This window comes from Pimephales promelas, chromosome 1 (assembly GCF_988280905.1).
Source record: "Pimephales promelas chromosome 1, fPimPro1.hap1.1, whole genome shotgun sequence".
Classification (NCBI taxonomy): Eukaryota; Metazoa; Chordata; class Actinopteri; order Cypriniformes; family Leuciscidae; genus Pimephales; species Pimephales promelas.
Genome location: NC_142769.1, coordinates 51,129,522 through 51,261,545, shown reverse-complemented (window position 1 = coordinate 51,261,545; position 132,024 = coordinate 51,129,522). Strand labels below are relative to the sequence as shown.

The 132,024-nt window shown below is 38.8% G+C and overlaps 8 protein-coding genes and 3 long non-coding RNA genes across 19 annotated transcripts; 2 read left to right on the top strand and 9 right to left on the bottom strand.

Moving 5' to 3' along the window:
• The first annotated feature begins 9,461 nt into the window (after positions 1-9,461).
• Positions 9,462-15,049, top strand: LOC120461252 (macrophage mannose receptor 1-like). 3 transcript variants are annotated; one of them, XM_039649417.2, is made up of 5 exons: positions 9,462-9,534; positions 9,700-9,738; positions 9,819-10,169; positions 14,050-14,394; positions 14,573-15,049. In XM_039649417.2, exons 2-5 carry the CDS (start codon positions 9,702-9,704, stop codon positions 14,932-14,934), a joined length of 1,095 nt encoding a protein of 364 aa, XP_039505351.2. In that variant the 5' UTR covers positions 9,462-9,534; positions 9,700-9,701; the 3' UTR covers positions 14,935-15,049. The 3 variants fall into 3 exon arrangements, with proteins under 3 accessions (XP_039505351.2, XP_088987827.1, XP_088987836.1); XM_089131701.1 differs by lacking the exon at positions 9,462-9,534 and having other exon boundaries at positions 9,684-9,738; XM_089131710.1 differs by lacking the exon at positions 9,462-9,534 and having other exon boundaries at positions 9,684-9,738; positions 14,050-14,398; positions 14,544-15,049.
• A 4,619-nt stretch (positions 15,050-19,668) lies between these two features.
• LOC120461279 (GTPase IMAP family member 7) lies at positions 19,669-26,064 on the bottom strand. Its single transcript, XM_089131652.1, has 3 exons — positions 26,017-26,064; positions 25,578-25,612; positions 19,669-24,207 (listed from the first exon to the last, which is right to left on the bottom strand). The coding sequence occupies exons 2-3, from the start codon at positions 25,582-25,584 to the stop codon at positions 22,946-22,948; spliced, it is 1,269 nt and encodes a 422-aa protein (XP_088987778.1). The 5' UTR covers positions 25,585-25,612; positions 26,017-26,064; the 3' UTR covers positions 19,669-22,945.
• A 7,347-nt stretch (positions 26,065-33,411) lies between these two features.
• LOC148998544 (uncharacterized) lies at positions 33,412-40,457 on the bottom strand. 6 transcript variants are annotated; one of them, XM_089131721.1, is made up of 3 exons: positions 40,416-40,457; positions 36,807-36,890; positions 33,412-34,428 (listed from the first exon to the last, which is right to left on the bottom strand). In XM_089131721.1, exon 3 carries the CDS (start codon positions 34,397-34,399, stop codon positions 33,830-33,832), a length of 570 nt encoding a protein of 189 aa, XP_088987847.1. In that variant the 5' UTR covers positions 34,400-34,428; positions 36,807-36,890; positions 40,416-40,457; the 3' UTR covers positions 33,412-33,829. The 6 variants fall into 6 exon arrangements, with proteins under 6 accessions (XP_088987847.1, XP_088987851.1, XP_088987842.1 ...); XM_089131725.1 differs by having other exon boundaries at positions 33,412-34,439; positions 36,816-36,890; XM_089131716.1 differs by having other exon boundaries at positions 36,816-36,890.
• A 14,331-nt stretch (positions 40,458-54,788) lies between these two features.
• LOC148998543 (uncharacterized) lies at positions 54,789-56,391 on the bottom strand. Its single transcript, XR_016168731.1, has 2 exons — positions 56,281-56,391; positions 54,789-55,855 (listed from the first exon to the last, which is right to left on the bottom strand). It is a non-coding gene; the product is annotated as an uncharacterized LOC148998543 (long non-coding RNA).
• Positions 56,392-64,039: 7,648 nt separating this feature from the next.
• LOC120461250 (C-type mannose receptor 2) lies at positions 64,040-67,732 on the top strand. Its single transcript, XM_089131714.1, has 5 exons — positions 64,040-64,090; positions 64,228-64,266; positions 64,347-64,703; positions 65,386-65,733; positions 67,146-67,732. The coding sequence occupies exons 2-5, from the start codon at positions 64,230-64,232 to the stop codon at positions 67,505-67,507; spliced, it is 1,104 nt and encodes a 367-aa protein (XP_088987840.1). The 5' UTR covers positions 64,040-64,090; positions 64,228-64,229; the 3' UTR covers positions 67,508-67,732.
• A 9,166-nt stretch (positions 67,733-76,898) lies between these two features.
• LOC120461220 (GTPase IMAP family member 7) lies at positions 76,899-80,810 on the bottom strand. Its single transcript, XM_039649378.2, has 2 exons — positions 80,606-80,810; positions 76,899-78,288 (listed from the first exon to the last, which is right to left on the bottom strand). The coding sequence occupies exons 1-2, from the start codon at positions 80,610-80,612 to the stop codon at positions 77,096-77,098; spliced, it is 1,200 nt and encodes a 399-aa protein (XP_039505312.2). The 5' UTR covers positions 80,613-80,810; the 3' UTR covers positions 76,899-77,095.
• Positions 80,811-86,595: 5,785 nt separating this feature from the next.
• Positions 86,596-94,876, bottom strand: LOC120461251 (C-type mannose receptor 2). 2 transcript variants are annotated; one of them, XM_089131683.1, is made up of 5 exons: positions 94,763-94,875; positions 94,591-94,629; positions 94,154-94,510; positions 87,156-87,497; positions 86,596-86,983 (listed from the first exon to the last, which is right to left on the bottom strand). In XM_089131683.1, exons 2-5 carry the CDS (start codon positions 94,625-94,627, stop codon positions 86,619-86,621), a joined length of 1,101 nt encoding a protein of 366 aa, XP_088987809.1. In that variant the 5' UTR covers positions 94,628-94,629; positions 94,763-94,875; the 3' UTR covers positions 86,596-86,618. The 2 variants fall into 2 exon arrangements, with proteins under 2 accessions (XP_088987809.1, XP_088987806.1); XM_089131680.1 differs by having other exon boundaries at positions 94,591-94,876.
• Positions 89,663-92,102, bottom strand: LOC120472149 (uncharacterized). Its single transcript, XR_016168720.1, has 6 exons — positions 91,897-92,102; positions 91,380-91,434; positions 91,226-91,277; positions 91,072-91,115; positions 90,884-90,944; positions 89,663-90,781 (listed from the first exon to the last, which is right to left on the bottom strand). It is a non-coding gene; the product is annotated as an uncharacterized LOC120472149 (long non-coding RNA).
• Positions 94,877-107,616: 12,740 nt separating the features above from the next.
• Positions 107,617-111,824, bottom strand: LOC120461254 (C-type mannose receptor 2-like). The gene is made up of 5 exons (XM_089131740.1): positions 111,739-111,824; positions 111,566-111,604; positions 111,120-111,485; positions 108,932-109,288; positions 107,617-108,088 (listed from the first exon to the last, which is right to left on the bottom strand). Exons 2-5 carry the CDS (start codon positions 111,600-111,602, stop codon positions 107,724-107,726), a joined length of 1,125 nt encoding a protein of 374 aa, XP_088987866.1. The 5' UTR covers positions 111,603-111,604; positions 111,739-111,824; the 3' UTR covers positions 107,617-107,723.
• An 8,467-nt stretch (positions 111,825-120,291) lies between these two features.
• LOC120461234 (C-type mannose receptor 2-like) lies at positions 120,292-124,197 on the bottom strand. The gene is made up of 5 exons (XM_089131738.1): positions 124,113-124,197; positions 123,953-123,991; positions 123,516-123,872; positions 121,253-121,600; positions 120,292-121,030 (listed from the first exon to the last, which is right to left on the bottom strand). The coding sequence occupies exons 2-5, from the start codon at positions 123,987-123,989 to the stop codon at positions 120,666-120,668; spliced, it is 1,107 nt and encodes a 368-aa protein (XP_088987864.1). The 5' UTR covers positions 123,990-123,991; positions 124,113-124,197; the 3' UTR covers positions 120,292-120,665.
• A 3,901-nt stretch (positions 124,198-128,098) lies between these two features.
• On the bottom strand, positions 128,099-130,036 carry LOC120485767 (uncharacterized). The gene is made up of 4 exons (XR_016168602.1): positions 129,858-130,036; positions 129,278-129,450; positions 128,629-128,682; positions 128,099-128,498 (listed from the first exon to the last, which is right to left on the bottom strand). It is a non-coding gene; the product is annotated as an uncharacterized LOC120485767 (long non-coding RNA).
• Positions 130,037-132,024: the final 1,988 nt, after the last annotated feature.

Sequence of the window (132,024 nt, the reverse complement as noted above, 5' to 3'; positions counted from 1 at the left end):
GCACACTTGAATAGGTTTTATTTAAAAAATAAAATGGTTTCAGCTGAAATGACCCGTTGTTCTTGTTTTATAATTGGCCCATTTGGAACTGAATTACTCGAACTCTCATCATTTTAAAATAATTACACTTTTTTACATTTAAAATGCATTTATTTATACTTAAGAGGCCCACGCTAATTCATAAATATATCATTAGATCTCATACGTAGCTTATATGCCACATAGCAACATTGTCGGCTCACATCTGGCACTTGTGGAATGTGGATCTGGCCAGATCAGTGTAGAATGACGGCCCTTGAGCGGGCCGCTCCTGTTTGCCAGATCTGGGCCATGTGAGAGATCTGAGAGACACAAAGTGTGTGTATATTAAATATCGAGTCATCTCAGCCTTAATAAGCCTGTTAACAAGCAGAATCACTGAAAGAGACGAGCAGAAACACGAGAACTAGGCTACTGCTGACTTCAGACACAGCCTTAGATTAAATCAACTGAAGAGAAAGGAAGAGATTACATCTCTAAAGATTAGGATTCAACAACTCAAACAGCATTATCAGCTTCACTTATTACTAACCAGACTGATTTTATTTCTGTCAGACATCCACAGAAGATTTTATTGAGAATTAACAGAGATTGATGTCACCATTACAGTGATCAGTATTTCCATTAGTTGCGTTCTCAACTCTTTTCCCCGCTGTGGCAGTGTGTTTGTCACACACATTTGCTGCAGTGAAGAAAGCTAAAGTGAAATGAGATGAGATGATGATGTTGGGGGTTTAATAATCATCATGACATTGACTGATTGTCATAAATAAACATCTCAGGAAAATGTAATGGGGTTTCTAATCAAGATATGACTTTGTTGCAAAAGAGGACATCAGGACTTACAGCATGTTTATCAGGGATTGTGGGAGACACGAGTGATTGGGGAAAGAAATGTTACACCAATTTCCTATGAAATGTTAGATATTATTATAAAAATGTTGCCATTTTTTAACTTATATGATTTTTTTTTATTTTTCAATGTGTTGACCCCAGAAAACATTAATATGCTAATTAGATCAAGTCTATACATTGTATTAAAAGAGTATAAAAAGTTGGGTATCAATTAATTCATCTTTCATAACAGAGTTGAGAATCCTATTGTACAAAGATTGTAAAAAAAAAAACCCTGAAACCTAAAAATTGATTTATGAATGAAAACATTTGTCACTGTTCTTGTCTGAACATGTCATTTCATTTGTATTCATTGTGTAAAATACTGAGCTGTTGTCCTCTACAGAGGACATAGCATTACATATGAATGAAATATTCCCCCCTTCCTGCTTCTCAGGGGAATATTGTGTTTGAATTGTAAGATTTTTTTTATATATATATTTAATGGGATCAATCTGATTTCAGTTGGTCTTTCTTTATCATGAATCCTTTCCAGTCAACGGTAGTGTGATGATCAGGTTTCCTGTCAGGTTTGTTTGTATCGGGGTAAAGTCGGTTTATGAGGGTGAGATGATGAGAGTTGTGGTGGTATATGAGTGGGTCTGAGTGCAGTTTTAATGGATATTATTTTTAAAACAAAATTATTTACACTAAAAAGGATCGATATGTGAAAGTTGACTCAGTGTGGCCTGTCTAAAGCATGCCTACTTGGGAAATGATATTTGTAAGGAAATCTATCCTGCAGTACATCCTTACTGGAAATTGTGATTCTTTTCTCGCTCTTGGTAAATTGCAAAACACGAATGTTTCATGTCATGACAGATGTTAAAAACCACAAAAAGAAATCAACATGCATCATGTCCATCCTGGAGATCAATGACACTGTTTCCCAGGGAATGTAATGGAAGACTGGAAGAAGAAGAAAAAAAAAAAGTTGATTCCTTAAAACATTCAAGTTGATTGTACTTAAAAATTTAAGTAATTAAATTACAACCGATGTGTAGAAAAACACACGTTGTCATAACTTATTGATCATAATTGTTTTTACAGTGTAAATACCCATAATATGTTGCAGTTATATCCTGTATTTAAAGATGCGCCCTGTTTTTGTTCTTTGTGCTGGATTAAACTAAAACCAAAGGATCCCTTTTGCTTTGGCTTGTTCCTCTCTTGCTTTTGTCCACTCATAAATGATCAGTGACTGACTAATAACTATAGTAACTAATGTGTATTTATACAGCACCTTTCACAGACAAGGAAGTGCCCCACAAAGTGTTTTACAGTGAAAAATTTAAATAATTATAATGATATTAAAACAAATCAAACTCGATCAAACACCATAGAAATGCAATAAATGCCTAACCATATTGTTCATTAAAAGATTGCTCAAAAAAGATGTGTTCAGGTTTTTTTTTTTTTTAAATATTCCACAGAAGCCATAGTTCGCAATTCTGAAGGAATATATTAACTATAAATAAATAACACTTTGATTTCACAGCAAAGGTACACTTTAATTATTTGGCTGCAGTCGCTGTTTGGATCAAAAAGTGTCAATGATTGGATCATTATTGCAGTGATTGTTCTGTTTCTGTCCCTTTGTGAGTGTGTCACTGTAACAGTACCAGATTCAATCAGCAGCCAGTCACACACTGATCACACACTCCTGATGCCAGTGTGTGTATATGTATATGGGCGCCATCTCCTGGACAGAGTTCACATAACATATCAGTACATCTCAATACTACATGTCCACAGCATCACAGTCTACAGTCAGATCATAGACTGATCCAACCCGATCTTACGGGAATTTGTACGAATTTTACGAGGTGGCTAATTCGTAACAATTTATACGACCTCACTCGTACGATTTGTGCAAAATCGTACATATTTTACGAATTGGCCAATTCAAATGAATTCGTACGAATTACCTGCCCCTAAACCCAACCATCACGTGGGTTTAGACAAATCGTATGAATTCGTACGAGTGAGGATATGAATTAGTAGGAATTAGTCATTTTTTAATCATTCGTACGAATTGGTCGTGAGATAGTGTAGCAGGACTGATCTTAGACAAACCAGACACAAAATTTCAAGAGAAAAATATTAATAGCCTAATAAATATTTAAAACGCACGCATAACGTGTCATGGATGGAGAGAAAGCACTGACACCTGCAGGATTTCATCTGATGGTAGCCTACTTTTTATTTACGTAACACTAAAAAGTTAAATAAGCATATATAGTCTCTGGTCCGTGACAGCAATGGTACCGAACGAGTGTTGCCTATATACAGACGTTTTTAAATCTGAAAACTTCAAAAAGCAACACAATTGTCAGATATCCATTAGTCCATGTTCACAGAGGAACACAACTGAAAAATAGCGCTGGTTGTTCTCTCGATACTCGACAATGACGGAATCGAAAGGCGTGGGCGAAGGTATGATGCGTGTATTAAATTGTATGAAATAATAACAAAAAATGCCCAATCACGACAAAGATGGCAAGTTCAGCAGCTGGAGTTAGCTGAGGTGACGTGACGCTAACAGACAGCGGCAATCCACCTGTCACTCAAGTGGCCACGCCCTTAATTATGCAACTTTAACGCTTGATTAAATTTAAGTTCTAAAAATAAAGTTGTCATGAAGGGCAAAATTTTATAGAAGACTTTTCGCACCAGGCAGTAAACATTTTTTTTTCTGCTGTAAAGTTAAGCATTTTAACATAGGGGAGATGTAGATTTGACTCACTTTTGTGAGTCAAAGTGTCCAGTCAACGAATTGCAGTTTACTTCCGTGTTGGTTTCAAGAGAGAGACAAGGGTGGTTGCCACTTACAACACGAAGTACTTGTGGTCATTCAATTCCTTGAGCACAGAGAAGGTCCTTATTGAAAGACCTTAGCACATCTTGGAACTGGAACCTTGAACCAGAACCAGGACAACTATGGGTTACCAGGTGCAATGCAGCGCCACAGTTATCAATTTCATGTCCTGCGCCACGTTCTTTAAATAGCAAATACATTTGCACCCATTTGTCCGCCCATAGGCTTCTGGTCTGAAAACGGGGTGTGTTCAGGCACACTGTTGGAGCATTGCTATTTTGAGGAACAGAAATAGACTGAGGCGTAGACCAACTGAAACCTGGTCTAAAGTCAATTTTTTTTTTTATGTAATGTGTGCCTTTAGGCGGGTGCACAATGCGTGACACACAAGGAAATGTCAAATATTAAAAACAACATACAAATAAAAATTACAGTGTAAAAGATTATTATTGTGTACATAAAATGGTGGAATTTTTAATTCACCTCTTAAAACCAATTCCAGATTAACCTAGACATTGTGCTGAAAACATAAAGACCAAACATCATTGGGTAAGATTGAACTTTTACCCATGCATTCAGGTATACCTTAGATAAGTTTGTATATTTTGCATGTGCACAAACAACACGTATATACAATAATTTAAATATTTATGAAGATTTCTTGCTCCATTGTCAAGTCAAGTCACATTTATTTATATAGCGCTTTTCACAATACAGATTGTATCAAAGCAGCTTCACAGTGATAACATGAAAGTAGCACAACACAGATCAACAACATTGCTAAACACTAAATAACCCCAACTGAGCAAGCTCAAAGCAAGCCAAAAGCAAGGCGACAGTGGCAAGGAACCAAAACTCCATCAGATTGGATGGAGAAAAAACCTTGGGAGAACCCAGGCTCAGTCGGGGGCCAGTTCTCCTCTGGCTTACATTCATATTGTTTAAATATAAATAATAAATATAAATATTGTTTATTAATCAAACGGCGCCATAACATATCGCAGGCGTTGAGTCGTCTCATCACAGGCGTTGGGGCATCCGAAATCCCCGTGAGAGGCTGGACACAAAACTGGACCTGACGAACGCCATTTTTCTCGGGACAAGCGTCCCGAGATAACAGCAGAAAGGCAGATGGGAAATAATTAGCATAGCTGATGTTCATAATGATTTCCGTTATAACTCACAAACTCTCCGTAACCCGAACTCTCCGCAACCCAACCATACGCGCCGACCCGTTTGTCTAAAAGGCTGTCGAGCCCCACTGGTGCGTTAAGCAGTTTCAGTGGCAAACGGTTCCGTATGGCATAACAGAGGACTAGAAGGTAAGCATTATGTGAATGATTGACTAAAGAGATGCGTCTTTAATCTAGTTTTAAACTGTGTCAGCGAGTCAGAGGCTCGGACCGTATCGGGAAGGCCATTCCAGAGTTTTGGAGCTAAATGCGAGAACGCCCTCCCTCCTTTACTGGACTTCGATATCCTAGGAATGACTTGTGTCCATTTGCGTCAATGACATTGTGTCCATTTGCATTGAAAATCCATCCTTTCTGGCTACAAGCCAAATAGCAAAACCGGTTTGGTGAGTCTGAGAGTCTGTGGTCATTCACACCTTGGACAAAGGCCTGAAGGACTGGAGTGAACAACGGGCAAATGGGATCAGTCTGTAATCACTAACATGCTAATTTCATCATTCTTCCCTTCCACAAATGATACCTGGCAATGGTTGTTTGTTTGTAGAAGCTTTTGGAGGTGTGAGTTTTAAAGTCCTGTCATTTTCATCATAGCATTAAAGGGGATTTGTGTTGTGATGAGGGGAGTCTGGCCTCACGTTTGCCAGCTGCTACACATCTGCTCTCATCCCTCATTTTGCACATCACATCATTTGTTTATTTCTTCAAAAACTAATTTTCATATTTAACTTCCTCTGTACTTGTGTATTTTCCCACTTCTAAATGATAACACACTTTGTTTGCAGAGAATTAGGAAATATGCACATACTTGTTTCTCTGAAGAAAAAAATGCTACAACCACTTATTCTACTTTGGAAACCAATGGAATGGAATGGAAACCAGCAAACTGGGTTGGAAATCCCAAACTCTATCCAACCTACAAAGCAAATGTATTCATTGATCAATGTATAGTGTAGGCATTGTCTCTTATATTGTCAATTCACCTTTCGCTTGGAGTTTGATTGACAGCCTGCCAATGATAGGCGATCTGACTAATCACAATCCACAATACGCAGAATACACAATTTTTGTCAGTAGAGATTAGATTAGCGTTCTGCATTTGACCTTGAAAAAAATGGTGAGTACTAACATCTTTCTAAGGTTGAAACTATATTCCTTCTGATGAAAGAGATGATCATTTGAGGCTTTCGTCCATCTGTCACATATCAGTGACACACAAGAGCCACTAAAACGGTATTTATTATTTACATTTCTTTAAAAAAAAAATTGTGTTTCATATTAAAAGTAACCTGGTCTGTCTGTGTCCTCTCTGCTCTGTGATGTATTTTTCACTGCGTAAGAACATGGTGATGTGTGAGAGCGGCATGGCTTATCGTACATAGCAACAGTAACTAAAGGGGGCGGGTCCTCTGCGAATGGTCAATTGCTCTCACTCCTGCTGCGTGTCCTCAATCTTGCAACCCATGTGACCATTGAGTCTGAGGGAAAAAAAAAACCCTCTCCAATATTTTTATAATTTTAACTGAAATACTTTGCTTTTTATTGGCGAGAGCCGGTGTTTCACTTGTCACCTATTCAGCCAATCAGCATACACTTACATCATTGGTAGTTCCTATTGTGCTGGATTAGACCCTAAAGTAGGAGCTAGTTTAGTTCCTCCAAAAGGTGTTCCTATTACTAAAATCATTACTAGTCCCTGTGGTGCAAACCCGCCTAAAAGAGGCTACTTCCGCTAAAAGTTACAGGAATTTTGAGTTCCTTGGGTGTGTAACAAAGTTACTTACGATATTTAATATGTTATGAATTTAAGCTGTTTCTTATATTCTTAAACATACTTTGCAATGGGGAATTATAAAAACGTATTTGTGACTGATTGTGACTATTGAAGATCATGTTAGCATTACTTATTTACTTATTTATTTAAAGGCTGTGATTAACAGCAAGAGGGTTGAAGCTTCTTCATTCAGGCCCTCAACACAACGCAGAGTGGATTCCCATCACAGTATACAGTTGACTGATGATCGACCCTTTCGCTTACCTTATAGGTGAGTGCCTCGTGCCCACTATGAGAAGTTAAGACAAGTTCTCACTGACATGGAAGAAAGAGGTATCATCAGGAAGTCTTCAACTGAGTATGCGTCACCATTGGTGATGGTGTGGAAGAAGGATGGTGGGTTGGTGGCGTATTTGACCAGATTTTAGGTGGCTAAATGCTAGAACCGTAAAGGACACACATCCCCTTCCACACGAGGCTGACTGCCTTGCTGTGCTTGGGGGAAATTGCTTCATTAGCCCAAAGGACCTCACATCAAGGTTTTATATTATCCTGATGAATGAGGAGGACAAGAAGTATATGGTGATATCTTCAGTGATATGAATTTCTCAAAGCTCTTGTGATATCTTGATGACCTTCTTGTCTTTGCACCATCAGAAAGTGAGACTCTTTCCAGCTTGCACAGTGTTTCAGAGAATAAGGGAGAACAATCTAAAATTGATTCTTCAAAGGCGGGTCAAATTTCTAGGCCACATCATTGACAGTAAAGGAGTGTCTGTTGATCCAGCCAAAGTGAAGGTATCACAAGGATGAAAGCTCAACACTCGGTCACTCACATATATTCAAACGTGCATCCCTATAGAATGGACTCTTAATATGCATGTGCACCAGCACCAGCATCGGAGTTCTCACAGGTTCGCGTTTTTAAAGTTTGCGTAGAGTGAACTTTAGAGTTTTCCGTTAAAACGGCGTGGTGTTAGCGGCAACTAAGTTAGTTGTGACGGAAGTGAATCAATTAAAACTAACTTTAGCTGGAAAATAACTTAATTCTAGAGCTGTCATGAAGCCAAAACAATCTTTGTTACTTCAATTTGCTATTATCACTGTAAAGCAGCTTTGGAACAATAGCCGTTTCCACTGCCAGGCCAGGGCCAGTCGCGTTTCCACTGTCACTTCCGGGGCTTGATCAGGGCTTACTCAGGGCCGTTGGCTAGGATTTCTGGCCCGTCGAATACCTTGGGCCAAAGCGGGACAGCTCGGGCTAGAGGTGTGCTCAAAGACGTAGTTTATTGGTGTTATGGAACGTTATGATCTGAAGCAAGATGCACATTTCACTTTGTGAAATAATCGCGCAAAATAATCACTGCTGGAAATGGAGAATCGCCTGTACTGGTCTGTCGAAAATACCAAAACTCCTCTGAACATTTGGGCAGAAGAAAGGGTACGACATCACTTTGACGGCGTGTGAAGAAACGAGGACGTTATAAAATACATCGATGCTGAACTTTGTAAGCTAAACATTCAGCAAGCAACACTTCAAGTTCAGGAAAAAATAAGAAGAGTTGCGGGCGCAGTATTGTACAAGGCGATTAAAATGCACAATGGACAAAGCGGAGCTCAGAGAAGGAACTTTCCATGGATCGACTTGATGGACGGTGTACTGGGTCCCCGTCCCTCTGTTAGAAAGGCGTGTTAGAGGCGGGGTTTAGGGCAGCGCTGCGGGGCTACTGGCCCGACAGTGGAAACGCAAGCCCGTGCTTGAGGCCCGAGGCCACTGGCTCGGCTCGGCTCGCGTTAGCCCTGGCCCTGCCCTAGCCCAGTAGTGGAAACGCGGCTATTCTACATAGTTAAAAGCGCTATATAAATGAAGATGACTTGATGGAAAATGATGGCTGTACGCCCTCTGTCAAAAGAATAAAGTCCTTTCTTGGCACGGTATTTTCCTACCCGCATTTTATTCCCAGCTGTTCTTCCATTTGCAAACCCTCTGTTTGCACTCACTGCAGGACAGAAACGCGAGGGAAGTTTTCAAAGGATAAAAAATTCCACGGCACTTACCGTAAACTTACCACATCTGGTAAGGAAGGAGGAGAGGGGTCCTCCTTCATGCTTAACCTTCGCCAGCTTTGAAGATCAGTTTAAAACTTTCAGTGCTCACAAATAAGAAGTTTGGAACACTCAAAAGGGCAAGATTAACATGACAGACAAAACACTTAACACAACTAAATCAAGCAAAAAGAAACACATCACAAAAAAGGTCAAAACAAAAATTGTCTCTCCCTCATTGGCAGTGGCATGTTCCTTGAGTAGGGCTTCTCCAGGTGTCAAGCATCAGGAGGACGAGGATCCCGCCTCACAAGACACACCCACTCAACCATATACAGTATTTTATTATAAATGACTGACAGGCAAAACAGCCAATCAGCGATGGCCTGTGAAAGTGACAGTAGAAGAAACAAAAGAGACCAAAAAGAGAACACAAAACACACCCAAAAACACTATAAACGTCCCCAAGGACGTAACACAGATGAAGAAACACTATTGAAGAATTAATGTAATCATATTTAATACAAAGAGGAACTTACACTGACACAGGTGTAAAAAATACAAATAAGGGGAGAAATATTCTACACTTGTTTTCCTGGATTGAATAGATGTGGAAAAATACACAGAGGAAGTAAAATATGAAAATAAATTCTAGTGACATACACAAATGATGTTTTGACCTGAATGAGGGGTGAGAGCAGATATAATAATCACGTAGTGTAAATCTGCAGACAGAAACATCAGACTCAGGACAGAAACACACGACCTCTAAAGTAAGAACATGTTCATTCTTCAAATAAATTACAATAAGACTTTGAGAATACTGTCTGATTGATAGTACATCTTGTTATGCTGCTAAAATGTTTTTAGTACATGATCATGTTTTAGTCTGAAGATGAATATGTGAGTTTTTGAGTTTTCAATGTGTTTTTCCTCAGAAATGGAGCAAACTCTATATTTGATTTTTCTTCTCATTGGTGAGTGTGTTTGTGGTTTATAGTTTGATCAGGTTTGACCCTGTTATGAAAAGCATTTAATCAAACGCTCTCTTTCACAGCTCTCTGCTCCGTATCTGAATGTGTTCAGCGTCAGTATCACTTTATAAACGAGTTGAAGACCTGGACTGAAGCTCAGAGATTCTGCAGAGAGATTTACACAGATCTGGCCACCGTTGACAACATGAACGACATGAACGAGCTGAAGAAGAGTGTGAATGTTGAACGTGTCTGGATTGGGCTGAAGAGGACGGGTGTTGATAAATGGCAGTGGTCTTCAGGTGAACCTGCGCTTTATCTGAACTGGGCACCTACACAACCTGATGATAGAGAAGAGATGTGTGCTATGATAAAAAATGGAGAATGGCATGATTTGGGATGTAGTTATGCTCGGCATTTCATTTGCAACAACAGTAAGTACAAATACCCAATGTAAAAAATACTTATTTAACAAAAGATGCTTTTTATAATGCATCAGTAGTAAACACTATAATTAATGTAAATGAAAATCGTCAAAATGTAGGATTTTCCAAGTCAAATCTACTTGTATAACATTGTGGCAAATATTTCACCTGAATTGTTAACAGACAAGATAACATAAAGATCTGATTATAATCTACAAACCCTTAAGCTGGGTGCACACAGTCTGAGACAAATTTAGCAAAACCTAAAAGATTCCTCTGATCCTGTGCTAAAATCTGAAGTATTTGATCGTTAGTTTGACATGTTCACGATAGCCAATTAATGACATTCGCGATCCAATTTTACCTCAGACGAAATTCTGGCAGGGTCAGAAGATTTGACTCTCAGTCCTGCAGTGTGATTTCTCCTACAACGTTTTTCAAGAAGAGCCATGACCAAAATAAACGTTAGAGATTTCTTTGTCACCATTTTAATCATGATCGTTTAACAAGCAACAACCGTAAAGGAATAAAACGCACAGTGTGCATCCGGGGTCACATGCCTGTCCTGTCTTGTGCAGCACATGGATATTTTGTTATTTTGGACCATGTGCTCTTGTCGTTGTCCCTCCCCCTCGTTACCTGATTATTGTTTGAGTTCTTCCACCTGTCCCCTCTTGATTAGTCCCCTTCTTAAGTCTCCTCTTGTTTGCTGTATTTGTCGGATTGTTGTCTAATGTCATGTTAAGGTTCAGTTGTTGTTTCATTTTTATTCATTGTGTCTTTTCACCTTCATAAGTTTTCGCTGTGTGTTTGTTTATTTTTGTAATAAATTACCATTCTCCTGCATTTGAGTCCTCACACCTTCTTTGCCTTGCACGTTACGTGACAGAACGATCCGACCATTTGAGGCCTCAGCGGAGAAGAGGGGCACAACCAGTCTCTTGTCCCAGTCTCTTGTCTGCAAGGCCGACTCCATCACAAATGTATAGATCCAGAAGTTCGGGATTCTGTAACCCTCCTCCTATGAATGGGGGAGTGAGGGGACCACGGAGAGGAGGTTCACAGACCGGGGAGGAAGTGCTCGGTTAAACATCGTTCAATGTTTTGATTTATGGGCTCAAAAGACTGAGGAAGCTGCGGCAGCAAGATCTTCAGTGACTACTTCCGTCAGAGATAGTGAGTCGTTCGAGGCGACTCGTTTGGCCAAGTTCTCCGGAATTCGGGGAGGTTGCAGGGGAGGAGGTGGTCGACAAATTCTACTGTTATGTTCCTGATCCGGAGTCGCTCGTCGCGGGTTCCACCCAGCGAGTTCATCACCGCTGGTCCTGTCCATCATTAAGCCCTCGTCGCTAGTCCCGCCCAGCACAGGGCCATCATTGCGGGTTCTGTCCTGTACAAAGCCCCCACCGCTGGTTTCTTCCAGCCCAAGGTCCTCACCGCTGGTCCGCCCAGTCCAAAGTCCTCGGCGGGGGTCCTGTCCAGCACTGAGTCTGCACCTCGCCATCAAAGACAGAGGAGGAGGAGAAGGACTTCTTACCTCCCCAATGCTCCAGTGGTCATTCCAGAACAGCCTGCGGTCGTTTTGGAGGCTGTCCCTGTGCAGCCTGCGGTAGTTTCGGAGCCCGTGCCTGAGCAGCCCGCTGCCATTCCGGAGGCCATGCTAGAGACTGCTCAGGTCACGTCTGCCCAGCCAGAGACTGTTCACATCCCGTCTACCCAGCCAGAGACTGTTCACGTCCCGCCTGCTCAGCCAGAGACTGTTCACGTCCCGCCTGCCCAGCCAGAGACTGTTCACGTCCCGCCTGCTCAGCCAGAGACTGTTCACGTCCCGCCTGCCCAGCCAGAGACTGTTCAGGTCCCGTCTGCCCAGCCAGAGACTGTTCACGTCCCGCCTGCTCAGCCAGAGACTGTTCACGTCCCGCCTGCCCAGCCAGAGAGTGTTCACGTCCCGCCTGCCCAGCCAGAGACTGTTCACGTCCCGCCTGCTCAGCCAGAGACTGTTCACGTCCCGCCTGCCCAGCCAGAGAGTGTTCACGTCCCGCCTGCCCAGCCAGAGACTGTTCACGTCCCGCCTGCCCAGCCAGAGACTGTTCACGTCCCGCCTGCTCAGCCAGAGACTGTTCACGTCCCGCCTGCCCAGCCAGAGACTGTTCACATCTCGCCTGCCCAGACAGAGACTGTTCAGGTCCCGTCTGCCCAGCCAGAGACTGTTCACGTCCCGCCTGCTCAGCCAGAGACTGTTCACGTCCCGCCTGCCCAGCCAGAGAGTGTTCACGTCCTGCCTGCCCAGCCAGAGACTGTTCACGTCCCGCCTGCCCAGCCAGAGACTGTTCACATCTCGCCTGCCCAGCCAGAGAGTGTTTGCGTCCTGCCTGCCCAGCCACAGAGTGTTCACATCTCGCCTGCCCAGCCAGAGACTGTTCAGGTCCCGTCTGCCCAGCCAGAGACTGTTCATGTCCCGCCTGCCCAGCCAGAGACTGTTCACGTCCCGCCTGCCCAGCCAGAGACTGTTCATGTCCCGTCTGCCCAGCCAGAGACTGTTCACGTCCCGCCTGCCCAGCCAGAGACTGTTCAGGTCCCGCCTGCCCAGCCAGAGAGTGTTCACGTCCCGCCTGCCCAGCCAGAAAGTGTTCACGTCCCGCCTGCCCAGCCAGAGAGTGTTCACGTCCTGCCTGCCCAGCCAGAGAGTGTTCACGTCCCGCCTGCCCAGCCAGAGAGTGTTCACGTCCTGCCTGTCCAACCAGAGACTGTTCATGTCCCGCCTGCCCAGTCAGAGACTGTTCACATCCCGTCTGCCCAGCCAGAGAGTGTTCACGTCACATCTGCCCAGTCAGAAACTGTGCATATCCCGTTTGCCCAGTCTGAGACAGATCTGGAGATGCCCATCAGACCTTTAGGACCTGCTGTTCCAGAGCCGAAGCCAGTGTCTGTTCCTGAGCCTGTTCCAGAGCCGGAGCCAGTGCCTGTTTCAGAGCCGAAGCCAGTGTCTGTTCCTGAATCGGAGTTAGCGTCTGTTTCTGTGTTTGCTTCTGTCCTAGTGGCCGTTGCTATTCTGGTGTCTGTTCCTGAGTTGGTGTCTGTTCCTGAGCCGGTGTCTGTGTCTGTTCCTGAGTCGGTGTCTGTTCCTAAGCCGGTGTCTGTTCCTGAGCCGGTGTCTGTTCCTGAGCCGGCGTCTGTTCCTGAGCCGCCGTCTGTTCCTGAGCCGTCGTCTGTTCCTGAGCGCCGGCGTCTGTTCCTGAGCCGGGGTCTGTTCCTGAGCCTGCATCTCCTGCCTGGTCGCCTGCTTCACCCTGGCCGCCCAAGACTAAACTTTTTGTCCCTCCTGCCCCGCCCTGCCCCAGTCTGTCCCTCCCGCCCCGCCCCGGTGTTTTCTTCCCGCCCCGGTCTTATGGAGCGTCTGGTAGCCGCTCCGTAGGGAGGGGGTAATGCCGTATGCCTGTCCTGTCTTGTGCTGAACATGGGTGTTTTGTTATTTTGGGCCATGTGCTCTTGTCGTTGTCTGATCCCTCCCCCTCGTTACCTGATTATTGTTTGAGTTCTTCCACCTCTCCCCTATTGATTAGTCTCCTCTTGTTTGCAGTCTTTATTGGATCATTGTCTAATGTCTCCCGTTCCCCGTGTTCCTCTTCATGTTAAGGTTCAGTTGTTGTTTCATTTTTATTCATTGTTTTTCCTCCTCGTGGGTTTTTGCTTTGTGTTTGTTTATTTTTGTAAAAAATCACCATTCTCATTCATTTGAGTCCTCACACCTTTTTTGCCTCGCACGTTCCGTGACACCCGACTTTAGTTTAAAGAGCTCATTTAATCATTCGATCATGCTCAAGCATGTCTAATGCTTCCACCTCTGTGTAAATAGTAAAGCATGTCTTTCCATGTCTTTTTCTTAAAGTGAACACAGGACTCGTCTTTGTCAATCAGGCGAAGAGCTGGAGAGATGCTCAGAGTTTCTGCAGACAGAATCACACTGATCTGGTCAGTGTGAAGAATCAGGATGCGAGTCAACAGATTCAGAAGTTCATCAATGATAGTCACATATCGACTGATGTCTGGATCGGTATGTTCAGAGACTCATGGCAGTGGTCAGATCAGAGTGACTCCTCTTTCAGAAACTGGGGTCCTGGTGAACCTGATAATGCTGGAGGAAATGAAAACTGTGCTGTGATCATTCAGAGCGGTCAGGCACAATGGGATGACATCTCTTGCAGCAACCGATTTCCTTTTGTGTGTCATGAAGGTGAGCAGATCCACACACACACACACACACACACACACACACTCCACCCATCACCTCCAGATATCTTAAAGTTCACGCTACATGTGTGACATGACAGATTCCTCCACAGTGTGTGTTCTGCATGTTGTTTTTGATCAGTCTCTCTCTAGTGTTTGCTTGTGGTGTGTTTTGTGTCCAGATAAACTGATTCTGATCACTGAGACTCTGACGTGGACTGAAGCTATGAGATACTGCAGACAGAATTATACGGATCTGGTCTCGGTTCATTCAGTCCAGATGCAGGAGGAGGTGATGAATGTGGTTAAACGTGCGTCTACTGAGGCGGTGTGGTTGGGTTTACACAACTACTGCAGCATGAACATGTGGCTCTGGTTGAGCGGAGAGATCGTGTGCTATCAGAACTGGGCTCCAGGGAACGGCACGAGACCGGAAAACTGCAGACTTGAGAAGAGAAAAGGAGCAGTTCAGTCTGGAGGAGATCAGCGCTGGATCAGCCTTCCTGAAACTCGCAAACTCAACTTCATCTGCAGCAGATATTAGCACTGAGAAGATGACAATGTTTGTGTTCTTTATTTTTCTTATTTACTCTGATTTGTTTGATTTGTTCTTTAGTAATTTCTGAGTGAATCTACTAATTGTGATTTTATTGTGGTTTTATTTCTCTGTTAATTGTCATGACATAATGTGATTTTATCAAAGTTTTCTAACACCATTGGTTACTATTCTTTAGATGTCTAAAATATTAACAAATTATATGTATTTTAAGAATCTCTTTGCACATCTGGTGTTTGTGTCTTTATGTTTTTCTCTAATCTATAGATATTAGCACTGTATTGTATATAATTTATGGATATGAAAATAAACCAATGTTGCTTGAAAAACAACTTATAGGTCATAATTGTATGAGTCCGTTTTGTACTTTCTGGGATAGAGATTACACTCCGGCTTTGATTTTGAATGAAACATACCTTTCATTTGATTAAATGTTCATTCTGAATTTTCAAAAAGTCTATATTATTTTGTTCTGAAAATGGTGAATCCTTTAATTAGAGAAGACCCTTATTTGCCAGCTGGGTGTTTGAAGCCCTAAAAATGGATTTTGTTGGGCGCCAGATCATATACATATTAGACGGCTTTGGTGTGAGTAAATAATCAGGAATTTTTCATTTTTGGATGAAAAAGGAAAGGGTGTCCTGCATCTAAACAAAGAATGAGCAAGTGGGTGGTCAAGGCAATCTCACTTGCTTATGAGTCGGCTGGTCAGCCTTGACCTTTGGCTGAAGGAGCCCACTCTACTAGGAGTATGGCCACTACTAAAACTTTATTGTCAGGAGTATCCCTGAGTGATGTCTGTGATGCGGCTGGGTGGTCCTCACCGCATACGTTTATTAAGTTCTATGATCTAGACTTAAGCTCTACCCCTGGGGCACAGAGGTGCTCTCATCCTCTGTGCACTAGTTCTCACATGACGGTCACTTGGTCCTATGGCGATGTTGGTATTCGCGTTCCCATGGCGTTTGATGCAGCTCAAAGTTTCCTTGAAAGGGAACGTCTCGGTTACGTATGTAACCCTAGTTCCCTGATAGGGAACGAGACGCTGCGTCGTTCCGCCACACTTCCCGCACTTCCGTTAGCGCTCCTTCAGGCCTATCAGAAGCTGATGCGCTTGTGTTTTGGGGATGCTTTATAGTTTCCTGGTCGATGACGTCTCCCGCCTTGAAGTTCCATCTCTCCATTGGGCGGATTCCATACGTGCTTCATGACGCACAACGCAGGGGCGTTCCCACAGCGTTTGACGCAGTGTCTCATTCCCTATCAGGGAACTAGGGTTACATACGTAACCGAGACGTTTTCCTGGCATGGATTATTTTCTAAAAGTCTTCTTCCTTTTGAGGTATTGCTGTGCGTTCATAGGCTAAGTTACAATATTTAATGCCATTGTAGATGTTTTTCAGAGAGTGTCAGAGCGTGGTTCAGTGTATTTTACCTCAGAAATATTCTTGTGTCAGTATCGGCACAATGCTCACCTATTCGACGAATCATCCTGTCAGATTTATCAACAGTGTTTATTGATTTGGGAAAGGGAGTTGATTGTCATATGTTGATTAAAATATGTATCCAATGTCTTATCAGCATATTTGTAATGTTACAAAGTTCACGCGGGAGTTCTAGAGCAGCGCACACATTTTGTCAGCAACGGCAGCTCGGTCTGTTCATGTAGCTTCATTTAGAGCCCATATATTTCTATAAGCTCTGGTTTGCTGTTACTTCATACAACTTTTTAACTTCTCCGTATATATTTATACAGGGATCATCTGTGTATATTCTGTCATGTCATATTACATTTAATCGTAAGGTGGCTCTTAGCCAAGGTCGGTTTAGTTGGCGCCATGACTGCGATGTTTGGCTTTAGCATTGGAAGGCAACACTTTTTTGTATGTTTGGATATATGTTTAAATGCACATGTTTTAATGAGATCATTCAGTGATTAATTAGTAAAATCCTCTGCACACAAAATACATGAAATCTCAGCAGAGAATGATTGAACTCCAAAACACATCATTACCAGCTTTACTCTTTACTGACCAATGTGACTTTATTTCTGTCAGAAATCTGCAGAGAGGAAACAATTAGATGTCTTATATGAGTAAAACTTGTATTGTAATAACAGGGTGAACACTATGAGGCGCTATTGCTTTACCATCTTTATTAAAGGCAGTTCAACCACATGTCCTGTCATCAATACGTTACAAAACTCATGAACTTGCCATTACCAGCACCATACTTTTATCAATTCACAGATTCATTCGTATGGATATATTGTATGTATTATTGTGTCTGCTGTGTAATGAGCAATCTGTTAGGTTACACTTTATTTTGATACTAGCACTTTGAATTAGATTAAAATGTAGCAACTGACGAAATGTTGTGTGTAAATAAGTTTTATTTACACTGGTGCACTCTTATAAAATGATGTTGAAAATAACACAACCTGTAAAACAACCCGGTCTCATCCCAAGACGTCTTATTTGGGACAAGTTTTGGGACGTGTTTTGACCATACGTCAATATTCGCCTTTTTAGGGTACCCTTAAACGTCGGTAGATGAGGTTATGGGATCCTAACTCTACCCCAGACCTAAACCTAACCCGTCACCTAACTGACGTTAAAGGTAAAGCGTTAGTTGTATGACGGCCCGGGATCGCCATCTACCGACGTTTAAGGGGGCCCTAAAAAGGCGGATATTGATGTATGGTCAAAATACGCCCCAAGACGTCAGTTATATGACTTTTTGGGATGAGACTGTGTTATGTAAAAAGAGATGTTAAAAATGACACATGTTGTGTAGATTTTAACACATATTATGTATATTTTAACACATGTAGTGTGTTTGCTCAAGGACAACACATGTGTCAAATTTAACACACAACCTGTGTCGTTTCTTTACACATCTCTGTGTTACGTTTAACACAACTAATGTGTTACACAGCAGTGTGTTGTTGAAACCTTTTACACACTAAATGTGTTATAGTAGTAACTTGTGTCAGAAATGCATCACATGTGACTGTAGTCGGAGTGTATTTGCCATGTGCTTACAATAGTGTTTGGATGAACACTGACACGTATTGGTAACTTGTGTTTATGTAGTCCAGTGATGTTTAATAGAGTTTGTTTGAACATTTGGATGTTTTAGACATTATTAATCTACATAAACAAGCTCTTATTAAGAATGAACAGAGGTTTGATGTTTCATTTCAGTTTTATTTTAAGTCACCAGAATCGTGATTAATGGCTCCTTTATTTGGGTTCTTGACCCTTTACTCTTGTTTTAGTGTTTCTCTGGCTGCTGTAACTGTGTTTTAATCAAATACATCTGTTATGGTGAGAGAAAATATGATCAGGTGGTTCTTGATAATATCATAATCAGCAAAATTTTGATCAAGCTATTAAGTATATGGACATTGTTCGCGATGTCTGCCCTGCCCTCATATACCCGTCTCGTCAACACCATGTAAGTTACATTGCTGTGTAGAACAGCCGGTGGTGGTTTGGGACGAAGACATAGCGGGTTTGCAACGCTACCAGGTGTCAGTGTGGCTGTTGTAGCGTTACTGCGATGCCCACCGTGTCAGAGTCCATCTGCTGTCAAGAGGTTGATCTTGAGCTTGTATTGCGTGGTCAATTATGCATCACCGGCGCACACGTTTAGCATGCTGTGCCGGGAGGTAAGTTAGACGTGTTGGATGCATAGGTTGGAAGCGGCAACAATGCTTTCCCTGAAGAATGTCAGAGTGGAGACACTTTTCCCTAATATATGTAGCTATTAGCACTACCAGTGCGAAAACATGGATGTTTCATTTCCCCTTTAACAAATACATGCAAACTTTTGACCAGTCTGGTGTTGACGAGACGGGAATATGACGGCAGACATCGTGAACAATGTTTCTGTGTGCAGTTTGTTAACATATAACATTAGACGTCGTCTTTTTATCTAATGACTGTACCTAACATTGATCGTTCGCGGTCAAAACACTTGTGTAAAGAGAGTTTGATGTCGCGATTTTCAATGCCCAGAGCCTGTTAAAGGTTCTATATCAGTGATGTTTTCGTCAGTGATGACGATAACGAAATGATTTCGTTAACGCACCGTTTTTTTATGACGATAACGCAACGATGACTAGCTAAAAATAGCTCTGAGGTGACTAAAACATGACGAGACGTTTTCGAGTTTTCGTTGACGAGACGAGACGGAATGAAAATGATTATAAGTCTGACGTTCACAATGCATGCAATTTATGCCTGTTTTGCGTGAAATCGGTCTGTATGGAGCTAAAAATAAGTATCAGCAATGCTGCCGTTTCCTATCGCGTGCGCCCAGCACCGGCCGCCGCGCGCGCACCAGATTCCACACAACAACAACAACAACACAGGATTTAATGGTAGTTTTTGTACCAAGTCAAGTCAATAGAGTCAGCCAAAAACTAGGATAAAACCTGTTGGAAAGCATATTTTGCAGCGATGTTTGTGTGAGCATATCAGTGAACATCTCTGACCACTCGGTGAGTTTGACGTCTTTGTAAATGAATGTTTAATGCGTTTTATGAATGATTGTGTGGGTGCTAACACACAAACCTAAAATTCTCGGGACAACAGCATTTGTCCAATATTCCAACATGACATCATGACTTTTGCGTAAACATATACGCCACTTTCGAGTCAGTTTGAGCTATCCGCGTGTATGCGTATATGTCTACGCCATTAACGTCCGCGTCATTCCGCGTGTCTGAACACGCAGTCAAATCTCCAGTCATAAATACCATTAACCCCAGTGACGGTTAAGTTTAGGGATGGGGTTGAGGTAAGTCATATCTTTTTCTTTCTTATGATGGTAAGGGAACAGTCATAAATGCCATTAACCCCAGTGACGGTTAGGTTTAGGGACGGGGTTGAGGTAAGTCATATCTTTATATAACGTTAAGTCAATGGCGTTCATAAACACGCTGAAAGGCGATTATGCGTCTTGATAGCACGCCAAAAATGGAAATACGAATTGGCGTGTCATACACACGCTACTTCATGAGATCAGTCTGAAATTTCAATCTTAACCGTTCTATTTAATCAGAAACGATCTTAAAACAGGGCTTTAAGTGTAAAATACCGAACTAACCAAGACCAAATACAGTGTTTATTCAGGGATTGTGGACCATTTTTACCAACAAAATGTTTCAATTCAGTCTGATGAAAATGGTGCATTACGAATGGAAAGAATTGGAAAGTAGAGTTCAAAAGGTGTAGCACGCACATCCAAAACAATAAAATAATAAAACTGGGTGCTGGACAGTAAAGTAGCAACAAAAGTAAACAATAAGTCCGCACACCAGAAGATGCTCCTACGAAAATTGAATGGTTGCTCACCACGTGTACATAAGAATACAATAAGAATTGGAAAGTAGCCAGAGATTAATGAATGTGCAACAAATACAAATGCATTATATGTGTTATCCCATGGTACCCAAGACAGTCCTTCGGTTGGATGCTCAAATTATGTTTATATGCAATAGTTTTAGCCTTCAGGCAAACAGCCTAATTACATTTATTACAAGTTGTCAAACAGTCATTATGACCATAAAGCAAGACCGTTGAACTCCAGTCCAGAAGGTTTACAATGTATTCGATATCTTAGAAGAAGAAGATTCGTTAACCATGCAGATTGCAGCTAAATGGCTTCACTTTAACACAGAGTTCAGTAATTTGGGTATTAGGAGTGACTCCTGTTTTCTATACACATTTGAGGGCTTTACTCCCATGCCAATGCAATGAAGGACAGTTAAATAGACGTGAACCTAGATCTCATGCAACATCCCTCAAATGCAATAATGCTTTACATAACTTAAACTATATAGTAAATGTACAGACTGCCATTTTAAAGGAATTTTTTTTTATTCTCAGTTATCATGTGTATTGTTTAAGATCTAGAAATTCAGCTCATCTGCATAAATGTACACCAGGAAACTGTATTCATATTCAAACGTGCATTACAAAAAGTATTTCAAATTTCGTTTTTAAAGAAATAATAATACAGCTCATATAATGTGAGGTGAAACTGTATGAAAAGAAAATTTCTTTCTTAGGAAAATTAATAAGCTTAGAATAAAGAATCAAACATTGCATTTTTTCAAATAGACGTTTAAATGAATCAGAATAGTCTTTTTAGATTTGGTTCTAATCATAGACTGTAAAAAAAGATGGACGACGCCCCTTCGCTCTTTTCCATCGGAGAGAACTGTAGCCGCCAGTGTCTCTATATGACGCTGACATCTTGGGACCTGAGTCTGCGCACTTGCGTGTTTCGGGACCAGTCATGCCCAGTCGTGAGCAGGAAGTAAAGCCGCGAAATCAAGGCCGCGCCCTCCTTCGCGCTGAATCAAACGCAAGCACATGCCCCACACTTTCATTAAGTGTCCTCTGTCTGCTTCGTTCTTCTCCAATGGTGTCTGCTGATTGCAGAACCTCGTTAAAATAAGGTAAATACAACTACTGACCACATAATCAACATTATGGAAAAAGTCCGCTGGTGCTTCAGTGACTACCTCGCACAGAGAACCTGTCAATCACAGCTGTCAATCATGATGTCACAGCACCGTTTTCATCATCACATAACTAACTAAAAACAAACTTATTTTAAAAACGAACACTTGAAATTACATCAACGTGATAGAAACTACAGTAAATGACAGAAACTATCTTTGGAAAAAGGATGTGTGAAGTGTCATTTAATTGTTTAGTTGGTCTCGCGTCCCATTGAATAACATGGGGAGGCGGGATTTATGAGCTATAGACGAATCCGGCGAAACTACCGGAAGTAAGTGGGCGCCATTACTGAGCTGTTGCTGGGTAGCTTTGCGCCATTGCCTCCTATTGTTTTAGTTGCAACTTGCGTCCACTGGAATAAACAGCTCGCGATTTACGACTGTCACTAACGTTACAACATTACCCCTTGTATAATGTCGAGTGGGTAAACAGTTTCCGTTATAAATTGTTTCTATGGTGGCAGTAAAATTTCAATTTTGAAGAGAAAACATTGTGAATACCCCGGGTCGACTGCCTCTGTCTGGAGCCGTACGGTTTACAAAGATTTCCTGGGCGAGTACAAGACGCGGACATTCACGTATAATAACAATTATTTAATGACATAAATAAAAAATATAATAAATATGTGATATAGTGATCAGCAAAATCTCCTCTCTTGATATTTTTTCTATTCAATTAACATGCTATGATCATTAAATGGCTTTCCTGAGCTAAATATAACGTTATGTGACATAATTGTTCTCCCGCTGTTATATTGACCTCTTTCCATGGTTTAAAAACACTAATTGGTCGATATGATGTATACTTTCTAGCTGTAACGTTACCTTACCCTTGCCCGTTGCAATGTGAAAATGAGATAAATAATGGACACAAATGAAAAACATGAATTTGTTTATTTGATTTCATTTATTTATTTATTGTTGCCAAATGGACAGATCTTTTTATAGTTTCCTCGTTAGCAAACATTAGCCTAGCTAGCTTGCCAAGCTATTTTCATAAATAATCTGTAAGATCGTTTGTACCTTCATCTGTGACTGGAGGCCACTGTCTAACATCATCAACCCAACAAGTCATTCTGCCTGTCTGTAGCTGTCATCGAGGGTGCGTTCGCGCTATCACCGAGGTTTGTTTACATACCGGTGCATATGTCTATGCCGGTGTAACAGCTCAGTAATGGCGTCGCCACAAGATGGCAGCCAACACAGAACGCTCGTCAGATTCGTCTATACAAGGGGTGCTTCTCATTTCTTATTTGTGCATCCTCGTTTCCTTCCCTTGCTTCCTCGATCGGTTTCCGGGTCATAGGAGGGAGGACGGAGGAGCGAGGAGACGAGGAGGGATATTGAGAAGCACCCTAGGACCGGTCACAGGGGGGCGATCGAGACGTTTTGGCTTCACTTTTGAGGGCTTGTGCGGCACGCTTGGTTCTAATCAGGTCATCGAATATGCACAAGTTCAATTTATTCTTTATTTTCTTCTGTTTTACTGAAAGCATTAGCTAAAAAACTGTGCATGTTCTCAAACACAACTGTTGCATTCTCGCAGTTCAGCTTTGCAGCTTTGGTCATTGCGTCATACACTGAATCAGCTTCTTCTGCAGCTTTCCATCCAGTGACTCCTCCAACGACTCCTCCACCAACGGCTCCTACAACAGCTGCAATTTTGACAGCTGATGTGGCTATTCCCTCTGGCACTAATGCTCTTGCCACTGCTCCAACTGTGGCTCCTCTTGCTTTTTCTCCTGTTTCTGCTTGCGCTTCTCTTGCTTTATCTCCTGAATCCTCAGCTTTTCCTCCGGGATCTGTTGCTTCATCTGCCGCGGTTTCTTCTGTCGCTGCTCCTCTTGCTCCTCCTCCTGCAGCCGAGACAACAGCTGATGCTACATTTAGCACTGCTCTTAAGGGGACGTTTGTTTGCAAGAAAGTCAGGATGCAAGTGACTGCAAGACCGCCAAGAATAGCACCAATCAGCGCCCCTATCGTTGCTCCCGCAAGCTGCAGCAGCATTTTATTCTGGACAACTTTCTTAGCTTTTTCCCGTTTTTCTTCTGGAGGTTCCTCATCCACATTTCCAATCTCCTCTTGGATTTCTTTCTCCACCTTTTGAAGCAGCTCATTGGTGTAGCAGCCGCTCGTATTCCTCATCTTGTCGATGGTCTCCAGCAGATTCTTCACCTGAACTCTGTTGCTCTTGTTCCCTTGTTTACGTCTTTTCCAGTATTTGCTGTCGATGACATGACAGCGTCCTCCACATTTATCAACCAGCTCCTGTAGTTGTGGATAATCCTTCAGAAACTTTTCAATGGTCTTGCCTTCTAGTTGTTCACCATGAGTGAATAATATCACTGTATGTTCAAAGACAACCTCGTCCAGTGTGTTCAGTAGTCGCTGTAGGACCTCCAATTCTTGTGTTGTGTACTTCTCAACCTTTAGAACAATCACAAAGGCGTCAACACCTGGAGCGCATTCAATCATAAAATTAACAATCTCAGGTTTCATCTTCTCATCATTACAATCTGTGTCAAAGAATGCAGGTGTTTCGAAGACTGTGATCTTTCTTCCATATCTCCTTGTCTTTTTTCTTTGACATTGCGCTTTTACAGAATTATCTGAAGCTCTAGGGGTGAATACTTTTTCTCCAAGAATCGTGTTCCCAGCACAGCTTCTGCCATCTCCTGTTCTTCCCAAAAGTACAATTCTTCTCTCTGGCATTGACACACAAGCTGTGGAGAACAAAACAAAAAAAAAACAAGCAACAAACATAACAAGTATTAGTCTTTGAGCAGTTAATGAAAGATGGTCTATGTGAACTTACACTCTTCAAAAAATAAAGGTTCTTTATGGCATTGATGGTTCCATGAATACCGTTTAAACCTATATAAACAAATATCTGGCAAAATAAAAAGTAAAAAGTCCAAACAGCTGATAAAGACACCACCCTAATCCACAAGTTCCCACATGACTCCAGTCGATCAATTCAGGTCTTGTGAGGTGAAAAGATAAGGAACACATCCATCATTAAGGCGTTTTAACAAACTCGTCGACATGTTGGGTGGCAATTTTTTAAATTTTGGGTGAACTACTTCTTTATTAACCTTCCGCTTAGCTCCGCCTAGCTTCACTCACATCCATCTGGAACCTCTTCCATTGAGAGTGATTTCTCCAACCAACTTTATGGCTTAGCCAATCAGGACGCAGGGCGGGAGTTTCATAGATGTGACATAGTGGAGAAGCGACCGTGAGACTGTTTTGATTCAGGCAACAATGGCGGCTCGCATCGAGGAAGCAAGCGTTAACATTGATGCCGCTATTTCATCCGTGTTGTCCAATCTACCTAATATTGTTTCATTTAATATTTCCTAATATTTCAGTTGCGTCACTCTCATCAGCGGCACGGGTTGGCTTCGGTGTGAGTGGTTGAAATAGCACGTCGATAAAGATGACCAGACTAATCTCATGAAATAGCGTGTGTATGAAACGCCAATTCGTATTTCCATTTTTGGCGTGCTATCAAGACGCATAATCGCCTTTCAGCGTGTTTATGAACGCCGTTGACTTAACGTTATATAAATATATGACTTACCTCAACCCCGTCCCTAAACCTAACCGTCACTGGGGTTAATGGCATTTATGACTGTTCCCTTACCATCCTAGGAAAGAAAAAGATATGACTTACCTCAACCCCATCCCTAAACTTAACCGTCACTGGGGTTAATGGCATTTATGACGGGAGATTTGACTGTGTGTACAGACACGCGGAATGACGCGGGCGTTAATGGCGTAGACATATACGCATATACACGCGGATAGCTCAAAATGCGTAGAGATAACACGCCACCTGCCGCGAAAGTGGCGTATATGTTTACGCAAAAGTCATGATGTCATGTTGAGATGACAGACAAGTGGCTAATCCAATCATATGCAAGGATTTTTGATAAGGCCCAGCCTTCTGAAACGCCATTTCAATGGATCGGTTCCAGATGGATGAGTGGAGCTAGGCGGAGCGAATTGGCTAGGGCCAGGTTACTTCTTCATAGGTTATTCATGGAATCAATGCCAATAAAGAACAGTGTATGATAATGATATGACTTACATCCCATTATCCTTGTCTGTTTATGACGCCAGTGTCTGTAAGTGAAATATAAAGGTTATTCTTGACTTTGAGCCCTTCATTTTTTTTTCCCATTCCCAACTGCATTCATCGTACACCACACACATGCGGACTAAATCGAGCAGAGCTACATTTGTCAGCTACTTAGATGTCAAAAAATGTAATAAATCTTTTTTTTGATGTATGCTGTGCTTTTTATCCCGTAAACTTTTGTTTTAAAAAAAAAAAGTCTATTAGTGCTGTCAAGGTGCTCAGAAATCCCTTTCCAACACATAAAATCAAAATTTAATCAAATCAATTTGAGATTTCACAGATTACATAATGATTACATGTCTGGATGCTATAATATTCCCTGATGAAACTTGACACAACACTATATGTTCATGTTGTAAAATGTAAAGTACTTAAATTACTGTTTTACCGTCTTTTCTTTGTGGAGAGGTTGTTGACGGCTGGAAACCAAGATCTGACTTTCACTTTCATTTATTATCAAGTTAAGGTTTTTCTTAGCAATAAACACACCCAAAAACTGTTACATAAAACATCGTAAAACTACTCAGGTGTAATGTTTTGAGTTTTGTGAGTAAACTTTATGTCATCTCATAGAAATAAATTAAATCTATTTCCATATTATTTTTGTGACTCTGTGCAGATATTGCAGTTCATACTTTTTGAAGAGTCGGGGAAAACTGTTCATATCTGTTTTAAAATTATATTTTGAGTTTTATGTTTGAGTGATGTCATTTCCATTTACTGACTTGCCCAATCGCGTCTCGTTCTCGAAGAACAGCAGCTTTGAACTGAGCGACACAGGTAGATGAGCTCTGTAATAAAGTGTTAAAATATAATAGATGAAGTCAAGATTCTGCTCAATATCGATGGACGACATGTTTTAATGATGGACTGAGTCACTTAATGTGTTTGAATGTCGTTATTTCTGTGCATATTCTGAGTTTTGTGTTTACGAGCTGTTTATGGGTTGGTTTTAAGTTGCCGCCCGCGCCAATTTTAAACGGCGGCTTGACTTAACGTAGACTAACCATGTTCCGTACACTTTTCGCCTATCACCGCACGTCAGCGACCACTCCTCTGTTTCTGAGAGCAAGACTAGCAGGTTTGTGTGATCATTCTCCGGGGGAATATCCATTGATTGGTCCACACATTGATTGATGTCTTTTGGACCAATCGTTTTTGAGAAAAGTGGGGAAAACTACCTCCACCACCTGTGTACGGAAGATGATAAGCATTAACCCTTATGCTGCATTAGGGACATTTTTGGTCTTTTGCAGTTTAATTTCTTTGACCATTTTGCCTGTTTTAATGCAAATGGTATGAAATTTGGCAAAATTGTGACTTTTTGGATACATGTAAAAAATGTGATCCCATTTTGCAAAATATGTATAACACACACTGTGTAGATCAAATAGTAACACTCAGCACCATAAAGACCAAAAATGGCCCATTGAAACCCATTAAAACGTTGTTTAAATCTGAGGCTGTCAGTAATACATGAAACATGATTTTTGCACAAACATCCTTTCATTTTGAAGCAAAAGCATTATATTTGCATTATATAGTGTATTCCACCAGATGACGTCACTACATATTTATTCCCTATGGGTGGAAATGCACCTTATTTTAGGCAATGGGCAATGTTTAATAGGTGGCCATTTTTGGTCTCTAACGCGCTAAGTGGGATTTTTTGCAAAGTGGAACTGTGATAATCCAAATCTAAAGTTTTCTCTTTGCATTTAGTTTATTGAAAATAATTGAATTTTTGTGTTTTTTCCTCTTATACAAATCGATGGTTTCGCAAACAAAACTGGTAATTAAAGGGTTAAAATCCTGAAATTGAATACATTTTTGGTAGTTATGATGAGGACTGATGCTGGTTAAAAGATTTAACTTGGTAAAAGTGGAAAATAATAATAATATATAATATTTTAGGCAATGTTAAATATGTGGCCATTTTTGGTCCTTAATGCACTCAACGGTGTTAAAAATCTAATGCAGCACATACAGGCTTATAATGGTGTTCCGTACAGAGCGCAACTTGATTTCAACAGCGAAAATGGAAAATTAACTGATCAGCTGATCAATTTTAATGTTAAAATATTCAATTCCTGTAACAATTTATGTTAATATTAACTTAATATAAACATCATAACTGCACTGCTGACAGACGCGCTGCCTTTTTTGCTGCCTGAGAGTGGCGCTAAACGGTCATCGGCCGCAATCTTTTAAAAATTCCCATTTCACAGCATTTAGTCAACAAAAGGGTAATATATTTAACGATTTGAGATGACATAATATTAATTTAATAAAGACTGCTATACTGGGAAAAGCATAAATGAAATTGAAATGTACATTTTCACTGCTCTGTTCTTTGTCTCCCCACTCAAGCCGTTGTCTGACGTATAGCTTGCCCACGGATTATTTTCAAGCGAAGTGGGTGTACCTGGCAAACTTACTGAAATATCACTGGAACAAACAGCTGGAGTGTCTCTGTTTTGATCGGGGATAATGAAGATGACACAGATATGCATTTTGTGTATGACCTAGCAGCGCAGTCTCATCCCAAGACGTCGTATAACTGACGTTTTGGGACGTCTTTTGACCATACGTCAATATCCGCCTTTTTAGGGCCCCCTTAAATATCGGTAGATGAGGTTATCGGATCCCAGACCTAAACCTAACCCTAAACCTACCCCGTCACCTAACTGACGTTAAAGGTAAACCGTCAGTTGCATGATGGCCCGGGATCGCCATCTACCGACGTTTAAGGGGGCCCTAAAAAGGCAGATATTGACGTATGGTCAAAAGATGTCCCAAGCATAGGCGGAGTTTGACATTCGAACCAGGGGGGGCAAAAAAATAAACATGCTAAATAAACATATTTATTTTTAACCCAAGAAAAAACAGTAAAACAGTACAATCATATTTGATTGCCTTTATTTCGTTGTAAACAGCTTGAACTTCGCATAAACAGCCACTTCGCGTCACATCTTCGTTATAGGATCATGAAATGTGGACCACTTTTGCACTGTTAAAATATTATCTTCAACGGTCCGTGTACTTTACTGCCAACGGATTTTCGTTTTGAAAGGAAAAAAACAAAAACGGCCTGTTTCTCTATTACCATTAGTAAATAGGAAAACAAAAAACGGAAAACAACCGATTATTCGTTTTTCGTTCTGATATAAAAAAAAACGGAAAACGAAAAACAATCTCATTATCCGATTGTCCTTGATCTGTTTATAGATGAAAATCGCAAATCAAAATACGACCCATACGTAGCCTAATCCTTTCCTGCGTCTCATTTCCCCTATACAACCCCCTAAAAGTATAGCCTACCTACTCTTTTTGGAAGAAAAAGTACGTACTTTTGAGTAAAAGAGTAGGCAAGCTTCGATGCATATAGTACTTCGACATCTTTAATGGACAGGGCTGGGTTTCCCGATAACGCTGTATCGTAGCTCTTAAGAGCGCTCTCTACGTGCAAGGTTACGAACGATCGGAGCAATTCCACGTGCGTTTCCCAAAAAAGCACTTAACATGAACGCGCGAGAACGCGTTCTACGTGCTACTTAAGCGTCGCTATCCATTCGCGAAGACCTGAAATATAACCTTAGCCTATATGAAGTCGTATTCTGAACGTTTAGCCTAATAATCGTCATTTGTTGTGGATTAGAAATCAAGACAAGTCTATATGGATATAAAACACCTATATAGGCTGACAAAATGGCTGAGAAAAAAACAAAAAATCAAGAGAAGATAGGCTACCTTTCAAAAAAAATTCATGTCTTTTCAGAGGAGCTAGAGCGAAACAAATATTTTATTTTTAACAGATTTAAAGGACACCATACAAATAAGGAAAAACAAAACACCTGGAAGGACATGTTGCAAACTAACTGCAACCGTGTTCAAAGATCAGGGAAGGAGGTCCGCGAGAAATGCCCAATCCATGGCTGGTTTTCGTGCACGTCAGTTTCCCAGTTTACTTATTTTATGATTTTTTGTTTTTGTTCATTCGTTTAGTGTAGGCTATTTCTGTATTTTCTTAACTTTTTAATTATTTAATTTATTCATTTAAACAAAACACGAGTACAACAAAGTGTACAATCAAAACCTATAAATTATAGGCTACTTACGTTGCAGTGTAATCTATTGAATCTGGATAAAAGTGTAATCTGACGGTTTTCCTGCAGGTGACCTCATAACTCTGTCTTCTTTCAATGCACTTGGGGATGTACGATTACTCCAGAACACTCGTAGTTCTACGAAGATTTTCAAGTGGTACTTAAGTTACGATGCTTTTGGGAAACAGAACATAATATTAAGATCATTCGTAGGCTACGATCGTTTTTACGATCAACTTAGGCTTACGATGCTTTTGGGAAACGCAGCCCAGATCTGTCGCGTGCATCCTGTAATCATCTCGTCACAGTTAAAATATTCAATCTAATTAAATTTCTTACCATTTTGGAGAGAAATGTTGTCGCACGTTCACCTGCCAGTAGGCTAGTCGGTGTTTCATGCGAAGACTTTCCAAATGTGTTTGCCATTTGAATGTAATGATGTAGGCTATTTAAAAGTTAAAGGTAGGGCTGGGCGATATATACCTGAAAGGACTCTTTGGCTATAATTAGGCGAGCTGGGACGCAGGAAAGGATTACAATTTATGGATCGTATTTTGATTTCCATCTATAAACAGATCAAGGAAAATCGGATAACGAGATTATTTTTTGTTTTCCGTTTTTGAATATCAGAACGAAAAACGAATAATGGGTTGTTTTCCGTTTTTTTGTTTTCCTATTTAAATGGTAATAGAGAAACGGGCTGTTTTTCGTTTTTTTTTTTTTCTTTCAAAACGAAAATCCGTTGTCAGCAAAGTACACAGACCTTCAACCTTAAAGTTTTCTTTCCTTTTTTCAAAACACATTCTGGCAATGAGAATGATTAAAAAACTAGTTAAATTTTGCATTTATACTAAAATTTAAGACACGGGAAAAATGAACAGTCACACAATACGCTCCACTTTTGAAACATGTATATGACAGCACATTGAAAGCAGTATTGAGTCTCTCCAGCTCAAGCAGTTATTTGCCAGAGAAAAAAAACTTACAGACCTACGTAGACTAGTGCAACAGTATGCTAATTTTAGTTTTTTTGCGTAGCCGACTGCATGCGTTGATAATGGTCTCAGGTGAGAGCTTGGCCGTAATGTCGCTTTCGATGTGAAGGATCGCAAGAGACGAGCCAGTTCCTTATATTATCCTCCTCATCGCAGAGAAGCTTCTCTGGTAGATGACACAATCGACCGAGTGAGCGATACCTGTTTATAGAGATTTACAACTTTTTTAAGAAAATGCTATTACCCGTTTCAGCCACCGGGGGGGCAACAAATGAATAAATATGACTTACCTCAACCCCGTCCCTAAACCTACCCGTCACTGGGGTTAATAGCATTTATGAGTGTTCCCTTACCATCCTAATAAAAAATATCGCTTCCCAGATGTAGATGTACATTTTGCTTCATTTCGCTCGGACATTTAAAGGCGTGTACATACACGCGGAATCACACGGACGTTAATGGCGTAGACATACACGCATACACGCGGATAGCTGAAAATGCGTATATATAACATGCTTGACTTGAAAGTGGCGTGTATGTTTATGCAAAAGTCATGATGTCATGTTGCATCTGTAGATGTTTCAAAGAATGTATATTTAATAATAATAATAATATTAATATCTCTATAGGCCTAATAACAGTCTTTAGTTCACAACTCTGCTGTCTGTGAAAATCAAAAGCAGCTTCAAACACTTGTTTAACAAGAAATATTCTTGTAAGTTTTTACTGTCATTAATGTAGGTCCACAAGAGAAATATTAAGTAAATTAAGATAGTCGTTGTACCTTTATATTCATCCATCGTCTTGCGGTGGAATTGCAGCGACAGATGGTGAAATCTCAGTCGGTTTCTCCTTTCACTTTCAGAGAATGAGCGCGTTTACATGCACTTTCTTAACCCGATTATGCTGAATAAACTGACAATGCATGTGGTCATGTCAACGCCATTAACCCGTTTACCTTTAGTCACAAGATTAAGTTTAAACCGAGCAACTCAGCTAAATTTTTGCCCCTTAGGCTACTCTGATTTCCCCCAGCATTTAAAACACACAAACTCAGGTTCTTTGGGCTTATTGAAGTGCGCATTATGTGCACGCATCCAGACAGAGAGAGCACTGGTTGGAGGATATCGCAAACTCTTTTTATATATAAAGATAATTAAGCCAATATTGATATAAAGACTCTTTCTTGACCCAATAAATTATTAAAGCGTATCTTCATCTATTTAGTGCAGAAGTACAGTCGAAATGCTCCATCTGTAACAAGAGGATAATGTGGGAATACATTTTTGATTTTTCTGATATCAGGTCCTGCACATCTGGGCCCCATTTATATAGCCCACGTCAAGCACATCTGGGCCCCATGGCTGTGCTGGTTGGGTAAAGAAGAGGTTCTTCTGCAGGAAAGCTGCCAATGTTAGTTTGGGTGACACTTAATTTTACAGTGCTATTATATTGCATGCACTTAGTAAAAACCATAATTGCATGCATCTAAACCTAAACCAAACATTAAAACCTAATCCTAACTCTTTAATAAGTACATGTAGTTACTTAACATTAATCAATACCTATAATTGCAGTGTTTCAGGTTTTTTTTTTCACTTTGGTACCGTTTTCCCAAGCACTGTAATGCCGAGTTCAGACTGCACGATTTGCAAAGTAGTCAGGTCGCTGTTCTTTTCACACTGCATGATTTTACAATAGTAAGAATTGCCGACAACTCTGTCTAGCACGCTGCGCGCAAACTATGTTTCACAACAAACACATGTGAGATGTGACAAGGAAACAACGCAACATCACACGTGCAAGACCGGAGTTCTCACGTGAGACTTTTTTTCTTTTTCAACCCGGTTGTGGTACAGCCAACCCGATCTCACGAGAATTCGTACGAATTTTACGAGGTGGCTAATTCGTAACAATTCGTACGATCTCACTCGTACGAATTAGTACGATTTTGCTAAATTGTACATATTTTACGAATTAGCCAATTCGTATGAATACGTACGAATGACCTACCCCTGACCCCGCCCCTAAACATAACCGTCACGTGGGTTTAGACAAATCGTATAAATTAGTACGAATTAGCCACTTTTGAATCACTCGTACGAATTCGTACGAATTGGTCGTGAGATAGCGTAGGTACAGCTCAGGTGAAACGTCAAACAGACACAAGTGCTCCTGCCAAATTTCTCCTACTTTTTCTTCCATTTATTGGGTCCAAATAGAGTGAGAAGAAGCTTTTTTTTCTCCTTGTTTTAATGTTTATCTTTTATGTTGACTCAACGAGCTTCGCTACAAAAATTCCTATGTACCTGTATAGCTGTACCGATAGCCTACAAATGGCAAAAAGGTGTAGTTTTCTAGTTGTAGCCGATGTAGTTTTCAGTTAGCACACTTTTCACACAGCAGGATTTTGAATCGCCGACAGGTCCAGATATTTAGCATGCCAAGTATCTCACGGGCGTCTGCGACTCGTCGGCGATTCTCTCAGATCACGTCTTTGCTCATTCACACTGCGTGATTGTCACTCGCGTGAACGAGCCTGTGATTTCGGGCATTTGTCGGCGATTTCTCGAAACCTGTCGGCGAGCCAAAATCGTGCAGTCTGAACTTGGCATAAGGTGTACATCTGTATATAAGCATTTCCATATAACCTACTGTATATGAAATATTGAAGCACACATGTCAAGGATGTAATTTTTATTCTCATTAATTATGTCCTTTGCAATAATAAAATGTGCTCAATCACACACACTGTATATAGACATAATTATAACAGGTTATCAATTGTATTATGGACATTTGTCTCTGATGAAATAAGAAAGAAAAGATAAAAAGCAGGACAAGTTTATCAGTAATGATAAAAAAAAAAATAGCCCATAGTTGTATGATAAATGTACAGGGGAGTTAACGTGTGATTGCACCACAATTTAATATTTGAAAATATTGAAAGGTCTAAACGAATCTCATTAGCATTTTTAGTTTTCCAAGCTTTTAATGAGGACAGAAGTACATACTAGAAATTGTTATTACTGAATATATCTGAATTACAAATTGTATTCAATTATTTTTTATTTTTTCCTCAAGTTTATCATTAAAAGCATTAGAGCATTAAAAATAGAGCAACTAATTCTCTTATCTTCTCAACCACAACTGTTGCATTCTCGCAGTTCAGCTTTGCAGCTTTGGTCATTGCGTCATACACTGAATCAGCTTCTTCTGCAGCTTTCCATCCAGTGACTCCTCCAACGACTCCTACAACACCTAAAGCAAGAGATGAACCTGCTCCCCCTGACACTAAAGCTCCTGCAATGACTCCTACAAGAGCAGCAACTCCGACAACACCTGCAGTGACGGCTTTAACTGCATCAGCCCCTGCACCTCCAGCTGCTGCTCCTCTTCCTGCTTTTATATTTTTACATGCTGAGCAAAATGGTATCAACAAAGCTGTAACTACAGATAATGCAACAACTACACCCAGTAAAGCACCAATCAGCGCCCCTGTTGTTGCTCCTGCAACTTGCAAACAAACATTTTTCTGGACACTTTTCTTTGCTTTTTCTCGCTTCTCTTCTGGAGGCAAATAGTCCCCATTTTTCTTCATCTCCTTTTGTTTCTTTTTCTCCAGATTCTGAAGCAGCTCATTGGTGAAGTAGCCATCTTCTTTCTCCATCGTGTTGATGGTCTCAGTTGATTTTCCACCTGGAATGACACTTTTATAACTTTAGTCAGTGTGTAATGTTGATGTTTGAGCCTGAACAACATCTGCAGAGTAACAGCGCTCAAATTTCAAAGCAAAAGGAGATATTTTAAAGAAATTGCATTTTAAGGCCTACAACAAAAGGCTGGTAGGGATTACACAACATTCGTTCCAGGTAAGTGACATCACTAGAATTTACATAAACCCCGCCCCCGGAACACGATTTATAGATTATCAAGGCTATGCTAATCAATGACTAGAAGATAATGACACTTACTGTAAAAAAAAAAAAAAAAAAAAAGTTACTGGCATTTTTTGGTTGCCAGTAAGCCTGTACATTTACAAGATTACCATAAATCAAATAAACTTTAAAAATACAGCACTCCCATAAAACCAGCAAAACAGGAGCAGCTGTGAATTTACAGTTCTTTACTTTAATCTTTACAGTATGAATTAAAACCTTTGTAAACTTATTTCATTTGAGCAATATTGTCACAAATCTGGTTCTGAATCTGAATCTTGGCTGCCTATTAACTAAAATAAAGAGCTTTTCTGCTCAATACTTAATCTTACAAGAGATTTTTCTAAGCTGTTGGCATTTTGCCCATTATAACTTCAGGTTGAAGGCAAGTTAAATGAACCCAAGTACATGTTTTTTTTTTTGTTTGTTTTGTTTTTTTCTCAAAGCGAACTAAACCATGACTTAAACATGAAAACAACAAACAGTACATGTATGATCATGAATATGAAACAAAACAACTTTGGATCTTTTCGGCAATCAATTCAATTCAATTCAAGCACTTTATTTGTCCCCAGGGGAAAACTTGAAAATCAACAAAGATAATGTGTAAGTGTAACCTGTTATTTCTGTGTTTTTGTGCTGCAGGCCTTCGTTCCTTCACCCTTCAATACCACAGATCAGGAAAGTCTCAATCTGTCCTGTCCATTTCGGGCATTGGATGCCTACGTTCACAGAGCTGCCCTTTGGCGTAAGTCAGAGCAATTATTCGTCTGCTTGGGTTTGACTAAGAAAGGTTGCCCGGCATCGAGACAAGTAATGAGCAAATGGATAGTTGAGGCTATCTCTATTGCTTATAATGCGGTCGGACATCCCTCACCTGTGGAGGTCCGCGCCCATTCTACTAGGAGTATGGCTGCCTCTAAGGCTTGAATTTCGGGTGTTTCCCTTCATGACATTTGTAATGCGGCAGGGTGGTCCTCACCGCATACATTTGTCAGGTTCTATGACCTAGACCTTTCCACTCCCGGGGCTAGGTTGCTCGCTTCTTAGTGTGCGCATTGGACTTCACACAGAACGGGCATTTCTCAGCATGGCATAGTGGGTATGGGGTTCCCATCGCGTTTGACAACGCAGCTCTCGCTCTCGTAACCTGAGACGTTTTGGTATTGGCTTAATTATTAAAAATAAAATGACTTTGGTTTAAAACTTTTTTACACAAGCAACATACACATCTCTGCTACAAATGAACACTAGTTTTTTTTTTTTTTTTTTTTTTACAAGGACCTACCATTTTTGTACAGTTGCACCGAAAGTGACAGAAGTTGAAATGTTACAATTTACCCCATTTAATGCGGGGTTAATTGTAACAGACAGAGGGGTTAGTTGCAACACACATAATTCAGTACTATTTTATTTATACAGTTTGTACATAGAAATAGATATCCCTCATCCAAACATCCTTCTATTATGGATCAATATCATGGATAGAGATATATAAGGGCTGCATATTTTAGCCAAACATAAATAAAATCATCAAATATTGTTAATGCTACTGAATTGAAGAATTATATTTGTGTGTGGTAGCTGAATGCAAAAGTATTATTATTATCAAAGGGTTTATTGCATGAAATACAATAAAAGGCTTAAAAAAAACATGATCAATGCATAGATAACAAATCTGAATATATATATATATATATATATATATATACTTTGACATTTAAATTGCAACATTGTTTGTGAAAGGCCAACAAAGTGAAATGTGGCAAAATTAATAAATAAATAAATACTCAGACCTGAAAAGTTGTGTGGCTCCCTGTTTTCCTTGTATAATCATTTTACACTTGGCTGTATAAAAAAATACTCTAAGCTTAGCTAACAGTTGCTAGAAGTTTCTGTCTGATATGTTTCAAAATGTACTTGTGTCAAAACACTCTTTTTCCAAATCTTCACAAAATCTTATCAAAACTTTCCACAAATCCACGGGAGACCGTCTTCTGGCAGCGAGAGAAAAAGAGCGGAAACACAACCTGCTTAATCCTGACTAAAAAGGTCTGTGACCAGACCAAAGCCTGGGAACTCTTCCCTCAGTGACTGTTTCACTGTCTGTAAATGGTGTGTGTAGTGTAAAGTACTCACTTTTATTACCTTTTCAAGACTTAAATTGAAGAGGCCGTTGGACGGTCGCACCAAGATCTAGCTTTCACTTCCTTCTCACACGGCCTATATGGAAGAGTGGCATGCTTAACCCTTAAAGACCTATACAGCCGCCGGCGGCTAAAAATAACTGTTGTTCTTAAATGTTAAATAACCTTTGAACCGCTGCTCCAATCCGTATGCTTTAAAAAGTCCCATAAAGAGGAGATTCGCGGCTTTTCTGTGATATCGGGTTAATCGCGTTTGGACATTCAGAAGCTCCGTAGTGAATGTGATTGCGTCATCAAGTTTTGATCAGCATTGATTCGTCAAAGAAACCCGTGCGTTTTTTTCCTCTGAGCCAATCATAAATGACTGTTAATGCTTAGTCCCACCCCATCCCCAGATTGGTTAAAACTATCATCTACTCAACCAATAAATATAGTTCTTGGTCTTTTGCACGACCAATTAGCATCTTTCTTTAGAAATTTGAACAGAGGTAAAGTCAAAGTAGTTCATAGGCTATGTATGTATGTATGTGTGTGTGTGTGTGTTTATATATATATAAGTTTTATTTATATATAAGTTTTTTTTTTTTTTTTTGCTTCATTGTTCTACTACAATGTTTCTATTTATGTTACTTCCTTAACTTTTTTGGACACATCTAAATTGTCAGTATGAAAAACACTGTTTTCACTGAAACAATGCTTTTCACTGAAAATCGCCTATAATAATGTTGTAATAAATACCTATAACTTGCTTAGGGATTGTTGCATGTAGTCAAAATTACATCTGGAAATGTAAAATATCCAAGTACAGCTTTCTAAAGGAAAAAATCCAAACTTCATGAGGATTTGTTTGAGTTGAGTAAAAAAAAATCACTACAAATATGCTGCCGTTTTTCTTAAATCTGGTAAATTCATCCATTCTAAGACAAATTAAATGTAAAATTGGATTATTTAAATGAGATAGATTGAAACTTCAAGTTCTCCTGATAAAAATGATATATGGCACTTGATGCTGACTGCTATAATGGGTTAGAAAAACAAAGAAAAGAACAAGTGGTGCAGGTGCTCCAAAAATGGTCTAGGTCTTTAAGGGTTAATGGGTTAGTTCACCCAAAAATGAACATTATGTCATTAATGACACTCAGACCTCCTCCATCTTCAGAACACAGTTTAAGATATTTTAGATTTAGTCCCTTTCTGTCCCTCAATTGTAAATGCATGTACAGTATACTGTCCTTGTCCAGAAAGGAAATAAAGACATAATCAAAGTAGTCATGTGACATCATGGGTTAGTTACAATGTTTTGAACAGAACCGGAAGACAATATAATGCTGAATTAAGTCGTAGTTTTTGTTATTTTTGGACCAAAATGTATTTTCGATGCTTCAAAACATTGTAACTAACCCTGTGATATATATATATATGTTTTGAAAAGTTAGGAAGAACGGGTCTTGGACTTGTTCACAATCAAATCAACTGTACTATCTGTGCAAAGTTTTGTGTTGATAGCTCAAAGCAATCTAATGCCGCGTTTCCACCGCAATTACCAGGAACTATTTGTCCCAGGAACTTTTTTCACAGTAACTTTTTTTTTTCCCCGGACCGCTACTTTGGTACGCGGTGTAAACGCAGTAAGCAGGGCGGGAAGATTATAGTGACGTTGAACTGCGTGCGACTGCTCTTCCTAGCCAGCGCGTTTGTTTTGAGTTTTGTATGGAGCAAATTCAAGCTTTGCTGCTTTTTTGTGCGATTGGTTTACTAACGAGGTAATTAACAAAACGGCAGAAAAGACGAGCACCCAAAGCGTATTCAGAAAGCTCGTAATGCTAGATATAAAAGTAGACGTTTGTTTATGTTATCAGCGGACATTGACCGTGAGATGGATGGGACGAACGCGCCAGCGGGCAGAAAGAATAGCGTGGTAAGAACCAATCAGCACGTTCAGTGCACAAGTCCCACGCTAGGGGTGGGCTAAGGGGGCTGGAGCCCCGAATGTTTTCAGTAAAGCCCCGAATGTTTTTTATTACCATGCATTGTACTAAGAAATTGCAATAAGAAAAGATAATATAAACGTAAAGAAAATATTTTGCTAACGAAAATGGTTTCAAACAAAGCATCAGAGAGTTTATTGATTGAATTTGCTTGTAAACGATTCACTGACCGCCATTCAAAAAAACATTTCCTACTTTTTTTTCTAAATGAATCATCCGTTTTGAACGAATTGATTGAATAAACCGACTAATTCATTAAGGCAGTGGCTTGCCGCCATCTAGTGGCAAAGTACCATTTTCATTTTTTCAATATTTAATATTTCTGTTTTCCAAATTTGATATTTGATACATTAGACTCATAAGATTATTTATGCAAATTGTAAGTGCTGTGTAAAATGCATCTACAAGTGCTCCTTCAAAAATATAAGTTTATAGAGCCATGTGTTTTAATTATAGGCCAGTTTGGCTTTTAGTGTTTGTATTATGTATAAAGTAAAAAATAAGGTAGCCTATAAAATGTAATATGTGCATGAAGAATGGGTCAAGATTTTCTTTGTTATTATAGAGATTCTTAGTTTAGTCACCTCTTTTTATCTATTCTCACAAAAACATGTTAGGTGAAAGCTATTTATTAAAACAATAATAGAGCTGAGCTTGCTATTTTGTCTCAGATGAGTCAGCAAGGAAAGAAGAGTCTGTGTGACATTGTGATTTTTAATTTAATATTCACCTTGATAAAAAAAACATAAAAATAAATATAAAAATTTTATTTTAAGTTTATTCCTTGTATCGAAACACATACATGGATTTCTCTGGGCTAAGCCCCGGATATCCACTCACCCTAGAACCTCCCCTGGTAACTATGATAGCATTTTCATCAGAATAGTAGAAATCACAGAGTCCAAAAAGTTCCCAAACAAGTGATTTGTGTGTTCTACTGAAAACAAGAACTACTTACATGTAATGACACCGAGGAATACGAGGCGAAACGTCCAACAAATTCCTGTATAGGTTTTTTTTTTTTTTTTTCCTTTCAGGAAGTCACGTGATCAGTAAAACAGCTTTATTATTCATTCCATAGTTTAAGGTTCGCTTTGCACGTACTTTACCGCAGTGCTCTGCTTGGTTGGATTTAGGGAGTGTATTGTACTTTGACCGTTTATGGGTCATTCCTGGGATTCGGTATCTCAACACGGTCAGTTTTTTTTTTTAGTTTTTTTTTACTTTCACTTTCTGAAGTGATCAACTGCTGAGTTTGAGACTTCTTCACTGCAACATAACTCGTCGGCACATTATTGATTGTGTGATCAGTCTTGATCCATGCCTTAACGGTTTAAAACTGAAATATTTCCAATATACGACGTGACATTTTTCTTTATGATCAAAATATGAAAAAATTATGGACTCAAATACATTCCCAGGTGTGTTAATTTAACACTGTGTTCTTGCTGTGTACGAAGAGCCGTAGTTAACTGACCAGCTGAGCCATATCGCATTAAATATCGCTGGCGATACGTGCGATATATTGCCCAAATCAAATTAGTAAATAAACCAAATTAAAACTCATTAAACTATACACATATGAATTAAAAGTTTGGTACTACAGTACTTACCATATCCTGTATCACCTGTTAAAGAGACCTGAATGATGTCACATATGGGTGGAGTCTAAATTACTGACAGTGTTGAGTTCAGACTGAGGAATATCATTGATTTTATAAAATAACTTAACACAAGTAAATAGCCAACTTTCAATTAGAATAAATTCAATTTATAGACACTGTGCACATTTTGTTAAATATTTCAAAGTACAAATTTATTTGAAGGGAGAAAATATTGTACAGTTGAAATAATACATTATTTTATGATAAAATATTTTTTTTAATATTATTTGTATTCATTAGGCAATAATTGACACACCAAAGTAAAATAAATAAATAAATAAAAGCTTTTAACATTCCATTTTGGTGATCCATCACATTTAAAGGAACACTCCGACTTTTTGGGACTTTAGCCTATTCACCTTACCCCCCAGAGTTAGATAAGTCCATACATACCTTTTTCATCTCCGTGCGTGCTATAAGTCTGTTTGACGCACCCACCGCTAGCCTAGCTTAGCACAAAGACTCGATGTGACTGGTTGCAGCTTTCATACTGATCCAAATGAGTGGCAAAATAACGCAAACGTTTTTCTATTTACATGTTGTGATTTGTATAGTCACATAATGTACAAATAACAAAGTCAAATGAGACACAGACATCTTTTAACCGTATAAAACCTGGGAACTATTCTCTGAAGGCGAAGCACTGCTACTTTGACGGCGTAATAACCGCATCACCGGAGACACGCCGTGGTGAGGAGCGGAGAGTTCGCTCGGTGTTTGGGTAATAGAGTCAGCAATTTATAAATAGTAAAAGCGTAGTTTAGAGTCATGGGTTTTCGCTCTATTGTAAATAGCTGCGACTGTAAACAGGGGAGGTAATACCATGTTTCACAGAATTCCAACTAAAAACGCTGACTGGATGAAGAAATGGCTAACTTACTCTGGATATTTATCCAAACACACCTAAGATTATCAAGGGACATTATGTTTGCTCGGTACATTTCAATGAGGACGACTATTTTGAAAAAATGGAATTTGCCACACGGACCATAATGTGCTGAAGGATACGGCCATCCCATCGATAGCGCAGACAGGACAATTGGATCACCTGCGGCTGAGGTAATGTTCCGTTATGTTTTTAGATGACCTACTGTAACAGTGCCTTTAGCCAGAGCTAATGTAATGTTAGTGACACTATTATATGATTAGGGTATGAATATGTTTTTATCTTGATGCGGTGCGGACGCGCTTGGGGAAAAAAAACGAGCGCGTTTACCGCGTTGAACTTGCACCCTGCGCGCGGCGCCCTAGTAGCCTAAATTTGAAATAACCATGGAAATAACGAACTTGAGCGTGCAAAAGGGTACGATAGGCTGTGAGTTCATTGTGCAAAAACAATTTGTGCTATTACTTTCCCCTTATTCTATCCTATAGTAATGCAATACTGTATATTATATAGGCAACAGGTATACTGTTAAATACATTTGGTTAATTTGGTTAAATTGCATTTAAAATATATTGATTCCTGTAATAATAATTATTTATTCATGTGATATTTATAAATCTGGGTGCGTTTTTGGTTGGAAATCAATGAAAAATGGTACTGTATTACCTGGTCTCCCCTGTTTATTGTAACAGCTCATACAATAAAGCAAACACCCATGATAAACTATGCTTTTCTATCTAACGTTAGTAATTGCTGACTCTTTATTCCAACGCTGAGCGAAGCGAACTCTCTGCTCCTCGTCACGGTGCGTCTCAGGTGATTGTTATCACTCTGCCCAAGTAGCAGTGCTTTGCCTTCAGAAAATATAGTATTTATACGGTTAAAAGATGTCTGTGTCTCATATGGCCTTGATATTTGCACACTCTGTGACTATACAAACCACAACATGTAAATAGGAAAACGTTTGCGTTATTTTGTCACTCATTTGGATTAGTATGAAAGCTGCAACCATTCACATCCAGTCTTTGTGCTAAGCTAGGCTAGCGGTGGGTGCGTCAAACAGACTTATAGCACGCACGGAGATGAAAAAGGTATGTATGGACTTATCTAACTCTGGGGGGTAAGGTGAATAGGCTAAAGTCCCAAAAAGTCGGAGTGTTCCTTTAAAAGTTATTACATATTAAAAAAATATTACAGAATCCCAGGAATGACCCATAATGATTTGGTGTTGGAGTTTAGTGAGTGTTGGTGTTGATTTTTAACAAAATAAGAAATTACGTTGAGTTTGGGGATATTTTCAGCTGATAAAACATACAGGTTTATTAATTGTAGAGCAGCAGCAGGTGGCGCTGTTCAAGGTTCAAACAGGATGCCTGTCAATCTGAGCTATCGTCAGTACAGTCCAATTTTCATTCACACATTCAGTTTACATGTGGATATGTTAATGATTTACACAGAAATGTGTGTATGCTTGTGTTTTACATAAGGCAATGCATAAACTTTATAGGTTTATTGGCCATTGAGGTTATTGACAAACAGAAGATTTTTATTTATTTTTTTAGATTTTTATTTTAAAATTAAAATATAATAAATGTCTGAACACATATCCAAAGTTTGAAGCAAATCTTGAAGCAAACCTGAATGCTTTATGAGAGTGAAAATAAATTGCTGTGTCAAATAAATTTAGTTTAATTTAGTTTAATTAAAAACGTGAATGAGAATGTTCTGGAGAGTGATTTTGTGGCTCTTTGTGATGGTACCACGTGCTGTCGCTCATTGATCGATCGTAGGCTTCTGGTAGGGATGTAGACTCGTAGGAGCGAGTATAAAGTTGGAGGAGCTGAGCCAGTGGTCAATCTGTAAGCAAAAGTCAACGCCTTGAACTTGATGCGAGTGGCAGCCAGTGCAGAGAGATGAACAGAGTGACGTGGGCCCTTTTGGGCTTGTTGAAGACCAGACGAGCCGCAGCATTCTGGATCATTTGTAGAGGTTTAGTTGCACATGATGGAAGTCCAGTCATAATCTGGAAATGACCATGGCCTGGACAAGAATTTGTGTTGCATGCTTAGTTAGCAAAGGATCTTCTTTATGTTGTGCAGTGCAAACCTGCATGATTGAGTTGTTTTTGTAATGTGGTCTGTGATGGTCAGTGTTACGTGCCCACCAAATGAATTGAAAAAAGGGAACATCATAACATATAAAGATTACAGAGATTCAGTGACGACGATGCATAAATTATTTATTATAAATGATTTAAATCGTAAACAATTTATCAAAATCGGAGCATGGTGGTAAAAGAAAATAACAAAACACACAGAAAGAAAACCCTGCCCACACATCTCTTCCAGAGGAATTTATAAAACTTGCCTGCCTCCCGTCGGAAAAAAAACAAAATCCCAAGGCGTCATATACTGACGCTTTTGACAATGCGTATACATCCAGCGCACATGGCACCCTTTAGCGTCAATGTGAGACACAGACTTTCAGCTATCAAACGTTCACCTCTTTCTGTGTGTTTGTTCAGGATCAGAGTGTAAGACACACACAGACCAACTATAGCATACTGACCGTTGATCCATGATGTGGAAATGAACAGTAAGACACTCGCACTGACAGACAGTAAGATGGTTTATATTTAGCAGGAGTCACACTTTGGTTTTGCAAAACCATAACACCACATGCATTTGTTAAAAAAAATACACAAAAAGGCCCAGAAATTGCAATAATCTGATACGCAAACAATAATAACTGCAATAATTCTCCAATCAAACATAAAGACTTGTATGGACTAAAAGCAGACGTAGAAGTGATGTTAGATGATAGAACATGTTTACATTAGTCTTAGATAATGATGCTTATGTGAAACATCCTAGAGACTAAGTAGAATTTACTTAGTAATGTTTTCTATAGGACAGCTGCCATCCTTAATCCCGGAATCTGTACCTACGCCTCAACGGCCGGCAGATCCGACCATTTTGATCTGGTGGTGTGCCAGTTTGTGTCTCATAGTGAACAGGCAAACACTGGTTGACAACGACATCACAAGCTACAACCACATAGCGCTCAATCGCTTCTAGATTGTACACTTTACACTGATTACCAAATTCATAGCTTCGAAGAGTGTACACAGTGAACTTGTCCTTGCTGGTGCACAGGTTGTCTCTGTCTCTGATGCCTTGTCCATTGCAGATATTTCTAATGCTTTCCACGTTGTTTCTACGGAGGAAGGACTGGAGAGGACGTCTGCCACAAAGTCCCTCCCGTTTAAGATAGTTTTCCCAAGAAATTCGACTGTTTGTATCAAAATCATATGAGAGAATGTGTTTGTGTTCAAACTGATTATAAGCGTTGTTATTCGAACGGCTCTGGCAGGGAAAACTGGCATCAGTGAACATCAGAGAGACGAGGAGAACGAGGAGAACCGCAGATCTCATCCTGAGAACAGGAGATATCACATAATGAACAACTTCTGACACGGCTGCATGCTTTTCTGAATATATCTCTATTTCTTTAATACTCAAAATATTGCCACATTTACATTTTATATTTTGTTATTAATAATAGAATTTTACGTTATACTACATTTTTATTAAACTAGGAAGCCGTCAAAGCTGCTCTTTTTATGACAACAGATTAATATCTTGATTCAAATTAAAATAAGGATATTAAAGACAGTACACTGTAAAAAAAATATATTGTTGCCTTAAAATATTAAGTTGGTTAAGTTGGTTGAACTGGAAAAAGTGAGTTAATGCAATGAAGGAGATTGATTTAATCATCGGAAACTCAAAATAATAAGTTGTCTCAACTAAATAAATTATTTAAGTTGATTTGACTGCTGAAGCAGTGGTAGTCTCTTTGTTAGTACCATTAGCACAAAAAAATATATATTTTCAAGATTTGTTATCACAACATATTTTCTTTTGTCAAATCAACTTAAATAATTCATTTAGTTGAGATAACTTATCATTTTGAACTTCTGATGATTAAATCATTCTCCTTCATTGTATTAACTCACTTTTTCCAGTTCAATCAACTTAAAATTTTAAGGCAACCCAGGTTACTTACTTTTTTTAAGTTAAACCAACAATATTTTTTATACAGTGTAGATGCATTATTAAGATGATCTTCAGTTTATTAACTGTATATTATTAACATTTGTACAGTGTATAGATTTACCTGTGTGCCGTCGTTGAGCTCGTGGAAATGAAAGAGTGTTGTTGAGTCTGGGCTGGAGTTCAGAAAATGTGTGAGATCCTCATTTGACTGAGTTTTTGTTGAGTGTAAAAGAGGGAGGAGTGAAAAAGCACCGTTTCTTGGAAATTCACCACAAACCAATTAACTGCAAGTAAGTAAAACTTTGAGGATGTATTTTTTTAGGAAATTCAGTAACACTTTTGGTATCACTTTATTTCGATGGTCCACTTTCTAACTATAACTTTGCAGCAACATTAGTAGACTCTCTGCTTAATATCTGCTAACTCTTTAAGTTGTTGGTCCCTCAACAGACATTACACTGACTATAAGTAAGCCAACTTATTCTCCTAACACTTAACCATAACCTACCAGTCTACTATTACTCTTATGAGAGTTAGTTGGCATGTAGTTGAAAAGTTACTTAGTCAATTAGTCGAAATAAAGTGTAGCTGCTTTACAATTAGGTTGCAGTTGTTGACATTAGTTTACATAAACTAACTATAATAGATACTTCTAAATTAATTTTATGAATCTTAATTTCAGTATTTACTAAAATATAAAACTCAAAAGTTGGGGTGTAAGTATTGAAGGGTCAATGAACAGTTGCATTTGCATTAACTAAAGAATTTTTTTTGCACATGCTCAAATCAATATGAATTTATCCAATGAAATTTAAGCAAACTTAAAATACAATTGTGCATCATTTCATAAAGTTCATATACGTTTATGAAATGAAATGCACAGTTGTATTTTCAGTTCACACTGGAACTATATTTTCCTTTTTTAAATAATCCATTAAACCTGCTGAGAAATGATCGCGTGAACTAAAATGAGCAGTATACGCAAGACATATACAAGAAATAATCTTCAAAGTTGCAGCTCTCATTGGATAAATTCACATATTGATTTGCAGATTAGCAAAAAATGTCTCTATGACTTCACATTTCTTGATGCGGGTGTGTAAATGCGTTTCGCACCATATTACTGCAGCAACTGCATCAAAAATGTGAGCGTATGTGATTCTTGATTTGTGATTTCTAGAATAGGATTTGTGAATCTGCAATGAGGAATTTGAGAAGGTGTAACTTTTATGTTCGGTTTGTGGGAGAGAAAACAATGTTTACAAGTTTGCAAATCTTAAAATATTTCTCTCTTTGACTTCAAATTTACGGATGCACATGCATGGCTTTTCTCTGCAGCTACAAATCACAGGTGTTCATTTGATTTGAATCAGATAAGGAATGACGAAAACTAACAGTATTTATATTGTTTTCTTGCCACGTCCAAGTGATCTGCATGAGGGCGAGGGCGCGGGCGCTTTGTGGCTGTGGTAACAAGGTAAAAACTGTAAAAACAAGGTAAAAACAGATATAAATACTGTTCGTTTTCTCACACAAACCGCTCGTTTCGTGTCTTAGGCCATCAATGTGTACTTACATTTACTAGTCATTAAATCATGTTTAATCTCAACGTGATCTCATGAGAATATGTATGTATTTGTACGTAAAGTGTCGTTCTATCATACATATATATAATTACGTTTTATATGCGCAGAAATGTGTAATACTGACGTATTTACAGTACTAAAACGTAAAATATTTACGTATTGACAGCACAAAAACGTAATTTATTTACGTATGAACAAATCCACCGACGTACACATTTGTACGTTTCACTTTATGCATATTAATATCGTAGCATTATGTTTTGACTCAATTGCATTCCACTGTCTTTTTAATGAAGTTTTCAGTCGCATTTATTGATATAATACTCATAAATATGAACATTTTGCTCGTTTCGCCAGCATGGTGTTAAACAATACACTATAAAACCTTAAAAATACATTCTTTAATGTTACTCGTTCAACCATTTTGTAATAGTTTATTTACCTTGAGACACATAATTCTCCTATAAAACACAACAAAAATTCACAAAAGACATCAATTTTATTAGTTTGATGTAATCCAAATCTTTAGAATCCATAGTTGTTTGCAAGAAACAACTCTAATTCAGCCTTTTATCCAGTCGTGATCTCTCCATTCTCAGCAGCGACCGTACATGTCAAACCCCGCGCTGGTGATGAATTCAAATTCAAAAATTGCGCCCTTGAGAAGCGATACGTCATGTTTTTACGGCAGTGATATCAAAAGTTCATTGGCTCTTCCCTGCTTCGTCACAGTTCGTCATGCGACATGAAGGACTGTGACGGTTGGTTAGTTTACTAAGTTTAGTTCATTTGAAATGGAGAAGCGCGAACCGAAGCCGGATTAACATTTTCATTGATTAGTAATTTAATTTCTGCTCTGTACTTCATACAAAACTATTACAATACTGCCAGAGAAGACTGCGACTGCAACGCTTCATCATGTGAACGGCTTTTGGTATCGGTTTTGACATTTTCGCAATAAATAAATTATTGTGATTATACTTGTCTGTTAGTTATGTGTTTCTTCATAATTGTAGTTTGTTACGTAGTTTTAAGGAATTGTTAGGGGTAGGTTAAGGGGTAGGAGTAGGTTTGGTGGCTCAAAATATATTTTAATGCTATATTGTTAATAAAACTGTCCTTTCCCAACACATCTGTCCGTTATATCCTTTTTTATATTAAGTATAAAATGGGTATGTTTAGGTTTGGGATTAGGGTTACGGGATCTTACATTTATCTAAAATGGTAAAAAGGGAAATTATACAGATATCTTTATGAAAATATACGTAAATAGTTTACGTTTTGTAGCTGTAAAAACGTAATAATGTTACGTTTAAATGTTGCAGATACGTCTATATTATACGTTTCAGCATCTATCCAAACGTACTAAAAAGTAAGTTTTCTATCTTTGCAAAAAATAAATGCATTGTGGACTCTGTTTTCTCATCAGTTTTAAGAGAGAGAAAATATATATATATATATATATATATATACACATATATATTAATGTTTTGTTTTTATTTTCAGAAGTCTGAAAGAGGACATTTATCCAAGTTACAACATTTAATTGTAATGTTTACAATATTCTGTCCTGTGAAATTACAGGAAATCCCTAAAATTACAGGAAATTCCTGACTACTATGAGTTGCCGTAAATATAACATTTTGCTGTAATATTTGCAGTATTCTATTCTGTGACATTACAGGAAAATCTATAAAGTACAGTACCTTGTTGTAGTTATTTTACAATAGCAGTCCTGTATACCGTTTACAGTAAATTTACGGCAACTATTAGGAATTTCCTGTAAAATTACAAGACATTTTTATAACAGTGTATTGCCCTCTCAAAGCTCATAATTAAACATCATTAAACTCAATTATGGACAACATTAAGTCCTGTGATACCAATGACTTCCCCCGAGTTCACAAACAACATAAACAGCTTCTGGAGACTGAGCCTCATGAGGCGCCATTATTCTGAACAGTGTTCGCTTCACAAACTAACCCATGTGGTGTGTAAATGTTGATTACTAGGAACAAAATAAGTGCTGTGCAAAAAAATAAATTCAGCCTAACTATTTTTTTAATGCCTATGTGCTACGAATGTAGTGTCATGCAAAATATTTAGTAACGTATAGTGGTATGAACGAGGACCTGTCTTTAAGCTGTTTTCTTTAAAACATACTACGAGAATTGTATTACATATTGTAGCCTATCTAATTATGTGTCTTTGTCTGTCATTAATGGATTCATTGGTAACATGTGCATCATTCTAAATTATTGGTTGATGTGATTATGGGTGTGTCAACTGGTGTGGGCATTTAAGACTGGATAAGGTATTGTTCTTTTGCACACTGAAGAAGGCACGCGCCGAAACGCGTCTGTGTATAATAAAACTGTATATGCAAAGTGCGGCCTCTCTCTTCCATACATTATTTGAAACAGGGACAATGCACAATAAACATTAAACTTGTTAAAACAAGAGAATATGTCTTGGGCCAGGTTGTAGCAACATTTGCTAATTTCCACCTGTAGTCCAACTATAGAACTGTGTGAATTGACAGTTCGGTTTTATTCCCACAAAGCGTCTGAAAAATTATACACTGGTTAAAAATCTAGTAATTCACAGACTAACAGCACAACAAATGTACATGAACTATCCTCAACATGCACCCTTCTTGCCTCTTGCTTCTTGCCAAAATAACCTCTAAACCAGTTATTTTTGGTGGCCATTAGGTTTATGAAAGCACTATATAAATGCAGTCCATTTACCATTTTTTCGTTATAAATTGTTGGACTTTCGCAAAAACCTTGGCACAATCGTGTGAATGTATATGGTTTAGTGAACCAAAACTGAGAGTCTTTATCAACTGGTACACTGAAGAAGGCATTTGAAATATCTACCAGTGTAACAGACTGTCTTTGGCGGAATTTGAGACAGTATCGTATGTGAATTTGGCAGGATCGGAGCTCTGGCCTTCTGATTTTCTTTACAGGAAAAATAGGTGTTCTGACAGGTGAATCTGGACATGGCACAATCACGCCCCTTTCCAGTAATGAATGAAATACTCGGGTGATACCATCAATAGCCTCTTGTTTGAGAGTATGTTGCTTTCTCTTAGGTCTGTAATCACTTTTTGGAGTGATCTTAACAGGCTCGCACCCTTTAATCAGACCTACGTCGTGTTTGTCACATGCCCAGAGTCCCTGTGGAACTGCTTCTAAACCCTCAGGAATAGACATTTCTTCATTCTTTATCATTGCAAAGTCACACAACACTTGAACTGTCCTAAATCCCTTAATGTGTTTACTTAATGACTGTTTGTAAAACCCTGTACTCCTGGACTGCCACACATTTCTATCAGTGGTCAGAAACCAATCTGTTAATGAGTCACAGTGTTTCACAAACAGCCCCAAATCTTCCCACTCTGCAGTGTGTGGCTTTGCAAGGTAGATGTGTGGGACGGCCCCCACCACATCATACAGCGTTTGCTGGCTATCAGTATGACTGATATGACATGTGCAATGCAAATTACTTTCTTCCATGAAATCATGGTCAGGAGGCATTCTATTTGTGGCTTTTGTTTTTTAAACCACTTTGAGAAGTGCTCCATTCAAACACATACAATATTTCAGCAGGCATTCGTACCATAGTCATATCAGCAGTGAGGCCATTGTCATCACAATACAAGTTCAGCTTCAATTTACACATTAAATCTCTACCCAGCAGATTACATGGGCAAGTTTTTGTCACAAGAAAAGCATGCGCAAATGAGTGATCACCAATTTGACAAGACAAATCTACAGTATATGGTTCCCTCACCAGATGCCTTGTGGCACTCCTGGAGGTTGCCCACTTACCAGATAATACAGTTAAATCAGGCAATTCAGTATGTTTAACTACAGAGTTTGTTGCTCCAGAATCTAAAAAAACTTAGTCTCAGCCTCAGACGTCACGCCCACGGAACGTTGGCTAAACGTCTGATGCATATGGTACACTTAACTGGAAACACTTCAGGAATGTCGAAGTCGTCACCTGATTGGTTGAATTTTATCGGATTTCCGGGGGCGTCAGTGTCGCGTTTATTTTCGGTCCGCCGGGAAACAAAGCGCAGATGTGTGATTGCGGAAGAAAAACTGTTGTGTTTATGAGTGACAATCATAGACAGTAAAAGTTGACAATGAGCATTTATCAAGATCAGCTAGGCTAAACGTAGTTGTATGTCCCCTCCTATCTATTATGGAAGATCAAGTGAAGTACCAAACTGTGAAGGGGATATCAGCCGTGTTTGTGGCCAAACAGGTCTACGCTGACATCGCAGCTGGCCGATTCAGTATTCATATATAAGGCGCACACTGGATTATAAGGCACATAAGATACTGCAGAGTCAAACGTTTGACTGGGTTTGCGTTATGCATCCACTAGATGTGCTAAAGGCTAAAGGGAATAGCGAGTACGCGGCGCCGGAGGTGAGGCGTTTATTTAGTAGACTTGAGCGCGCTGTGGCAGGGACGTAACTTACATTCGCAGCCTGACTCATGTGAGTATTCAAAGTGCGGCGTTGACAAAGCGAGCATAAGATGGACATGAGCGCCAGTTCGTGGGCGAATTTAATAGCGCGGAGCGTTGTTAACCAATTGATCCATATATAAGGCACTCCGGTAACTGCTGCTGACTGACTTGTTGCACGCCGATCTATTGTTGTGGGGACATTTCCACGCCCTGAAACGTTACGCTGAACGAAACGAACTGTAATTGGTTGTTTGACGTGTCAGTCAAGCGGCCTTATGGGCGGGCCTTGGCCAAAGAAAGCTGCTATGAATTCCAGACCTTCAGCCGTCAGTCTGAAGGTCTGGCTACGCGAGACTAAAAAAAACTTAACTTTTCTGCCCTCAACTTTTACTTCAATTATTGGTAGTTTTGTGAATGCTTTATACATTTGATCATTGTTTGCAAGCAAGATTTCTTCATTGCAGGAAGCAGAAATAGAAATAAGATTAGACATAGTTACCACCTGGGAGTCAGGCCTCTCACCGTCGCTCCCCTTCCCCTCTCAATCTCCTTGCTTATTTGGTTGTTGATGTTTCTGAAATCCTTGTGGTTAAAATTCCACTTGATTCAGAGGATGTGGACAGTCATTTTTCCAGTGTCCCTTTTGTCTGCAATTAAAACAGACTTCAGGGTCGTAAAGGACCCTGTTACCCATTCCTCGTCCTCTTCCTCGTCGTCCTCTTCCTCTTTTACCTCCATCTCCTCCTCCTCTTGGATGATTTTCCATCATCAAACCTCCCATTTTCAGCAGAGAAAGTTGAGTGTCTTTTTCAGTCTTTTTCTGCTTATTCTTGGCTTGATCTTTCAGCAGCTGTTGTTGATGGTTTGCATGTCGTCGGATTTCTTCCAGGCGCGCTTGATGGTAGCCCACGCAAGATATTTTGACCTTTTTCCCTATTTCAGGGTCCAGGCTATCCAGAAAAACAGTTTTTAAGTATTCTTCATACGTACTTATGCCAGTTGGGACCGCAGTCCCTCCGGCTGGTGGACTTGGTTCAGTCAAACCACTGCACCGGTCAAATACTGCTTTCAGTCTCTGAAAAAAATCTTCGCTGTCCTCTCCGTCTTTCTGCTTACATGCTCTGATCTTGTCTGTGTGGACGTGCGCTGGAAAAACTGTTTCAAGTGCGGTTTTTAGCTCATTGACTTTGTTCACATAGGTAGAGTTGGTCTCGTCTCCCCAGATTGGGTTCACCAGACGTGCGTCTGTGGGCCAACGGCCAGTCATTTTTGACAATTTGGTAGGACCATGTTTCAGCTTCAAAATGCTTACCAGTTCATCAATGGTGGGTCTAAATTCTTTGCAGAATGCTTCAATTTCCTCACCCAGCTGTTTTCCTCCTGCATCCAGGTCAGACAGATGGCAGGCTGCTTCTTTGATGTCTGCCTGTGTCCATGGTCTGTGGATCAGGATTGGACCTTCATGTCCCGCAACTTCGATCATAGGTGCTCTGATCATCATCTCGTCGTTCTTCTCATCTTCCTCCTCCAAAGTCGTCCTCCGCATTCAGGATCAGGAATCTCTTTCCTGAATCATCTCTTGTCAATGATCTGGTTTGAGGACCTTGAAATCCTCTACTTTGATTTGCCTTTGGTGTTTTGTTCTGGAGTCTTCTCTTGGGTTGTGCTTCAAATTTTCTAGCTGGAGGAGTGTAGGCAGGAGGAGCAAAGGGGAGTGTAGCTGGAGCTGTCAGGTCTGGATAGGCAGATGATGACATGTCTTATTCGTTTTCATCTTTGTCAGGGTCTTGTCCTCCAGCCGCTCCTGGCTGTTCTTGCGGTTGTGGTTGGAAGGGGGAGTGGGGAGCCGGATAGTGGTCATCCTCAGCCAGACAGTTTTTCATACATCTCATTTCCTCGGAGGAAAAAGAAACAGAATTTAACAAAGTTTTCCTGGCTTTTTCTGCCTTTGCATCTTTACCATCTGCACTTCCCAATGGTGCTAATGCTGCATTTATCTGTCTTCTTTGTCTGTTAATTGCCTCATTTATCCAATGAACTATTTTTAACTATTTTTAACCAATAAACTTTACACTAATTAGCCTTTTTTCAGATGACTTACTGAAAATTTTCCTGTGTCGTCACTCACATTGCCAGTAATCCGTCACCACTGGTCTTTCCTTTGAGACGTTCCCCGCGTCGTCACACACGCGCCTGCCAATAATCGTCACTATTGGACTTTATTATGAGATACCCACATCTCACTCTGAGACTCCCATGTCTCACTGACTCTTTGGGGAAATGTGCACATCTCGCTGACTATTTTGGAATATCTTTTTAGTGTAAAAAAAAATGTTTTCTCACTGTGCTTTTTGCAGCGTGATTTTTTTTTTTATCGTAATCGCGTCCACCTAGACCTTCCGTGTTGTTCACAATTCTCCCGTCCCTCAAAGTTGGTTGTTTGAAGCCATAGACTTTTTGTCTTTGGGATGATCAGTCAATTGCTTCTTCCACGGAGGTCATCAGTTTCGCATCCTCGTCGCCATATTGTTGTGGAAATTCTTTTATCAACACCTTAAACAACAGTTGAAGAACAAATGAAGATCTCGAAAGTATAAGTGTTAGTATTTATTTCTTGCAAGAAAGGCAGTTCATACACAGACAGAGTCTGATATGAGAAGGGCAAATGTCTTCTCATTTTACAGAGTTTATATACCCAAAAGATCACCCTCCTAGATGTACCTCCTCCTCGTCTTATCTTTGGACTAAGGCCCCTGAGTTCTATGCATCTCTACAGTCAGCACATACTGTATAGTTCAATAGTGTCCGCTTTGCAAAGAGGTCAATAGGACAGTACAAAAGGACAGAATGGTCTGTCTTTCTTAGCAATGGATAACTTTGAGTCCATCAAGAGCAAGACATGTTTTGTTAGGTGTTGCTTCTTAAGTGACATACAGTATATTCATTTTTAAAATTCCGTGGGTTTCATTAATTTCCTATTTTTCCGCCTGGAAATCACACTTTTAAAATTACGCCTCTTCATATATATATATATATAATAGTTGAGGGGGTGAATGTAAGAAATATCTTGATTTATCATTGTTTCAGTCATTTTAAAGCCCTCTAGAGCCCAAATCTCTGGTTGGTTTAATGCGTTACACAGCTTGACTTTTAGCTTCCCATTATTACTTCTTATTCATTATGCATGAACATTATCAAACGTTCATCTCTTTCTGTGTGTTTGCAGGATCACAGTGTGCGACACACACAGATCGGCCGAACTAATGTCAAGGGAATAGACAGTAAGACACTCACACTGACAGACTGTTAGATGATTTATTTTTAGCAGGAATAACTCAACTTTGGTTTTGCAAAACCATAACACCACACCTTTACACGGTTGCATTTTTAAAGAAAATAAAAGAGCAAGAAGTTTAGTTCTTGTTTAGTTCTCAAAATGAAACATGGAAGAGCATAGAAATTGCAATAATTTGAAGTGAAAACAGTGATAAACAGCACTAATTTCAGGAAACCCGTTTTAAAACACATTCACTGATTCACTACTGGACAGATTAAATGAAGCGTTCACATACATAAAAGAGTATCTTAAACCTGAAAGCACTAAAAGCAGATGTAAAAGTGATGTTAGATGATAGAAGTGAACATGTTTGCATTCGTCTTGGATAATGATGCTATTGTGAAACAACCTTTAGAGATTAAGTAGAAATTACTTGCAACTAACTTCACTTTTCAACCCTTCTGAAGCCTCTATGGAGCGAATGCTTACTGGACCCATGATGTCGCCTATCGAGCGAATGCCTTCCAATCCCTCTAGACCCATGATTTCGCCTATCGAGCGAATGCTTCCCAACCCCTCTAGACCCATGATGTCGGCTATGTGTCGACAGCCCGCAGATATCACCATTTTGATCTGGTGGTGTGTCAGTTTGTTTCTCATAGTGAACAGGCAAACACCGGTTGTCAACGATATTACAGGCTACAACCACATAGTGCCTTTCTATTTCTATAGTCTCAACTTCACACGGCTGCACCTGCTGCTTTTTTGTGACTTTGTACACAGTGAACTTGTCCTTGCTGGTGCACAGGTTGTCTTCGTATCTGATGCCTTGTCCATTGCAGATTTTTTTAATGCTATCCTTGTGTTTGCTGAGGAAGGACTGGAGAGGAGGTCTGTCTAGGCCACAAAGTTTCTTGTCCTTTAGATACATTTCCCAATCATGTTTATTGTTTCTATTGAAATAATTGGAGAGAATATGTTTGTCTTTAAAATGATCATAAGCGTTGTTATTCGAACTGCTCTCGCAGGGACCACGGGCATCAGTGAACATCAGAGAGACGAGGAGGACGAGGAGAACCGCAGATCTCATCCTGAGAACAGGAGCGGTACAGACACTTAGAGCTTCACAATCAGTGGAAATCAGCGATTAATCACATAATGAACAACTTCTGAGTTCTGACACGGCTGTATGGTTTTATTAATACATCTCTATATGACTAAATTAATAATAATATTTTTTTTCTTAAATACTCTTATTTTGCAGTGAAATATTGTCACATTAATATTTTTTAAAAAATTTATTATTTATAATAATATTTTACTTTATATTAAGCTTTTATTTTGGCCGAAATTACAGGAAGCCCTTGATGACAACAGATTAATATCTCAATGTGAAAGTCCTCAAGACTAGTTTTAGACTACAGATTAAAATGAGGATATTAAAGACGATGCATTATTAAGATGATCTTCAGTATATGAACTGTATTATTAACATTTATAAAGCATATAGATTTACCTGTGTGCCGTTGTTGAGCTCGTGGAAATGAAAGAGTTGTTGAGTCTGAGCTGGAGTTCAGAAAGTGTGGGAGATCCTCATTTGACTGAGTTTTATTGAGTGTAAAAGAAGGAGGAGATGAAATGCACCGTTTCTTGGAAATTCACAGCAAACACGTTTATTGCAAGTAAGCAAAACTTAGAGGATGTTTTTGCATCTTTGAGATTCTGCCTTTAAGAAATTTGTTTTTCAGTTGTTATGAACCAACAAGGATAAATACTTTTAAATTAATCGTATTAATCCTCGTGTTAAATTCAACATGAACTAATATTAAAATCAAAGGTTGTGCGTGTCAACATTGTAGGGTCAACAAACAGTTGCATTTGTATTAAATAACATTATTAAAGATTAATAAAAACTGTTACAAATGTATTTTTCATTGAAACATATTTTAAGATGGGAACATCTGACATCAATACTCTGCATTTCATTGCATAATAGGAGCATACGATTAAAATGGGTGACATTTGCTTGTTGTAACTCTTCAAAATTAAACTATAATTTAAAACATTTTCAACATTGAATCTATTACTACGCATATTTAACTATTCAAAATATCAGGCAGCTTTATTTAATTTTTTTATAAAGTAGCAATATGGACGCATCTTTTCTCAGTCCTGTTGTGCCGTTTAAAAGCATTTTTAAAAGCATTTAATTCAGTTGTTTTCCCCACAAGAAAGTGTTTATTTTTAAAAAAAATTCAAATAATTGATATTTGTGACAAAAAAAATCACTATATATTAAGGCAAGCTGTATTTTAATATAAAACACAAAGCCATTTTTTTTTTCACTTTAAAGAAAACCAAAGCATCAAGTTTATAATTTTTTAAAATAATATATAAATAATGTATAAATGATGGATGATGTTTAACATTCACTTTTTAGAAAAAGAAAAAAAAATAGTAACAGGAATGAACATTGGGTAACAGGAATGAGTGTCTAAATGAGTATGTATGAGACAGACTGTACATGCCTGTGTGTGTATGAGAGAGAGAGTGTACATGACTATGTGTGCATAAGATTTCTGTGTTGAAGTGATGGATTTTAATGGGAACCAAACGGTTCAAGGTCCAAAAGACACTTTCAGCACAAACTGTTCAAAGGGCTTTAAATGATTCCAGAATCACAGAACAGAGCAAGGCGAGCATTTGTGCTTATAAAACTTAAACTTTGTTATTTATTTATTTTTTAAATGAGCGATCGTTTCGCTAGATAAGACCCCTTTTCATCGTCTGGTGTCGTTTAAAGCCAGATCATAATATCATATAGCCTACATTTCAATTGCTTTTGTTTCGGCACAATTATCTGTGTTGAAGTCAGAGCCGGCACTTTCATTCTCCAAGTTCACTTTGTGTGACTTTCACGTCTGTGTGTTAAACGTAGGTTTGCCTGCTTAAATTATTGATGTATTATAATTAATAATTCATTAAGTAATTCATTATTAGTTGTCAAATAACATAGTTTTTCAATAATATACAAAAAAATAAGATTTTTTATACAAAAACTAAAAAAAGATTATTTTAGACTTGCTTCAGGTTTTGCACTCAAATATTATTCCTTGAATGTGCATCTAATTGGACATCTAATATTATCAGGAAAAGGGAAGTGAATAAGAGAAGGGAAAGTGATTATGTGCAGTTTCAGAATGATCAAATCTGCTGTGCTGGACAATTTGCCTCTTTAAATATTTTTTAGGTATTGCAAAAGAGGGAAGCAGAAAACAATGCTTTGAACAACATGCATTTTACTAATTCAATTGCAACTACATTAGACTTATCAACAATTTACATTTGCAAGTGTTTACTTAGATTTTAATTTTTTTTTACACACAAGGTGTAGGAGATCACAAGTTCTGTTGGAGAGACTTTTATTACTCCATTAGTCCATTATTTATTTCCAAAAAAACACGACAATGTATAAAAGGCTCCATACTTTGTAGCCTATGTTACGTCATGGCCCCGTAGAAGCCGTTCTTGTAAAAGTAGGCTAAAAATTGCGTCATAACCACTCGACTGTCCGTCTCACAGTTGAGAAGTTACCGTATAGACAGGAGGATAAGCTCGCACAGCCTCGCAGGCAATCATTTACTGTCTAAAGTCAGCCCATGGCATAGATAGAAGCAAAATGACAAAATAATTAATCTGAATACTTACCAAAAGTTGCTCCAGGTCACGCTTCGCCATCTCTCTGCACGATTAAAATTTGTCTTGGCGCAGCTACTAAAAGATTTACAACTGTCAGTCAGTTTGCTCACGTGACATCTACGTCGTCAAGCTCAGTTTGAGCCTGCGCAGAGCGCTTGGCTATCAGGAAGTGAATGCCCATGTCGAGCTTCAACTCTCTCCGTTGAAATCAACGGATATTCATATTTTTCTAATATATGAAGCTTGTAACCTGTAGTCTCTTCTTATTGCACAATGTTATTTTGGTCATGAAAATTTCATATTAATAAAATAAATCAAGCCACAATGTCTCACTTTCTTATAGATTTTTACTCAAAAATATTAATTTCTCTGCTGGCAAATGACTCAGCCTACTTCTTTTTTTTACAGATAATTTCTCCAACCTTTGAAACAATTCTCTCACAAGGGACACTTGTTTCCGGCATGCAAAGATATTTTTAGCAAGGATATACAAAGATTAGCAGGAAAGATTACTGCTCTCTCTTTCCAGTAAGTTAAAACCTATTTCTATAGCTCCTACACTTTCAGGAGAATTAACTAAATCATTTAAAAGGTTCCTACAGACTCATAAAAAAGGACCGACCCTTATACTATATTTCAACGGCTCCTACAATCTTATGAGAACAGACCTAACCTCTTCCTTAAATGATTCTTAGTGACTCAAGAGAACAGGACCAAGCTATAAAACTTAATTCTCCTGAAACTGTAGGAGCTATAGAAATAACTAAATCATTTAAAAGGTTCCAACAGACTCATAAAAAAGGCCCAAGCCTAAAATTCTCAACGATACACAGTATGTGTGACTACACTACAAATCTTCACTGGTCAACTATTATTCTTTTCAGAAGATGTTCTTTAATTCTTATCGATAAACACATCAAATAAAATAAAAAAATTTAAAAAATGTGTAACTGTTACATAAAACATCGTAAAATGTTTTTCTTATTTTTATTCTTCTGTTGTTTTGTATCTGTTTTGTTGTTGTTTTTATTATTTTATGAACTTCCTCAAAAACATTTCTATTAAGTACATTGTCTTTTCTACCTTGTCTAATATGTAGTATTGCATATATTATCAGTAGTTTTTGTCCTTTATATATTATTTTGTGTGTGTGTGTGTGTGTGTGTGTGTGTGTATATATATATATATATATATAAACAATCAGGTGTAATGTTTGAGTTTTGTGAGGTAGCTTTATGTCATCTTGCCCCATAGAAATAATTTAAATCTATTTCCATTTTATTTTTGTGTCTCTGTGCAGATATTACTGTTCATAATTTTTGAAGAGTCGGGAAAACGTTCATATCTGTTTTAAAGTTATATATTGAGTTTTATGTTTGAGTGACGTCATTTCGCGTCTCGCTCTCGAAGAACAGCAGCTTTGGACTGAACGACACAGGTAATGTAGATGAGCTCTGTAATAAAGTGTTAAAATATAATAGATGAAGTCAAGATTCTGCTCAATAGCGATGGATGACATGTTTTAATGATGGATTGATTCACTTAATGTGTTTGAATGTGGTTATTTTTGTGCATATTCGGAGTTTTGTGTTTATGAGCTGTTTATGGGTTGGTTTTAAGTTGCCGCCCGCGCCAATTTTAAACGGCGGGATTTGCGGTAGTGGATCAATTAAAATGGTGGATTATATTTTTAAAACGTCATGGAATTGACTTTGTAAAAACTAGGTTGTCTTTTTATGTCTAAAATTGAATGTGTCTATTCTCACTAAATTCAATTAAAATGTATTTGTACAGCGCTTTTCACAATACAGATTGTTTCAAAGCAGCTTTACAGAAAGTGCATTTCAGAAATGTCCTTTGAAAAAATACTTCATGTTCTGCTTGCACTTTATCCTCGCACACGAGCAGATCTGTGTCATCTCTGGAGACGCTCTGTCTGGTGGTTCAGTCTTTCCACTTGCATATTCTGCCATGTAAAGCGTAAATACGTCTAGCCCCACTTTGGCATGAGGTTCATTTGCATAGCTTCAAGTTCATGTTCAGAACAATGTCTTTAAGGTTTTTTTAATTCACCTCTTAAAACCAATTCCAGATTAACCTAGACATTGTGCTGAAAACATAAAGACCAAACATCATTGGGTAAGATTGAACTTTTACCCATGCATTTGGGTATACCTTAGATAAGTTTGTATATGTTGCATGTGCACGAACAACACTGAAGTATACAGTAATTTAAATATTTATGAAGAACTGTTGATGCATTGTGTCTATTTCCATTGAAAATACATGCTTTCTGGCTACAAGCCAAATAGCAAAACTGGTTTGGTGAGTCTGAGAGTCTGTGGTCATTCACACCTTGGCCAAAGGCCTGAAGGACTGGAGTGAACAACGGGCAAATGAGATCAGTCTGTAATCACTAACATGCTAATGTCATCATTCTTCCCTTCTAAAAATGATACCTGGCAATTGTCTTTGCAGGCTTATCTCCTGGCCCACCTAGTTCTTTGTTTGTAGAAGCTTCTGGAGGTGTGTGTTTTAAACTCCTGTCATTTTCATCATGGCATTAAAGGTGTTGTGATGAGGGGAGTCTGGCCTCATGTTTGCCGGCTGATCACTACACTCTGCTTTCACTTTCACATCTGCTCTCATCCCTCATTTTGCACATCACATCATTTGATTATTTCTTCAAAAACCTATTTTCATATTTCATATGAACTTCGCACTTCTAAATAAAAACACAATTTGTTTGTAGAGAATGAGGAAATATGCACATACTTGTTTCTCTGAAAAACAATGCTACAACCAGTTATTCTACTTTGAAATGTGTGTGCTGTGTAAGAATGTCTTTTTTTTTCATCTGGGATCATGATGCGATCCCATCCACATCCAAATTACCCAATAGTATTTAGACACGCTGGGTTGCCAGTTGGCAGAAAACATAGCAATGGAAACCAGCAAACTGGGTTGGATATCCTAAATTCTACCCAACCTTCAATACAAATATATACATTGATCAATGTATAGGGTAGGCCTTGTCTCTTTTTATTGTCAATTCACCCTTCGCATTGAGTTTGATTGACAGCCTGCCAATGATAGGCGATCTGACCAATCATCCACAATTCGAAGAATAACAATTTTTGTCAGTAGAGATTAGATTAGCGTTCTGGATTTGACCTTGAAAAAAAATGGTGAGTACTAACATCTTTCCAAGGTTGAAACTACATTCCTTCTGATGAAAGAGATGATCATTTGAGGCTTTCGGCCATCTGTCACATCAGCGCAGTCTCATCCCAAGAAGTCATATAACTGACGTCTTGGGATGTCTTTTGACCATGCGTCAATATCCGCCTTTTTAGGGCCCCCTTAAACGTCGGTAGATGAGGTTATGGGATCCTAACTCTACCCCAGACCTAAACCTACCCCGTCACCTAACTGACGTTAAAGGTAAAGCGTCAGTTGTATGACGCCCCGACGTTTAGGGGGGCCCTAAAAAGGCAGATATTGTCAAAAGACGTCCCAAGACGTCAGTTATATGACTTCTTGGGATGAGACTGTGTTAGTGACAAATCAGTGACACACAAGAGCCTCAAAATAGTATTTATTGTTTACATGTTTTTAAAAAAAATATGCAAAAATTCAGAAGGGGAGTCACAACACCATATAGAAAGAAGCGTAAATGAATGGAGAAGATTTTTTCGGTCGGGGACAGTGCCTCTGGGATGGCAGACCGGGGTGGTGGTTCCTCTTTTTAAGAAAGGGGACCGGAGGGTGTGTTCCAACTACAGCGGGATCACACTTCTCAGCCTCCCTGGGAAAGTCTATGCCAGGGTACTGGAGAGGAGAATACGGCCGATAGTGGAACCTCGGATTTAGGAGGAACAATGTGGTTTTTGTCCAGGCCGTGGAACACTGGACCAGCTCTATACTCTCTACAGGGTGCTGGAGGGTTAATGAGAGTTTGCCCAACCAGTCCACATGTGTTTTGTGGATTTGGAGAGGGCATTCGACTGTGTCCCCCGAGGCGGCCTGTGGAGGGTGCTCCGGGAATATGGGGTCCAGGGTCCTTTGCTAAGGGCTGTCCGGTCCCTGTATGACCGAAGCAGGAGCTTGGTTCGCATTGCCGGTAATAAGTCAGACTTCTTCCCAGTGCATGTTGGACTCCGGCAGGGCTGCCCTTTGTCGCCGGTTCTGTTCATAATTTTTATGGACGGAATTTCTAGGCGCAGCCAGGGGCCGGAGGGTGTCAGGTTTGGGGACCGCACGATTTCGTCTCTGCTCTTTGCGGATGATGTTGTCGTGTTGCCCCCTTCACACCTGGACCTTCAGCATGCACTGGGGAGGTTTGCAGCCGAGTGTGAAGCGGCTGGGATGAGAATCAGCACCTCCAAATCCGAGGCCATGGTCCTCAGTTGGAAAAGGGTGGCTTGCTCACTTCAGGTTGGTGGAGAAATCCTTCCTCAAGTGGAGGAGTTTAAGTATTTTTGGGTTTTGTTCACGAGTGAGGGAAGGATGGAACGGGAGATTGACAGACGGATCGGTGCAGCTTCCGCAGTAATGCGGTCGATGTACCGGTCTGTTGTGGTGAAGAAGGAGCTGAGCCGTAAGGCAAAGCTCTCGATTTACCGGTCAATCTACGTTCCTACTCTCACCTATGGTCATGAGCTTTGGGTCATGACCGAAAGGACAAGATCCCGGATACAGGCGGCCGAAATGAGCTTTCTCCGCAGAGTGGCTGGGCGATCCCTTAGAGATAGGGTGAGAAGCTCGGTCACTCGGGAGGAGCTCAGAGTAGAGCCGCTGCTCCTCCACATCGAGAGGGGTCAGCTGAGGTGGCTCGGGCATCTGTTCCGGATGCCTCCTGGACGCCTCCCCGGGGAGGTGTTCTGGGCACGTCCCACTGGGCGGAGGCCCCGGGGAAGACCTAGGACACGCTGGAAAGACTATGTCTCCCGGCTGGCCTGGGAACGCCTTGGTGTCCCCAGAAGAGCTAGAGGAAGTGTCTAGGGAGAGGGAAGTCTGGGCATCTCTGCTTAGACTGCTGCCCCCGCGACCCGGCCCCGGATGAGCGGAAGAAGATGTATGTATGTATGAATGGAGAAGCATAGTTTACTGTAAAGCTACATCTCAGTTTTGCTTATCTTGGCGAAAGCCGAGTACAAATCAGCATGAAGTTTTAACATCTACTCTCATTTATTGGAAATCAAGTAGACCTTCTTCAGGTGTCAAGCATCAGGATGATGAGGATCCCGCCTCACAATACACGCCCACTCAACTCATTATAAATGACTGACAGGCAAAACAGCCAATCAGTGACGGCCTGTGAAAGTGACAGCAGAAGAAACCAAAAAAGAGAACCCAAAACATGCGCAAAAACACTATAAGGACTTAACACAGATGAAGAAACACTATTGAAGAAAAAATGTGATCATATTTAATCCAAAGATGAACTTACACTGATAGAGGTGTAAAAAAATACACAGAGGAAGCAAAATATGAAAATAAGTTCTAGAGAAATAAACAAATGATGTTTTGATCTGAATGAGGGATGAGAGCAGATATAATAATCACGTAGTGTAAATCTGCAGACAGAAACATCAGACTCAGGACAGAAACACACGACCTCTAAAGTAAGAACATGTTCATTCTTCACAATTACACTTTCAGATGTTAATATTGTCTAAATGATTATGAATTCAATTATGTTAATCTGACTATGATTATATTTTGATATAAGATGAATAGGAGATTTTTTTTTTTTCCTCAGAAATGGACAAAACTCAATATTTGATTCTTCTTCTCATTGGTGAGTGTGTTTGTGGTTTATAGTTTGATCAGGTTTGACTCTGTTATGAAAAGCATTAAATCAAACGCTCTCTTTCACAGCTCTCTGCTCCGTATCTGAATGTGTTCAGCGTCAGTATCACTTTATAAACGTGTTGAAGACCTGGACTGAAGCTCAGAGATTCTGCAGAGAGAATTACACAGATCTGGCCACCGTTGACAACATGAACGACATGAACGAGCTGAAGAAGAGTGTGAATGATGGAGGTGTTCAGGATATCTGGATTGGGTTGCAGAGGACGGGTGTTGATAAATGGCAGTGGTCTTCAGGTGAACCTGCGCTCTATCTGAACTGGGCACCTACACAACCTGATGGCACAGATGAGTGTGCTATGATGAAAAATGGAGAATGGCATGATTTGGGATGTAGTTATGCTCGGCATTTCATTTGCAACAACAGTAAGTACAAATACCCAATGTAAAAAAGATTTATTTAACAAAAGATGCTTTTTATAATGCATCAGTAGTAAACACTATAATAAATGTAAATGAAAATCGTCAAAATGCAGGATTTTCCAAGTCAAATCTACTTGCATAACATTGTGGTAATTATTTCACCTGAGTTGTTAACAGACACAAACATAAAGATGTTTTGATTATAAAATACAAACCCTTAAGCTGGGTGCACACAGTGCAATTTTGGCCAAGATTTGGCCGTCTGAGATTCCTCTGATCCTGTGTTAAAATCTGAAGTATTTGATCGTTAGTTTGACATGTTCACGACAGCCAATTAATGACCTTCGTGATCCAATTTTACCTCAGACGAAATTCTGGCAGGGTCAGAAGATTTGACTCTCAGTCCTGCAGTGTGATTTCTCCTACGACGTTTTTCAGGAAGAGCCATGACCAAAATAAACGTTAGAGATTTCTTTTCCACCATTTTAATCATGATCGTACAGTTTAACAAGCAACAACCGTAAAGAAATAAAACACACAGTGTGCACAAGGCTTTAGTTTAAATAGCTCATTTAATCACGATTGCTCAAGCCTGTCTAATGCTTCCTCTGTGTAAACAGTAAAGCAGCGTAAGAATAATGAACAAACTGATTCATGAATCTGTTCACATGTGTTTTTCTTAAAGTGAACACAGGACTCGTCTTTGTCAATCAGATGAAGAACTGGAGAGACGCTCAGAGTTTCTGCAGACAGAATCACATTGATCTGGTCAGTGTGAGGAACCAGAATGAGAATCAACAGGTTAAGGATTTCATCAGTTCAAGATCTGCTACTGATGTCTGGATCGGTCTATTCAGAGTCAGAGACTCATGGCAGTGGTCAGATCAGAGTAACTCCTCTTTCAGAGACTGGGCTTCTACTGAACCTAATAATGGTGGAGGAATTGAAAACTGTGCAGTGACTAAACCAAACTCTCTGGTACAATGGTATGACACCTCTTGCAGCAACCAGTTTAATTTTGTGTGTCATGAAGGTGAGCAGATCCACACACACACACACACACACACACGCACACGCACACAGACACACACTCCATCCATCACCTCCAGATATCTTAAAGGGCACCTATTATGGAAAATTCACTTTTACATGGTGTTTGAACATAAATGTGTGTTGGCAGTGTGTGAGCAAAACCACCCTAGAATGATAAAAATCCACCCAGTGTTTTTTTTACAATCTCAATAAATCATGTGCACTGTCTCAGAATGAGCTGTTCTGAGATCCAGCTCTTTGTGACGTAGAAAGTGAGCAAGGGGTTTGATTGACAGTGTGGTTGTGGCCTAGACCCCGCCCTCGGTGATCTGTACACATCATCCTCCATTGTTTAAATGACAGCCGGTAATGTCTCTTGGAAACATAAATGTTCTGTCGTGGACTTGTGGGTTAATCCTGTTTTTGTAGCTTAAAAATTAATCCTCACGTGTGGATTGTCGTCTACTGTTTGCGATCCACCGTCACCTCTAGTAAGTGTATTTTATTATTTTTGAGCAAATAGTCATTTCAGTCGATGTCAGCCAATTCAACAACAAATGCGTCTAAAGTTGTTGTCGTCGTAGGATGTCTGTGTATATAATTTAAACATTGTTTGTATAGTGTGTAACCACACGTTTATAAATATATATTTTAAAGATATTGTATTAAAAACTGCATATGTTGTTGTTCTGTAAGTTAGACATCTTCTCACATTTGCCACAGAAGCACCTGTAAGTAAACATGACGCTACTCCTCGCATAAATGTAAAGCTTGTACGTAGCAAACTTTATCACAGAATGTGTATGTAGTTTCAAAAAAATGCGCCAGCATTAGTGTTTGTGTGTGTCTGTGTGTGTGTGTTGCACATCCATACTTGCAAAAAGACGCGATTACAACAACGCTATAATTACATAAATGTATCAAATAACCATACCGAGACGTACTGGTCCATTCTCATGTGTTTATTCTGCCGGAGTCTCTTCGTACGATCCAAACGTACACTGAATGACATTCAAAACAGCGCGTCTCTCGCTCTCCCCTTCTGCTTAGACCGACTGCCATAGGTATCAAGTTACGCCCTCATCCTAAGGCAGGGCGGGGATATGCAGCTCATTTGCATTAAGGTGGCATACACACGAAACAGCTCATTTTTAATCAGGGCCCAAAATGACATTTTCAAATGGTTATAATACAAAGTAAATTAACTGTGGGGTATTTTGAGCTGAAACTTCACAAATACATTCTGGGGACACCTGAGACCAATATTACATCTTGTAAAAAGGGGCATAATAGGTGCCCTTTAAAGTTCACGCTACATGTCTGACATGACAGATTCCTCCACAGTGTGTGTTCTGCATGTTGTTTTTGATCAGTCTCTCTCTAGTGTTTGCTTGTGGTGTGTTTTGTGTCCAGATAAACTGATTCTGATCAATGAGACTCTGACGTGGACTGAAGCTCTGAGATACTGCAGACAGAATTATACGGATCTGGTCTCGGTTCATTCAGTCCAGATGCAGCGTCGTGTGATGAATGTGGTTAAACGTGCGTCTACTGAGGCGGTGTGGTTGGGTTTACACAACTACTGCAGCATGAACATGTGGATCTGGTTGAGCGGAGAGATCGTGTGCTATCAGAACTGGGCTCCAGGGAACGGAACGACACCGGAAAACTGCAGCCTTGAGAAGAGAAAAGGAGCAGTTCAGTCTCGAGGAGATCAGCGCTGGATCAGCCTTCCTGAAACTCGCAAACTCAACTTCATCTGCAGCAGATATTAGCACTGAGAAGATGACAATGTTTGTGTTCTTTATTTTTCTTATTTACTTTGATTTGTTTGATTTGTTCTTTAGTAATTTCTGAGTGAATCTACTAATTGTGTTTTAAAAATCGGTTTTATTTCTCTGTTAATTGTCATGACAATGTGATTTTATTAAAGTTTTCTAACACCATTGATTACCATTTAGATGTCTAAAATATTAACACATTATATGTCTTTTAAGAATCCCATAGGCCTATCTGGTGTTTTCATGTGTCTTTATGTTTTTCACTAATCTATAGAAATGAGCACTGTATTGTTTATAATTTATGGATATGAAAATAAACCAATGTTGCTTGAAAAACAACATACTGGCACAACCACTATAGTTTTTATTTATTTGTCCATATAAGGGACTTCCTGAAACTTCATAGGTCATAATTGTATGAGTCCCTTTTGTTCTTTCTGGGATAGAGATTACACTCCGGCTTTGATTTTGAATGAAACATACCTTTCATTTGATTAAATTTTCATTCAGAATTTTTTTAAAAAGTGTATATTATTATTATTATTTTTATTTATTTTTTTTATTTTTTTCTAAAAATGGTGAATCTTTTCATTAGAGAAGACCCTTAGCCAGCTGGGTGTTTGAAGCCATAAAAATATTAATTTTGTACCGTCAAAAATGGCCCAGGTTGGGCGCCATTCACTAGGGAAAAAATTATTTTAACATTTTTCCTCAAAAACTTCTCATTTGCTGAGGCAAGAAGATGTCATTTCCATTTACTGAATCGCCCAATCGCGTGTCTCGCTCTCGAGTTACAGCAGCTTTGGACAGACCACACAGGTATGTAGATGAGCTCCGTAATAAAGTGTTAAAAAATAATAGATGAAGAAACGATTCTGGTCAATATCGATGGATGACATGTTTTAGTGCTGGATTGAGTCACTTAACGTTTGAATGTGGTTGTTATTATGCATATTCGGAGTTGTGTGTTAATGAACTGTTTATGAGTTCGTTTTTAAGTTGCCGCCCGCGCCAATTTTAAACGGCGGGGTTTGCGGTTATGGTTCTTAAATATAATTAAAATGGTGGATAATGTTTACAACATCATGGAGTTGACTTTGTAAAGAGTATATTGTCTATTTAAGTCTAACATTTTATAGCGATGTGATCAGGTGCGTTTGTTAATGGAGGCAGGGGTTCACTTTTCTCTTTTCTCGCACTCCTCACAGACCACAGAACTGAGGGTGTGTTTAAGATGTCCTGTCATTATAAACTGCAGATATCCAGCAAATATGTCAGTGCGGGCCGCTGTGGTGGGTAAGTGTGGGTTTTCTGTGGCAAGGGCAGACTCCTGAACAGCAGTACATTTAAAATTTTTTTTTACAAAAGATTAGAAGCTCAGGGTTAATCAAAAACTGCACAGTCAACAAGATAGCAAGACAAGTAACGTTACTTTCTTTACCCGTTTGCTGCTAGCAGCTGTTACCAGACAGACCGATAAAGGCAGACAGACCATATCACAGTAGTTTAAACACTATAAGACCTCAACAAATCACAGCACTCATATAATAATACATTCATAAATAAAATGGTTCCACCTATATACATTAATGGAACCATATGACTGACTAACTAAAACTTATAAATGTGTGTGTAATGGATTATGAGTATGCACATTCAAAAAGCAAATGATTGATTTATAAAGAATTTTAACAGACTCTATCTGTTCTTATAATGCAGTCTGAATGAGTCTTTATAAATATATTTATAGAATAGAACTACTTGTTCATAAATAAGTATAAATGGAGCAATAATTCATTATAAGAATGGACTTCATAGGAAGTGTTACTGTCTAAGACTTATTTGTCACAAAACAATGGAAATGGTTGATCGTTGTCTGATTTGTTTTGGTATTCATCAGTGATCTATTTATTATTATCAAAGTAATAAAATACTAATAAATACATCACTGAGGATTGATGATGAATTATATTTTTTATATAATATTATATTTCTGAAATGTCAAAAGAAAAATATATGAGTAAAACAGTAGATGGCGTCATCGATTCGTGAATAATTCTAACCAAAGAGACCACTTTAAAAAAAATTTTTTACCACACTATGTTAAAGTTTAAGAGTCATAACTACAAAACTGGTGTTTGGCGAGTAAAACTGCGCTCTCTCTCTGTTTTTAAAACAAGTTTGTTTATTTCTGTAGCTTTTCACTGCATATTACAAAACTTAAAAATAGTTTATATAATTCTAATTAATTTGCAATTAAACTTGTAGCCTACATGTAGATGTGTGTATTAGGGCTGCAACTAACGATTATTTTGATAATCGATTAATCGGATAAAAAAAATTTTTGTTTGTTTATTATAACTAAACAAAACCCTAAATCAGGGTTGTGGCGAGCAGGACGAAGCCGAGGAACGTGAGAGAAGCGAGGTGCGTCGCACAGGTGTTGTTCATTATTATATTGTTCATAAAAAAACTAACAGACGGATGATGGACGCTAGGACAGAGACGGAAGGCACGCCTGCCAAAAAAACAAAACCGTCTTGTAAATACGGCGATCAATGGGATGGTGAATTTACTTTTCTGAAGAGCAGCAGGATGGGGGACAGTCACGCGTTTTGCAAGTTTTTTAACAGCGACTTTAACATCTCACACGGGGGAAGGAATGATGTGTGTCAGCACGAGAAATCCACCAAGCCCAAGCGCGGGCTAGAGGCACAAAATCATGCCCAGCCGATGTCAGCATTCGTGACGAGAAATAACGTGACGAGGTAAAAATGGCAATGCTGTGTGGCAAAAACAACATTCCTTTCTCCTTCCACGATGACTTCAACAAGTGTGTAGCTGATATATTCCCGGACTCTGCTGTTGAGCGAAAATACTCAACGGGAAAAACGAAGGCTACTCAAATAATCAAAGGTAAGTTAGCAAGCCATATATCTACCTAGCTATATTTCTTACTGCTGGGCTATATACTGTACGTTTGCTAAAACGGTTTAAAATGTGTTTGAATATTCTAACATTTCAGCATTAATTCAGCATTAATGTATGTTGTAGGTTAACTTACTAGTTATTTACTGGACACTCAACAGGTGCCACAGCAGCAGAACTAGCTGAACCCTTTTCACTGATGTGCGACGAATCGAACAACAGAAAAACAGGCAAAGAATTCGTCATCCCTACTAGACTCTACGATGAGGACACTCTGCAAGTCGTGAGGTAAGAGGCACTGCACTGTGTTGTCGACATATTTAGTAGATTGCATTTAATTACAACCTTACATTTTGTCTAAGACATATTTGGTAGAGCCCGACCGATAAAGGATTTTGAAGGCCGATGCCGATACAAATATTTTTGGGTTTTAAAATCCGATATTCCGATATATCAGCCGATATTTATTTATTTATTTTTTCAGAAACGCGCAACAAAACATTAACAGATTTCCCTAACATTAGTTATTTGTAGTTATTTATGAGTTTTAACTAAAATAATATGATGATGCATTTTAAAAAGAAACTTGTTTCTTTTATTGTCACAACAGAACAGACTGATGATAGTGGCATTAGCTAGCTTTATGGTTAGCTAGTCTATGATTTAGCAATGGATAACGTCATACTGCAAATTGTAAAACATACATTTTCATATAACAGGCCAAGGAGAGATGATATGTCTCATCATTGCTATAACTGTCACGCGCTATTAAAGAAATACGTCACTCACATTGTCAAAAGTTAAAAGGACAGTCAGTGAACTACACTGTAACAACGTAACGTAAATATTACTAGCTAATTCCGCTTCACTCTCGGCTTATTTAACAGCAGCAAAACTGGACACGATAGTCACAAATTTTGTCATGCTTATTTGAGTTAAGAGAACTGATGGGCATGATCTTTTAATTGCTATTCAAGAAATGTATATATCGTGACCAACTCAACGAGTGTAGAGTGCCCTCTGGTGGACAAACTATACAACTCCAACTCTTACGACATGGTTCAAGCGTGTTTTATTTTATTTTTGAAATATTCATTTATCGGCCATTATACTGTAACTGCAGATACCGATAGTTTGGAAAATGCCTAATATCGGCCGATAATTTAAGCCTGCCGATATATCGGTCTGGCTCTAATATTTGGGCATTTTTTTCCTGTTTCCAATAGAAAAGGGGGCATAGCCTTTAACTCTGATAATGTGAGTGTTATGAAAGGCCGCCATAACTCGGTCATCAGCTGACTGAAGACCAGCCAGCCCCACATCCAGGACCTTGGCTGCATCTGGCTATGGCATCAGAGCAGCCCTGGATACATATAGGCCTCCTATAATTCAATTCAATTCAAATGATGTCTATGTAACAACATTGCATGTGGCCAACTCATGAACAAGGTAGCCTAGTAGTCCAGCAGTTTATATTCTTTACATACGCTCACTCACTCGCTCACAATTCCAACCACTAACAGAGTAATTTTCTATCTCTTAGTGCAAAATGATGTGAAGTCTACAAAGAGGTGGAGTATGGAGATGGACATCAGTTGGCTGATTAAATTCTTTGTGTCTGCTTCGACAAAGAGATCTTCATGAGAAGCGCTGAGCTCCCTGTGTCAGCCGAGAAGAAAATCTTTCAGTGAGTATATTACCTAGTAGTTATTTTAGAATATCACCCGTGGACAGTAAGAGATAGGGATGCACCGAAATGAAAATTCTTGGCCGAAACCGAAAACCGGAAAAGAGGAAACCAAGGCCGAAAACCGAAACACCGAAAGAATTATTAGTATCATTGCATTTATGGCTATGACTGTGTACAAACTTTACTAAAATCAAGGCATTGCAATTGCATATTAATATCACATTTTCAAAGAATAAATCAATTACAAATTATGCAAAAAATATTTATTTAGCACAATGCACAGTATAAAATAAAATTCAAACTAAAATGTTTAACTTGACCCCACTCATGTATACACTAAATAATAATCTACTGGCCTGCAGAAAGGTTTTAAAATGAAATGTTCTCTCAAAAACAAAGCCGAGCGCAAACTTCTCATCAAACCAACCAGCACCCAGTTTGCATGTCTAAATTAGTTAAATTTAGCATACAATAGCATAAAAAGCCTTTTTAAATGAACAATGGTCCACGTTTAATACAAATGTACATGAAACTTAATGAAACATGTCTAGTGAATGTATTTAAATATTTAAGAGAGCATTAATTTAGTTCTATACATACATATAACGTTACATAGTTCCCAATCCCATATACATATTTTTTTGTAATGGCACAAGTAATAATCTCAAAGTTTACTGGGTTTTACATGATTATTTTTGTATTGGTGGTGGAATAGCCTACTAAAAAAATAAGCATTTTCATGTGTTTATCTTTCTTCTCCTCACCGATTCCTGATGGTTAGAGGACAGTTACTTGAGTCGTCCCAAGGAATAGTACAACGGCGAGCGGGTCAAGTATAAACGCCTCGACTGTTTGGAGCGGTGCGCACGCTGTCTGTGGAGACTCGCGCTGCCTTGTTTACTTTCACCTGCCTCCGCAGCGCGAGTCTTCACAGACAGCGCGCACCGCTCTTGACCCGCTCGCAACCGGAGTCATCGTCGTCATGGCGGCGCGCATTGTTTAGAGCAGATATAGGTGGATAAACAAGGCTTCCGTCTCCTCGCGGGTTCAGACAGACTGAAATACGTCCACACCGCAGACATGTTGCTTCAGACAAGCACGTGCAGGTCGCGGTTTCTGTTTGCTTCATCACAACATTTCGGCCGTATTGTTTCGGTGCTAAAAGTCTTTCGGCCAAAAACCGAAAATGCTATTTTCGGCCGAAAATTTTCGGCGGCCGAATATTCGGTGCATCCCTAGTAAGAGAGTATAGGCTGTAGTGTGCCTAAAAATATTACCTATAATGTATTTTTTCACACTTAGAGCTGTTGTAGAACTGTGAGAAGCTTCTATGAGGCAGATGTTCTCCTCTTTTCCCCTCGACCATCCACTCCTGAGGGACCTGAAAGTACCGGACCCTGCAGCACGTCTTAACATAACTCCCCTGGAAGGTATCATCTTACAGGTAGATGATAGAAACAGTTTCCAATAGGCTTTATGCCCAGCTCCACTACTTACCCTAGCAATGGTCAGACACACCTGGATTAATGAGTTTGTCCAATAATGTAAGACAGGAAATAAAGACGCTGGCTTAAGTTCAGGAAGTAGTCCAGCTGTGCATAAAGCTATTGATGTTAGGCAAGGCAATTTTATTAATATTGCCCATTTTTACAAACAATTTATCTCAAAGGGGGACAGTTCCCTTTTGATAACCAAACAAATACCTGGCACAGTATGCTTAATTTTTTTTAAATTTATGCAATTGGCAGATGCTTTTATCCAAATTGACTTGCATTGCATTTCAAGGTACACATTTTACATTCTTATCAGTTCATGCTTTCCCTGGGAATCAAACCCCATGACCTTGGTCTTGCAACTTGTGCCAACGCTCTACTGTTTGATCTACTGGAATGCTTTAATACTTGCTTAAATCTGCAATGTTCAGTCAAACACTTGTTTGACTTTACAGTGGAAAGGCTAGGGGTCCTGTTCCCTCAGTCGAGGCTGAAAGAGGATAAGTTCAAACTCTCAGTGTGTGCCAGTGTGTGTGTCAGTGTGTGTGCAAAGATACCCAAGACATACTGCCAGTCTCTGTTCAGGATCGATTGGTTCACGGAAATTGGTGGTCTTGTTTTTAATATGTGGCTCCAGAATCGCTAGCAAAGCATCAAACTGTCCCACTGACATTCTGAAGTAAATTTTGAATATCTCGGGATAAATTCGCAACTCCTTGATTAGGAGGTGGAACTCTCCTTCCTCGGCGCAATTTCAGGATTGAATGGACCCAATTGACCCCTTTTCAGTTGGTGTAAACATGGTGACGTTTTTATGTGGGCGGAGCTTAGGTGGAGGCAGAACGATCCCTTTGGCTGCTTCACTAATGCTAGTTGGCAAGTTTTATTAGCTTGTTTTTTAACAATGACTGGAGAAAATCTGATTTTATCTTAATGTGTAAGGTGTCCAGGACAACGAACGTTATTTTCAAAAGTTAATTTTAACAGACAGAACCAGATTGGCCGACCTGTAGCCTTCACACGCTCACTCAATGCATGGACGATCTGACAGGATTAACGTACGTTACCTCGGTTGAGTGGCCTGACTTCTACACCTACCTTATAGAGAAACCGATCGTAAAGAGAAACTGAGGGCATATAAATCTGTAGATGCCTATATGGTCATGTACAAGACTTGTGTGTACGATCCGCAGTTCTGCCGAGCCAGCGCAGAAAAGACGACAATGTAAAGAGTGACATTACGGTGCGATTTTAATCATGTGAATATTTTCTAGAAATAAAAAGTCCAGATACAGCATATTCATTTGTCATTGATACTTGCACAGAACAACACAATAAGATGACATTTAATAATAATAAAAGTAATTTAAGCTCCTTATTATGTAGCCGAATCTGTGCTGGTTTGTATTGGCCGCCTCCCGTTTTCACTTTGTTTTGCCTCCAGCTAGCGCCGTGGCGTAACTGTGACGTCGGCGCAAAAGGGGTCTATATTTTCTCTTTCTTCTCTCTTCAATAAAAGAGAGGGCAACAAAAGGATCCTCACTGCTTGACGAATCCATTTTGTATTTTATGTTTTTTCCCCGCAAAGGATTAATAAATAGGCATCGGACTCGGTGTGCAAGGTTTCTGTGCATGACGAATTTTTAGGCTGGCGAACATGAAAAAATGCATGCGGAAATTTCGACTCAGTGTGCAATGGCCTTTACTCAATAATTTGAGTCCTGGAGACGATTGGAAGAGGTCTGTGCACCGGATCAGAGTGGGCGCTGACACGGAGTAAAGCCTTTATACTCGACGCGTCCTCACGAGCGCGGCAAAAATGACACATTGGGTGCGCAAGACCACGTTTCGCATGGCTGTGTACAGCTTTTTTTTTTTTGACAGCGCGCCGCGTCCGAGGATGAACGACTTTAAGCCGAATCTGTCTGAGCTTGTACATCTCACACAGTCAGAGCATAAAAATACAGTTTATTTTACGGGGAAAAATACGGGAAAATACTGAAGCGGCAAAAGAGCTAAAATACGCGTGAAACCCGGGTTGACGGCTATGCATATGTTGCGAGCAAACTGATTATGCAACCTGATGCACGAGACAAAATACAGACATCCCAAGTCTACCGGGAGTCACCCGCATGTTGATAGCGGCTCCCTGGTGCCCGCAAATTAGTTCAAACTCATGAAATCATGAGCGCGCATGCGAGACAGAAGATATTGTGCTCTAGTCTAAACCGTCCGTGTAGCGTGCGCGTGCAGGGCAGAGCGGTGAGAGAGAGGCCTCATAAAGCGCATGTAAGACAGAGGGCATCATGATTGGCCTGTTTCAACCAATCACCAGTAAACAATCCGACCAAATAATCGATAATGGCATTCGTTGACAAAGATTTTCATAATCGATTATAGGGCTGCACGATTATGACAAAAATCATAATTGCCGATTATTGCCTTGAAATTATTATTAATTACGATTATCAAAATTTACATTGAATGATGTTTTGAACAGCTTTGTGCCATTGTTCGAAGTGACTGCATGCAAATTGTTGTATCAAAATAAAACGTCTGAAAACTCCTGAAAAAGGTTCAATGCTTTTTATTGGTTTTAAAGTAACATCAAGTAACTTTTCCTCTTCGGTCGCCCTACTGGTTGGAAACGAAATTGTCCATTGCCGCTGTCGTAAATAATTTAGCCTACCGCGCACGCACGCTCACTGTTTATCTAGCACCGGCTTTAGAATGAACGATGTCCACAAGGTAGAGTATGTTACATGATTTCATGAAAGGATGATGTATTGAAACATCAGAAACGAAGAAAAACGATTATATTATAGTGCTTAATGTAAAGCAGTCGAATTGTAGCTCCTTTTGTGGTCGGGTTCCTACCCGAACCCCGAAGTTACATAGTGCCAGTAAAAGTGATACAGACCCCGTCGGGCGACGGCAGAAGTGCCTTTCACCCTGTTACGACTTGATGAACCACTGATAAGATTTTGGAAACATTATTTTAAGTAAACAATGTTAGATAATGTTGCTTTAATGCTAATTATAATGTTACACTAACTAAAATTAAAACAATGGGGAAAAAACCCTTAAAAAACACATTTTAAGCACACAGAATAATGTAAGTGGACTTTTTATGATTGTGCCTTTGAACGATTACATAATTGTGGCATCCATAATTGTAATCGCGATTACAAATTCGATTAATTGTTCAGCCTTAATCGATTATAATCGATTAGTTGTTGCAGCCCTAGTGTGTATACAAACTTACTGACACCTTGTGTAGAGCTCAGGTCTGCTCTTTATTATTACAATTCACTTCTGCGTTATTTCCACGTTTCCGCATACTCAACATACATCAACACTATACATGTAATATAGTGAATGCATTATTTAGACAAAAAAAAAGCCTGATAAAGCACATAAAACAATGATAATATAATCTATTCCATAAATAACTAAAAACTGCTCTGTTCCCTAATCAGTACAATTGTCCTCATTATTTAACAGTTTGTTTTGATGTTTCTTTGCCTTTTTCGCCGCACCTTTGGCGTTCTCATAGTTGAGTTTGGCTGTGTTCTTTATGGTGACACACACCGAATCGCCCTCATCTGCTGCTTTGTATCCAGTAATTCCTCCTCCGATCGCTCCGGCAAAAGCTGCGACTCCGAAAGCAACACCTGTAGCGGCAGCGAGACCTGATCCAGCTAATCCAACTCCAGCTCCCGCGGCAACAATCCCTGCTTTCAGCGCTACTGCTCCTGCTGCTATTCCCGCGGCTCCGGCGGCTCCTGCTGCGGCTCCTGCTGCGGCTCCTGCTTTCACCGCCTCGGGAACATTGGTGGCTTTCAGTAAACTCACGACAGATGCCACTGCGACACCGATGCCCAGAAAAGCACCGGTCAGCGTCCCTGTGGTCACTGCCGCGAGCCGATTGAGAAGTTTTTTGTGCACAATCTTTTTCGCTAATTCCCGTTTCTCTTCTGGCAACAAATTGGCCTCGTCTACGTTCTTCATCTCCTCTTGAATCTCGTCCTCCACCATCTGAAGCAGTTCATTGGTGTAGCAGCCGTTCTTGCTGTCCTTCAGCTTCTGTTCGATGGTCTCCAGAAGATTTTTCACCTGAACTCTGTTGCTCCTGTATCCAATTTTCCGCCTTTTCCAGTATTTACTGTCGATGACGTGACAGCGGCCTCCACATTTATCAACTAGCTCCTTTAGCTTTGGACTCACCTTCACAAATTCCTCGATGGTTTGACCCTCCAGCTGTTCGCCGTGAGTGAATAAAACCACTGAATGATTGAAGGTGTCTTCTCCACAACACTCCACGATTTTATCCACAATCTCCATTTCTTGTCCTGTGTATCTCCCGACCTTCAGGACGATGGTGAACATGTCTGGACCCGGAGAGCTTTCGATCACGGATCTAATGATCTCAGATTTGATGGTCTCATCATTCAGTCCAGTGTCGAAGAGTCCAGGAGTGTCAATAACGGTGATCTTTCTGCCATCAACCATCCGCTCTCCGCTGACACATTCAGCCGTCTCAGACTCGGGTGAAGCTTTACTCTTGAAGACTTGCTGTTTGAGAATCGTGTTCCCGGCGCTGCTCTTGCCATCTCCGGTTTTCCCAAGAAGCACGATCCTTTTCTCAGGCTGAGACCCGGAAGCTGTTTGAGAAATATGTTGTTGTTAGCATCAGTGTTGGGGAGTAGTTAACTACAAGTAGCGACGCTACTAACTTACGGTAACTACATTTTTCAGTAGCTTGGCTGTAGCTCAGTTGCTTTTTAAACAGTGTAGCTTTTCCAGTAGCTAACTACTTTATGCAGCAAGTAGTGGTGTAGCGCAAGCAAAAGCTACATTCATTGCGTTTGTCGAGCCTGCGCGAATCGACGCGATGCAAGGATATTCTTCTTCTCGTTAGATTACAAACTCATTTTTTTGCCATTACCGCCACCTGTTGTTTAATCACGCGTCTTGCGGCTAACGGTTCACTGACGTACATAAGTGGATTGACAGTGACACCCATATTATGATTATGATGGAGCCAGAGGTGACGGCAGATTTGGATGATGGAGAAACAACTAAAGTTAATTACCCATGGCCTTATTTGTCCAAGTTCAATCGGTATTTTTGAGAAAATGTTCTAAATGCAATTTATGTTGAATGTATATTTTGTTCTTGCAATGTTGTAGGCTATTTGTTGCAATTTTGCACTTTTGACAAACAGTCTGCGATATTTGAGTGTTGTGTGTAATAAAACAATACTCTATGAAATCATAATTGTATTGCATTGTTTTAAACACTAAATATGTTAATTAAAACATTCATCAGACACTTATTCAGTTATTTATAATATATAATTTATAGCATGTTATAATAATAATAATATGTAATATAATATTTATAAAATGTTGTTCAAAAAGCAAAAGTAGTTTCAACGTAGCTAGCTACTTTTTGATAGTAACTTGTAGTGTAGCTAGCTACTTTTCCAAAAGGGTAACTTGACTGTAGTTTAACTACTTTAACGTACGAGTAGCTTGTAGCTTGTCAAACTACAGTTTCAGAGTAGCTTCCCCAACACTGGTTAGCATTACTGTTCCAGTTAAAATAAAATAAAGACTATGAAGCCCACAGATCTAAATGATTTCTTGAACATATAATCATAATAAGGGAAAATGTCATGCTTTTGATTTTGCTCATGATTATGAGATTAAAGTTATTAAAATGAAATTATTACAGACTAAGACATATTGATGACATCAAAACTCATGCCATTTAAAATCTAAATGGTCACATACTAACTCATGATTATGCCATAAAATATAAAGATTGTGTTTTGCTAACTCATGATTTTGGCATAAAAAGTCAAAATAACAAAAATAAATGAAATTATTACATAAATGGTAACACTTTACAATAAGGTTCCTTAGTTAACATTAGTTAACTACATTAGCTAATATGAACTAATAATGAATAGCACATATACAGCATTTGTTAATCTTTGTTAATGTTATTTTCAACATTTACTAATACTTGATTAAAATCTTGTTAACATTAGTTAATGCACCATGAACTAACATGAATAAACAATGAACAGCTGTATTTTCATTAACTAACATTAACAAAGATGAACAAATGCAGTAACAAATGTATTGCTCATGGTTAGTGCATGTTAGTAAATACATTAACGTCTCGGTTACGGATGTAACCCTCGTTCCCTGAGTAGGGAACGGAGACGTTACGTCAGAAGTGACGGAGAATGGGGGTTTCGCATTCTCCGTCATTTCTGACGTAACTCGAAGTGACTACGAAAGGGAACTAATGTTAACTAATGAACCTTATTGTAAAGTGTTTCCACATAAATAATGATAAAAAGTCATAATTACGGTGAGAGAGATTGACATACTAAGTAATTGTATCTGATAGTCATCTGTCCCATAAAAAGTTGTATTTATGACATACTAAGTCACAGTTATAATTCAAAAAGTCGAAATTATGATTTTCCCTGCATGATTACACATGATCACAAAAGTTGCTAATCTCAAAAAAGTTGAAATCAGCCATAAAAAGTTATAATTACTAGTCTCAGAAGCTATTTATGTTATTAAAATGAATAAAATCTACCGACGTATGTTGTCTTTAAAGCTTATAAAAACAACATTTAACCCCATTGATTTTCATTGCAGGGGAAATGTTAGACATTTGTCAAATTTATGCTCAGCAGCTGAAATAAAGAAATAAAAGTCCTACAGTTTTGAAAGTAAATCCGGGTGAATAAATGATACTAGCAATTTCATTTTTGGGTAAGCTGTCCCTTTGTGAGTAGTGTGATCTGATTTTCTAAAAGTTAAAAACCAATAGCTTTTATGTTAAATAGTGAAACACTTGCAATAGTTCAAAGTCAAAGATACAAACACATCAAAATCATGTTTTATAACAATGATTTGATGAAAGGCATCTTTTTTTTAAAGATGTTCTTACCTCCCATGTTCTTGTCCTGTCTTCAACTGATGTGCTTTAATGTATAAAATTATGTTGTATTAGTTGTTTTCATCTATAATCGTATCCAGTTATGGTTCCTGGTGTTCTATATGATCCATCAACAAAAGCGATAATATAAACACAAATGCCATTTAACATGTATCGGCGAACAGCATGAAGAGTTTCGCTGCTCAAAACACCCTTGAATGAGTCATTTGACAGTACAGATGAGCTACAGGAATTACCAGAATAACTAGTTCTCTGAATGCTTTCTGGACCTCCTACTGTCTACACACCCTAATTTTTACAGCAAATTCCTTCAAAATCAAAGCTACGAAACTCCTCATGTGAGTTAAACACATGGCAAACATAATGTCAGCTCAGTTATTAGCACTATTACCTATAACTGTGTCGATTAATGCAGATTGTCTGTCGTTCTCACTACTTTGAGGAAGTATTTGTTTTATAAATTTTTATGTGACATCAGATCATTCACTCTAGAGCTTGGCTAATGTACATTGCATTCATGCACTGTTATTGATACAGTTTCCGGCAGTGGCTCAGGTGTCTGACCAAGTGTCAAGGTGTCCATGAGCAAGACACCTAACCCCAGCTGTGTGTGTGTGTGAGAGAGAGAGACACCAATAAATAAGATAAGATAACAATTCCTTAAAACTACGTAACAAACTACAATTATTAAGAAAAACATAACTAACAGACAAGTATAATCATAATAATTTATTTATTGCGAAAATGTCAAAACCGATACCAAAAGCCGTTCACATGATGAAGCGTTGCAGTCGCAGTCTTCTCTCTGGCAGTTTTGTAATAGTTTTGTATGAAGTATAGAGCAGAAATTAAATTACTAATGAAAATATTAATTAGGAGTTGTTTCTTGCAAACAACTATGGATTCTAACTATTTGGATCACATCAAACTAATAAAATTGATGTCTTTTGTGAATTTTTGTTGTGTTTTATAGGAGAAAACGCTTTATGTGTCTCAAGGTAAATAAACTATTACAAAATGGTTGAACGAGTAACGTTAAAGAATGTATTTTTATGGTTTTACAGTATATTGTTTAACACCCAGGGAACTACACTGCGACCTTTTGAAATCCCATTGCGACCCTAATTTTTAATGGGTCACAAATGTATCACTGACTATTTTGACGGGTCTGTTTTTTTTTTAGTTTCTTTTGGGTTGTATATAATCTTCTAAAACCTGTCGGATCGACCGCTTTTTGTCCCGCCAAAGCCTTTTTTGATCGCGGTAAGTGTCGTAGAGTAGAATGACTGATGCGTTTGACAGGGCGCAAGCGAGCTGAGAGAGAGAGAGCGCGCCCTGGCCGCGCGCGCACTATCACGTCTTCACACAACACAAGCGCTGTCTTGATCTCTCTCTCTCTCTATCGCGCGCATATTATTCAAATGACATGATAGTAAAAGGTTTGTGTCTTTATAATAGGCATGCTAATCATAATCATATAGGCTACCATCTGAGCCTGCATGGCGGCAGGAAAAAGACGCAGAGATGTAAGACACCGTGTCTCTTCCTTACACTAAAGGTAGATTTGCGGTCTGGAGTTCGGCTGATAAACTCTGCCATCATGCCATGAGCTAACTAATTATATTGCTAGCGCTGATATTGACATCGACTAACGTTATATTATCACTAGCAGTTTTTTAGACTAACGTTAGTTTTTTCATAATCATAATAGCGTGATTCGCATCAAGACACCTGATTGGCTAATACTACACACTGAAGATAAATTAAATGTTTTATTAAATAATTACTGAAAATATCCCTCTCTTCATCCCACACCCCAAACATGACATACAAAATGTTGTGGAACAGAAACAACCAGAGATATATTTATAAGCTATCATTTTATTGTCATCAGCTTTCCAACAGTCCTGCGTATGATTCTACATTGATTAAAAAAGAAAATCAAATGTGTTTTAATGGTAATTATTTTATACGGAAATCATGTATTTGTAATTCAGATGAGAATAAAGTTAGGGTTAGTTATAATTAAGGAAAACAAATATATTGATCTGAAATATTGCAAATTAATTTTACATTCATTCAAGTACAATTACCAAACATATATCAAGGTCATTTTGTCTTTTTATTAATTTAATTAATAAACTAATTATATAAAACTATTGTCAGTGCACTACAAATAAACTGGTTCTATGCCTTTATTAATAAAACTTAAACAACTTAAAAAATACGAGGCTTAAGACATTTATAAAAATGCCTTCTGCATTTTTGTTTTGCTTTTCACTCCATTGTACCGAAATCGTACCGAACCGTCTGAATGTCTGAACCAAGGTATGGAACCCGACCCAACCGTGACTTCTGTACCGTTCCACCCCTAATTTCATTATTATTCATTACTATCCAGAGTGCGGCTTACTATAAATAATTTGTGCGACCAAATCATGTTTTGCGCCAGTAACTGAAAAAGTTAGTAGCGCAAGTGCCACCAGTGGAAAAGGTTAGTGTAGTTCCCTGACACCATGCAGGCGAAACGAGCAAAATGTTCATATTTATGAGTATTATATCAATAAATGCGACTAAAAACTTCATTAATAAGACAGTGGAATGCAATAGAGTCAAAACATAATGCTACGATATTAATATGCATAAATTGTGATGCGTACAATGTGTACGTCGGATTTGTTCATACGTAAATAAATTACGTTTTTGTGCTGTCAATACGTAAATATTTTACGTTTTAGTACTGTAAATACGTCAGTATTATACGTTTCTGCGCATATAAAACGTAATTATATATACGTATGATAGAACGACACTTTACTTACAAATACATACGTATTCTCATGAGATCACGTTGAATATGCAGAGCTAAAAATTGTGAGGCAAGCAAGAATAAATATGGAGATTTAGGACAGCCTTGTCTTACGCCACGGGACAGATCGAATCTTGTGGAGATTCTGAATTTTAATTTAATAACACTATTATTATATCTATACAAAGTCCTGATGGCTCTACAAAACGAATCTCCAAACCCAAATTTGGTAAGGGCTTGAAATATGAAATTAATCAGTAGGGATGAGATCCTCGTAATCTAAAATATTTAGGACTGATCTTATTATTATTTGTTAAGTGACGTTTTTCCATAAAAACTGAGTATGATTCATCGATAATACAGTTAAGGACATCTTTAATTCTTTTTGCTTAAATTAATCTTTATTCAATAGATAGATTTGGCTGAACTGTCACAATATCTTGATGTATTAATTAAGTCAAGTCACCTTTGTTTATATAGCGCTTTTTACAATACAGATTGCATCAAAGCAGTTTCACAGAGATAACATCAAAATAATACAACACAGATCAATAATTATAGAATTTGGAGCAAAAAGAATCTATATCCCTGGGATTCTCCAGAACTCCATCATTTGTGTGAAGATCAAGAGAAACATTCACAGCATTGGATCTTTCCATCCTAATTAATGGCTGAATTTTGCTCTCTTCTTCCAGCCATTTTATGCTGGATCTAACTAGCCTGGCTGCGCCCTCCTACGCACTTCCGCTCAATTTCATTTTACTTCTGTACTACGTCTGGGGCTACGTCTGGGTACTACGCTCCATATCCTTAGGTTTCCAGAAACCAATTTTTTGTAGGACCAATCAGCGAATAGAGGGAGTGGCTGAGAAAGATGACGTTGATGTAAGCGCGTCAGTTTCAATTCAGTAATGGCAGCGGAGAAAGACGTGAGAAAAGCTATTCGGTCCGTTGTTGGAAAAGAAACAAGCCGGATTGTTATCGTCTAACCTCTTGTTGCACAACTGAGGACCAAGTGAAGGAGGCAGAAAGTTTGGAAGTTTGTGCTGGGCAGTTCGTGCACGATTTTGGATGACATTCGATTTTCCGTGACATTTTGGACGGACGGTTTAGCCTGGTGTTCGCGGTGTTCGGAAGCCCCGAGTCCTGGCTGCTAAACTATTGTTGAAGATCCGCTCAGGAGTCATGTCAGTCGCTCATATTCCCAACTGTAAATTTACTGATTCTTGTGATGAATAGAACATTTTGAGCCCCTTTGTGCACTGGTGCAGGAGGTTGGTGTGTCAGTTTTACATGTTATAAATCATACAAATTGGTTGTGATTTAAAAAAAAAAATAAATGCCACATAAAAATGTACAAACACATACTTTGAAGACCATAATTAAGGTAATTAAGAAACAATAAGACGTAATATGAAAAATTGTTGTTTATTACACATCTGCAGATAGAGACAGACTGATCATTCACTGTAGCTGCTACAGCATTTGCGGCAGATCAGAAAACGACCACAGCGGCGTATTTGTAATGATTAGACACAGCTTCCACTATTGAACGAATATATCACTGTCCTTCGTGTCAAATATACATTTCGAATTAATAATTGTTCCTAGATTAACAAAACCTGCAGCTCTCGTTGACTGAAATCCTATTGTAAACATAATCCTCTGATCATTCGAACTTGTTGTTTCCAGCCATTTCGGCGCGTGACATACGTCACTCACGACACCCCGTTAGCGATTGGCTATGGCAGATCGTGAGTGACTTTGGGCAGATCCAATAGATTTGAACTTTAATAGTGAACCCGCCTACAAGGAAGAAAACGTTTCTCAATGGAGCGGTTCCAGACTCTATGTGGAAATGAAATGAACCGCAGTTACTGTATAAAACTAGGGTGGCCTAATATTGTGTGTTTGTCACAAGTGTGTTATTCCAGTTATTTTGTTAATGTTGAAAGGTTGGCGGTAAAGTGACTGAATTAATCAGATGTAGGAGAGGTACCTCTAGAAACTGTGTTAGAGAAATTGAACTTACGTCTGAACTGAAGAGAACTTGAACTAAAGGAATTTATAGATTTTTATTTTGTTTGTGAAATATTTTTGTATCAAATGGTTATTTGAAATAAATCTATGCAATGCAAATTGGTTTGTTATCTGTGATATTGATATGTTAAACAGGGGTCATCTGTTAAAAAGTAACAAGTTTAATCCTTTGTATGATTGACTTTAAAGATTTAAAATATACTTTTAAGTAGACTTATAAATTGGCACGCCAGAAAAAAACCCTGTCAATCCGCTGCAATATATACGTGTGTGTGTGTGTGTGTGTGTGTGTGTGTGTGTGTGTGTGTGTGTGTGTGTGCAGTTCATATTTCAGAACACAAGAATGACGCTTGTAAGTTTATTTAAGCTGGTTGAACAACACATACAGATTAGATAGCAAGATATTTTATTCTCAGTTACTTTTTTTTATTTTAGAATAAACTGTATTTACATGCTCACATTCATTTTTCCAAGAAGTAAAATACAGGAGCTAATATAATAAGAAGCCACACCACCAGAATACACAGATCCCATGAATCAGCTGACGTTGCTTGTGCTTTACTTTTTTTTTTTATAGCAATACGCTTTATGCCACATCTTTGTTTGAACCATGATCTTCTAATGTCTAGGTGAGTGCATGTACTGTCATGAGTCGACAGAAAATTTTAAATGTAAATGTAGATTAAAACACACATGCATGTATGTGTGTGTATATATATATATATATATATATGAAGAGTTCAGATGCAAAAGCCTCTAAGTGCCATTTGAAATTTTCTTCTAGAATGATAATTTTTATCAAGCTTGTATATTTAAGTTCAGTGATTTCACTTAAATGGCAATGATAATTACCTACTAATTGTTATTTAAGTGAAATTACTGAACTTAAATATACAAGTTTGATAAAAATCATCATTAAAGAAGAAAATTTCAAATGGCATTTAGAGGTTTTTGCATCTGAACTCTTCATATGCATATATATATACACATTAATATTTTAAATGCTCAAAGTAAGTTTGAGCAAAAGTAAAAAAAACTCATAAGATACACTTCAGTTCCAGAAATGATCATTTTAGTTTGATATATGCTGATCATCTGATTAAAACAAGTTAAAAAAAAAGATGTGCCAGTAAAGTAGGAACACACACATCTCCTTCAGTCTTCATATCTGCTGCAGATGAAGTTGAGTTTATCGTGTTCAGGACGGCTGATCCAGCGCTGATCTCCTCCAGACTGAAGTGCTCCAGATCTCACTGTACGCTCACAGTCCTCGTCTGTGCCGTTCCCTGGAGCCCAGTTCTGATAGCACACGGTCTCTCCGCTTACCCAGAACCAGAGGCCCACAGTGCAGGAGTGACGTAAACCCAACCACACCGCCTCAGTAGACGCACGTTTAACCACATTCATCACACGACGCTGCCTCTGGACTGAACGAACCGAGACCAGATCCTTATAATTCTGTCTGCAGTATCTCAGAGCTTCAGTCCACGTCAGAGTCTCAGTGATCAGAATCAGTTTATCTGGACACAAAACACACCACAAGCAAACACTAGAGAGAGACTGATCAAAAACAACATGCAGAACACACACTGTGGAGGAATCTGTCATGTCAGACATGTAGCGGGAACTTTAAGATATCTGGAGGTGATGGATGGAGTGTGTGTGTGTGTGTGTGTGTGAGGATCTGCTCACCTTCATGACACACAAAAGGAAACTTGTGGTCGCAATTGATGTTATTCCATTGACCCTGAGCGTTTATGATCTCTGCACACTTTTCATTTCCTCCATTATTATCAGGTTGACCAGACATCCAGTTTCTGAAAGAGGAGTTACTCTGATCTGACCACTGCCATGAGTCTCTGAACAGACCGATCCAGACATCAGTCGATATGTGATTATCACTGATGAACTTCTGAATCTGTTGATTCTCATTCTGGTTCCTCACACTGACCAGTTCAGTGTTATTCTGTCTGCAGAAACTCTGAGCGTCTCTCCAGTTCTTCATCTGATTGACAAAGACGAGTCCTGTGTTCACTAAAAACAAAAAAAAAAAAAACAAAAAACACATGGAAACAGATTCATGAATCAGTTTGTTCTTTGCTTATGTTGGTTTATGGTTTTTAATGTGAATAAGAGCAGTGGTGAAAGCATCAGATCACGTGTCATTCAAAGACTGTGTCTACAGTTGATGATAAAATGAAAAAATATAAAATAACAAAATAAATATTTAGAATATTCATGATGAGTTTGCTGATATACCATGAATTAACATTTGTGAAATTTTGTGATAATTTTATTGTAACTTTATATTTTTTGTTGCATGTTTCTCTAGAATCCTGAATTAAGACACAAAGAGATAAATATCAAAGAAATGATGATGTTAAACTGCAGCTGAATATTGGCGCTCTTCCACTAGATGGTTCGGCTCGCTTTAAACGGCACCGCCTTTGATGAGGCTTCAAGCGTACCGTACCGATACTAACATGTGATGTTAAAAAATTACAGGTCACTGATTGGTCAGACTACCGGCTTCATTGGAATTGCAACACCAAACCCGCTAGATGTAAAAAGCCTCCGCAGTATTATTTATTCACACAATATTTATTAAACGACTTGCTTGAAAGAAAAAGAAAGAAACAGCTGAATTGATCAGGAATGAAAACGTTTTTCGGCAATAACGGTCAGTCTGTAATCCCACCCACTTTGAAGCGGCACTAAACTGCAGTGGAAAGGTTACTCAGTAACACTATAATAACGTTCAATTATAAGTGGCTTATAGTTAATGATAAAATAATCATTTACAACACTTCACTATACATTAATAATTTATTAAAATGCTAACTTTTTATTAATGTTTAGTTAATTCTGTCATAAGTAAGTTAAGTTATTAGTTAATGATATCTAATCATTTACAAAACATAACTATGTTTATAAGTAAGTATGTATACTAATAAGTGGTATACTAATGATTTACAAATGTGTTGTAAGTTATCTTCAATAATGGATGTTTAAGTTATTAATGGATACAAGATTTCTCACTTTATCACATTATTGAAGTATTTATTACAGAATCATTTTCTCAACAAATAATGCTTAATCATAAACAAATGATGAACACATCATTAGTAATGATCAGTATTTAATTTGTTGATGTATATTTAAGTTGTTAGCTGGTCTGTGTTAATAAAAGTTACTGATTTGTTCTGAAGCGGATATAGATTTTTATAAAAGGTTTAGTTCCAATCCTTGATTCTGATTGGTCAATTGCTGTGCGTTATTCATGATAAAACACGCTATGACCGCTTCACCCAACGGCTCTATATATCACGGCACAACACTGCGGTTCATATGTTGTGTTTATTTGAGCTTTCATGCATATCACACACTGGAACTGTTGCTGTTCACGGTCAGGGACTATTTAGGTAACACTTTATTTGAAGGGGTGTGCATAAGACTGACATGACACTGTCATGAGCATGACATAACACCTGTCATGAACATGAAGGAGTCTTTATGAATGTTTATGACTGTTGTCATTAAGTGTCATTCGGTAAATTATGATACTTCTAATGCAAAGTTGACATTGTTTAAAATGTCTGTTATGACAACTTGACATTAACCAAGATAAAAATGTCTTGATTATGACAACTTGAAATTAACCAAGAAATCATAACCTGTCACAAATATGTCATAACAGGTCTAATTATCAAACTTAAAGAAGTTTAAGTTTAACCACTGCATGAAAAGTGGGATTTTCGTCCCCGTAAACTGCCGGAAATCTCCCTAATTTTCGGCAGTTAACGACAATTTACAGACTGTGAACGTCGCGTTCCACTGTGCCACATATTGACGGAAACGAACCATGACGTATGCATGCAGCGCTCGCGGAGGTGCGAATGGCCCTAATTAGCATATGAATAGCAGCACTGCGCGCGCCTTGCCAGAGAATGGCTTGAATTTCCTCACTCAGTATTGGTTGAAATTCACTACATTTAAACAAGAAAATCACTCGTGATTGGTTGGCAGATCTGTTACTATTGGTCAGCCGACATAAAATTATAATAATAATAATCATATATATATATATTCATATGATATGCTATTATGTTGTTTATTCATGTCATTGTTATCCTATGGACTAAATTATTATTACCATCAAGGACATGAATTTATTGAGGAAAGGAACATTTGCCACATACTGTTTATTCAAAGAAATAGCTTTATTAGAACAAACACAAAACTATGTACACAGCATAGGAGAACATCTTTCAAAGCACAGAAAACATGTCCTCCACCCTCTGGAAACATGGGACAACATACATACATACAGCACTACAGTTATACAAATAAATCAATAATATATTGCATCTCTATTCAAAAATAAATTGCCCTGAATGGCATCAGAATTGGGCACCAGATATATCAAACACAATGTACAGTGGAGCCAGAATTATGAACGAATAATAAGGATGTAATTTAAAGGTATGGTTCACTTTGAAATAAATTTTTGATATGTTTTATCTTATCTCAAGGGCATCCAAGATGCAGGTGGTTTTGTTTCCACAGTATTTTAAATTTTGATCTTTTTAGGTCAAACTGTTGTTGTCTGTCAGTCATATAATGCAGGTCTATGGTCACCACCTCAAAGAGCATGCACAAAGAAGACCAAATTAAACATGATTTAATGACTCATAAATTAAGTACACAATGATTGACTAAGACACGAAATGAGCGTTTTGGGAAAGAAAACAAACAGTATTTATATTGTATAAATGTGTGTGTGTGTGTGTGTATATATATATATATATATATTTAGATATACACAAAATGCAATACATCTTAATATGTTTAGATCTTCACAGTAAAACTTCCGAAATCTGTGTAAACAATGAGTGACGTACCAGTGCAAGATCGCTTCTGGCACTTTCCGCCGCATGCGCAGATCATATATATATATATATATATACACACACACTGTTCATTTTCTCACACAAACCGCTCGTCTCGTATCTTAAGCCATCAAGGTGTACTTACAGTTATGATTCATTAAATCATGTTTAATTTGTACTTCTCTGTGCATGCTCTTTTAAGAGATCCCCATAGACTTCCATTATATGACTGACTGATGCCCTTGACGTAAGCCAAAACATTTCAAAAAATAATTTCAAAGTGAACTATCCCTTTAAAACTCTTAATTCAAGTCCTGTAGGCTTGGCTCATCAGGGCGAAGTGAATTTAAGTCTTTGCGACGCGTGCTTGAGGTTCACCTTGATGTACATACACCTCAGTGGCTGTGGAACCGAATTTCATGACCCCTTCTGCAAAGTTGAAAAAGACAAATGATTTAGATGTATGCAAAGGCAATCTGCCCCAAGTCCCCACATTTGTAAGCAAAAATATGTTTCTTCTGCATCCACTACCTGGTTTCCTTCAGGCGATGGCGGATGTCGACCAGTAGTTTCAGGACCTTTTTCTGGAACACTGAAATAAACGAACACATTTGGTGATGTTTACAATGCTCTAATTAGAATAACAAAGTTTGCTAGCTCACAAGAGAGAAGGTGTCTATTAAAAGTGTCTTCTCCACTGCCAATAGATCAACACTTACCACCAGGTTTCAGTCACTGCATCTCCCAGTCTCAGTCACTGCATCTATACCACAAAAAAATGTGTTTTAAAAGTTATTATCAAATGATGAAACTGAACAGATTTATAAGATATTTAAAAACTTGGTCAAACATTTATAACTGAATATAACATGCCATGTTCCAGTTCTCTTTGGCGTTTTCACCACTGTCTCACGCTCAAAGTCATCTATAAACACAGACGTTAATCCAAATTAGTTTAGGTTTATTTTTTTTTTGACTGGGGTCTGTTCAAAAGAAAAGAGGATGAGATCACAACACGTAACGTTACCTTATTTAGGTGTTTTTTCTCCCATCAGCGAAGGACACCTCACTCCTAACAGCCCCTGAGAGACAAAACAAATCACAAACATCTGAAGATTTCACTCATCACACAAAGTGATGCAATTTTACAAACAAGGATAGCCTACACTAGAGCATACAAGCACATTACGCGCTTTGTTTTAGGACCCTGGCACTTATTATTTTTTCATAATTTCTGACGATATTCAGAGAAAATGAGTTAGTTTGATTACTATCAAAGAATGGTAGCTAACTTGCAGCCAGATAACAACGTGCAACCCAACGTACAGTTTAGTGTCCCAAATTTGTTCAAATTGAAATGAAACAAAAAAAGAATTAAGAGCAGCAAGCTAACGCAAAACAAAAAACTGTTCCGTTAGGTTAACACCCTTGGACATTCGCGGCAGTAATCACAGCCGATTTGTGAAGTTTAAGACAAAAACGCTAAACTACCAAAAACTATAAGTAGACATGGACATAGAATTCACTAAGCTGGACGAACTTACCTTCAATTTAGAGGAAAAGATGGGTTCCCCAGCGATCATGACGGCGAAGCAGGCTGAATATCTGTGTAGTTACTTTCTGCTTAAAAAAACACGCCACATGCCTGGCACGTTGCCTCAGCCAATCAGAGTGGCTGACGTTACAGGTTGGATTATGACGATATGCTGCCTCAGCCAATCAGAGTTACGTTCACTGGTTTTTGACTCAGGTTGAAAGGCTGTCGTCGGCTGTCCTTTGACTTTTCTGCTGCTGTTAGTTCATTTTAAATTAGGAATAAGGTGGATATACCTAAATAGGCTACCATGAAATGTAAAAATACATATATGCATAAATAAATAACTTTATTAGGTTACTTAAATGAAATAAACCAGTCAAAAAAATTGTAAAAACAAAAACAAAAAACATCTGTTTATAACTGTGAATTAACATCAAAGATGTTATCATATATTTTGAAAACTGCTTCCGTAAATGTTATGATGAATCTTATAATTTTATTAGGAAAATTTCATATTTATAAGAGTAAAATGAATAATTCTAAACCTTGTTTGAAGTTTTTTTTTTTTTTGGTCTAATTTTTAGTTTTCAGTATATTCTGTCTCTCAAATGTATCGATAAAAATGTAGTGATACAATTGTATTTGCTAAAGAATATTGAAGCTAATTGAAGCTAATTTTCTTTCTTTAAATAGTACAAATTACTGGTTTCTAACTTTCTCTTAAATCATAATATTATACACAATAGAGATAGTCCCTTTCCTGTTTTTATTTCATTTGTTCAATTCTGTCCTATTTTTATTTGTTTCTTATTTATTGTGAAATTATTATTTGTTGATTGTTATCTTTTTGGATGTCATGTTATTGTTGTAATTGTTGTGCATTATGTGCAATGTTAAAAAAACAAAAAACAAAAAAAACACAGCAATTAGGTTATACTGAGCCTGATCTTGTCTTAGAATGAAGTTATACCTTTCAGAAAAATGTTACCTGGGGTGAAACTCCCCTACCCTTATTTGCATGTGTATAGCTCACAGCATTTACATTTACATGTCAAAGCCTCCTCTAGATTTAGGAGAAGGGGGGACAATGGGGGGACAACTGCCAAGCAAGGCCCACGTCAATTTCCGGCAATTCACAGCAGTTTTGAGTGTTACCTGTAAATTGCCGTGTGCAGTCGTAAACCTGAACTTCCACGACAATCTACAGTGCCGCTTACTGACGAAAATCCCACTTTTCATGCAGTGAACATTACATTATCCTGTCATATATGTGGTTGGTTTTGACTTTGGCCGTCATGACACCATTATAACTGTGTCATGAATATTTTACTTGTCCTCAAGTAAAGTGGAACACATTGTACTAGTTATAAAGATGTCACTAAGGGTTATTACACTGTCAAACAACAGTGTCATTAATATTTCCCCTTACCTCAAGTAAAGTGGAACACGTTGGACTATTTAAATATTTCTGCTTGGGATGTCAGATTGACAGGTTACGAATTCTTTGTAAATGTCAAGTTGTCATAACAAAGACAATTTAAACAATGTCAACTTTGCATTAAAAGTGTCATAATTTACCGAATGACACTAAATGACAAAAGTCATAAACATTCATAAAGACTCCTTCATGTTCATGACAGGTGTTATGTCATGTTTATGACAGTGTCATGTCAGTCATATGCACACCCCTTCAAATAAAGTGTTACCACTATTTTTACTAGCGGAAGGAAGGCTTTTAGTGATTTTACTTCATGAAAATTGCACAAATTCTTTTTATTTATTTATTTTTTATATATTTTTATTGTGTCGTAACCATTTTATAAAAGCAATAAGGTACTCGAGGCGAGTGCTGTATATGGTGAATATGTAATGGCTGAAGGGGTTACTCCGCTCCGCGTTGAGCCTAACAACGCCCTTCAGCCGTTACTTATTCACCATACAGCAGAGCCTCTCGTATCTTATTGCTTACATAAATCAGGTGCACATCATGTGTGTAAAGATTGTGTCAGAGAAGAGCGCCTGTATACCCTCACCAGTCTGCACTTACACTGCAGTTACAAAGCTTTCTGTATCCCCTAATCTAAAGTAATGTCCCCCTAATGTAAAACTATTTTTAATTAAAAACTATTTTTAACTATTTTTAATTAATTATCACTTGTGAATTTGTTAAGTATACTTTTTAGATCATTCTTACCTGTTGCAAATTGTGTATATGATGTATCTTTTATAAACGAATGTCTGTGATTGCATGGAGCTGCACTTACTGTTGTTAGATGAATTGCAGATGAAAGTCAGGCTGTTACTACATGGCCAATCTTCCCATTGTCCATTTCTCATGAAAGCACACTCAGCTGTGCCATCAGGTTGTGTAGGTTCCCAGTTCAGATAGAGCGCAGGTTCACCTGAAGACCACTGCCATTTATCAACACCCGTCTTCTGCAGCCCAATCCAGACACGTTCAACATTCACACTCTTCTTCAGCTCGTTCATGTCGTTCATGTTGTCAACGGTGGCCAGATCTGTGTATTTCTCTCTGCAGAATCTCTGAGCTTCAGTCCAGGTCTTCAACACGTTTATAAAGTGATACTGACGCTGAACACATTCAGATACGGAGCAGAGAGCTGTGAAAGAGAGCGTTTGATTTAATGCTTTTCATAACAGGGTCAAACCTGATCAAACTATAAACCACAAACACACTCACCAATGAGAAGAAGAATCAAATATTGAGTTTGCTCCATTTCTGAAGAAAAACACATTGAAAAACTTAATCTCATATTCATCTTATATTAAAACATGAACATAACTTGATTCAACAATAGACAATATTAACATCTGAAAGTGTAATTGTGTTTGAAGAATGAACATGTTCTTACTTTAGAGGTCGTGTGTTTCTGTCCTGAGTCTGATGTTTCTGTCTGCAGATTTACACTACGTGATTATTATATCTGCTCTCATCCCTCATTCAGATCATCACATCATTTGTTTATTTCTCTAAAACGAATTTGCATATTTTTCTTCCTTCTTATTTTTGTTTGTCTACCTCTGTTTCTCTATATTTGCATATTGCAGGGTTGCCAACTCTCACGCATCTGGCGTGACACTCACGCTTTCTATTTTTTTTAAATCTATTTTTCTCCCCTCTCAGTCCATTAATTTTCTGTTGATGACTAGACCACAGCATCTGCCTACAGCGTTCTCACTGCAGTATTCTCTGATCGTTGATTTGCTGACAACCTTGCACCTGATACGCCAGTCGCGTGTGAAAAGTTCAGAGAGAGTTCAGAGCCCATTGATACATATTTGAAAGTTTGGATGACAATCACGGTAAGCAGATAATAAAATGGTGTACCTTGTCACTAGTGACGTACCCGTGCCACGAGTACAGACCAACTAGTTGCAAACGTTGGCTGACGTGCGTTATGTGGGCTAGCTAATTGCTCAATAAAAGTGGGCTCATGGTACAAATTACGTTTTGGCAAATCGAGCAAATGGCATTTTAAAATTCCCCAAATTATCAAAGGTTGTCCAGATTGTGCTGAGCGAACCTTTTCAGTTATTGGCCTAAACGAGACTGTCACCTGATGGCACACTGTGATGGGAAGTTCGGATCATTTTACTTAATTGCTTGTTCTACCTCGAATCTTTTTTCGAGTCATTTAAAGGCATTTAAATGTTATACTTTTAATAGCCAAATTCCCCGAACACATCCACCTACACAGTCTTTATCATAATCTGAATTAAGAAATCAGTGTAATGCAGTCAAAAATAATTTACAGGGAACTATTTACTAACTACTTTACCTGCTATTCTGAGTCTATTTAGTAATACTTTATTTTGCAAATGTGAAGGGGATAAAACATTGCAATATAAGTAAAGGTAGGATTTAAGTGGTTTCAGGCCCTAGTTGAAGTTCTGTTTTTTGTGTGTGGGACTTTTATGTTTGGTGTGGAAATATCCTGTAGTGGGCAAAAGGGACTTTTATTTTGATAGAAGGGCACCTTGAAGAGGAAGGCCTTATTTCGTTCATTTGTGACAGACGCAATGAACAGATAGTTCATGAACGGATCGAACCCTGCTTCAGATACAAACCTCTTGCAGAGGCATCAGGCCAAACTGCCACAGTGTTTCGTATATAACAGGCCTAATTTGTGAAACTTGTGTGTTGTGGTTTTCTGGCGAGGTGGAGTAACTATTAGGTGTCCCTTTTGTTTTGAGATTTCTTATTGTTTAGATGTTGTTTTACATGTTTGTTATTTAATCACCTGAAAAAAAACGTTTCCAATCTCTCTCTCTCTCTCTCTCCTGATTTAAAAGGCTTAAATGGTTTCTTTTTAGAATTGGAAAGTCTGGAGAATTTGAACTTTCAAGTATATAAATGCTGTGTAAAGGTGTTAAATAAAACAAGTCTTAAGGAACGAACGGATACAGTGTGGAGAGAAAAACTGGGGTTGGAAGATGATGTAAAACCTGTATGGAGAATACTGTATAAATCACCATTAGAAAAGTCCACAGGTGATCTTCAGTGGAAAATATTGCACGGCACAGTTGCTGTAAATGCTTTTGTGAATACTATTAATTCTAATGTATTTGATGAATGCCCTTTCTGTAAAATAAGGGAAACGATTTTTCACTGCTTTTTAGAATGTTCAAGATTGAAGAATTTGTTTAGTATACTTAAATTAATGTTTTTAAATTTTGGTGAAATTGTTGGTCTATTTGGTGAATTAATGTTTTTAAATTTCTCCACTCAAAGCTTTATTCTCGGCCCACGTTATAGGGCGGCACAAAGAAGTAAATGTCAACTGCTAAATTTCTTGATTGGACAAGCTAAAAGGGCTATTTATATCTCAAAGATGTTAGAAGGTATAGTAGGGCAAAAAGTTGAGATAGTTTTTAAAAATTTGGTGAAAAGTCGGGTTCTGATTGGTGACGTGCACTTCATTTAATCTGTATATGGCGCGGAAAGAGACCGGCTTGTAGTTCATTACAAACCCCAACGCAAACTCCACGTGAGACAGAAAATAAAACTTCAGTCTGTCCAGTGCCAGGCATCGGAATAAGACGAGAGTCAACATCGGGAAGCTTTCAACAAACGGAGAGATCTCCGGTCGGCTCTAGGGCTCAAACGGGTCCTATACAAAGTGATAACTGAACGTGTTTCCATAATAATTCAATCATAAGTGGATACAGTAAGCACAGGGAGATAGATGGAAACAAAAAACGAAGTTTTCTACTACCCCTGTTTCCCCCTCTCACACACATAAGTGTGTAATTTACTCGAATGCCTTTCCTTTCATATATTTTAAATGACTTGCAGATTTATTACTGTATTACCTCATTATGACTGTAACAAAAGATGTGTGTGCCGCACAGTGTGCGGCTGATGCTCCTTAGTTATGAACAGCTCGTGCAAACTTGTGTATGTGTGTGTTCCTCCATGAACGCGCACAGTTATGGTTGCAGTTTCGCTTGTCGCCAGAGGGGGCGTAGTTCTGCAAAAACTAAGAGACTTGCGTTTAGCTCCTTTAAATAAGTGGCCGGCCCCGAAAAGATGTCGCCTATCAATGACCCAATATCCGGGCTATCCTCAGTTTCCGCTCGTACTGCCATAGCCATGACGTAACCATGGCGACAGACGTGGACGACTGCGTAGTGCGTTTAGTGGCACGCAGCTCTTGTTTATTTCACACACAAGATAGCCGCACACGTCCTACATTTCTGTCGTTTCCTTAGAAGAGGCAGGACTCCAGCGTGACGACTACATATTGTAATCTTGTAAATAAGAAAACATCTGTATCGAAAACCAATCCATGTTGTTGTTGATGTTTTTAGCGTATGCAGTGGAAATAAGCCCCAGGCTTTTTACTATATTTTGTCCTTGACCGTTTTGGAAATGTTGTATGATCCTTCCTTGTGTCTTATCAGATATACAAATAATTGGATTTTGACTGACAGTCTTTTTATCCGTTTGTGTTTAAACTGAACATCCCTCTAATGATCTGGGGTGCATTTCCCAAAGCCAACCATGGTCACTAGTCCCATCGTTACCAATAGAGTTCAATGGAAATTGGCCATAGTTGGCCAACGATGCTTTTGGGAAACACACCCCTGATTGATGAGTGTTGAGTTCATTAGTGAAGACTGGTGATACTGGTTACTGAGAGTCTTTAAAACCCCTGTTTGAGTCTCCAGTCAAAGAGAAAGAAACGTGTGTGAGATGAAGGAGTGTGTTTGACTATTGAGAGAGTTTGTGTTGAGAGGGATTGAGGGATTAAAAGAGAAAAGACAAAAATAAAAGTAAATCCTTTTTTTTGTCTTAACCACTGGTGTTGAGAAGATCACGACAGACATTCACAACAGAGGCGAGATAAAGACATTGAAGTGCTCATATCATGCTTTCATTCACCTGAAGCTCATATATAATGTTAGTAAAGGTTGTTGGACTCTCATTCTCTCAGTGAAATAATATCATCATCTTCAGCCGTCTAAAGACCTGATTGTGATTGGCTGGAATGCGGACATTAAAACAATGTTGAATTCATCTCTTTGTAACATTTTTTTATTATTTCATTTTCCTGTTGTTTACTGTTTGTTTCTTTATTTATGAAACATGACCACATTTGCATGCAAACACATCCTCGTCACTCATTTGTTTATGTCCACATTTAGATGTTCATGATGGACAATATTTACATCTCTGACGTGAAACAGGAGAAACAGTGTGTTATTGTTCTAGTCATGTTTCATTAAATGTCATTCAGTCCAACACTATCTCACGACCAATTCGTACGAATTCGACGCATGATTAAAAAGTGTCTAATTCGTACTAATTCGTAAGACCTCACTCGTACGAATTTGTACGATTTGTCTAAACCCACGTGACGGTTAGGTTTAGGGGCGGGGTAAGGGGTAGGTCATTCGTACGAATTCATACGAATTGGCCAATTCATAAAATATGTACGATTTAGCAAAATCGTATTAATTCGCACAAGTGAGGTAGTATAAATTGTTACGAATTAGCCACTTTTTAATCATTCGTCGAATTCGTACGACTTGGTCTTGAGATCGGGTTGTTCAGTCTTATTCATCTGTTAGTTTTATTGAAACCACAGGAAAGTTACACTATAACTGTGTCCTGATTCAGAACTGAATCCTTCTAAATTCACAAAGGTTGAAGTGAATGTTGTTAATGTACGGAGGACTTCCTGTTTACATCACCAGCTGTTCCCGCCTGTCGCCTAGCAACTGTGACAGATGTCATCAGGACACAACAGACACGTTTCTGACAGACTTTTAAATACAAAAATGAAGACAGAAATGTCTCATGTTTTTTAGAAGCCCACAGCAAAGTCCCCAGTGTTAATTCAACACTGCTCAGGGTGTATTTGGTCCCACTCTACATAGTGTTAAAGATGAACTGAACTGAAATTTGAGAAAAGGTGATATAACAGATGTATTTTATTTATTCTCATTGGTACAATTTTTAAAATGGCAGAATTTGTTAAAAGGGATAAAATGGTACATTGAAAGTGTTGTTTTTGTTACACGGGCGCCGCCATGTTGGATTTCAACATTCGACTACGTCACTGGCATGGTAAGCCACTCCGTTGCCTACCCGCACCAGCAGAACAGCTGTAGCTTGTGAACAGTCTGAGGCTAGCTGACATGGCTGAGGAAGCAGATTTTTTAGCGACACGCTATTTAGAGATGTGTACTTTCGTCAATGAGTACATGAAACGTCTGACAATGCATTAAATTTTTTATTTACACAAGTTACAAGTTCAACGCATCACGGCATCACGTTAACGTTACTCGAATCCTTGATATTCAGGTGAGGGGGAAAAGATTCCTGTCGTATAGTTCACGGTAAAGGATGGGATTCTCCTTCCTAAATGCACCCTCGCCCATAGAGTGAACTGCCAGTACGCTGTTAATCTAAACAGTCTGAGAAAAGTGCAACAAGTTAGCCCAGCCTAGTCACGTAAAATACCCTGCTACTAATCGGGCGCGGCGCTCGCGTCTCAGCTCGGACATCCATTATAGACAGCATAGCCTCCTCCAACACGTTTCTCTCACCGAACAGCATCCGAAATGAACGGTGCACGGCGGTGATTCCTTTTTTCGCCGATCAATAAATGTTCCAGGTTGACCTCTGTGCAACAGATCGACTCCGGTGCGGTGTCCATGCTCCAGCGCTCGCACCCACAGTCACTTCCCCCCAAACGATCCTGTACTGTGAGTGGAGCCTGAAACTGATCGTCCTCCATGTGGTGGTCGTCAGACACTACCGGCCTGTCATTCACGGGCTCAAATGCGTAATCTATGCCGTTAAAAGTGCTCATTTTCATCTGTGTATACAGGACCACAGCTGTTGTCTATGGCGCTCCGCGGGTCCTACCATGCCAGTGACGTCATCGAAATTGCCAGCGCTAACAAGCGCAATTTTGCGTTGCTTAATAAAAGCTATATTCATTTTTTTTTTAAAAAAAGGTTTAGTGTAATTTACTTTTAATTGTCATAAACAACACGTTTTCAACGTCGATATTTTTCAGTTCAGTTCATCTTTAAAGTAACACTGAAGCAGTGTTAAAGTTAATGAGATAATTAAGTGACTAATTGGGTGATGATTGAGTATTAGTGATAAACACCTCCCAGACAGCAAACTGACATTGAATCAACGTGGAAACGACGTCTCTCATGACATTGAAACAACGTTGATTTTGCTCATCGAATTAACGTTGAACCAACGTCAGACGCGGCATTCTTCAAAGCTAAATGAAATCGAAAATTGGTTTGCTTTCATAACGTTGAAACAACGCGTTGATTTCAAGTTGATTTTCCGTTAGTTTTGAAAAAATGACGCATCTGACGTTGGTTCAACGTTAATTCGATGAGCAAAACATTGTCAGATCAACGTTGTTTCGATGTCATATTTCCACGTTGATTCAATGTCAGTTTGCTATCTGGGCTGCCCTGCTGTTAACGAGCAGAATCACTGAAGGAAAGAGAAACACAAGAACTACAACTGACCTCCAGTCAAAGCCTTAGATTAAATCAAATGGAGATACAAAGAAGACATTAAATCTGAAGATCTCAGCAGAGGAGGATTAAACGACTCCACAAACAGCATTACCAGATTCACTTATTACTAACCAGAATGACTTTATTTCTGTCAGATGTCTATGAACGGAGGTTTAGATGTTGATGTTTTAAAATATTTGGTCACCATTATTGTGATCAGTGTTTCCTTTAGTTGGGCAGTTTGACTCTTAAGCCCCTTTCACACAGAGATTCCAGAAAATACACCGATAATGTGACCCAGCATTTGTCCCGGGATTGTTTGATTTCGGTTCATTCACACTGCAAGTGATTTGATTCACACACAACCCATAAAAATCCCGGGAAGACACATGACGTCAGGATGAGACGTATAACGGACGCGTCGAAAACATACACGCGCATATCGTTCCACAACGCTGGTGAACGATCTCAGCTTCAGTACGGATTAGGGCTGCACGTTTTCAAGTTTTTCATTAACCGTTAACCGAGGCCCTTATCGGTTAATACTCGGTTAACCATAGTGTGCGCGCCGCAACCTCGAGATACAGAGTTAATTTTTACACCTTTAATAACTGGTTGGACCCCATTTGAAACGAAATTAATGTAGGCTATAGAAATAAAACGCAGTGGTAAGTTCAGAGCAGTTAAAGTAGGCGCGTTTCCATCACCCTTCAAACTGAAATTGCCAATTGAAAATACGCACATTGGCAACACGTCCATTTCGCAAAAAATCCGTGTCCGCAAATAATAATAATAATCATCATTATTGTAACATTTTATAGGCTGCATATGTAGAAGACGCTTTTATCCAAAAAAGGAACAAAGCACAAATACACACAATATTTTGACGCATATCCAGTGTGTGTGCTTTGTGGAGGCTGCGAGACGCCCATGTGAACACTTGCAGTTGTTTCATTGGAAAGAACTTAAAATACTCTTTCATTTCTGGTCATACAGAAAATAATAATACATTATTCGCAAATACATTTATTTGCGTAAACTCACAATAACAAGAAAACGTTGTGCTTTAACAAACAGGCGCGCTTCATGATCTCCGTGAACTGAAGCGCGAGAACTGAAACAGACACCGCATTCGAATTTGTTCGTTTTAAATTTGACATTTAAAGCTTTAGTCTGAGTAGACTAAAGCTTTAAATGTCCAATTTAAAACGAACAAATTCGAAACAAAAGCCAATATCTTCTGACGTAGCCTAGCTAATTATGTATATCTCTCTAAAGGTGCATCCGGGGATGGAGATTTGTTTTTAGCAGAAACTGATTTAGAAAACAATAGTTTATTAATAAACAATTAATGCCTCGTTATTTTATATTATTTTATTATCAGACACATTTATTTTAGAGAGCCCCCTTTCTGTAGGCTGTGGTTACGGCTCTTCTCATTCAGCACTGTGGGGGAAATATAATTTCCAGGTTCTAATTTGGCCTCAGAAAACCAATAAAATCTTTTTTTTTCCATATTCATTTGTCAAATATTTTAAATGTTTAAAGGGGCAAAAAATCAAACAAATATCTGAAAATTCGTCGATATATAGCCTATATATTTTTGCGCAGCATTTGACGTAGTCCTACAGTTCAAATGAACGTTTTGGTGTTCAACTCTGCGTTTTACAAAATACAACAACCGTTCATTTTTCGTTTTGCAATTAGGCCTACAGATTAAATAAGGGGAAACGAATGAACACAAAAGTACACTGACCGTTTGGACATATACGAGGCAGAGTTCTTTTTTAAAATTCATGAAAGATTCAAGGAATAGCCTACTAGACAAAACCTCAAAGAAATGCCACAACCAAGACCGCGGAACAGAAATGAGAGAAACAAACTCTGTGACTTTCCCTGCCGTTAATGCTTGGATGACACACCACGTCTCCTTCCATAAATAATAATAATGTCTAGTGCGGTGGCTGTGATATACCAACGTCCGTTGCCATTATTTTTGGAATGGCTTATTGCGAAAGGAAAAAAAAAATGTTTTAGTCGCATAACACCGTTAATAGAAACGCTGTCATTTCACAATATTTTTTTATCGACAATCAGAAAAAAAAAAACGCAAAAGTTTTCTGCAAATATGTATTGACGCCACTTAACCGAGCAAAAAGGTTTCACTCGGTTATGCAATTTTAATTGGTTAACCAACCGGTTAACCATGGACACCCCTATACGGATAGTGAGGAGCTCCTGGTCTCTGCTTCGCTCCAGTTTGCAGGTATTTGTTCGTCCTTTCTTTGTTGATGACGAACACAAACTTTCTTCTAGAGCAACAGAGTTGCGCGATGGCACGAGCGTCATTACTAAGCCCCACACCGTTTACGCATTGGTCATGGCTTTTGTTCACACAGCGCGCGTTCCGGGACTGATTACGGCAATGTTACTAGGTCCCCAACCCGGGATCAATCCCAGAATCAATCCCAGGTGGTGTTTGCGTTCACACAGAAGGCGTTCTGGCAATTTCCCGGCAATTTCCTGGGATCAACTCGCTGTGTGAAAGGGGCTTTAGTATTTTAAGTGCAATTTTGGTCTTTGTAACAATGTTTACCAAAACATATCATTTTTTACAAAGGAAACAATAGGGTTGGGCGATATATCGCATGATATTGTTATGCGCATCTAATCAGTAAAGCCGGTTCCTTGATTAGCAGTAAATCACCTTCACCTGCTTTCAGATGGAGCGGCATTCACTACAAAGAGCCGTAGATCACTGACAAGCTGAGCCATTGATTAGCTTGTCTGTGATTACAATGATTACAAATTAATTAATGGTTAATAAGTTGGAGAGGGACCTCTAGAAACTGTTAGAGAAAATGAACTGACGTCACTAGGAATTTAAGGAGTTTTTTTGTGTGTGAATTATTTTTTATCAAATGTTTATATATATATAGTGTGTGTGTGTGTGTGTGTGTGTGTGTGTGTTTGTGTGTGTAAAGTAGGAGAGTGAAATAAATATAAAAAGTCCATGCAATGCAAATTGGTTTGTTATCTGTAATATTGGCTTATGTTCAAGAAGGTTCATCTGTTAAAAAGGAACAAAAAAAGTTGAATCCTTTGCATCATGATTGACTTTAAGATTTAAAATGTACTTTTGATTAGACTTATACGTTTAGAAAAACGTATTTTGCATTTGCGTGTGTGTGGTTCATTAATCAGAACACAAGTATGACGCTTGTAAGTTTATTTAAGCTGGGTCAACACATACAGATTGCAAGATATTATTTATTTATTATTTCACTTTTTTTTCTTTTAGAATAAACTGTATTTAGATGCTCACTATAATTTTTCTAACAAGTAAAACACAGAAGTGATTATAGAAAGAAGCCACACCACCAGAATACACAGATCCCATGAATCAGCTGACGTTGCTTGTGCTTTACTTTGTTTTTTAATAGCCAATACACTTCATGCCACATCTTTGAACCATGATCTTCTAATGTCTAGTTCAGTGCATGTACATTTGATTGAACAGTCATGTGTTGAAAATATGTTTCAGTCGACAGAAAATTTGAAATGTAAATATAAATTAAAACTCATTTTGATATCATGGGGTCTTTAAAACACACATATACTGTATATGTGTGTGCTATGTATATATATATATATATATATAAGTACACATTAGTATTTTAACCCTTGTGTGCTGTTGTGGCTTTTTTCAGCCACTAAGGGGTATTTTTTAGTCTTAATTTGGCCGTAACTTTTTCTTTGTTTCAGCAAATGGAATGATTTTTGGTGACAAATCTTATTTTGACACATATTTTGGGAAAATGCTTTGAAATTTTTTCAAAAACTCAACAGTACACTCTGGGCAAATTCACTACCCTTTCGTTATGTTCGTGGCTGAAAAAAGCCACTACTTTAAACTGCTGTAAAAATGTATCAGATAAATATTTTTTTCAAATTTTTTTGCATAAATCTATTAACCGACCTCAGTCCTGATCAAAACTACTAAATGTTTAAAAAAAATTCAGGATTTTAACTCTTTAATTGCCAAATTCATAAATGATGTCACTGATTTGGGAAAAAAAACACAGAAAATGACTTATTTTCAATATAAAATATGATTGTGGACTGGATTTTTTTTCACCTTTTATCACAGTCTTGGACATGTCAAAGATTAGAAACAACATTGGTTTTGATGCATTGTTAGTTTTTGTGTAGCATCAGATTTTAACTTTTTCTCCCTCATTTACTGTTCGTGGCTGTTTTTACCCCATTGACTTCCATTATAACCACATTTTTTGATTGCAAAGCCATGACACCATAAAATCATGCATTTTTGATTGTTGATGGTTTTCCCTGTTGGGAAGAGGTAAAATTTGTAATTTTTACTGTTGATAACCAGGTGGAACCATTTAACCCTTTAGACAGGCCTGTGCAAAAAAAAGCTTAGTTTCTGGCTTTTACATGCAGTTATATGGAGTATAATAGCATATTACAGTGTGTATATGTGTGTGTGGGTGTGCGTGAGTGTGTGAGAGAGTGTGAGAACTCACCTTGATGCGTCTGAGAAAATAAAAATATACACTTCAGCTCTCAAAACTACATGGAGTAAACAAAAACAAAGTAAGTGTATTTATGCATCTGCTGCCTTTTGATGGTGAGAAATGCAGACTAAACAAAAACAAAGCAAGTGGATATAAACGCTTGTCATTTGATGGTGAGAAGAGCAGCAAGCAACATGAGAAAGGGCTTGACTTGTAGTGAAGTTTTAGAGATGATTATGCAGTCTGACCCCTCCAGCGAGCTGCAGGAGGTATTGTCTTCTCACTCTGACCGCAGACTCAGGACAGTCAGATCCTGGTTTGGATGTGGCACCCTCATCATCATCTCAAGCTTCCACTGAAGGCGAGGAGGATTCAGATGATCCTGGATCTGGATGGACTGGGAGAATCTTGAGAGGGACATGGTGGTTCTGAAAATCGCATGACCACTGTGATCATCCCACAGGCAACGTGTGAACTCCCCTCTGGATCTGTAGACGCTGGCCAAAATAAGTAGCCCCATGTTGGCACAGAGATCTGTGGAGTCCACCCCAGTCCAGTTTCTCATTGTGCGGTGTCCATGGAGGTTGGCCATGCTGACAATGAGGTCAGTCGTCTCCTCCGTAAAAAACAGATTGAACACAGAATCCATGTTCTGAACCATTGCGATAACATTGCGTGTCGGCCCTCGACTCACGCCTCTTGCAGGCTGAAGAAAGGGAATTGTCTCCGCATTGGTGGAAAACCATACTTCACCATTTCTCCCAATCCACCCAGATCCAGGATCCACAGAATCCTCCTGCTTTCAGTGGAAGCTAGAGCTCCACTGAAAGCGAGGAGGATTCAGAGGATCCTGGATCTGTGGACTCCACAGATCTCTGTGCATGGGGCTACTGATTTTGGCCAGCGTCTACAGATCCAGAGGGGAGTCCACACGTTGCCTGTGGGATGATCGCAGTGGTCGTGCGATTTTCAGAACCACCATGTCCCTCTCAAGATTCTCCCAGTCCATCCAGATCCAGGATCATCTGAATCCTCCTCGCCTTCAGTGGAAGCTTGAGATGATGATGAGGGTGCCACATCCAAACCAGGATCTGACTGTCCTGAGTCTGCGGTCAGAGTGAGAAGACAATACCTCCTGCAGCTCGCTGGAGGGGTCAGACTGCATAATCATCTCTAAAACTTCACTACAAGTCAAGCCCTTTCTCATGTTGCTTGCTGCTCTTCTCACCATCAAATGACAAGCGTTTATATCCACTTGCTTTGTTTTTGTTTAGTCTGCATTTCTCACCATCAAAAGGCAGCAGATGCATAAATACACTTACTTTGTTTTTGTTTACTCCATGTAGTTTTGAGAGCTGAAGTGTATATTTTTATTTTCTCAGACGCATCAAGGTGAGTTCTCACACTCTCTCACACACTCACGCACACCCACACACACATATACACACTGTAATATGCTATTATACTCCATATAACTCCATGTAAAAGCCAGAAACTAAGCTTTTTTTTGCACAGGCCTGTCTAAAGGGTTAAATGGTTACACCTGGTTATCAACAGTAAAAATTGCAAATTTTACCTCTTCCCAACAGGGAAAACCATCAACAATCAAAAATGCATGATTTTATGGTGTCATGGCTTTGCAATCAAAAAATGTGGTTATAATGGAAGTCAATGGGGCAAAAACAGCCACGAACAGTAAATGAGGGAGAAAAAGTTAAAATCTGATGCTACACAAAAACTAACAATGCATCAAAACCAATGTTGTTTCTAATCTTTGACATGTCCAAGACTGTGATAAAAGGTAAAAAAAAATCCAGTCCACAATCATATTTTATATTAAAAATAAGTCATTTTGTGTTTTTTTTCCCCCCAAATCAGTGACATCATTTATGAATTTGGCAATTAAAGAGTTAAAATCCTGAATTTTTTAAAAAATTTTAGTAGTTTTGATCAGGACTGAGGTCGGTTAATAGATTTATGCAAAAAAATTTGAAAAAAATATTTATCTGATACATTTTTACAGCAGTTTAAAGTAGTGGCTTTTTTCAGCCACGAACATAACGAAAGGGTAGTGAATTTGAACAATGCACAAGGGTTAAATGCTCAAAGTAAGTTATGTTGGTAAAAAAAAACATGGAGAAAAAGACTCATAAGAAACTTATAAGATACTCTTCAGTTCCAGAAAATTATAATTTTTAGTTTGATATATGCTGATCATCTCAAGTTAAAAGACAAATAAAGATTTGCCAGTAATGTAAGAACACACACATCTCCTTCAGTCTTCATATCTGCTGCAGATGAAGTTGAGTTTATCGTGTTCAGGACGGCTGATCCAGCGCTGATCTCCTCCAGACTGAACTGCTCCAGATCTCACTGTACGCTCACAGTCCTCGTCTGTGCCGTTCCCTGGAGCCCAGTTCTGATAGCACACGGTCTCTCCGCTCACCCAGAACCAGAGGCCCACAGTGCAGGAGTGACGTAAACCCAACCACACCGCCTCAGTAGACGCACGTTTAACCACATTCATCACCTCCTCCTGCATCTGGACTGAATGAACCGAGACCAGATCCGTATAATTCTGTCTGCAGTATCTCAGAGCTTCAGTCCACGTCAGAGTCTCAGTGATCAGAATCAGTTTATCTGGACACAAAACACACCACAAGCAAACACTAGAGAGAGACTGATCAAAAACAACATGCAGAACACACACTGTGGAGGAATCTGTCATGTCAGACATGTAGCGTGAACTTTAAGGCCATGTCCACACTAATACGTTTTCGTTTGAAAACGTATATTTTTCTCTCCGTTTTGGCCTTCCGTCCACACTGAGACGCCGTTTTAAGTCAACAAAAACGTATCTTTTGGAAAACGCTCTCCAAAGTGGATAAATTTGAAAACTCCGTCTTCGCGTTGTAGTGTGGACAGTGAAAAGTTTAGTCACGTGATCCATGTAGTACCAATAGATATATGTTTATCTGTATTGTGCCTGTTATGTGTTATTCATTTTTACACTATTGCTAAAATATGTTACTTTCTATTTTACTTAATATGTGCTATTCTTCATAGCACAGTACTGCAAAGATGACAGATAATGTACTTACATTTGCTGTCCTGCGGCAAAACAGGAGAGCAGTTGCGTTTTAGACCAAACATATAGTGACTGAAAGCGACCTGGACTCATCCGTGATGGTGAGATATTATGCTAAATAAAATTTTCCTGTTATTGTGCGATAACAATATTATTTATTTTCCCATCTGTATCATCTCAGTGAGCTTTTGTGAAGTTTCACACATGCGCATTAAAGTGAATTTAGAAGTTTCTCATCCACACTGAAACGTCGGAAAACGCCTGAAAACGATAGTGTGGACGGAGAGCGTTTTTAAACGAAAACCCCGTTTTCAAATGTATCCGGATTAATGTGGACGTAGCCTCAGATATCTGGAGGTGATGGATGGAGTGTGTGTGTGTGAGGATCTGCTCACCTTCATGACACACAAAAGGAAACTGGTTGTTGCAAGAGATGTCTGCCCATTGACCCTGAGCGTCATTCTTAATTATCACTGTACAGTTTTCATTTCCTCCATTATTATCAGGTTCATTAGTATTCCAGTTTCTGAAAGAGGAGTTACTCTGATCTGACCACTGCCATGGGTCTCTGACTCTGAACAGACCGATCCAGATCCATGATTCAGATAACCCAAAACTACTAATGAAATCCTTAATCTGTTGACTCTCATCCTGGTTCCTCACACTGACCAGATCAATGTTATTCTGTCTGCAGAAACTCTGAGCGTCTCTCCAGTTCTTCTTCTCACTGACAAAGACGAGTCCTGTGTTCACTTTAAGAAAAACACATGGAAACAGATTCATAAATCAGTTTTTTCTTTATGCTCATGTCAGTTTATGGTTTTTAATGTAAATAAGAGCAGCGGTGAAATGTGACATTAAAAGACTAAAAGTTGATGATATACACTGCAATGAATTGCTGTAAAAATTACAGCAATATTTTACAGCAGCTGGCTGTTTTCTAATAATACAGCATTTTGCTGTAAACTGCAATGCATTCTGGGGTCGCGTGGCGGTTTGATTCAAAATACAGAATATTGCTGTAAATTTCAAATCGACACAGAGGCATTGTGATCTTCAACGGTCGTGTCGTCGACTTTCGGATAGCGGCAAGAGGAGTGATTCTCAACTATGTGGTAAGTGACTTGTTATTTCAGTTTCTTATTTTTCATGTTGTGTTACTCGTAGACTATGAAGGTAATGTTATACTCGCGGTTCATATTGGTTACCGAGGATCACGCATCCTCCGTACGGGGCGCGAGGGAGACTTGCGCGGGGATTCAGCAGCCCGGACGCGGTTAGTATTTCACACATTCCTCAGGATCTTTGGGCTCCTATGTTAAGAAGAATTACATGCTTTTCTGACAACAGTCGGTATTCACACGAGCTTCGTGTTGATCAGCACACTTCACAATGATTATTTTATGGCGTAAATCAAATCAAAATCAAGTAATCTGTTAAAATGGGAACCGAAATGGAAAAACGGCGTTGCTAAAACCTTGCGTCAGATTATGAATGTTGCTGTGTCGTAACATTATATTTAATATTCCGGTGTGAAAATCCCTTATATTTCAGTATGAAAATAAGCTATATATCCTATATATTTTAGCTATAGCCTACTCTCTGTGTGTAATTTGCTTATTGTTTTCATACTTCCTTGGAAGTCAGTTGTAGTTCTTGTGATCATCTTTCCTTCATGATTCTGCTGATCAACGGCAGGTCTTCATCTCTGATACTCCACCATCACTTAATTAATCACTTAACTAATCACCTGATTAATCACTCAACTGAAAAAAATCTGAGAACTCATAACTTTTGTTTTTTTATAAACTTAAAATAATTTATGTAATCGGTTACATCAAAAGTTATGAGTTAGCTTAACTCATTGGATTTGACTGTGTGTGATGTTATGAGCTAGCAGTAATTCCAGGTGATCTAAATTTATTTAAAGTTTGTCATTTCACTGTTTTTACTCAATAAAGTGAAGTTTTAGCTTTATTTAGTATTTAAATGCAGTGTAAAGTTTAATTGTGAATTCAGAATTATTATTGTTTTAGTGACTCAATGAAAATAAGTTCAGAGTACTCATAATTATTGTTTTTAATAAACTTAAATTATTTTAGGTAATCAGTTACCTCAAAAGAAATAAGTTAGCTGAACTTGTTGGGTTTTACAGTGTAGCTTTTGGTAATATTTGAGGGCAGTAAACTCAATTTATTTTAGTGCAAACAACTGTTAGGTTTTACAGTGTATCTACAGTAATTTAACATTAAGCCAACGGCGTTCATAAACACGCTGAAAAGCGATTATGCGTGTTGATAGCACGCCAAAAATGGAAATACGAATTGGTGTGTTATACATACGCCATTTCATGAGATCAGTCTGGTGTCAGAGAAGACAGCAGTGTATACCCTCACCAGTCTGCACTTACACTACAGAGTTTACAAAGCTTTCTGCATCCCTTAATCTAAAGTGTAAAACTATTCATAACTTGTGAATTTGTTTAAGTATAATTTTAAATCATTCCTACCTGTTATGAAATTATGTATATGATGTATCTTTTATAAATGAATGTTTATTGTGATTGTATGGAGTTGCTCTTACTGTTGTTGGATGAATTGCAGATGAAAGTCAGGCTGAAACTACATAGATAATCCTCCCATAGTCCATTTCTCATAAAACCACAATAATCTCTGCCTTCAGGTTGTCTATCAGCCCAGTTCAGATAGAGCGCAGGTTCACCTGAAGACCACTGCCATTTATCAACACCCGTCTTCTGCAGCCCAATCCAGACATGCTGAAGACCTCCATCATTCACACTCTTCTTCAGCTCGTTCATGTCGTTCATGTCGTCAACGGTGGCCAGATCTGTGTAATTCTCTCTGCAGAATCTCTGAGCTTCAGTCCAGTTCTTCAACACGTTTATAAAGTGATACTGACGCTGAACACATTCAGATACGGAGCAGAGAGCTGTGAAAGAGAGCGTTTGATTTAATGCTTTTCATAACAGGGTCAAACCTGATCAAACTATAAACCACAAACACACTCACCAATGAGAAGAAGAATCAAATATTGAGTTTGCTCCATTTCTGAGGAAAAAAAAATCTCCTATTCATCTTATATCAAAATATAATCATAGTCAGATTAACATAATTGAATTCATAATCATTTAGACAATATTAACATCTGAAAGTGTAATTGTGAAGAATGAACATGTTCTTACTTTAGAGGTCGTGTGTTTCTGTCCTGAGTCTGATGTTTCTGTCTGCAGATTTACACTACGTGATTATTATATCTGCCCTCATCCCTCATTCAGATCATCACATCATTTGTTTATTTCTCTAAAACCAATTTGCATATTTTACTTCCTTCTTATTTTGTTTGTCTAGCTTTGTTTCTCTATATTTGCATATTGATGAATTTGTCAGTTTCAGTTAATCTACAATTTCTGTTGAATAGTTTTAGCAACAACATGAACTAATCAGGAAAATATATAAACATTCATGATTTATATTTAAACATTCACAACTAAACTGCTTTAATGTTATTGCTGCACTGTATATCTTGTATTCAACATTCAACAATGTCTTAACATCTGCAGTTAGTGTTGGCAATATGTTTCTGTTCTGTGCAAATCACCTGAGCATGCAGTCATTCCTCCGAGCAGCGAGTCATGCAACAGAACAGATCCAGTAATCCTGCATAAAATACATAGGCCTAGTCAATTTAACATTAATTGTCAAATAGCCGAAATACATGAGAAAGGATGATGTACATGTAACTTACTGCTATCACTGAAGATAAACACATGACAGATTTCAGATTAGATCACAGATCTCCAGATTAAAGGTGGAGCTGGGGATGGAGAAGGGAAGTTAAATCCAGCGTAACGCCGTGCGACAGAAAAGTGGATTAAAGAAACCGCTGTGATGTGCTTGTCAAAACACATCAGAAACAGATGATTGTCAGCTTTATTGATGTGGCCTGAACTGATGCATTGCTGGATTTCTCATGTCTAAAGGGATAGTTCACCCAAAAATGAAAATTAGCCCATGATTTACTCACCCTCAAGCCATCATAGGTGTATATGACATTCTTCATTCAGACGAACACAATCAGAGTTATATTAAAAATGTCCTGGCTCATTCAAGCTTTATAATGGCATTTAAAGGTACAATATCTTTATTTCAGAGAAACAACTATTTTAAATAAGTGGCTTTCCCCGAAAAAAAATGTCACCTGTCAATGACCCAATATCCGGGCTATCCTCAGTTTCCGCTCGTACTGCCATAGCCATGACGTAACCATGGCGACAGACGTGGATGACTGCGTAGCGTTTAGTGGCACGCAGCTCTTGTTTATTTCACACACAAGATAGTCGCACACGTCCTTACGTTTCTGTCGTTTCCTTAGAAGACGCAGGACTCCAGCGTGACGACTACATATTGTAATCTTGTAAATAAGAAAACATCTGTATCGAAAACCAATCCATGTTGTTGTTGATGTTTTTAGCGTATGCAGTGGAAATAAGCCCTAGGCTTTTTACTATATTTTGTCCTTGACCGTTTTGGAAATGTTGTATGATCCTTCCTTGTGTTTATCAGATATACAAATAATTGGATTTTGACTGACAGTCTTTTTAGCAGTTTGTGTTTAAACTGAACATCCCACTAATGATCTGGGGTGCGTTTCCCAAAAGCCAACCATAGTCACTAGTCCCGTCGTTACCAATAGAGTTCAATGGAAATTGGCCATAGTTGGCCAATGATGCTTTTGGGAAACACACCCCTGATTGATGAGTGTTGAGTTCATTAGTGAAGACTGGTGATACTGGTTACTGAGAGTCTTTAAAACCCCTGTTTGAGTCTCCAGTCAAAGAGAAAGAAACGTGTGTGAGATGAAGGAGTGTGTTTGACTATTGAGAGAGTTTGTGTTGAGAGGGATTGAGGGATTAAAAGAGACAGGATGAAAACAAAAGTCAATTTTTTTTTGTCTTCATCGCTGGTGTTGAGAAGATCACGACAGACATTCACAACAGAGACGAGATAAAGACATTGAAGTGCTCATTTCATACTTTCATTCCCCTGAAGCTCATATATAATGTTAGTAAAAGTTGTTGGACTCTCATTATCTCACTGAAATAATATCATCATCTTCAGCCGTCTAAAGATCTGATTGTGATTGGCTGCAATGCGGACATTAAAACTAGGGCTGCAACAACTAATCGATAAAATCGATTATAATCGATTATGAAAATCGTTGTCAACGAATGTCATTATCGATTAGTTGGTCTGATTACGTCACGGGGATTGTTTACATGCTACATGCGCTTCTTACATGCGCTTCATGAGGCACACACGCAGTCTCTCTCCCTCGCCGGTCTGTGCGCAACACGGACGGTTTGGAGCACATTATCTTCTGTCTCGCATGCGCACTCTTGATTCCGTGAGTTTGAACTAATTTGCGGGCATCAGGAAACCGCTATCAATATGCAGCATACACGAAAATCATTCACCTTTCGGCAAATTCGCCGTTTTGAAACCAAAATAGGTGACCTGCGTTAATCGTGTATACTTTATGAAGCCATACTGTAGTATAATGTGAGATAGAAATGTACATTTAAGTCATTAAATTCAAGTTAACGTAAGCTTTTCCCTCCACTGCGGCTGTCAGTCATTCTCTATTCGGTGTTCAAACAGCGCGTCGCGTTACAACAGTTAACACATGATGATCTCTTTCCAAGATGATTCAATGTTATTATTATAATTGATCTGTAGATAAAGGTCTATGGTTTCGTAATATAATGACTATCTTGCTAGACTTTTATTGCTGTAACTTAATCACTTTCTACTGAGTGTCTGTTAAATCACAACACTAGAGTAGACTCGGCGCACTATTATTGTTCTTCACGTGCACAGTAGCCTAACTGAAATTTAAAACTGCTAAAAGAAAAGGCTTAATAAACTATTGCAAAGATACTGTATAATACACAGTCAATATTGCTTCCTCACTAAACAGCTGTGCATCTGATTTTTACGATGTTTTTCATGAATGTATAACAACAATACAAAGAGCAATGTGTAACGTTTTACCAGAGTTAGTGCTACACTTATTGTCTCTAATTTTTTCCCCACTAAGGAATGTTTTTTTCACTAAATGTTCAGATTTTATAAAATTATTGTGCACTTGTGATTTTTCTAGGCTAAGTTTTTCTGAGTTATCCACTAATCTAGTTTACAATAGCATTTTTGTCATAGGTTATGGTCATATATATTTTTTTTATTTGTTGTTTTTCTATATAATTAAGTTGTCTGTATTAAGAAGATTGTTTTACACACAAAAGAGTGTGGTTTTTAGGGTTTTATTTAGTTATAATAAACAAAAAAATGAAATAAATTTTTTATCCGATTAATCGATTAATCGAAAAAATAATCGTCCGATTAATCGATTATCAAAATAATCGTTAGTTGCAGCCCTAATTAAAACAATGTTGAATTCATCTCTTTGTAACATTTTTTTTATTATTTCATTTTCCTATTGTTTACTGTTTGTTTGTTTCTTTATTAATGAAACATGACCACATTTGCATGTAAACACATCCTCGTCACTCATTTGTTTATGTCCACATTTAGATGTTCAGGATGGACAATATTTACATCTCTGACGTGAAACAGGAGAAACAGTGTGTTATTGTTCTAGTCATGTTTCATTAAATGTCATTCAGTCGAATTCATCTGTTAGTTTTATTTAAACCACAGATGAGTTACACTATAACTGTGTCCTGATTCAGAACTGAATCCTTCTAAATTCACAAAGGTTGAAGTGAATGTTGTTAACATATGGAGGACGTCGACTGTTTACATCACCAGCTGTTCCCGCTCACCGCTCCTGTCGCCTAGCAACTGTGACAGATCTCATCAGGACACCGCAGACACGTTTCTGACAGACTTTTAAATATAAAGATGAAGACAGAAATGTCTCATGTTTTTTAGAAGCCAGTTTAAATAAATCTGGTTAAACATGTAAATGTTAATTTTAATCTAATTAGCAACAACTAGTTAACTTTGATTATTTCTCATATTATTGTATCATTACGACTCTCTTCCTCTTCTAACACCTCGTCCATTAGGACGAACCACGGCCCAGTTGCAAAATTTTCCCATTAAATTGTAAATGAACCTTTTTTTGTTTGGCCTGTAAAGGAAATTTGGTTAAAACCCAACTGAACACTGGACGTCAAATTTGGTTGAAAAAATGAAAATAGGATAAACGTCTAAACAACGTGTTTTGTCAAGCTCCGATGTGGGGCAGAATAAACACCACACCACTTCTGCCCAGTCAGAGACTGCTTACGTCACGTCTGGTGATCCAGAGACTGTTCTCATCACTTCTGCCTCATCGGAGACTGTTCACGTCACTTATCCCCCGTCAGAGACTGTTCACGTCACTTCTACAGAGCCAGTGTCTACAGACAGGATGGCCGAGCCAGAGTCTGTTCCTGTTCCCGAGCCAAAGTGTGTGTTGTCTGTTTCTGAGCCAGTGTGTGTGTTATCTATTCCCGAGCTAGTGTGTGTGTTGTCTGTTTGTTGTCTTTTCTTGAGCCAGTGTGTGTGTTAAATACACATCTGGGCCCCAGTTAGATAGATCAGGTCAAACACATCTAGGCCAGAAATGAGTGTTCTGACTGGAAAACGCTCAGATTTAATCAACAATCTCTTCATTTGTGTTTTGAAGATGAACATACGGCTCGGGTTTGGAACGGGTTTGTGGGTGAGTATTAATGAAAGAACTTTCATCTTTGAAAATGCATACAGACGTGACCTCGGCCACGGATGTACCATCGCATCCAACCCCAGTGGGTCTGGATGGCTGAGAGAGAACCACAGTGGACAGTGTGATGTCTCTCGGGAAGCAAACAGGTCAGTGGTAAAGTCCTACAAATTAATTCACGAGTTCACATTTACATCAATTAAACAGAGTAAAGATTATGCGTATTTGGCGTGCTGTCCAGGGGGAGGGCTCCGAGCTCGGAATTTTTGCCCGAACCCAGGGTGTTATGCAATGTCCGCTGGGAGACCAATGTTCGCTGGACAGAATCATGCAATGTCCACTGGAGACCAATGCTCGCTGGACAGAAAAGAGGAAACATAGATGCCTGCAATGTCCGCTGGGAGACCAATGCTCGCTGGACAGAATCATGCAATGTCCGCTGGAGACCAATGCTCGCTGGACAGAAAAGAGGAAACATAGATGCCTGCAATGTCCACTGGGAGACCAATGCTCGCTGGACAGAATCATGCAATGTCCGCTGGAGACCAATGCTTGCTGGACAGAAAAAGAGGAAACATAGATGCATGCAATGTCCGCTGGGAGACCAATGTTCGCTGGACAGAATCATGCAATGTCCACTGGAGACCAATGCTCGCTGGACAGAAAAGAGGAAACATAGATGCATGCAATGTCCGCTGGGAGACCAATGTTCGCTGGACAGAAAAGAGGAAACAGATGCATGCAATGTCCGCTGGAAGACCAAAGCTCGCTGGACAGCAAATGCTTGCTGGACGGAGAAAAAGATAATATAAGTCTTCTACAGGGAGAGTTTTTGCTTCGTCTGCTGGGAACTAGATCACTGGATGAAGGAAGAACACCCAGGTGGACGACCCGTTTTATTCGATGAGGGTTTGGTGGGCTTTTTTTTTTAATGTGGAACCGGTTGGTCCTGATGTAGCTTTGGAAAGCGTCTGAGGACCATCTTCCGAGAGCTTGGATCTGCTGCTGGGAGAGGCCTTTTTGGGCTGCTGAGGTTGCTGCTCCGATGCGGAAAGATTGACTGGAGAAATGTTTTGCTTGGATGCCTGACTGTTGAAGAACGGATTTGAGATGTTTCTGGAACCAAAAGCGTGTCACGGGTTTGTTGGAGTCATCTATAAATAGGGGATCAAGAGGGGATTTAGCCTGGGAGCTTCTCCACTGAAGATATGCCTGAATGGATTGGTATGGTTGGATTGGCGATGAGAGTTTGAAGATGTAGATGAAATGGCCTTTTTTGGATTGGTCTGTCTTGCTTTGCTTAATCAAGTATGAGATGGTTTCACTATCCAGTACTGCTAAGTCTGAGATGGTGGGGTGGACTCTTGGGTCAAATTTGGAAGTGATGGCGAGTTCCGAGCATCTAAGAAAGCCAAAAAAGGCTAGAATAAACATAGCATCGAGTGTGCGGGCTGTCTCGAGAGGCTGGTAGACTGTGCGGAGGGCATGAATACATTTTGTGAGAATATCCCGTTGTTATGGGTTGTCTGGTGTCAGGATGGGTGGGATGGGATCGTTGAATTCCTTTGACCAGAAGGGAGGTTTGTGAATTATTTATCTCTGGAGAGGGAGCGCCGTACATCAATTTATGGAAAAACTGGATGCCGCTCAGGTAACCTTTGATGGATCCAACTTGAAGGCCCTTAATGCTGTTAAGGTAGGAGATGAATGAGGTGATTGAAAGGAGAGAAAAATCAGGGAATGGCAAGTTGTATGAGAAGTGGAATGCTTTAAAACACCTCCAAGCTGTCACATGAGATTGGAGGGTCCTGGGAGAAACTGCTTGGAGGATGGTGTCTAGTGCTGTGTCGAGGAGTTGTTTTAGAGGGTGGGTTACGGGAATATTAGTTCTGAATAGTGAGGTACTGGAGTTGGGAATTGGTCTGCCTCTGGAGCCAGCGTCCTGAATTTCTGACAGGATCTGTGCTCGGATGTTGTGGGACACTGGGGGTGGCTCCGCAGCAACGGCGTTCGATGGGATGGGCATCTGAGTTGCTGGAAAGAGAGAGTGCTGAGATTTTGCCTGGAGAAGAGAGCTGAAAGGAACCAAAGCCGGGGCTGCAATTGTCAGCGGAGGCAGCCTCACGCTTGAATCGGCCTCTGGGGCTTGGGGAAGAGGGTTAAAAGTATGAGAAGGAAAGGAAGGTTGAAACTGGGAAGAGTGGGCTCGTGCTGCAAGCGGAGGCAGCCTCACGCTTGCTTGAGCTACTGGAGCTGCTGGCCACTGAAAAGAAGAGGGATTAGTAGCTGTTGCGAAAGCAGGTTGAAATGATTGGGCCTCCAATGCTAGCGGAGGCAGCCTCACACTAGCATCTGGGACAGGTGCTGGAGGCCACTGAAAAGAAGAGGGATTAGTAGCTGTTGCAAAACTATGTTGAAATGATTGGGCTTCCATTTCTAGCGGAGGCAGCCTCACGCTAGCATCTGGGACCGGTGCTGGAGGCCACTGAAAAGAAAAAGGATTATTAGGAACAGCAGGAGCCATGTTCTGATATGCTGAGGGGAGGTCGGCGGGCCTGGTTTCAGCCAAAGCTGCAGCCTGCTGGCGAGGTCTGACGGCAGAAGGAACTGGGGCGCGGCCCAAGCTTGCTGAAGGCCTTCCGCTGCGGTTTGATGCTGGAAGAGAACTAGATTTAGTACACTGGGATGGTGGTGTTGTCCAGCGAGGTGAATCCTGAGCTTTACTTTGCCTGCTGGTCCTTTTCGGGGTCGGCATGGACTTCGGAGAGAGGTTAGTCGATTGTAAGGATACATAGAGGGCATATAGTTCCGCTTTGTTCATCCTTTGCGAGAACTGAACATCCGAATTTATCAGCTCTTGCATTTTCCAATTGGTGGAATTGTTGGGACTGCCGAGCGATAGGAAGAAGCAGGGGAGGGATTGTGATGTCTCGCTGGTGGAGGCGAGGGCTGGCCTCTGCGTCTAGGCGAGCGTGTAGCTGTTCGGGTAGGCAGGCGGCCGCGTGGAGAAGCCTGGGGATCAGTTGAAATGTTGGGCGGAGAAGGAGTGGTCCTTGGGTCAGCTGATTCTGGCTGAGGATCCGGTGAGAAGTTGGATTCATCATCGGATGGGAAAAGCTGGAGTTGAGACATGGTAGCAAAAAGGTCGAACCAATATGCTGTTAGACTGTCAATGAACTGAGTTAAGTTTGCTGTATATATACCTCTTACTTCATTGATTGGGAGTGCGCTCCACTCGTGTCTAATTAGGCTTGATTACCTGAATGTGCTCCACCTGTGTTTAATTCTGAACATGCTCCTCCCGAACTTTGTTAGTTAAAACATCATTTAATGGTAAATAAGTTGGAGAGGGACCTCTAGAAACTGTTAGAGTAAATGAACTGACGTTCATTAGGAATTGAAGGAGTTTTTTTGTTTGTGAATAATTTTTTTTTCAAATGTTTTTTATATATATATATACATATATAGTGTGTGTGTGTGTGTGTGTGTGTGTGTGTGTGTGTGTGTGTGTGTGTTAAGTAGGAGAGTGAAATAAATATAAAAAGTCCATGCAATGCAAATTGGTTTGTTATCTGTAATATTGGCTTATGTTCAGCAGGGTTCATCTGTTAAAAAGTAACAAGTTGAATCCTTTGCATCATGATTGACTTTAAGATTTAAAATGTACTTTTTTTTTAGACTTATATGTTTAGAAAAAAAACAGTCAATTATCCGCTACAATACAATACACATGGGTATGCATTTGTGTGTGTGGTTCATTAATCAGAACACAAGAATGATGCTTGTAAGTTTATTTAAGCTGGTTCAACACATACAGATTGCAAAATATTTTATTCTTTCACTTTTTTTTATTTTAGAATAAACTGTATTTAGATGCTCACAATCATTTTTCTAACAAGTAAAACACAGAAGTGATTATTATAGAAAGAAGCCACACCACCAGAATACACAGATCCCATGAATCAGCTGACGTTGCTTGTGCTTTACTTTGTTTTTTAATAGCCAATACACTTTATGCCACATCTTTGAACCATGATCTTCTAATGTCTAGTTCAGTGCATGTACATTTGATTGAACAGTCATGTGTTGAAAATGTGTTTCAGTCGACAGAAAATTTGAAATGTAAATTAAAACTCATTTTGATATCATGGGGTCTTTAAAACACACATATACAGTATATGTGTGTGCGTGTATAAATATAAACAGTAGGATTTTAAATGCTCAAAGTAAGTTATGTTGATAAAAAAAAACATGGAGAAAAAGACACATAAGATACTCTTCAGTTTCATAAATGATCATTTTTAGTTTGATATATGCTGATCATCTCAAGTTAAAAGACAAAAAAGATTTGCCAGTAATGTAAGAACACACACATCTCCTTCAGTCTTCATATCTGCTGCAGATGAAGTTGAGTTTATCGTGTTCAGGACGGCTGATCCAGCGCTGATCTCCTCCAGACTGAACTGCTCCAGATCTCACTGTACGCTCACAGTCCTCGTCTGTGCCGTTCCCTGGAGCCCAGTTCTGATAGCACACGGTCTCTCCGCTCACCCAGAACCAGAGGCCCACAGTGCAGGAGTGACGTAAACCCAACCACACCGCCTCAGTAGACGCACGTTTAACCACATTCATCACCTCCTCCTGCATCTCGCCTGAATGAACCGAGACCAGATCCGTATAATTCTGTCTGCAGTATCTCAGAGCTTCAGTCCACGTCAGAGTCTCATTGATCAGAATCAGTTTATCTGGACACAAAACACACCACAAGCAAACACTAGAGAGAGACTGATCAAAAACAACATGCAGAACACACACTGTGGAGGAATCTGTCATGTCAGACATGTAGCGGGAACTTTAAGATATCTGGAGGTGATGGATGGAGTGTGTGTGTGTGTGTGTGTGTGTGTGTGTGGGTGTGTGTGTGTGTGTGTGTGTGTGTGTGTGTGTGTGTGTGAGGATCTGCCCACCTTCATGACACACAAAAGGAAACTGGCGGTCGCAGTGGATGTCATCCCATTGACCCTGAGCGTTTGGGCTGATCACTGCACAGTTTTCATTTTGTCCATAATTATTAGGTTCAACAGACCTCCAGTATCTGAAAGAGGAGTTACTCTGATCTGACCACTGCCATGAGTCTCTGAACAGACCGATCCAGACATATTCATTAGATCTGTGATTATCATTGATGATCTCCTTAACCTGTTGATTCTCATTCTGGTTCCTCACACTGACCAGATCAATGTGATTCTGTCTGCAGAAACTCTGAGCGTCTCTCCAGCTCTTCTCCTCACTGACAAAGACGAGTCCTGTGTTCACTTTAAGAAAAACACATGGAAACAAATTCATAAATCAGTTTGTTCATTATGCTGTTGGTTTATGTCTTTAATGTGAATAAGAGTAGCGGTGAAAGCATCAGAAACACGTGGTGTTTCTAGTCGATGTTATATATTTAATATTCAGAATATTCATGATGAGTTTGCTGATATAACATGAAGTAACATTTGTGATTTTTTTGTGATAATTTTATAATAACTTTATATTTTGTATGTTTTGTTAAATGGTTTCTCTAGAATCCTTAATTAAGACACAAAGACATAAAGGAGATAAATATCAAACAAATGATGATGTTAAACTGCAGCTGAATATTGGCGCTCTTCCACTGCATGGTTCGGCTCGCTTTAAACGGCACCGCCTCTGATGAGGTCCAAGCGCACCGTACCGATACTAACATGTGACGTAAAAACATTACAGGTCACTGATTGGTCAGAGAGAATCATCACTACCGCCGTCATTGGATTTGCAACACGAAACACCAAACCCGCTAGATTTAAACAGCCACCGCAGGATTATTTATTCACACAATTTTTATTAAAGCACTTGCTTTAAAAAAAATTATATATAAAAAAAATAAATAAATAAATGAATCGACCAGGAATGAAACTTTGAAGCGGCACTAAACTGCAGTGGAAAAGCAAGCCGACCTGAGCTGAATCGGACCATACAGTGGAAAAGCGGCATGTTTGTTCATGTTACTCAGTACGGTAACGCTTTATAATAATGTTCAATTATTAGTCACTTATAGTTAATGATGAAGTAATTATTTACAAAACATGACTATACATTCATAAATTAAATGTAATGCTAACATTTTTTGAATGTTTTGTTAATTCGGTTATAAGTAACTTAAGTTATTAGTTAATGATATCTAATCATTTACAAACAAAACTATATGTTCACAAATAATTAATAAATGGTATCCTAATGATTTACAAATGTGTTGCATGTCACCTTTAAATCTTTAAAAAAAAAAAGTAAAATCAACTAAATTGATCAGCTCAATAGTGGATGCTTAAGTTATTAGTTGATACATTATTTCTCACTTTATCACATTATTGAAGTATTTATGTTAGAATTATTTTAGTATCATTATCTCAAACAATGTTTAATCATAAACACATGATGAACAAATCATTAGGAAATGATCAGTATTTCATTTATTGATTTTTTTTTTGAGATTTGTTTTGAAGCAAATAAAGATTTTGATAAAATGGTTAGTTCCAATCCTTGAATCTGATTGGTAAATGTGTTTTATTCATGATAACACACTATGACCGCTTCACCCGATGGCTCTATGTATCACTGCACAACACTGCAGTTCCTATGTTGTGTTTATTTGAGCTTTCAACATATTACACACTGGTGGATGGAATGGAAGGCTTTAAATGATTTTACTTCATGAAAGTTGCACTAATTCTTATATATATATATATATATATATATATTATTGTGTCGTAACCATTTTATAAAAGCAATAAGAAACTTGAGGCAAGTGCTGTATGGTGAATAAGAAATAGCTGAAGGGGTTACTCCGCTCGCGTCGAGCCTAACAACGCTCTTCAGCCGTGACTTATTCAGATACAGCACAGCCTCTCATAACTTATTGCTTACATAAATCAGGTGCGCATCATGTGTGTAAGACTGTGTGTCAGAGAAGAGCGATGTATATACCCTCACCAGTCTGCACTTACACTGCAGTTACAAAGCTTTCTGTATCCCCTAATCTAAAGTGTAAAACTATTTTCAATTAAAAACTATTTTAACTATTTTTAAATAATTATCATTTGTGAGTTTGTTAAGTATACTTTTTAGATCATTCTTACCTGTTGCAAATTGTGTATGTGATGTATCTTTTATAAATTAATGTTTGAGATTATACGGAACTGCACTTACTGTTGTTAGATGAATTACAGATGAAATTCTTCTTGTTATTACATGGCAAATCTTCCCATTGTCCATTACTCATCATAGCACAATCATCTCTGCCTTCAGGTTGTCCAGGTCTCCAGTTCAGATAGAGCGCAGGTTCACCTGAAGACCACTGCCATTTATCAACACCCGTCTTCTTCAGCCCAATCCAGATATACTGATCACCTCCATCATTCACACTCTTCTTCAGCTCGTTCATGTTGTCAACGGTGGCCAGATCTGTGTAATTCTCTCTGCAGAATCTCTGAGCTTCAGTCCAGGTCTTCAACACGTTTATAAAGTGATACTGACGCTGAACACATTCAGATACGGAGCAGAGAGCTGTGAAAGAGAGCGTTTGATTTAATGCTTTTCATAACAGAGTCAAACCTGATCAAACTATAAACCACAAACACACTCACCAATGAGAAGAAGAATCAAATATTGAGTTTGCTCCATTTCTGAGGAAAATCACAATCTCATATTCATCTTATATTAAAACATAGAAATAACTTGATTCAACAATAGACAATATTAACATCTGAAAGTGTAATTGTGTTTGAAGAATGAACATGTTCTTACTTTAGAGGTCGTGTGTTTCTGTCCTGAGTCTGATGTTTCTGTCTGCAGATTTACACTACGTGATTATTATATCTGCTCTAATCCCTCATTCAGATCATTTGTTTATTTCTCTAAAACTCCAATTTCATATTTTACTTCCTCCTTATTTGTTTTTCCAACTCTTTTACCTTATTTGCATCTTGGCATCTGTGTCAGTCAGTATCAGTCTATTTTATAATGGACCTTAATCAGGAAATTATATAAACATTCATGATTTATATTTTAACATTCACAACTAAACTGCTTTAATGTTATTGCTGCACTGTATAGCTTGTGTTCAACATTCAACAATGTGTTAACATCCTGGTTAAATCTGACATGTATGTTTGTATTCAGTCAGGACCACTTTAGTCAAATGCATATTTATTATAATGATAATGCAGTTCGTGTTGGCAATATGTTTCTGTTCTGCGTAAATGTCCTGTGGATGCAGTCATTCCTCCGAGCAGCGAGTCATGCAACAGAACAGATCCAGTAATCCTGCATAAAATACATAGGCCTAGTCAATTTAACATTAATTTTTAAATAAAATATCCAAGAATCACTTGCAGAGTGTGATATATTTCCTGCAGTTTTGTACTTACAGCATCCCAAAAGTCTCCAAAGGTTTTTTTTTTTTTTCAGAGAAATTCCAATTTTAAATAAGTGGCCGTCCTGAAAAAAATGTCTCCTGTCAATGACGCAATATCCGCGCTATCCTCGGTTTCCGCTCATACTGCCATAGCCATGACGTAACCATGGCGATAGAGGTGGACAACTGCGTAGTGTGTAGCATTTAGCGGCACGCAGTTCTTGTTTATTTCAAACATAGACCATGGCAAGCAGACTTTGGGACAAATACTAAAATAAGGATCAATATAAGTGTGGCGTTTTTGAGATGCCGAGAGCTAGCGTCCGCGACTAACTTGGACTCGACAGAGCTTTTTTTTTTCTTTTTTTTTTATTGAAATAATTATACATTACAGTAAATAAAAAAATACAACATAAATTAAAATAACTCGACAGAGCTTTATGAGTCTTGACAGCTTTATTACTACGTATCCTACGTTTCAATCGCTGCCTCAGAAGACAAACTAGTCCAGCGCGATGACTACATATTGCCATGTAGTAAATAAGAAAACATCTGTATCGCAAACCCATCCATGTTGTTGTTGACGTTTTTGCCGTATGCCGACCAACACACCGTCATTGCCATTGAAACCACGAGACTCGCAAATCAGATCTGAACAGTTGCGATACACAGTCTATAATTTAAATCTAAATACAATCGGATAATTGGATTTAAGTTATTTGTACGTTGTAAACACAGTCTTTTTATCTGTGAGCTGAACAACCCACTAATGATCTGATTGATGAGTGTTGAGTTCATTAGTGAAGACTGGTGATACTGGTTACTGAGAGCCTTTAAAACCCCTGTTTGAGTCTCCAGTCTAAGAGAAAGAAACGTGTGTGAGATGAAGGAGTGTGTTTGACTATTGAGAGAGTTTGTGTGTTGAGCGGAGGGATTGAGGGATTAAAAAAGACAAGACGATGAGAAAGAAAATACTTGTTTGTCACCAATCCCTGGTGTTGAGGGGAAGATCACGACAGACATTCACAACAGAGACGAGATAAAGACATTAAAGTGCTCGTTATATACATGCATTCATTGACCTGAAGCTCATATATAATGTTAGTAAAGGTTGTTTGACTCTTATTATCTCACTGAAATAATATCATCTTCTGCCATTTTAGAGTAAATGTGTCTTTATTTCATCTAAATACTTGACTGTGATATTAAAACATTGTTACACTTATTTTTTATTCATTTTTATTCATCTCTTTGTAAAAAAAAATCTTCTTTTGTTTCATTTCACACACCTTCTGTTTACTGTTTTTTTTTAATGAAACATGACCACATTTGCATGTAAACACATCCTCGTCACTCATTTGTTTATGTCCACATTTAGAAGTTCAGGCTGGACAATATTTACATCTCTGACGTGAAACAGGAGAAACAGTGTGTTATTGTTCAAGTCATATTTCATTATATTTCATTCAGTCGTATTCATTTAGTGAAACATCAGGAAAGTTACTCTATAACTGTCCTAATTCAGAGCTGAATCCTTGGAAGTTCAAGAAGGTTGAATGTTGTAAAACAAGACGCTCTAAAATATGGAGGATTTCCTGTTGTGTATCTCAGGCCAAGAGCCATTACCAATGAGAGTTAAAAGAAGTCTGGTTAAATTGTGTAATGGTAATTTTATCTAAATACCAACAACTAGGTAACTTAGATCATTTAGATCTTGTTATTTAACTGTGAACTTTTTGTTTCATATTTGAAATATCCTTGTGGAACAACTCTCTTCCAAAACCTCATCCATGATATGAACCACGGTCCAGTTGCAAAATTTTACCAATCAATTTTAAATTGTCCCTTTTTTTTAGCCTGCAAGGGAATTTTGGTTAAAGGGGTCATATAATGGTTTATGCACTTTTACAAGTTGATTATACTGCAATGTGTGTTGGCAGTGCCTGTACACAACCATCATTTAATGATAAAAATCCATCCAGTGGTTTTGTTTTAAGTTAAGTTAAGTTACATTTATTTATATAGCGCTTTTCACAATACAGATTGTATCAAAGCAGCTTCACAGTGATAACATGAAAGTAGCACAACACAGATCAACAACATTGCTAAACACTAAATAACCCCAACTGAGCAAGCTCAAAGCAAGCCAAAAGCAAGGCGACAGTGGCAAGGAACCATACTCCATCAGATTGGATGGAGAAAAAACCTTGGGAGAACCCAGGCTCAGTCGGGGGCCAGTTCTCCTCTGGCTTACATTCATATTGTTTAAATATAAATATTAAATATAAATATTGTTTATGAATCAAACGGCGCCATAACATATCGCAGGCGTTGAGTCGTCTCATCACAGGCGTTGAGTCGTCTCATCACAGGCGTTGGGGCATCCGAAATCCCCGTGAGAGGCTGGACACAAAACTGGACCTGACGAACGCCATTTTTCTCGGGACAAGCATCCCGAGATAACAGCAGAAAGGCAGATGGGAAATAATTAGCATAGCTGATGTTCATAATGATTTCCGTTATAACTCACAAACTCTCCGTAACCTGAACTCTCCGCAACCCAACCATACGCGCCGACCCGTTTGTCTAAAAGGCTGTCGAGCCCCACTGGTGCGTTAAGCAGTTTCAGTGGCAAACGGTTCCGTATGGCATAACAGAGGACTAGAAGGTAAGCATTATGTGAATGCTTGACTAGTCTCGCGTAGCCAGACCTTCAGACTGACGGCTGAAGGTCTGGAATTCATAGCAGCTTTCTTCAATAGCGTCTGGCTGCAGACAAGTGACGTCACTTGCACTCTCGGACTTGCACGCTCAGACACGAGCGCTTCCTCTGCAAGTGACGTCACTTACAAGCGACGTCTGCTCTTTTGAACGCGTAGACACGCTCATTTTGGTCGTGTTAAGCCGTCATTTGTCATTTTGTTGGCAGTTTTTTTCAAATTGCTACACTACAAGTGGAATTTGAGGCTCAATCAGTAAAACTATTCACTCATGTACCCAATCTTTAGTCCATGTCTGCAAAAATACAAGGGCATTATATGCTTTGCTCTGTTTGTATTTGAAAATCAAACTTTTTGCAAAACTCTAAACACATTTCTCTACATTACACACATCATTCAAAACCAAGAGCCCTTGTTTCATTTGGGAAACACTGGTATTTAAATGCCACATTAATTTACTGATAACCTACAACCAAAAATCATGTGGGAAAAGACGTGTACATTAATTGATCACTTAATCAAAACTCAGCTTTGAGAAAGAAATTATTTTTTTACTATTTTTATTTATTAACTTATTTTCAATTATTTTCAAGACATTTTGGACAATTTCATGCTCCCAACTTTGTGGGACCAGTTTGTAAATGAAAAACATCAAGTTGATGTATTGTTTTTTCTTTTTATTGTAAATGTCAATTTACAGTATACATACTGTGCAAAACAGACAAATACAAGGTACAAATAGACAATATATAAAAACACATTGGCACATTATTCACTTTGCTCTATAGTTCGACAGTTTACCTTTAATATCATGACATCAACTACATGTTCAAGAAACATTTGCATGTAATTTATTACAGTAAAGATGAAGCAAAAGGGTTCCAGAGCATCGATTCTGTCCTGTGGAAACTCAGCCTTCTCCAATCTCTCAACGGCTTCTGCAACGTCTTGTTCCTCCATACACAGTACTTTGGGCAACTGAACAGAACCATGCAGTGCACTAGATTGATCCAAACACCACTTGCTGGCTATCTTCAAATCTCGCACCAATCGACTCTGTGAAATAACACGGAGAACAAGGGAGATACAACTGTGATAAACCAAACACATTTACAACAAAAAACAAAACAAAAACAACAACTATTTCCAATTATTATGACATTGTTGCTGTATCAAAACACTGTACCTCTTGTGATGGTTCTAGTGGTGCGTCCTCCAACACAGGATGCAGTACATCTCCCTAACAATATATAAAATACAAGCTTTGTTAAAGGGATTCTTCACCCAAAAATTAAAGTTCTATCGTCGTTTACTCACCCTCAAGTTGTTCCAAACCTCTATGTGTTCATTTGTTCTGCTGAACACAAAGAAATATATTTGAAAGAATGTTTTAATCAAACAGATCTTGATCCCCATTGACTTTCATAGTAGGATGGTAGTCAATGGGGATCAAGATCTGTTTAATTAAAACATTCTTCCAAATATATTTCTTTGTGTTCAGCAGAACAAATAAACAAATAGAGGGTTGGAAACAACTTGAGGGTGAGTAAACCATGATAGAACTTTAAATTTTGGGTGAACTATCCCTTTAAGGTGTAAATTGCATTTCAAGCTTAAGAAAAATAAGTTTAAAACAATTACTGTTTACACCTTTGCCATTTTTTGAGGCCCAAATATGGACAAAAGCATTGCACGTCTGTGAACACCCATTTGCAAGTGAAAACAACGGTTTAGAGAACTGTTTCAGAGCAGTACCCTCTTATGTTTATTTGAAGGAAAAATATGTAAAAATGTGCTTATGCACCAATTACAGTCCAATGGTTTAATGCACCTACCTTGGAAAACAACTGCTTTTTTTAAATGGCCTTCCCAGTGTAGCTTTATTTTTTTCAGGGTGGTTGGCTTCAGAGAAGGGCATAAACTGCAGTGATACAAAGCGCAACATGATGTGCACTGTGGTACCAGGGGGCTTTCAGAAACTAAAATGACTGAATGGTGCATGATGCATCTGTAATGAAACCAATGATAATATTGATCTTAGACTGTTGTACAGACGTGACGTCGAAACATGATCGAATATTGCATGTATTTTACACAACGTATTTTACTAAAAATGTTTTCACCGTAAAACAGGACAGGACGGCAAACTACAGTGGTTTCAACGTGTAAATCATGTAAAGCCAGTTTATATACAACTCTATTAATAAGTTTTCTTCATGTATTTAAGACCGTGAGTGGTTGGCTTGTTAGGCCTAACGTTAATATATTTGTGTATCAGAGATTAAACATCGTGTAAAAGGTAAAATGTATTATTTATCACAGGCCTATAAAGCAAAGGCATATATTTAGGGCTATTGCGTTTATATTTAGGTATAAATATGTGTGTGAAAATATACATATATACTTATTACTTACAGAAACAATTTTTAACGACATCGGAATTGTTCCCAATCCGCCACGAGACACACTATGCGCCGTCGATTGCACGTGAGTTCACAGGTAGCGGAGAGCAGGTGTCGATTCCAAATGACGTCACTTGCAGCGGAAGCGCTCGTGTCTGAGCGTGCAAGTCTGAGAGTGCAAGTCTGCAGCCAGACCCTTCTCGCTTTCTTTGGCCAAGGCCCGCCCATATGGCCGTTTGACCGACATGTCAAACAACCAATTACAGTTCGTTTCATTCAGCGTCACGTTTCGGGGCGTGTAAATGTCCCCACAACAACAGACCGGCGTGCAACAAGTCAGTCAGCAGTCAGCAGCAGTTACCGGAGGCGCTCGCTAACAACGCTCCGCGTTGATCTTCCATAATAGATAGGAGGGGACATACAACTACGTTTAGCTGATCTTGATTAATGCTCATTGTAACTCACATAGGTCACTCATATAAACACAACAGTTTTTTTTCCGCAATCACAAATCTGCGCTTTGTTTCCCGGCGGACCGAAAACAAACGCGACACTGACGCCCCCCGGAAATCCGATAAAATTCAACCAATCAGATGACGACTTCGACATTCCTGAAGTGTTTCCAGTTAAGTGTACCATATGCATCAGACGTTTAGCCAACATTCCGTGGGCGTGACGTCTGAGGCTGAGACTAATGCTTGACTAAAGAAAAGCGTCTTTAATCTAGTTTTAAACTGTGTCAGCGAGTCAGAGGCTCGGACCGTATCGGGAAGGCCATTCCAGAGTTTTGGAGCTAAATGCGAGAACGCCCTCCCTCCTTTAGTGGACTTCGATATCCTAGGAATGACCAGAAGCCTTGAATTTAGTGATCTTAAGGAACGCGGTGGATTGTAGGGCGAAAGAAGGTCCGTTAAGTACATAGGTGCTAAACCATTTAGGGCTTTATAGGTCAGTAGTAGTATTTTGTAGTTGATGCGGAACTTAATAGGTAACCAGTGTAGAGATGATAAAATCGGTGTTATATGATCATATTTTCTTGACCTAGTAAGAACTCTAGCAGCTGCATTTTGTACTAACTGTAGCTTGTTTATTGAGGATGCAGGACAACCGGCTAATAAAGCATTACAGTAATCTAGTCTCGAGGTCATGAATGCATGAACTAATTTTAATCTCCTTATATGTTTTCCCCGGTCTCAAATCGAGCCCCTCCCACAGTTGTTGATTGACAGCAGTTTTTCAACACAGACCTGCCCTTAGTGTAGCCTGACTACGTCAGACTTCCTACTTCCGCTAATTTCATTTCGCTCCTGTAGTCAGTCTGAGATAGCGGCCTATCTTTCAGTTTTCCACCGGCCTGAAAACAGCCGGCCAATCAACGAACAGAGGGCGGGCTGAGAGCCGTGACGTAGCCGCTAAGCGCCGAGGAGTACATTGTAGGTTAGAGAAATCGAAAACCGAATACTGAAACAACAGCAGAAATGGGAAACAAGACACGGGATGCAATTCGCTCTGTTATGGAGAACATTCCGGGCTTTTTCAAACTGAAGCAAAAGTCGTTTACAGCCATGTTCACTCCAGTATTTCGCTCGCATCATCAGTGTTTACAGCTAGGACCGGCGCGTGCAGACGTTTTTATTTTTGCAAATCATTATAACAAGGACAAATATTAACACTTCAAGCTTAGGCATTTAGGCTACCCATTTTTTTCAGGCTAATTGTAGTAATGACGGATCAGACCTGTTTGGCCATAACTATATGCATAACTATAAGGACATAACTTACCCCCATTCAACGTCAGTTCTCTGTCTTTTACGGCCATGACAATGATGACAATAACGTCGGTTTCCTCGGCTGTGAACGCTCCTGGCGCGCTCTTATTATCATAATAATAATCCACCATATTTCGTTTCGACATCCTGCTGCATTAGTCCCAGATATGTGATTCATGAACAATCTGTTCATTGTGTATGTCACGTGACAAATGAACGTAAGACTCGGAAGGTAAAGTGATTATTTATGTTCCCTGTAAATCATTTTTTACTGCATTATGATTTCTTAATTCAGAATATGATCAACATTGCGTAGGTGGATGTGATCGGGGAATTTGGCTGTTAAAATTATAACATTAAGCCACTTAAATAAACAAAATGACTCGAATGACTCAGAAAATCAGTAAAATG

What these genes read in the sequence shown, in the direction of transcription:
- LOC120461252 (XM_089131710.1), top strand. Translation starts at nt 9,684, where the DNA reads ATGTGTTTTTCCTCAGAAATGGAGCAAACTCTATATTTGATTTTTCTT. An exon ending in GCATTTCATTTGCAACAACA is followed by an intron (nt 10,170 to 14,049) that starts GTAAGTACAAAT and finishes TTTTTCTTAAAG; the next exon opens with TGAACACAGGACTCGTCTTT. An exon ending in TTTGTGTGTCATGAAGGTGA is followed by an intron (nt 14,399 to 14,543) that starts GCAGATCCACAC and finishes GTCTCTCTCTAG; the next exon opens with TGTTTGCTTGTGGTGTGTTT.
- LOC148998544 (XM_089131721.1), bottom strand. Translation starts at nt 34,399, where the DNA reads ATGGAGAAAGAAGATGGCTACTTCACCAATGAGCTGCTTCAGAATCTG.
- LOC120461250 (XM_089131714.1), top strand. Translation starts at nt 64,230, where the DNA reads ATGGACAAAACTCAATATTTGATTCTTCTTCTCATTG. An exon ending in TTTGATTCTTCTTCTCATTG is followed by an intron (nt 64,267 to 64,346) that starts GTGAGTGTGTTT and finishes TCTCTTTCACAG; the next exon opens with CTCTCTGCTCCGTATCTGAA. An exon ending in GCATTTCATTTGCAACAACA is followed by an intron (nt 64,704 to 65,385) that starts GTAAGTACAAAT and finishes TTTTTCTTAAAG; the next exon opens with TGAACACAGGACTCGTCTTT.
- LOC120461251 (XM_089131680.1), bottom strand. Translation starts at nt 94,669, where the DNA reads ATGAATATGAGATTAAGTTTTTCAATGTGTTTTTCTTCAGAAATGGAG. An exon ending in TTTGATTCTTCTTCTCATTG is followed by an intron (nt 94,511 to 94,590) that starts GTGAGTGTGTTT and finishes TCTCTTTCACAG; the next exon opens with CTCTCTGCTCCGTATCTGAA. An exon ending in CTGCAATTCATCTAACAACA is followed by an intron (nt 87,498 to 94,153) that starts GTAAGTGCAGCT and finishes TTTTGTTTTTAG; the next exon opens with TGAACACAGGACTCGTCTTT.
- LOC120461254 (XM_089131740.1), bottom strand. Translation starts at nt 111,602, where the DNA reads ATGGAGCAAACTCAATATTTGATTCTTCTTCTCATTG. An exon ending in TTTGATTCTTCTTCTCATTG is followed by an intron (nt 111,486 to 111,565) that starts GTGAGTGTGTTT and finishes TCTCTTTCACAG; the next exon opens with CTCTCTGCTCCGTATCTGAA. An exon ending in TCCTTTTGTGTGTCATGAAG is followed by an intron (nt 108,089 to 108,931) that starts GTGAGCAGATCC and finishes TTTTGTGTCCAG; the next exon opens with ATAAACTGATTCTGATCACT.
- LOC120461234 (XM_089131738.1), bottom strand. Translation starts at nt 123,989, where the DNA reads ATGGAGCAAACTCAATATTTGATTCTTCTTCTCATTG. An exon ending in TTTGATTCTTCTTCTCATTG is followed by an intron (nt 123,873 to 123,952) that starts GTGAGTGTGTTT and finishes TCTCTTTCACAG; the next exon opens with CTCTCTGCTCCGTATCTGAA. An exon ending in CTGTAATTCATCTAACAACA is followed by an intron (nt 121,601 to 123,515) that starts GTAAGTGCAGTT and finishes TTTTTCTTAAAG; the next exon opens with TGAACACAGGACTCGTCTTT.